The sequence below is a fragment of the Cryptomeria japonica genome, chromosome 3, assembly GCF_030272615.1.
Source record: "Cryptomeria japonica chromosome 3, Sugi_1.0, whole genome shotgun sequence".
NCBI classification, from domain to species: domain Eukaryota; kingdom Viridiplantae; phylum Streptophyta; class Pinopsida; order Cupressales; family Cupressaceae; genus Cryptomeria; species Cryptomeria japonica.
In genome coordinates, this window is record NC_081407.1 from 203,455,864 (window position 1) to 203,566,790 (window position 110,927).

At 36.2% G+C, this 110,927-nt stretch overlaps 1 protein-coding gene across 1 annotated transcript; it reads right to left on the minus strand.

The window, feature by feature from the left end:
• Window positions 1-27,863: 27,863 nt before the first annotated feature.
• On the minus strand, window positions 27,864-78,449 carry LOC131034253 (uncharacterized). Its single transcript, XM_057965682.2, has 3 exons — window positions 78,019-78,449; window positions 56,946-57,001; window positions 27,864-28,238 (listed from the first exon to the last, which is right to left on the minus strand). Exons 1-3 carry the CDS (start codon window positions 78,271-78,273, stop codon window positions 28,160-28,162), a joined length of 390 nt encoding a protein of 129 aa, XP_057821665.1. The 5' UTR covers window positions 78,274-78,449; the 3' UTR covers window positions 27,864-28,159.
• Between the last annotated feature and the right edge of the window lie 32,478 nt (window positions 78,450-110,927).

Consider the following 110,927-nt stretch of genomic DNA (forward strand, 5'->3'; position numbering starts at 1 on the left):
TGGAACTTGGAGAGGAGAGGAACAAGGGAGGAGGAGCTACAAGCATGGTGGAAGACATTTGGAGATGTCTTATTGTATTTGCTTTCATTGAAAAAATGCTTTATTATGTTTTTAAAGTCTCTCTTGGTATGTCTGCTTAGACTAGTCTTTGGTTGATTAACACTAACAGTTCTTTGTTTCTTGTTGTTTCTCATGTGTTATACCACCATAGGTTTTGTCCAGCATCTCCTGTTTTGTAGAGCATCACTTTCCTTCATTAATCCATTGACCCAAAACTACAAGATAGATATCCAAAGATAATCTAAAATTAGTTGCTTATTTGATTCTCGCAACTCCTAACAAAGTAGTATCATCCACAAAGTTTAAGTGGGACTGGGGGGGGATATTACCCCAACTCCATCATACAATCAACCCTTGTCTCATAGGGGATTGTAAAGGACAATCAAATTTCTCAACCAATAAGATGAATAAATAAGGTGAAATAGGGTCATCTTCCTAAAGGCCCCACTTGGTACCAAAAAAAAAAATCATCTCACCATTAATCACCATAAAAAATATTTTTGGGCCATTTTATGGCATACCCAGGTCGGAATGACAAAAAATTGATGAAAAACTTTTTTTGGCATTCAAAAAACTTTTTTTTATAAAAAACATTGTGAGGGGGGGGGTGTGTACCCCTGCTGCAATCTGTACGGACTGTAGCCATTAGGCCCACAGTCGTATGGCTTGCAACAGGTCGTTCGTACTCCACGGCGCTGCCCTCCCCTTCCGGCCACTGCCGCTAGCGCTCCATCCAACCGCCTTGGGTCCCCTTTCGGCCACTATCACCAGCGCACCCTCCGCCCTTCGACCTCCCATCCGCTTCGTTGACACCTCCGATGACCCTTTCTCGGCACTGGCAGCAATTCTAGAACTGGCGGGTTTTTCCGACACCAGTGACTTTTTTGATCGACGTTTTCTCCGACAGCTGCCGAATTTTTCCGATGACTTTTTTTTCAGGCGTGTTTTTCAAGCAATAGATTTTTTTTCCAACAGGCAAGGAATATTCTACTGAAGTCAACAGTACAAACAACCTATTAGCCCCCTTTGAACCCTCTTTGTGCCCTAACAAAGGGTTTTTTTTTCTTTTGGCCATAACTTGGGCATACGATATCATTTTTTGGCAAACGATATATCATCGAAAAGCTACTTTTTCTGTTGGTACATTCTATAGCCTTTTGAAGTCAGATGTATTGTACCCCTGTTGCAGTCCATACGGACTGTAGCCGTATGGCCTGCAGCAAGTCATTCGTACCTGACGACCGGCAACACGTCATCACCCTCCCCTTCCGCCCACTGCCACTAGCGTTTCATCCAAACGCCTTGGGTCCCCTTCCGGCCACCGCCACTAGTGTTTCATCCAACCACCTTGGGTCCCCTTCCAGCCACCGCCGCCAACACGCCCTCCGACCTCCCATCTGCTCCATCAACACCTCCAACGGCCCTTTCCCGACACCGATGGTAATTTCAAAATTGGCAAGTTTTTTTGACACCAGTGACTTTTACAGTTGACGTTTTTTTGGCAGCCATCGAATTTTTTCGGCGACTTTTTTTTAGGCGTGTTTTTCAGGCAACAGATTTTTTTTTCTAGCAGGTAAGGAATATTCTAGGAATATTCTACTGACATCAACAGTACGAACAACATATTGGCCTCCTTTGAACCCTCTTTGTGCCCTAACAAAGGGTTTTTTTTTCTTTTGGCCATAACTTGGGCATATGATATCATTTTTTGGCAAACGATATATCGTCAGAAAGCTAGTTTTTTTGTTGGTATATTCTATAGCCTTTTGAAGTCAGAGGTGTTGTTTTTAGTCCCAAGCTCATATCTTTTCGCCAGTTTCTCCATTTTTTGCAATTACAGTGGCGTTGGGACGGTGTTTCAGATCTCTTCACAATCATCCATGCACTTTTTCCAAATTTTACTCCAGGTAAATTTTGTTCGATTTTTTGTGTTTTCACACTCTGGTGAATTACTTGGACATTTGAGATCCTGGAAGCTTCTCGTTTGCATGGGATGACTTGTTTTTGGCTGTTCTAAATGTATTTCCAACCTGTTGTCTTCTTTGATCATTGTATACATCATTTTGTAAGCATTTTCATTTTTGCAAATGCACTGAGATAAAGTGCCACTATGCCTTGCATGCTTAGGATCTTGCACATCTTGTGCCTTATTGTACTCGCACTCCATTATAAAGTGTCATGGGGGGGTTTGATGTTTGTCTTTGTTTTCTATCTACCTTTGTCACATGAGTGTTCCTTCCACGACATTAGCCTCATGATGTGTATCAAGTGAGTGTTCCTTCCACGACACTAGCCTTTATATGTGTTTGTACTTTATGTTGCACTCTCACTGTTCTTGGTTCTTCGTCATGCAATTTTTCTTGGCATTCAGTTTCAGTGTACCTGTCACCTCTCCCTTGTCAGCATTATGGGGGGGGTTTCTAATGTTGGTTGTTGGTTCTAATGCTTCCTTGGTTCATTGGAGTGAGCTATGTATTCATTATTTGTTCCTATGTACTAGGCGGACACAGTGGCTGGTTACCTATGCATTTCGGTGAGATGGATCATTTACCATATGGACACTCTTTCATTCCTATTTTTGGAGGCAAACTTCCATATTCGATTGATCAGCTCTTCAAACTTTGGTGTTTTTGCCATCTGTATCTTCGAGTTCAGTTGTTTGCCTTTGTTTTCTATTTGATTTGAGTAGTGTTATTTGAGGGCACTCATGCAGATTACAATCTTCTCTACCTGATCATCTTCTATTTTAGTGGAGGTTCTTCAGATCGACAATTATACTTCGACAATGTTTGCAGCACATTCTTTTGTTTGGAGGCTTCTTCAGTCCTTCACTTGTATTTCACTCTTTAGGAGAGGATTTTTTCCCATGAGGTTTTCTCCTTTTCTCCAGTTGTGAGAGATCTTTTGTACTTGGGTACCTCATCAGGCCTAGTTGTCGGGACCCATTGTTATTTTCATGCATTTTTCATCCTTAGTTGTTTTTAGCTACTCCCTAAGTTCATCTTAAGGGGGGTGTTAGAGTTATCATGCATTAGCTAACAATTATTTATTTAATTATTAGTCTATTATCCTCTACACTTAAGCTAAACTTAGACATTTAATAATATTGTAGGTATTTAATAATTATTCTAATTATTAAATACACCTTATCCCTTTAGAGTTTCTTTAGGGTTTCACAACTTTAGGGTTGCATGTTCTCCTTTTATAAGGATTGTATTGTAATTTATATTTTATTCCCTCTCTGAATGATAATCTTTTTCTTCAGAGCCATTATTATTTTTTTGCCTCCATTCTTCTCTTGTGATAGGAGTTTTGCTTGCAGGTGTTCTTGGGATCTTTGAAGTTGTATTTCTCAACTTTTTCAATAACAGTCATCAAATTTTGGGGATTGAGTCAATGTTGTGCAAGATGAAACCACTATGCCATAGAATCTCTCTAAGTCATAGGGTTGAACTTGAATTCTATATACTTTCATGACCCAGTTCACCCATATCTTTTTTTTTTGTCGTAAGGTAACTATTGGCTTTATAGTCATGTGAGAATATGGAAGACAACAATCAAGCATACAAGACTCCCAAATGATTTTGATGCAAATTAGTTTTCATTTAGTGTTGTAAGAGGAAGAGTTTCTAGAATGTTCTCGTTTGTAATGTATAGGATTTTGGGATTCCAACTTTCTTTTGAATTATAGCACATTGAATGCCTTTAAATACCAGAAAATGATTAATTACACAAACATATACCAATTTAGCTCATAATGGCTAGCAAAATATGCAAGAGTCAACAAAATTTGAAATTGAATACTTAAATTCCAAAGATCAACTCCATGAGGTGTGGAATCAAACACACATGTCCTAAGATTGACAAAAGACAAGGAGGTGTGGATTTGCAGATGAGCTATAAATGTATCCAAGCACGTACAAGGGTAGGTCTACAAAATGGTGAAAGTATAAGTGCATACATGGATAGTATAATCTCATATATGCATGGAAGTTTGTGTGAGTGGAAATAGGTAAAGGATCAAGGAATGAGCCCAATATTTCACATCATAATATTAGTATATTATAGTAAATTAATATAGTATAATAATAATAATTTTTTTTGCAACTCCAAGGTGCACTTGTGCTTCTTCTAGCATTACTTTTAATGGATAAGAACATGCTTCATCACTTAAAGTTGTGAAAGCTTCAAATCTTGCTATATTTTTTAATTATATTATGAAGTTGAAAAAGTCTATTTTTGGGTAGGAATCCTTCTTATGTGGAGCTCACTCGTTTTTACAATGATCTACTTATTTGTATTTAAAATTCCCTTAATTTTATTGATCATCTTTCTATAAGAGGCAATCTTAGTGGAAAGTTTACTACTACTTCATTGACTATAAAAAATTATTCTCTTGAAAAGAGATGGGTTCACTAGAGTTCACAAAGTGATCAAGAGGTCATAACTAATTCATGATGATTAAAGGGTGTGTGCTAAACAACATTGAGCACATTAATACCATAGAAATATATGAGCGCATAGGATGAGAGAAAGAGAGATTTGTCCATACTAATAAGACAAATGACCAATGCTAACTCAATTTGATAGAATAAAAGGTCACCCTTTGAAAATGTGAGAGCCCTTGGATTTTACAAAGGAACGATAAATCTAGTACACAATTCTTAGGATAGCATGATCATACATGGAGCTTATAGGTCACAACATAATTGTTTTGCACCAATGAGATTGTCAATGCATGTCACTTCACACACATGAGCTCATAAAATAAGAGAGGATGCAACCTGAACATCCAATGACAAATTATCAAGATAATAGAAATGGTTCAAATAAGTTAATGAGAGTGCACAATCCATTAGATGTTCTAGTATCACTTTGATCACATTCAAGAGCTTAGAAGATCTTATTTAATGCTCAAGGATTGCAGGAGTTTAACATGTCATTTATCAATGACATTGTCTAAATCCTAGATAACGTAAGGAAGAGGGCCCACCACGACTTAGTTGGAACTCTTAGAAATAGCAACATTGTTTGAAAATTCTCAAGGGAATCTCATGTGACTATGTAGGCCATAAAATCATGTTATCATCAAATAGATAGCACATCACAAGGATCGCCAAGCTAACTATATAACGTCAACACAAGAAAAAAAGACAATGGGACCACCTCAAGTCTAAGTTGGATCCAAGAAACCAATGTTGCATGAGAACTCTAAAAAATGTCAAAGACCACGTAGGAGTTGTGAAAAATATGAAGATTAGATGGTAACCAAACTCCCCAACTAACAGTGTATCACCCTGCCAATAGTTGTGACTGTGAGGACCATTGGGTCAAAAAAAGATCAACAATTAAAGCCCCCAAATATGAGAATACTAATAAAGAACTTGTAAGAGAATTACATATCATCTTAAGGTCATTGATCTTGGCATGAGGTTGAGATTTAGACATGAATGACAATTAATTTAAAGAAGGGTTAGAAGATTGGTTGGGCGCATTTAATGGGTGAGATTTATTTGAATTATTTGAAGTCAAGAATATGTTTGAAAGATAGATCTTCGACATCATGATTAAACAAATAGATGATAAGCCTTTATGGGAAACCAATTATGGGTCACAACTAAAAGAGTTATTCTCTTATAATGGGATTTTGAAGACATGTCATGGGGAAACAATATAATGATTCCTTTCACATAAATTTCTTAAATAATTTTTTATCTTGTAGGAACAAACAACAAAACTAAGTTGAATTAGGATCAACCTTTGGTCAAGATTTCAAAATATTCATTGGGGATTCTTAATCAAATTGTAATAAATGCATTTTTGTCATTTTAATCAACAATGCACAAGAATTACTATCAAGTTAAAGAGTCCAAGGTAACATAATTTGACCATTTTGAATGCTTCCTACATGAGGTTACATTTTTTTAGATAATGGGTAAACTCGTTTCATCAATATGCCTTGCTCAATATAGATTACAAAGATACTAAGTTCTAAAGCTATCCTCTATCATAATTTATTACAATTAGCCCTACTAATTTACACAAGAAGAAACATGATTGTTGGTCACTGTTCCTATTTTCATCTAAATTATACACCAATTATCATTTTATTGTTGATATGAAAACAATAGAATAAAATTTAGAAACATTTAATCACCCAAATCTATTATGACACACATTTAATCAAGGATTAGGTTACATTAGTATATCAAGATTTGATGAAGAAGCAAATTGCACAACATGACCATATAGATTTTTGACAAGAAAATAAGTTCCCCTAAGAAGATAAGAATGTTAAATTGAACACATGTTACATAATAGAAATGAGAACACAAAACAAAGGATGAAATCCTCATAAACTGCAACACATTACAAATTGTTTCCCCTAGTTTGTGGAACCTACAACCTTTTGTTTCTTCCATTCCTATTGTCCATCCTTCATCAAAACTTACCACCTTCCTTCGACCACCCCACTACTTTGAAAATTTCATATAAATATGTCATAAATCACTTTGTTTCCCCTAAAGTCAATTTTGAAATATGTATCTCCCACCCTAAAAATAGATCAACTTTCAAGAGCCATAACTTTTGATTTGGGCACCCAATTGAGCCCTTTTTTTTTTAATTGTAGTGCTTAGAGTTCTCTACATGCATGAAATTCAATTTATACATTTTTCCAATTTTTAGGGCCTTAAAACCCAGTTTTATGGAATTTTTTGAGAACTTAAAAAACTAAAACCTTTACTGTCTTCTCACACATGCCTTATCTTGGCAATGTGCAAAATTCAATTTTAGGGCTTTGGGAAAATTTTCAAGTCCATATGTACTCATATTCAAACTTACTAAAAATAAAGGTCTGACCAAATTTAGCCCATTTTGAAAATTTGAATTCATAAACAACTCTTCAAAAATTTTAAAGGAAATAAGCTTCATAAGTATTTGCCAAACCAAACCAAAATCAAAATAAAGTGTTTTTTGGGTGATACGAGATTGCTTTTATACCCTAGATGCTCCTACATCAAGATTTCACTAGGTGGCACATGGAATTCTCACCCTACATAAATCTATTATCATCCTCCCACTTAGTCCTTTGGATGGCTTCTTGAGTTAGTCTTTTTAATATTACAAGAATATAAAGATTGACCTTCTCCAATGAACTGACCTTGTTGACTCTTTGGAGCTTAATAAAGCGATAAACATAATCATAATTAAGTCATGAAATTATAATCAATATTTTCTCATCGTTATAATTATTGATAAATTCAAATTTTAGGCCTATTTTTTCTACTCAACCAACCTCACAATAGGGTACTTTTTTCATGGGGGTGACAAAGATGTGCAAGTTTTGTAGTATTCACGACTAGTCCATCAATGCTCAATCCTTATTAATATAGTTTGTATTAGAGGCATCCTTCATTCTTTTGAATTCATAGTGAGACTTGTTGGCCACAGTTAATGTATACACATTTTTTTACATAGTCTTGTATGCGTACACATACATAAACACATTCCCATACAAGGCAAACAATTGACCCTTATTAAAAATACACATATCATAAGCATACACTTTCATAACATTCCTCTTTGAACATTCATAACATGTTAAGGTGTTGAAAATTCTAAACAAGGGTGGGGTGATTCCATACTTATAGTGTCTCCATGACTTGGATCTAAAAGTGATGCAATACAGAGAGGGAGAATTGTTGAAACGAGGTTGAAACCCTAGAATTGTCCAATCAAATCGAATTCACACGACAATATTTATTTACAGGAAATAAAGGGATTGCGAAAAAATGAACCTTCAATACGTTACCAATGATTGCAAAGTTTTCAAACTATGTTACAGAATTAGATTTCATAAATTCAAATCCTCATATGAATAACTACATGACAGTTCTACTACCAGATTTGAAAAATCAAATTTTAACACAAACATCGGAATAACAATTCTGAACTGACTAAACACTAATGGATACCGACGTCAGGATAGCAATCCCGAACTGAAGTCTTTTCCACCCATCAAGATAACTAATATAGGTGGAATAACCTTTTTGTGCAATTCTGATAAGGTAAACTTACCCCGATGTCCTCCTTTCGGCATAGCTATACCGAACAAGGCAAATAAAATAATTATCGGCATAACCTTCCACAGTTGATTAAACAATATTTTCCAATCCTGATAGAAGAAACTATCTCGATGACCCTTTTATTGGGATAACTATCTCGATGACCCCTTTGACAACTTTTTACAACAACGACATTTTATTAGGATAACTATCCCGATGACTACAATGACAAATTTTTACAGCAATGAAACGTTATCGGTATAACTTATCTCAATGACAACATTTGACAAATTTTACAAACTTGCAAAATGTGACTCCAAATTTGACATACAAACATGAAAACATGAAAACATGAAATGACATTACAAATGGTCTCCATACACCTTATTGAATCACAATTATATGACCCCTAACTTTTACGACGCAAACCTCTAACTGACATAACAACTAAACTCTAGGTGCTCTTGCACCAAAAAGACACAAAAAATTCTTCCATGGCTAGAAGGACGATACTCTTTCAATTAGGGTTTGATATTGGGGATGAAATGGATAGGAAACAGAGGATGAAGAATTAGAGGAAGGAGGGTGGAGTACATAGACGAGTGTTTCTTCTTCCTAGGAGAAGAATACCTCCCCACCTTGGGTTGTGAAGGGTAGCAACAAGAAAACAAAGAGGGCTAATGTGGTTGAGTCGAGTTCTATAGGTCCAATTTTGGGGGATGAGGTTTCAGCAAGGAAGAAAATGTCAAGGTATGATGAGGAAATTTACAACCCTGGCATGGAGGGTCGTGACAATATAGTAAAGGTAGTATGGGGACCCACTCTTCTTATCCCTCTCCCCCTAGCATTCATGACAATAGAGTTGCCCATCCACTTTTTCCAAGACAATTTCAAAAGGACCCCCCATTATTGAATTTTGAAGGAGAGGACTCGAAAAAACATGCTTGGTGTTGCTAGGGATGTGATTGTTGACCAATTTAGAATATGCAAGTGGTTATTTTTTGAAATTAATCATATCAATATTAACATTTGTTCCATGAAGAGAAAAATTGAAGCCTTTGAAAAACGAGATTGAAATTCTAGGTCTGAGGAGGATGAGAAGAAAATTCTGGCAATTTTGGAAAATATTTCCAAGGATGTCAACATCTTAAAAATTAATAATGAGGGGCATATTGGAGTGCTTAAGGCTAAGATGAAGAATATCAATGGCAATTTGATCAATTTAGTCAATATGAGTTATAAGACCATCCATAGTACTACTAGCATCATAAAGGTTCAAGTTGATAAGTGGTGGAAGTTTCACGTTTCTACGTCTTTTGATAATGCTTATACAAATCTAGATATATGTTGATAAGGGTAAATAGGATATTGATAAGACAGACCTGTGCATTAGAAGTTGGGGCAACTTAAAGAAGTCTACAGAGCAAGCGATAATTGATCAATATGATATGAATACTCTATCTCAAGGTCTCAAGATTACCTAGAGGTTGAGGTTCCAAAAGCCCTCATAAACCATCATTTTTGTCTTGTGGGTCTACTTCTTGGTTTTTGCTATCCTGAGTTGCTAACTTTTTCACTAGTGTGTTTTAAATTTTTTACTTATTATTGTTTGTTGGTTGGTTGTGAGTATCCTTACAGTAGTGTTGTGTATATAGGGTTCCAGGTCCCTTCAAAAACTATTTAATCCTTAAATCAAAAACATTCATCTGTGACTACCTTCTCATTTTCTCACCTCTTTCACCCTATCAAATTAAATGATGAGCTTGTCCCTATTTCTCAATCAACACATGCTCAAATATTGTCCTCAACACTTATTTACTCAAAAATTCATACAAACTTTCATCATCCTAAAGATCCATTTAAATATTCAATCACACATAGGCCTTTTGATTATCATAGCTAGACTCATCTAGCACCAACATAGTACATTCACACACATCACAAAAGTAAACATGATCACAAGTTTATCATTATTAGGATAGATGCAAGCATATATTTTATCATAGATTCTTCAACTCCCCCTCCTTGACAATCTCGTTCTTCCCAAATTTGTTTTTTCTTTATTTAGGCTTAGTAGTCACTACCCATTGCCCCCTCTTATTACTTATTGTAATTTTTGAGATCCCGCAGTATTATTAGTCTATTCAATTGGTATCAAAAAAATCAAAATAGTCATTTGTAATCTTGTATCAATGAAATTATGACATTCCTTATATTTTTCTAGGCCATGCAAACTCTCAAGTTCGTTCAATTAGGCCTCCTTTTAAAGGTGTGCCTTAGTAATTTTGCCTCTTCCTCAAAATTTCTTAGTTTACCAATTGGCTTGTCTCCTTTCTTCTCCAATCACCATCATGTTTCTTTCTACACATGGATTATCTAAGGTACCTTGGTTTTAATGAAATTCCTCAACAATCTTGTCCTTTTCCTTAGACGAGTTGTCTTGAATTTTCATCAAGCCATTTATACCAACAATCTAGGCTTTCTTATTTTCCTTTCTATTATTTTTTTATTCGATTATGTGTATCTTTTTTTGCATCAAAATTTTGGATCACACTTTGTGATCCATCATTAGGATGTTAGAGCACTCGGGAGTACAAAACTTCAACAACTGGACTCAATTCTCTTACCTTGATGGTATTTACATGCATGTTACCAATCGCTTATTAAATCCCATAAAGTAAAGCACCACCCTTAAACTTCAATTAGTCCATCTTTATCAACAACACTTGCATAGTTAGGCAATTTTATTGAACTCAAATAATAACTTGAGACATCATGATCTAGACATTACTCCATATTGATCTATAATCATGATCTAATACAAGATCCATCTAGAGCCCTTGATACTTGATGGGGGGCCTTGTCCTATTTAAATAGGAATATAAATGTGCAAACATTTTAATTGTTTTCTACAAAAACATACAAAAACTATATCCAATTTTCTTATCACACCTTCCTAATGAGGGTGCTTTTAGTCTCTAAAAGCTAGGAACATAATGAAAGATGGATGAAACTTTCCTCAATTGATAACATCTATGTCATCTAATGTTACACAACGAAAAACTATGAACCAAACCTTACCACACCTTTGTCTCCAACTATTGACATAATTGACAAATATATTGCTTGATCATGAAGAAGAAAAATATTTAACAGTGGCACAACAAAATTAGAATCTAAACTTGAAGTGCAATCTACCTCTTTAACCTTTTTTCCTTAAAATAGGCATGAAAGATTTCTTACTCTTCTTATTGTGAAGGTTTTTCTGTGAATGAAAAATTTCAACAAAAGAATTTTTTGTTACCATCTTTCCTAAAATGGCCAGAATATGTAGCAAGCTTTGATTATATCTCCTTCATCTTTGAGGATTATGAAGGAATATGGGCACTCACTCCCTCTACCTTTGTATATCTCTCCCCTCTATTCCCTCTACCTCCATATATTTATCCCCTATATGGCATATAAAGTTAATTTTTTGCCTAAACAATTTTTGAAGATTACCCTAATTTTTATATGAGCACATTTTCCAACAACCAACGAAATCAAGAGATTTTCAAACTAATTCAAAACATTACTTGCTAGTTATAACTTCTTATGGAAAAAAATTCTTCCAAATTAAGAGAACGAAAGCTAATATATACCTCCATTTTCTCTATCCATTATTCCAATAGATCTTCATCTCCTTAAAAATTTGGGATCTCAATTTCTTGTCTTGCCTTCACATTAAGACTTGCTTAGAAAATTTACCCTTTTTTAATTTAAAGAGTGTTATCCCCTTGCTCTCCAATGAACATATTTTTTCTATTAGTCTCCATTCAACACATTGTAGTTTCCACTCATTAAGATAACTTGGCAATGATAGCCTCTAGTTTGAGGATCCCTATTTCCTGATCAAGGCTTTGATGCACACCTATATATGCTCTTGGTTCTCTTGAAAAAAAAAATCTCTTAGTTGGCCAATGAACTTCTCCATTTTCTTTATATTGTGTACCTAGAAATTCACCACAACAAAATTCAGAATTATAATACCACTTGACCCATATACTATCAAGGATATACTTCAAATTAGTCTCAAGCTTATGGAATATAGAGGGAATAAAATTATGAAAGTAATTAAATTGGCTAATTCTTCAATAAAACATGAAAAAAATTCCTAGGTAAAAACTTGAGTCACACACTGAAGTGGACCGAATTAATACAACCCACAAGAACAATGCTAACAAAAAGCTCCCAAGACACTACAAACTCCATCCATGCTTAAACCAATATTTAAGCATGGATGGAGTTTGTAGAGTCTTGGTAGCTATTTTGAGCATTTTGGTTGTACAAAAGTCATTTCGAGATGTATGTATGCATGTACATGTGTATGTATGTATGTATGTACTTATGTATACATGCATGTGTGTGTGTATGTGTGTTTGTATGTGTGCCTATATGTGTATATATGTGTATGTATGTATGTGTGTATGTGTGTATGTATGTATGTGTGTGTGTGCGCGCGCGCATGTGTGTGTGTGCATAAATGAGTGTGTGAGTGTATGTGTGTATGTACGTATTTATATATGAAAGTATGTATGTGTGTAAATAAGAACAATGTTGACAATAGCTCCCAAGATTCTACAAACTCCGTCCAGTTTAGTTGCTAATTTTTTTATGTATGTATTCATACATACATATATACATGTGTGTGTGTATAAGAACAATTCTTACAAATAACTCCCAAGATCTACAAACTCCACATATGTATATGTATATGTATACACACACACACACACACACACACATATATGTATACACACACACACATATATGTATACACACACACACATATATGTATACACACACACACATATATGTATACATACATACATACATACATATATATGTATACATATATGCACGTGTGTGTCTGTGTTATATGTATTTGTGTATGTGTATATACATACATGCATACATACATAACACACACACACAGACAAAGTCTTAGGAAATAAAAATGCATGACATTTTGTCTCCCTTTCCAAACTTGAAGTGTAAACTTTTATATCTCTTTTGTTACTTTTTGCCTCTTGTTGATAGCAAATACAAAGATGAATGTTCTTCTCTTAAAAAGTGTCAAAAATTCATCTTCTCTTAAAAAGTGTCAAAAATATAATACAAGAAAAAGACAAAGTGGGGAATCCACTTCTTTCAAATGCTTATCTTATCCTTTTTTTTAAGCCATATCTTTTGCATATGTGCTTGAAATGACATTTTTTGAACTTGCATATAGGGGAATACAAATATGCAAACGTATTGAGGCTCTTTTGTCATAAACTACAAAAACCAAATATTTTTTGAACAAAAAATCCATGTTTATTAATTCTCGAGGTCATATGCGTGCTTCAAATGACATATTATTTGAACTTGCATAAAGTGGAATATAAATATGCAAAAAATATTAAGGTTTTTTGTCATAAAGTACAAAACTAAATTTATTTTTTTAATAAAAAAACCATGTTGATTGATTTCCAAAGTCATAATTATAATAAAAGAGTGTATAGCCCTAGCTTACCATTTTCAAGATTAGTGATAAGAAATGTGGGACTTGATGTTGTAGCGTCATAAATTGTACGCACTTGCTAGGGTGGTACAATTTCACACCTAGTTTAGCACCCGCCTTAGTGCATTTTACATTTTGCATTGCATCTCTCCTTTAGCACTTAATTAATCAAATTAATTAGGTCTAAGGTCCTATTTCATCGTCCTCTACATCATAAAGTTGGGCCCTTTCGTTAAAGTGTTCCCTTTTCATCTTATTCCTCCAATACATCATTCAATCAAAAACCCTAATTAAGTCCTATTTCGAACTTGGGGGCTTGGTTTCGGGGGTCAAAACATCTCGAAATCACCTGTAACTTCGGGATTCTCTCTAAAATCATCATATCCGACGGCCCTGAAAATTTGGTGAAAAGTTGTCAGGACCGTGGCGCCCGGAGTGCACGTGGTTCTGGACATTTTTCCCGAAATTTTAGGAGCACAATCCAATCACAAAATAAAGCTTAACCCCAAGAAATTGGCGGGAAATTCAATCTCTAGGTCGACCAAAAGATGAAATTACGATCTAGGGTTTCCTACATAAGAGCTCTCTTTCTTCATTTGAAAGGATCCGATTTTTGTTTTCAGGAACCTCATATGCAGCGAAAGAGCAGATCTTTGAAGACTTCAACAACATTCAAAATCCTTCTATCAAGCATTTATCAACTTCATTCATCCACTTAGGGCTTGGAAGACATTGAAGAACAATAGGAAATTACCGACTGAAGATTGGCTTGTACTCCTCCCTTGAGGGTTGGGTATGATTTCATGTTGTTTTCATGTCTTTGCATAAGCTTCAATATATCCTTTATTCATGCTTTAGATCACTTTGCATCTTGATTTAGAGCATTTATATCGTCATTTACAAGCAATTAGGGTTTACTTTCTAGGTTGCTCTAGTTTGCTTTCTTGCATTTTAGGACCTTGCACACACACTAGCTCTGCACACACAATACATTTTACAATACAACTTGGCTATTCGTGGAGGTGGAAATCACCGAAGCGGGGGTTTGACTAAGGCAAAAACCTATATAGCCGCCCATACCCTTTTCAGATATAAGTGCAGGTTTTGGGACTCGGACGACGCCGCAGGTGACAGATCCGGAAAGAGCAGGTCGAGACAGCACTCCACATCAAACTGCAGAGCAAAAGACCTGGACAGGGGCGCTGGGCGCCCTGGTCCTGCCAAGACAGGGGCGCTGGGCGCCCTGGTCCCTGGGACAGAGGCACTGGGCGCCCTGGTCCTCCTGACAGACAGTGTTTTTCGACATTTCCAGCAGTTTTCCAGAGTGCAAAACAGCAGTTTCAGGTGCAGTTTTCAGGACAGAATCAGGACAGTGGCGCTCGCGCCCCCGTCCCGAACATTTTCAATCAGATTTTGACTCTGGGTACGCATCTGCATTCTTGTTTTGTCCTTGTGTTTACAGTTGTTCATTGTTTAATCTCAATTCTGCAATCTTGTTATTAGTTCATACTTGCATTTTGGGATTAGGGTTTGAACTTGCATCATTTGATCTTCCAATTTCAACAAAGGAATAGAAATCCTAATAGGTAGCCCATGGCTCTCTCTTTCACAAGAAGAAGTAGCCAATTGTGTGATACCTCTAGGCTCTTTCGTATTCCATAATGTGTGTCAAAAGGTAGGATTAGGGCATGTTAACCTAGTCTCGCTTTTTCCCCTACACAGATGTGATGTCCAATGCTTGTATGCATATGAGGCCAAAAGAAATATTGTTGAAGAATTGTCAACGTCTTCATAACACTTAAAGTGTTTAGGTGTTTTGGCATAATGATCCTCTTGCATGACCTACCTTTTGGAACCTAATGATCCCAAATGATCCTCACTTTATGTTTTTATCAACAAGAGGTAAAAAGTAACAAAAGGGAGAAGTTTACGGTTCCATTTTTGAAAGGGAGACAAAATGTCATGTGTTTTTATTTCCTAGACTCTGTGTGTGTATGGAAGAGTGTAAGCTTTTATCTCCCTTTTGTTACTTTTCACCACTTATTGACAAGAAATACAAAGTAGAATGTTCTCCTCTTGAATATTAGAATATATTTCATCAGCTATTTTTAGTCGTTCTATTAATGGTCATTTAGCTCATTTAGTTTATTTATTTATTCTTTTTTGTAATGCTTCTTTTATTAGAAGATGTACTTAGCTTTTTAGCTTCAGTTAAACAGTTTGTTCTTTTTAAGAACATTGTCTTGTAATCCTCTATATACACATTGTATATTCATGAATAAATCATCCAATTATTTTTTCATGGTATTAGAGCTTGGGATCTTCGAATTTTTTGAGTCTAAGATTTACCAGGGTTTTTGGGTGAGTTAATTTTCTACTCAAGGAGAAGATTGCGAGCTAGGGTTTTCTACAATCCTGGTTGTGCTTTGTTTTTGCCTTTTCTTTGCTTTTCAATGCAACTTTTCTGCTTGGGTAGCACGTTTTTTTAATTGCACTCGCATTTTTTTTTTCTGAGCCCACGTTCTTTGTGTTTCATGGATTTTTGTCAACAAATTTTTTTGTTTTGCATTTTCTGAGTGGCATGATCTTTTTTCGGATGTGTTTGCTTGAGCCACTGACTATTTTCCTTCTTGCAACGTGAATTTGATCACGTGTGTCTTCTAACGACGTTTTTTTTAACCCACGATTTTTGCAACTTGTGTCTATCTCTTTTATGACCATGCATCTATTTTTTGTGGGTTTGTCTTTGCAACAACCCGCAATATTTTCAATTTGTGACATTGCCAACTAGGGTTTCACAATTTGTGTTTTTTTAATGGGTTTATATTAATTCAAAACTTGCAGATTTTGTTCTTTGCCTACAGCTAGGGTTTGTGGTGACACCTACAGAATTTATGCAGATTTTTTTTCTTTTGATTGTTTTTCAGAAAAATCAAAGGTTATTTTTCTGCAATTATTTTTTGGGATCTATAACTAAAAAATTTTTTTGTGACCTAGGGTTTGCAAAAACAATTGGATCTTCAACAAACTTAAAATTTTGTGTATTGGGATTCATGTCTTAAATTATGTGTCGAGGTATTATGTGTCTCGATATTTGTGTCAATTGTTTATGTTCTAATTTTTTAATCAAATTCTTTTGCCTCATTTTTAGTGCATTCACAAGGTTGACCTTTGTTTCTATGATGGCCTCTTTGACCAACATCGTGTTGGAGCACATTCATTATTTCAATGATCGCAACTACAACACCTAGAAACAACAAATGATGACCAATTTTTAGTACCATTGCCTTGATCAGGTTGTTTTGGGCAAAACTACTAATTATTTGTCATAGATGATCAACTCCCTTAGTTGTCATTCAAAAAAATAGTTAAAGAGATCTAGGATCTTCATGAAATGTTTGACAAGAGTCGAGATTTCTTTCTGAAGAATATGTTGTTTTCTATCATGCTAGATGAGAAGACATCTCTCCATGCACATCTCACAAACATCAAGGACATTCGTGGCCAACCGGAGGCTATTGGCTGCAACATGGAGGAAGAGGATATGGTAGTGATCACGTTGAAAAGCTCGCTCAATTTCACGTCTACTAGTGTTGATTTGAAGTTTCCTGATCTCCGCGACAAGCTTCTGCAATAGGATAGATGGAAGAAACATTTTGGAAACAGTGCTAGTTCGTCCTCCACTGAACAAGCCTTCATAGCTAAAGCCTTGGATAAAAATAAGAGTAAACCTTAGTCCTCCCAACAAAAAACACAAGGTAAATCTCATGGGTCTGCCACGAAGAAAAGTGTCCAATGCAACTACTATCACAAGTTTGGCCACATGAAGAAAGATTGTTAGAAGTAGATGGTGTCCAAGCAATCTCGACAGGGAGGGTCTAAGCAAAAGGCCCAAGCTGCTACAGATTCTTATCAGAAGGAGTATGCCTTCTATGCGTTAGTGGCCACACACCCATCCGATCAAGAGAATTCATCTGCCTGATACATTGACTTTGGTGCCTCTTAGCATTTCACACAACATCAGGATTGGTTTACAAAGCATATGCCTTTCACTGATAAAGTGATCTTTAGAGGAGGCAAATCTACTATCAGTCAGTTAGATTATGCATCATTCTCCTCAGTTGGATGTCATCTTTAGTGCACACAAGTGCATCATTGTTGATAGAGAGACTCGTACTACAATTGTTGTTGGCATTGAGGATCATAGTCTTTCTATTCGATTCTGGTGGTTCTTAGGTGCATGCCTTAGTAGCCAAAAGTAATTCCACCAGTATTCTTCGACATCATCGACATGGGCACCAAAATATTTAATCTCTCTCAGTTAGTTTCGGAGGGTCTATTTGTTGGATTACCTGATATTCAAACTCGGAATAATGGAGTTTGTGAAGCTTATCAAGCTAGAAAGCAACATCTAACTCCATTTTCAAATGGTGACGCTTGGAGAGCATCCAAGGTCTTGCAATTGGTTCATGCAAATACCTGTGGCTCGATGAACACTCCATCAGAAATTGGATGCAGGTATTTTTATTGTTTGTTGATGATATTAGTAGGAAAATGTGGTTATATTTTCTCAAGCACAAATCAAATTTGTTCAGCATGTTTCAGAAGTTTTAAGCCTTAGTGGAAAAAGAGTCTGACTATCAGATAGTCACTCTTCAATCCAACAATGGCTGGGAATTTTGTTCTACTGATTTCTCCAACTTATGTGCATCACATGGCATTAAGCGTCAGCTTACCATGCCTTACATTCCTTAGAAGAACGATGTTGTTGAGCACAAGAATCGTATAGTCACTGAGATAGCTTGGTTTATGTTGGAGCAAAGAAATGTTCAAAAGAAATTCTGGATGGAAGCAATCTACACTGTAGTTTATCTTTTGAACCAGTCTCCTACATAGGTCGTTAAGGAGATGACCCGAAAATTAGTCATCTGAAGTTTTTTAGCTCTACTGCATATGTTTGGATTCCAAATGCCAAGCACAAGAAGTCGGATTCCAAGGGCCAAAAATTGATCTTCACAAGCTATAGTGACACTCACAAGGCTTATCAGTTGATTCATGTTGACATTGATCATCTCATATTTAGTCGAGATGTGGTATTTGATGAAGAATAAGGGCCTTTTCAGCCTTCTTGTTTTCTTTTGAGCCCTGAGGATCAACCTCCAAAGGCTACAAATATGGGTATTCGCCTTGCATTAGCTTCACCTGATGGGAGGGATTCAGATGACTCTGTAGTTGTGAAGTCTCCCAGGCATGACATTACCTCAGGATCCCCATCCAGATGAGTTTCCTCTAGATATCCTAAGTGATGTTGTTCCTCCTACAACAAATGTTGGTACTTCTACTCTTCGGCCTAAGTGGTGGGCCAAAACCGTTGGTGATCTTCATGACGATGAATTGCATGAGGGTAGATCAGTTAGAGGTAAGAGAAAGCATAACACAATTAATTATGCTCTTATGGCCAACATTCACCGTATTTATGAGCCTCAAACATATTTAGAGGCTAAAGGTGTACCTGAGTGCGAACAGGCTATGGTAGCTGAATATAATTGTCTTTTGAAGAACAACACCTGGGTCCTGTTTGATCTTCCACCACAGAAGAAGCCCATTGGTTGCAAATGGGTGTATAAAGTTGACTATAAGGTAGATGGCACCCTTGATAAGTACAAGGCTTGGTTAGTAGCAAAAGGGTTTTCACAAAAGGACGACATTGACTATGAGGAAATATTTGTTCCCACAGCCAAGATGAGCACCATTTGGCTTGTCCTCGGCTATTTCAGCCCAGTTTGGATGGAAAGTTCGTCAAATGGATGTCAAGAATGTTTTCCTCAATGATGATTTGTAGGAAGAAGTCTATATGATGCAACCTCCAGGTTTCAAGGTTATCGATAAGGAACACCAGGTATGCAAACTAGTGAAAGCACTCTATGGCCTCAAGCAAGGCCCTCATGCATGGTATCTAAAAATTGATAAGTACTTACTTAGTCAAGGCTTTCAGAGGAGTCCTTTCAATCCCAATTGGTATGTCAAGCATACTGGTGGTGATATTCTTCCTCTTTCCATCTATGATGATGATCTGATCATTACTGGTAGTGCAACACATTTGATGGACTAGGTCAAATAGAATTTGTACCAAAATTTTGATATGACAAATTTTTGACATCTCCATTATTGTCTCAATGTAGAGGTTTGGCAGACATATAGCCACATTCTCATTTCTCAATCAAAGTATGCCAAGAGTCTGTTGGATAAATTTTGGATGCACAATTGCAAACCTACATCTACACCTATGGAGAAAGGGCTGAAACTATCAACCAAATTGGATTCACCTTTGGTGGATGAAACTTCATTCAGGCAACTAGTGGGCAACCTAATATATCTCACTACTAGTAGACCCCACCTAATTTATGTTGTAAGCTAGATTTCTTACTTCATGACAACCCCAACAACTAAACACTGGGTTGCAAGAAAATGTGTGCTGAGATGTGTGAAAGGTACTTTTGATTTTGGCATTCTATACAATACAAGTAATGATCCCAAGTTGGTTGGTTTTACAATTCAGATTGGGTAGGTTGTGTTGATGACTAAGAGTCTACTTCTGGGTATGTTTTCAGTTTGGGCAAAGGTGTGGTCACATGGACTAGTAAGAAGTAGCAGGTAGTAGTTCTTTCCTTAACCGAAGTTGAGTATCAGGGAGCTGTTAAAGTAGCTTGTGAGGCAATTTGGCTTCGAAGGATGCTTGCAGACATGCAAATGCCTCAAACAAGACCTACTCCCTTGTTCTCTGATAATCAAGGGATTTTGAAATTAGTCAAAAACCCAGTCTTTCATGAGTTAACCGAGCATGTAGAGATTCATTGTCATTTCATCTGCAAGCATGTCGACGATGGATCAATGATCTTGCAATATATTCCATATGAGGACCAGACTACATATATTCTCACCAAGTCTCTCAATCCACAGAAGTTTATCAAATTTAGGGGCAACTTGTGTAGTTGATAGAATGACCATTAAGGGAGGGTATTAGAATATATTTAGTCAGTTATTTTTAGTCATTTTATTAATAGTCATTTAGTTTATTTATTTATTGTTTTTTGTAATGCTTCTTTTATTAGAAGACATAGTTAGTTTTCTAGCTTCAGTTAAATGGTTTGTTTTTCTTAAGAACATCGTCATGTAATCCTCTATATATACGTTGTATATTTGTGAATAAATTGTCCAATTCTTTTTTCATTGAAAAGTGAAAAGATATACCAAGAAAAAGACAAAGTGGGACATCCACTTCTTTCAAATGCTTGTCTTATCCTTTTTTTAAGTCATATCTTTTGCATATGTGCTTGAAATGACATTTTTTTAACTTACATGAAGGAGAATACAAATATGCAAATGTACCAAGGCTTTTTTGCCATAAATTACAAAAACCAAATTTATTTTGTGAACAAAAACTTCATGTTTATTAACTCCCAATGTCATATGTGTTCCTGAAATGACATATTCTTTGAACTTGCAAAAAGGGGTATATAAACATGCAAAACATATAAAGGTTTTTTTGCCATTAAGTACAATAATAAAAAAAAAATTTAATAAAAAACCATGTTGATTGATTTCCAAGGTCTTAATAATAGTAAAAGAGTGTGTAGCCCTATTTAACATTTTCAAGATTACTGATGTTGCTTGCAACAAATGTGGGACTTGATGTGATGTTCAATGCTTGTGTGTGTATAAGGCCAAACAAAAATATTGTTGAAGAATTGTCAACGTCTTCATAACACTTTAATTCTTTAGGTGTTTTGGCATGATGGAACTCCCAAATGATCCTCTTGCATGCCCTGGCATTTGGAACCTACAGATGTCCAAGCTTGTAAAGAAGATTATCAAACAAATACAATTCACCAACCTATTCACTGTGTGCTAATGTAGTGTAGGTTTGTGTGAAGTCTTGTGTCTATTGGGTAGAGGTCTCCAAATTATAGTTGTGGTCATGTTACATCAATGAGTCATGGAAGTATTTCCCTTTCTTATGCTTGCAGACCTATTTCATCCACATCATGTGGTGTCACTCTCCAACTCACTCTATGTATGCAAAAATGGAAGAAACTTGTGATCAAAGTGAGTGATAATCTCATCACCTAGGATGTAGTGGTGTCTTTACTTGGTAGCTTCTATAATGCCATACAACTTATTTTCATGGTGGTGTAGCATTGGACAATGTCACTAGAAGTCTCAAAATGATAAGCCAACAAGTATCATGTGAGTATAGCATTAAATGCATAGTCAAATGAATCAATTTGAACTTCAAAGGGGTCACAATTGAAACATGCATTGTGCATAGGCATTTCTTGAGCTCTATGAAGGTGTATCGTAGCATAAGTGTCCATGAGAATGGTGTCTTAGCACACATGGTCTACTTGAGTGTCCACAAAATGTGAAAGATGTTGTAAAATATATGAAATTCTACAAATTAGGAAAACTATGCAATGTTGACCAATCCTAAATATTAATTTGTTTTAGTCTACATTATTACTAGAGTGGTCAATGATGTAGCTTGTGATGCCAAAAATGTATTTGTCAAGGTTGGAATGTAGCTTGGGTTAGTTTAGTGTATCCAATACATCTCACACATACTCCAAGTCCTTCTCTAGGGTCCTATTAAGGATGAGGATGTCATCAAAGTAGATGATGAAAAAGGAGTTGGCAAAGGGTTGCAAGATGTTGGTCATCAAGTGAATAAATGTTGTTGACACATTGGTTAAGCCAAAACATTTAACCATCCATTCATACAATTTCTCTCAAGTTTTTGAAGTTGGCTTCCAAACATCTTTCGTTAGAACTAGTATTGAATGATATCTCAAATTAAGGTTGATATGTGGCAAAAGGACATGTTTTTCATCATGATATATTGAGTGCTTGGTAGTCAATGTAGAGGCATCGTTTTACCATCCCCTTTAGACAAAAGAACTATCAACATGACATATGCAAATGAGTTATCAACTTGCCACATGCAAAAGAGCTAAGTTGTACCTTGCCTTGATCAAATAGCTCTTCGATTTGGTGCTAAACTTCATCCTCCCAAATAGATTTATGGTATAGAGAACTATTGCAATAGGGCATTTAAGGGAAGACCTTTGTGTTCCTCAAACATTTTGATATAATGGAAGTACCTTTTTAAGCAACTATTGTTGGTACATTAAGTGTGTTGCTAGTAATTATGTGCTTGTTTTCAAAAGTGCCTATGTAGGAACCATGAGGACATTTTTTTGTAATGGGTAATGATCCTACAACATTATTTAGCAAAGACCAAAGCTAATTTGGCTAATAATGTTAACTCATATGGAGGTTGAAATACTAGTTGCCAACACGTATTATCCATTGTTATTTATTGAAATGGCATATGTCATTCCAATCATACACATAATCTTCCAAATAGATTGTCATAGTCTACTAACGACACGATGACACAAGTGAAGTAACAATGTCCTACATAGATTTGATTGAATACTTGAAGGTTTGTTGTCTATTTGCCTAAATAATTATCAATAATAGGGGTTTGGTGTGATAGTGGAAAGACCCTAGCGCTTGACTGCACTATGTGTGATGTTTTCTTGATCGTCATCAATGATGATGTGGATAAGTCCATTGAACCAACCTTCATGTGGAAGAGGCACTTGCATTTCTTTGAAGTATTAGAGATCTCAACACTAATTTTAAGACACTAAATTCTAACGATGTCCTCAACTTCATTAAAATCCAATTTGGCTTGTGCAAACAAAAACTATTGGGTACAACATTTAGTGTCAATATGGGAGTCAGTGCAATGATGATGGCACAATATCACCTTGTTGCAATTTCTTACCCTTACTCCTATCTAGTGTGAATGATGAATATGTCATAAGGCTTGGTGTGGCTAGTTTAGAGTGTTGCAACTCCTTTTGCAAAGGAGAAGTCACCTTTTGCCCAAAAAGCTTGTAGCTAGTTTCTTGTGCAAGCTTGATCTTGCACCAAGGAAATTGGCCTCATTCTTGGATGCATTGCAAAATGTTTGTCTCAAGGAATCTAGAGATAAGAATTACATCTTATTGTATATAAAAGTTGGTTCTCAAGAAGGTTCTTGAGAAAACAAGAGTAATCATGACATTCATAGGTGTATCATATCACTAAGTGCTCCTTATGCTAGCACAACTACTAGAACTTAATAAATATGTCCTCATTATTAATGTCTAATGGGGTAAACTTCCTCCTATAAAGCATAAACAAAAATCCTATGCCAAAAGTTGGTAGTAATTCCTATTGCACTAGACATTGAGTGCTTGTCACAAAAGGGACATTAAAATGAGAATTATTAGCACTACAAAGGCAATCCTCTTAGAATTATGAAATTGTGGATAAAAATTATGCTTCAAGTTGTTGATTCCAAATATCCAACTAGTAAAGCATCAATTTTGCCCTCGAATGTAGGGATGTCTATATTCACTTGAACTCTAAAAGATTGTGATGTCACAAGAGAACAAATTGTATGGAATTTTGTCATATTTTGATGTCCCTGATATTTACCCAAAACTAATAATCTTAGATTGTAAACATTACCTTGCATTCATTGACACCCAAACATTACGGGTCTATATTGATTTCAGATTTTGGATTTTAATAAGATTCAAAAAGACCTAGAATCATTCTTCACATACACACATATATCAAATACCCAAATAGCAAATTAGATTCCCAAGGATGTAAAATCAAATACAAAGTCTTTCATATATTAAAAAAGTTGAGATTCATTATAGTATGTTGTTACAACAACAATAACAAATTTGAATACAATAGCTAAAATGAAAATAATAATGGTTGGCCAATGGCAATAATAAATTGTAACTACGCTACTTAGTCCACAACAACACTACAATATTAACATAAAGTTGTAACAGTATATCAAGATTTAATATCTTACTGAAAATCACATAGACACAATGAAGCTAAGATGCAGCACCAAGTAAGCTCCAATATGACCATTTGGTGAGATCGTTCCTTTGGCCAAGAGGATTTTCATCCTTTGACGAATAAGATCTTCAAGGTTTTTTCCTTTGAGTACCAACAAATTTGTAGGCTCTTGTCATCAAACATTGGCATGTACACACATTACTTATCAATTAGGTTTTTGAATATTTTTATAATAATTCTTCTATTTAGACTCCTCCCACAAAAAGAATGTCAAAGACTACATTGAACACCAAGATCTCATGATCGATACGCAACAAAGAACACCCATACCTATCAAGCATCATTTTCCCCCAAATCGTGCTTGAAATTGCACGTGCACCCAACAAGCATGGTGAAGTGTTTTATGTGATCAACAAATGTACTCTTAGTGAGAGGCCCCATGGGATTTGAAATCTAACCACCACAATAATGGCAACATAGGTCACCTTCTTAGACGAGAATATTAGAGTTCATGATTCAGACATACTTCATGACTCTTGCCACTCGTCAAAGATTGGAGTTTAGGCACGAGTGAATGATGATAAGGACAAGTTCAAAACTCTAACAAGGCAAGGTAAAAGAGCAAGTTTTGAAGGAAAGGGGTGATGAGATGTACAACTTCTGACTCATTGAGAAGTATAAAGTTAAGCTAGAAGGAAATGCATGATGAGATGGGAATGTTTGAAAGTCCAATGGGGATTAAAGATAAGTTGAACTTAGACAAGAAAGTGTGCATGAATGAAGAAATCTGAAACTACGGCAACTAATAAACACTTGAAGATTGGGCATGCCTTCAAACTCAAAGAATTTGGGAACCTCATAAAAACATAGGGGAAGGAGGAACACACAAAATTGAACCAAGGGAGATGCATGAAAATAGGAAATAAGCAATTTAGAACATAACATAGATGAATGCTCTAATACAACTTGTGGTACACATCCATCAAGCTATTATACTCTATTTTCAATGTTCATCTGAATTCTCATAAACAAATCCAAATATACCACACTTTGTTAGCTATTATGTGTGTTTAAATAGGCATGAAGATAGTGCTTCGCCCCGATATAAATAATTTAGCTAGTAACAGACAAGATCATAGACTAAGCACAAGCATGTGCAACCATGTGTAATGATGCATTATGAACACATTGTGGATAGGCAATGTTGCATGGAGGGTGCACGAGCAATGTGCTATACGCATGGTTGCAATGTTGAGTGCACTAATGTAATTGCCATAGCAAGGTGATGCTTACATCATTCAACTAATTAGAATACAAGTTAGTCTTCTTGGTGCAATATCAGCACATTGTCGTGGATGCTACAATTATGACCTTTTTTGGTTGTCTCCTTGCAGTTGAAGCGCTCAAATAAGGACTCTTCACAAACTAATTTGCTTGTGGTTGCAAGTCTTCGTATGGAATCCTTCAAGGATGACAATTTAGCAGGTTCGATCACAATTACCAAAAAATAAATGTTCCACAAAAATAGCTCCGGGCCACATGACTCTCTAAAGTCAATCAAGAAAGGGAGACCAATGATGTTGCAACTGATGGTTCGTACTTCTTTTGGGTGTAGGCATGGTATCTTACCTTTACTTTGTACACTTCTTTAGCTAGTTTTCAAGTCTGGCACAGCATAACTTTTTGTAAGCTTGCTTTACTTATCCATCTCAAATTATTTATACAACTATCAAGTCCTTGTTGAATGTAATATGACTTTTATATCGATATAACTATGATTTTGGATGAATGTAAACTTTTTTTCAAAATCGTGAAATGCACTCATGCCTCAATTTCATTTATTACATCATTCATTCATTTAAAACTGAATTGACACATTTTACTAGTTTGCATGCATAACAAATTTGCTTTTATTTTCTGTTTACAGCTTTACGCAATTGCACGTATTTTGAGCTGACACGTCCTTCCATCGTCATTCATGCTTCAAAAATACTAAATTTATTTTTTACATATAATACATCTATACTTAGAAAACATTAATTAATTAATTAGTTTAAAAACTAGTCAACTAATTGGAAAACTCAATAATATTTTTTTGAAAGAAGATAAAGCTAATTCAAAATCGAGGCATTGGCTAGTCAATTTATGGTACATGATACACATTATGCAAAAATTTACAAAATCTAAAATCAATTCTCCAATACGAGTTCACGCCAGAATATTTAAGATCGATGCTATGTTAAGCTGATTCTAGCTCGTCTGAATGTCTGGACAAGCTCTCTCTGGAAGTGGACACAATTCAAACGTGTCCTCCATCCATTTGTTGAAGACCCCACTGAGAAAACTGCAAGAGAGATCCCTAGAATTTTCTCGCTCACAAAAAGTTATAACACTTCTGCATTCAAGGCACACCTAAATTATAAATACTACTGACATAATTGGAGATTAATGTCTTTCATAAATACATGCAAATCAATTGCTCTCGTGATAATTCTACCATCTGATAGAACTAATTATTTCCGGATTTTGGATGGTAAGAGCAATTTGTGCATTATAAACGGGTATTAACTAATAGGATATTTAAAAGCTTTGAATGAGTCAAATGTTACATGCTGAATGGGTCATATCTTTAATAGAGAGGAAAGTTACCCTTACCTTTTGAATAACTAATCAAAGGCCCCAAATATGAATCCACGAGCAGCACAGAAAATGAGATCTTTGAATTTATTTGAATTCTAAGGGCACTTATGACGGTAATCTATAAGATTAACGTGCAATAAATGACAAGACAATATTTGGGGATGGAGCTGGTTAAGAAACCTTCCATGCCCATTTTGATTCCCATGAAAGTTCAAACTAATTCCCAGAATACGAAGAATAGCATGTAATGAAGCCAAAAAAATTATTTCAAGTACATAAGTGATGGAGCTAGCCATTTAGGAAATATAGTCAGTCCATCCCATGAGCATTAAGCTATGTAAATATTCTACACCTGTGCCATGAAATGAATTTGCTATTTTTTTATGACTTGTTCTGATGATTATTTTATGTTTAAACAGAACTTTGAGTCAAATCAATAAGCTCATTTTGCACTATAGATGACCCTCAATGTCTCAAATTTTGTCACAACAAATGAACCCCAATCAACAGTAGCAAACGTTACATCAACTACCATACAACTTCAGGAAATTAAGAGCATAGAGCTGTCACCAATGAATTATGTATTTTGTCAAAATAAACCTTATGGATCAAATAAAAAAATATGACATCATTCAAAATAAATGATTATTGAAAAGTTTAGTTCTCCATAGTATGGGAGTGGCCTTGCAATATAACATTCTTTGCACTATAACTGAGAATCATACCAAAGTAACCATATAATTCATAACTTCATAAGCCCAAGGGATCACAATATGCACAATATGGTGTTAATACAGAGCAAGCTTACCACATCGTAGAGAGAAACTTGAAAATGATTTTTCATATCTTCACAAGATAAATGGTGAATTTCTCAATAACATAACCACTTCCGAAGAGCCAACAGAAGATATCTGGACAACTAGTCATCTTTTCTTCTTTTAATTTCATCTTCAAGCTTCCGAATTTCATTATAATATATGCATACACGATAAAGAATCCTGCATTGACAAATTTTACATGATTTTAGTTTTCAAGTCAGTTGTTAAAAAGGAAAAGTGAATAATTAATAATTAATAATTCCAGTTGAAAATCAAATAACCTAAACCTTTGTCCAAGTGATTGCTTCAACTATCCTCCATTTCTAGTACATCAACTAGGCCATGGTTTTATGCATGAATGCTGCGAGTGCTCCTTTTTACAACCCCACCAAAGATCCAAAGGAGTCTTGTCCATTGCTATGGAATATTTTTCTAGGATTGTTTAGATGAAGATCTCTAAAATAAAGTATTTAATGATATAAAAAAGAATAAGACAGGTCTTTGGAGGAGGTATGGCCTCTGTAAATAGGATTAACTTCCAGAGAATACTCTTGATGCAAAATTGAAAGTATTTGGGGAAGCTATACTAAAACTGAAATGATTTGATCGAGCACTCTTGGTTAGCTGCAAAGCTCACTCATCTCAGGATGCCTTGCAATCCTGTTCATCGTACCATTAATCGGGATGACAAGAATGCCCCTGTAATGTCTCCTTCCTAACCAGTTGGTATGGTGGACTGTTGGCCTATTCAGTTTGGTTCCTGCAGGCTAATGAGTTAGGGTTAACAAACTTTGAAGGCAGTTTGGCAGTATTTGATGTGTAGTTGAGCTCCGACTGATCTTTTGAGCATAATGCCTTTTTCTTATACTTTTGAGCATAAGTGATTTTGGGTTAGATTTCCAATACTTATTATTTTTAGTATGTCGTTTCCATGCACCGATTGAACTAGCTGGCAGGGTTAATATTTTTAGCATTGTCAGTGGATTCAATTTTGATGACTATCTCAGCATATTAATTAATAAAGTTGAATTATAGATTTAATTTTATGGTTATTTTAATTTATTAAATAAAGGGACTATAGGGCACCAGTTATAAATTAAAAATGTTTTATATTAAATAAATGGGCCTTTTTATATTCAGACGCCACAATGGGAGATTAGAACTGACTTTTATTAAATTAAAAGGGAAAAGTGAAGAGGTTCAAACTCCTTGGGAGAGCTATAAAGGCATCTTTATGGAGCTCATTTCTCATGTTGAGTTTGATATTTTGATAATGCCATTTCTTTTGGAGGAGATTGCTCTTCATCGGTTTGTGAGGACAAAACCCCTTGCAAGCAACATTTTCCATGTTATTGAGAAACATAATCTAGAGAATTTCTTGGTGTTTTCATAAAAGAAGAAATTAGAAACACAGTTGGGTTCATTGGTATTTCAGTTTTCAGACTTTGTTGGGATTTGGCATTGTTTATTTAATCAGGAAGGGCCGATTGAAGAAGATTGCAAAGAGAGTTTGCTATTCTGTGTGTGCAGTGGTTGGGTTGTACCATTTATGCCAGTTGTACCACTTCTTCAGGTTGGTGTGAGGTTGCTAGGGCAAGTAATTGGGCTTTGGAGGATTAAATCTGAATTTTTGAAGCTCTTTGATTGCTGTTTGATTCTGCCACATCTAGCCGTATCATTTGAAGGTCATTTCGCGAGACGCCTATGGGCTTTGGGCATTGTATTTGTTGGTAAATACTACTGCACTGTATTGTTACTCATTACCAGTAAATGGGTATGTTCATTTAATGTTTGTAATCAGTTTGAACATATTGGTATCTCCAGTTTCATATTTGCTTTGTACTTTCAGATTGTAATTGATTTGAGCTTTGAAAGTTGCAAGTTATTTTCATTAGTATCTGCTGTTAAAAATCTACATATTGCAATATATATTTCTGCACTCTCTCTTCTCTATCTCATTCTATCAGCAAGTCAAAAAAAACAAAAAAAAAAACAAAGAATAAACACAAGAAAGCTGCATATTACAGTGGTATCAAAGCAGTGTATCCTGAAGTGTAGAATATGACAAAACAGTGATGTGTGAGGTTGGGAACAATCACCATTTCCATTACATTATTGCAGGATCAAGTCCTCTCTGAATTTAATTGCAGAAGAACAGAGGGCTTTAGAGAGACACGATATAGAAAATATGGGTGACAAGAATGCAAGAGATCCACGAGAAAATAGATTTTTGAATTTGTTGGACACCTTGGTTGGAGGGCAATAGGTTGTAAAACAAAGGGCACAACAACAAAATCATCGTATGGATCTATTAACAGAAATGATGGCTTGACAAATGGGGATAAATATTGGTGCAAAAAATGTCAATAATGGAGTCAATAACAGCCAAGGAGAGAACTCGATTCATGGTGGTAATCCAAATCAACAAACTAGAACCATCAACTCAATGCCTCTTATACCTTTCCACCTAGGGTACTAGCACTAATTGATAATGAGCCTCAAATAACTAATTTGCAGGTTTAGTTTAGACATGATTAGAAGAGTGGAGATCTTGAGTTTCAGGTGTTAATGTTTGTAGCTACAGGAGACTTTATTATACCTGCGATGGTTGTAAAATCTTCTTGCTGATGTTTTCCTTTATCTGGTCTCAACGGTTCTCAGTTCGTCCATATTTTTCGGCCATATTGAGCTCTATGGTTGATTCTATGGGTTCTTTAAATGCTTCAGAGAAAGCTCTAAATGTAACAATTTCCTATGATAGCTGTCACCAACCATCTTGTTTTGCTAGCGCCTTCATGGGAGTCTCGTGCTTACTGGCGCATCTTCTTTCCTTATTGTATTTCATCCGATAAGAGGTTTATCTATGAGGCTCTTCTTGATGTCCATTTATGTAACGGCATGTATTGTAACTGCTGATGAGCTTATGGCGTTTTGGCTTTCCGTCTACCTCCGACAAGAGATATTTTGAGCCTTGTTTTTTCTATATAGGAGTGTTGGCAGTTTGTTTTGTGGACATGTGAAGTCCATAAGGGAGACTATATATATTTATGCATAAGTGATCATCCGTGTGACAAGTTTTTTTGTTGGATAGTATCTTCTTCAGTGACTTTGCATTTTCATCAGCATTTCTATATCTTCTTTGCCTCCTCATATATGATTGATGTATGATTATTTCATGTTGCGGAGAGCTTATGTGCTAGTCGTCTTGTAGAAGCTATCAGTTTTCTGAGATGTTACCAGCTTCTTTTGTTGATTTTTAAGTGCTAACAATCATGTTTAGATCATTGCTTGATTAAGCTTGAGAGCTTTGTATTCAAATTTGTGCCTTCAATAAAAGTTCGATTTTTGGTGTGGCTGGGTTTTTCACCCTCGGGTAAAGGCTTTTCCCAAGATAAAATTTTGTGTATCTTGTTCTTGTGAGATTTTAAGTTTCAGATTTCTAAGTCTTACCTTTTTGGTTCTAATTTTAACATGGTATCAGAGCGGGTCTAAAGAAAAGATCCATAACCAAATTGCTTAGCTTTGAAATATTTTTTGCTTAGCTTGTCTATTTTCAGTTTTCAACAATGGTGAATGGACTCAAATTTGAAGACAGATTGGATGGTACATAAAATTTTACCTCATGGAAATTAAGAATCCTTATTGTACTTGAAGAGAATGATCTTCTCAACTTTGTGAAGTTTGATGTAGATGAACCTTTTGATGACACTGAGAAAGCACAATGGAGAAAAAACAATTTCATGGCAAAAAAGATACTGATTGATTATGTTAAGGATCACTTGGTACCTATTATATCCAAGATGAATTCAGCCAAAGAGATGTCCGAGTGCCTTCAAAGGTTGTATAAATTCAACAGCACTAGTAGAGCTCTAGCCTTGAGACATCAACTCCTTCATATTAAAATGGCTAGAGGTGAATCTGTTGTTTCTTTCTTTATGAAGATTACAGAATTGAAGGATCATCTCAATGCTATTAGAGATTCTATTGAGGATAAAGACTTATGTTGGCCATGAATGGCCTTCCTCACTCTTAAGAATCTTTCATTCAAGGTATTAGTGGAAGAAATGAACTACCCAAGTTTGATCGGTTGAGAGCTGATTGTATTCAAGACGAATGCAGATTCGAGGCGAGAGGAATTGGGCGAAAATCACACCATGAAGAAGATCATGTTCTTGCTACCCATACTTCTAAAAGGAAAGGAAGGAAAGGAAATTTCAAGAGGAACGGATATAGGAATTTTGATTCAGCTCCTGAACCTAAGAAGAAAAAAGATCTCTCTAGGATTCAGTGTTTCATATGTGACAAGTTTGGTCATTTTGCTAAAGACTGTCCCTCGAGACCCAAGCATCAAGTTGCTACTACAAATGTTGAAAATGCTTCTCTTCATAGAGAATAAACTGAAAATTCAGAGGGTTTCTTATTTATATCTGCTCCTTCAAATAATGTTCCCTCTGATAGTAATAATTGGCTAATTGATAGTGGAGCTTCTCGCCATATTACAGGATATTGTGATCACCTCTCTAATCTGATTGAAAAGGATTCTCATTTGCATGTTATTATTAGTGATGATGCTTGTTATTCTGTGAAAGGAGCTAGAACTACATCTTTTCACCTAGATTCAGGAATCCCTCTTCATCTAAGTAATGTGCTGTTCGTTCCTGGAATCAAAAGAAATCTGATTTCTATTTCAGCGTTGGAAGATAAAGGATACCAAGTTGCATTTGCTGAAGGCAAAGTTCTTGCATGGAAAAAGAACACTAGTATTAAGACAACTCATGAAATTGGTGTTCGTCATGAGAGTCTATATAGACTTTCAGCTCGTCCTACTCAAGCTCTTGCACATGATTCAATGCCTTCCAGTGAGTTGTGGCATAAAAGATTCGCCCATCTAAATTTCAGAACTCTTTCATCTATGGAGAAGATGGTCATTGGTCTTCCTAAGCTCAATCAAGAACATGATGGTGTCTGCAAAGGTTGTGCTCTAGGTAAGAACATTAAAAGTCCTTTTCACTCTAGTGAAAGTAGAGCAAAAGAAATTCTAGAGCTGATTCATTCCGACTTGTGTGGTCATATGTCTGTTGCTTCTTTAAGTGGTTTTTGGTACTATGTTACTTTCATTGATGACTTCTCTTGTAAGACAAGGATTTATTTTTTGAAATCTAAAGAGTCTAATGAAGTGTTGTCTAGATTTAAAGAGTTCAAAGCTCAAATGGAGAATTTGTCTGAAAAGAGGATCAAAGTTTTAAGATCAAACAATGGGGGTGAATATACTTCGGGTGTATTTCAAAAAAATTGTATTGAAGTTTGGATTAAGAAGGAGTTTTATATCCCCTATAATCCACAACAAAATGGAGTTGTTGAAAGAAAGAACGGGTCTATAGCTGAGGCAATGAAAGCCATTATCCATGATCAAGGTCTTCAAACCTTTCTTTGGGCAGAAGCTTGCAAGACAACTGTTTATATTCAGAATCATAGTTTACATCAAATTTTAGACAATATGACTCCTGAAGAAGCAATCTCAGGTATCAAACCAGAAGTTGGTCATTTCAAAATTTTTGGGTGTCCAGTTTACATTCATGTACCTAAAGATAAAAGGTCTAAGTTAGAACCTTCAGGCAAGAAGGGAATTTTTGTTGGCTACAGTGAATCTTCAAAACCTTATAGGGTCTACATTAAGGATCAAAAGTAGATTGAAATCAGCAGAGAGGTTTCATTTGAAAATGATGTAGCTTGCAAAAGATCCAGAAAGACTGCTATGGAAATTGATAGAGAAGATCATGAGGCTTCTCAAGACTCGGATGTTGCTGTCCCCGATTCTCCTCTTGAGATTCAGAGGGAGACTCCTAAATTAGAAGATCCTATTGATCCTGTTGATCCTGTTGATTCCACTGCTGACCAAGTAATGTTTCATTCGACAAAAAGAGACCTTTGTGGGCCAGACATACTATGCAAGAGGCTGAAAAATATTCAGCCCCTCGTGGTACTTTCAGAGAAAGTAAGAGACCTCATAAGTTTGCAGGATATGTTGCTTTAATAAGTCATATTGTTGAATCTGAGCCTTCAAGTTTTGAGGTGGCTTCAAAACAGCAAGTATGGAGAGATGCCATGTTGGAAGAATATCAATCCATTATCAAGAATGACGTTTGGGATATTGTTCCTAGGCCTCAAGGTAAATCTATTGTTTCTTCTAAGTGGTTGTTCAAAATTAAACATGTAGCTGATGGAAGTGTTGAAAAATATATAGCTAGAATTGTAGCTAGAGGTTTTTCTCAAAAGGAAGGTATAGATTATGAGGAGACATCTGCTCTTGTAGCTCGGTACACTTCAATCAGAACTATCATTGCTATTGCAGCAGTTAAAGGATGGAAACTACATCAAATGGATGTAAAGACGGCATTCCTGAATGGGGTAACTGAAGAAGAGGTATTATTGAGCAGTCAGATGGATTTGTAACTCATGAGAAAGAATCACATGTATGCAGATTGAAAAAGGCTTTGATGGCCTTAAGCAAGCTCCGCATGCATGGTATGAAAGAATTGATCATTATTTATTGGGCTTGGGTTTTCTCAAAAATGATGCAGATCCAAATATCTACTTCAAGGTAATTGATGATAAAGCATTAATTTTAGTTCTTTATGTTGATGATTTATTCCTTACTGGAGAGGATGGTCTTATTACTAAATGTAAGAAAGAGTTAGCTTCTGAATTTGAGATGAAAGATCTCGGTCTTATGTATTACTTCCTTGGTTTAGAAGTATGGCAAAAATCAAATGAGGTCATCATAAGTCAAGGGAAATATGTCATTGACATTTTGAAAAGATTTGGTATGTTAGATAGCAAGTCTATGTCAACTCCTATGGAAGCAAATCTGAAAAAGTTACATGAGGTTGCAGCTAGTTCCGATTTAGTTGATCCCACTATGTATAGGCAATTGATTGGATCATTGATGTATTTAGTCAATACAAGGCTTGATATATGTTATGCTATTAACACTCTCAGTCAGTTCATGTGTGAGCCTAGACAAATTCATCTTGTTGCAGCTAAGCATATATTGAAATATGTGCGTGATACAGTGGGATATGGTCTGAAATATACCTCTTGTGAAGGTCTAAACTTGCAAGGTTTTTCTAATTCAGATTGGGCAAGGTGTGTACCTAACAGGAAAAGCACTTCCGGTTGTTGTTTCAGCTTAGGTTCAGCTATGATTTCTTGGTGCAGCAGGAAGCAATCATGTGCGGCTCAGAGTACAGTAGACGATGAATATGTTGTAGCTTGTTTAGCAGCACGAGAAGCAATGTGGCTTCGAAAGCTTCTTGCAGGACTATTCGAGTAGCCTTTGAAACCAACTGTGATTCTTTGTGACAACCAAAGTTGTGTGAAGCTTTCAGTTAATCCTGTTTTCTATGATAGAACCAAGCATGTGGAGATCAAGTATCATTATTTAACAGGTATGGTTCAAAGAAAGCAATTGAGCTCAAGTATATTTGCACAAATGAGCAAACAATTAACATTCTCACCAAGTCACTTCCTAGAGTGAAGTTTTCTTATTTTCGAGATAAGTTTGGTATTGTGGAGAATGATGCTCTTGCTAAGAGAGAGTCTCAGCTTCAGTGATTCTCATTTCATGTTATAATGCATTTTTTCTCTGTGATGGAGAAATTTGAGGTGAAAGCCCTCGTAATGCATTTTTCTCTGTGATAGAGAAATTTGAGATGGAGGCCCTTGTTGCTCTTTCCACTCATGGGAGTAGCCATAGTGGATGTCATATTCAGAGACTACATGACAACATCACGTTGAGTGACTCCGTGATGAGAGCTTGTGTTTATTTCACACATGGGAGTAGCCATGGTGAACATCATGTTGAGTGAATCCATGATGCTATCACGTTGAGAGAATCCGTGATAAACTTTTGCTTTTTACACATATTGGTGTAGCCATTGTGTTTGTCATGTTGAGAGACTCCATGACTTGGAAATCTGTAAATGATATCTCCTTTGCTAAGAGGGAGTGCTGATGTTTGTACCTGCAAGAGACTATATTATACCTGTGATGGTTGTGAAATCAGCTTGCTGATGTTTTCCTTTATCTTGTCTCAACAGTTCTTAGTTCGTCTATATTGTTCGACCATATTAAGCTCTGTGGTTGATTCTATGGGTTCTTTAAATGCTTCAAAGAAAGCTGCAAATGTAACGATTTCCTATGATAGCTGACACTGACCATCATGTTTTGCTAGCGCCTTCATGGGAGTCTCATGCTTGTTGGCGCATCTTCTTTCCTTATTGTATTTCATCTGATAAGAGGTTTATCTATGAGGCTCTTCTTGATGTCCATTTATGTAACGACATGTATTGTAATTGCCGATAAGCTTATGGCGTTTTGGCTTTCCGTCTACCTCCGACAAGAGATATTTCGAGCCTTGTTTTTTCTACATAGGAATGTTAGCAGTTTGTTTTGTGGGCACGTGAAGTCCATAAGGGAGACTATATATATTTATGCATAAGTGATCATCCGTGTGACAAATTTTTTCGTTGGATAGTATCTTCTCCAGTGACTTTGCATTTTCATCAGCATTTCTATATCTTCTTTGCCTCCTCGTATATGATTGATGTATGATTATTTCATGTTGCGAAGAGCCTATGTGCTAGTCGTCTTGTAGAAGTTATCAATTTTCTGAGATGTTATCGACTTCTTCTGTTGATTGTTAAGTGCTAACAATCATGTTTAGATCATTGCTTGATTAAGCTTGAGAGCTTTGTATTCAAATTTGTGCCTTCAATAAAAGTTTGATTTTTGGTGTGGCTGGGTTTTTCACCCTCAGGTGGAGGGTTTTCCCAAGATAAAACTTTGTGTATCTTGTTCTTGTGAGATTTTAAGTTTCAGATTTTTGAGTCTTACCTTTCTGGTTCTAATTTTAACATCAAGTTGGCTATATCATTGGGGGACTATATTGATGTCAGGATGAAGTATAGACCCGACTTGGTGATAGAGCACAAAACTATGATTTGTGGAAGGAGGTGGCAAAATTGACTCTTCCTTATTACAATGGTGTAAGGAAGACTTCATTAAGAGATTGGGTTCAGAAGGTACACACTTATTTCCAACTCAACCCTATGCCAGAAGAAGAGGCCATTAAGTATGCAGCAATACATCGTGATGGCATTACACGAGTGGTGGCATCATGGAATGATCATCATGGGGCATCATTGGATTACTTCTTATGCAGACTTTTCAGAGAGGTTGATTGAGAGATTTGATTAGAAAGATCCAGAGCTGCATTTCAAGGAGTTGACACAACTGAAGCAATGGGGATCAATAGATATAAATATTGCAGATTTTTAAAGACTTGCAATGTTAATCACTGATATTTCAAAGAGAAGACTCATAGCTCTTTTTATGAAAGGGTTGAAAGATCCATTAAGAGGCCGGATTAAGGCTCTCAATCCACCTACTTTACAAGAGGCCATCAAATAATACAGATGCAAAAGCATATGGATTTCAAAGAATCGATGTTGTTTAATCAATCAAGGAGACAAAGCTCCTTTAAATAGAGTTACAAAGACGATGTTTCTAAAAGAAACAATCGTTAACTAGAGGCGAAATTAGAAACAACTTAAATGACCGTTAATAACACAAAGAGAAAGATATTATTCTAATACCCTCCCTTAATGGTCATCATTCTAATTACCAAGAGAAATAACAGAGAAGGTTGCCCCCTTCTTCTCAGAACATGCTACAACAGAAGACAAGAGCCTGCCACTAACTCTACCACTTGAGATGAGTCTGCCACCAACCCTCCCAGAAATTGCAGAACTTCTAGAGATACCCAAAACAACACCAACCGTCCAACCTGATGTTGGAGAACTGTTCCTCCCTGTAACTAGAGACACACCAAGAACAGTTGTCACGATTTTGAGAAAAAAATCGACAAACCCTCCAAAATATTGCAGATGAGCAAGATGCCCGAAAATAGACTGCAAATAAGAGACTAGTGCAGATGTTCGCACAACAACTCCAGGTGCGACTAAAAACAGACTGCAGCAAAGTACAATTTTTGAGGAAAAAATAATAAACCCTCATGATTTTTTTTTTACAGGGACAAAAAATATTTAAAAACCCACAAATAATTTTTAGGACAAAATTATTAAAACCCATAGATTTTTTCAAGGGAAAAAAATATTAAAACCCATCAGAATTTTTTTTAGGTAAAAAACTATTAAAAACCGAAACAAACATCGATGCCCATAAGCCATCTTCACATTTTTTGAGGCACAAAAAACGAGGTACTGAGAAGATGCTAAGTGCACAAAACCTGACTGCCTTCCAACATCAAGTTGGTCAATGACACCATCTTGCACGCTTCCCAATGCACGAAAAACAAAAAAACTGAGAAGAGGCATTGGCATAGAATTCAAAAAATTCGAATCCCAATGTAGAAACAGAGGCATATGCAGGTACAGACTTCAAAAAAATGAAGTACGATGGGCACGAATTTCAAGAAAAAAATTATGGCTGACCCAGAAAAATCCGAAGACAACCCAGAAATCCTTGCGAAAAACCCAGAAAGAATCTATTGTCGGAATCTGGATCCGCTGGCTCGAAAATCGAGGCACCCAGAAAATTCTGACAACGACCCAGTTGAGATCTCGAAAAACCCACCACGAATCTGTACTCAGAAAAAAATTTCGACTGAATCTGGAGGGTCAAAACCCTAGCTGAAAGTCAAAAAATGCGGGTTTGACCAAGTTGCAGGGTGCAGAAAAAATGGCGGGTCTGTACCGCGCCGAAAAATGCCGAAAACCCTCGCTAGACAGACTCGAACAGGAAGAATCCCATTACACGGCATAAACACAGTCCAAAACGGACTTTTGAACACAATTTTTTCGAAAATCTACAACAAAACTAAGAGGCCCGAAAAATCTCGGAAAAGAATTCACAAATTTTTTATTCAGGTTCTGATACCATAATACAGATGCAAAAGCATATGGATTTCAAAGAATCGATGTTGTTCAATCAATCAAGGAGACAAAGCTCCTTTAAATAGAGTTACAAAGACGATGTTTCTAAAAGAAACAATCGTTAACTAGAGGCGAAATTAGAAACAACTTAAATGACCATTAATAACACAAAGAGAAAGATATTATTCTAATATCAAAAAGGCTAGAAACTCTTCTAGAAGCAAATTTTAGTTCAAGGGTTTCACACATAAGGACAAAGACTGTTAGAATAATATTTCTTTATACTGTTAATGGTCAAGTTAGTAGGTATTCCTATATATTGTAATATTTTCTCAGTTAATAGATACTTCAGATTTTTACCAGTGAATCTCTGATTTTCACATGGTATCAGAGCAGGAATATAAAAAAATTTGAAAAATTAATTTTTTCAAGAAGTTTTTTTTCAAGTCCTGCAATCTGCTTCTACCGTGGGTCTGTCTGAGGAAAAATTTTCTTCCTTCATGTAATGTTCCCACTTTGAAAAAAGAATTTAATGATAAATATTAATACAATTAAAATATAAAATATATATAATCAAATAAATTTTACAATATTATTATTGACAAAATAACAATTTAAATATTATAAGAATACATTATTGCAAATATAATATTATAAATACTGCAACCAATAATCAGATCTAATACAAAGTATTAATAATCAGTCCACTGTACATCCTGGACCCACCAGCTTGAAAACAATGCTTTAGATTGTTAATTGTTCACCACAGAAATATATTATGGAACATTAAAGGCAATTTTTCCCTAAGTCCCTGCCTTCAGCAGACAACAAATCAGGGGATGTCAGAATGTCAGAATAGTGTCAGTTTTGGTCCCTTAAAACTACATCAAACAATAAGATATTTAGAACCGATGAAACTTAACTCGGCAGTCAAACTATAATTTTTGATTTATTTGATTGTTTATCTTAATAATTATGATTGATACTATATTCAAGTAAAATTATAGGTGCTGATTAAGAGGATAAAGTCAAAAGAGCAAGGTTGGCACTAACTTAAATAGTTGCCACCTCAGCAATGTAGTTCCACATGGAGTTCGATAACCAACTGATATAATTGTTTTACACCGCTAATGATAGCGAAGACTATTGATTAAGAGAGAGCGGCTACATTAGTCATTAAAAGAGCGATTTTATAATTGTGGATTACGAAAGGAACTAGTGGTTACAGAGAATGACTAACCTGGTTAAATTCGATATCACCCAGTAATCAACAACCTATGTCGATGATAGAAGAGCATTACTAATATCAATTAAGGGAATCGATTTAGTAAAGAAGACTAAGTGAATTGCATACTAATGAAAGGGCATGATTGGTATACAACGGTTTGTTATAAATATAATTAGTACCAAAGGGGACAATTCTTTCAGTTTGGAGCTATATAAAGATATTTCCCATTCTATTGGGGGGAATATTATCGAACATTTTTCTTTTATACATATCCAATATGGATCTGCTCTTTGAGTACATTGCCTCTCAGCAAATCAGTGGCAGACAATTATTGTAAATCAGACACAGTCAGCATATTGCATATACATCAAGATCAGATCAGACACAGCAATTTTATTGAATTTCAGTCTTATTAACGGACAATCCTCTTTGACAGAGAATTCAGATCAGTATTAATCTCGCTATGTCTATTAAAATATACACATATGTTCAAATGTCAAACCCTTACTAAAAGAATTATTTCTTTAAGCAAACTGAAAGTGAGTTTCCCGTATTTGCAAGCTTTAGTATTGCCTAATCTAGGAATATCAATAAGGGGACATTACACTTCACCCACGTCCGTTTCTCTGTCAGCAAATATGGGTGCTTAGACGCGATTTTTTTCGTGTTCTCAGCTCTACACCTGTAAATAGCGACGTCTTTCTTTTGGCCTGTGGTGTCTACACGCATTGTTTGCCAAATCCGCACACGAAATATTTTCACAGCGGCCATTTGTATTTTCTGCTTTACCTGAGACTCGCACGATTTTCCGTCCGAGATTTTCCGTTTTTTTTGCTGTCTTTTTCTTTGCTGTCTGATTTTTTTGCCGTCGAATTTTTTTCATCGGGTTCTCTGTCTACCACAGCAAATCATGGGCTCTTGTTTGGCATCAAGGGTTTTTCTACTAGCGCACTAAGCCTATTTTCTTCTCTGCAATGCGATTTCTCTGTGTTTTATTCTCGTGATTTTTTCGGCAGTTTATTTGTGGCTCAGTCTTATTTCCACCACCTACGGTTTCAAATACCCCCATATTATGTTTGGCGGCCATTAATATTTTCTAGGTCTGCAGATTTTTTCTTCATGGGTTTCTGCAACTTCGGCTAGAGTTTTGACCCTTCGTTTCCACTCAAAAAATTATTTTGATTGCAGATTCTTGGTGGGTTTTTCGAAATATCTTCTAGATTGTTTTCAGAATTTTTTGGGTGTTCTGAAAAATTTATGCCTCGAAAACCATGCTAGGGTTTCAGTTTCTGCCTTATCTGACTTGCACATTTTTTTTTAGAAACCCTTTGTTTTCATCTACTGGTTTTTGTGGTGGAATTCGTGCCTTCACCAGTTCGACCTTGGGGTTGTGATGGCATTTCTTACAAACATTATGCTCAAAAGTAGCCAGAAATTCAACGGCCGCAACTACAACACCTAGGAGCAGCGTATGTTGACAATTTTTGAGTACCGATGTCTTGATGCAATTGTTCTAAGCACGTCTTCACGTCCAACTACTACCGAAAATGATCAAGACAAATGGGATGAGCGCAACCAAGAAACAATCATACTTATTAAACTCTCTGTCATCGATGAGCAGATACCTCAGGTACCATCCGGAAAAATTGCTCCCTAGGAAGCGTGTATTCTAAAGCAGCATATATTGCGATCTACCTCTTGAATCGGTCACCTACACATGTCATTAAGGAGATGACTCCTGAAGAACCCTGGTCAGGATGCAAGCCTAAAGTGGGCCATTTGAAAGTCTTCGATTCTACTACTCATGTATGGATTCCAGACGCCAAGCGTGCTAAGTTGGATTCAAAGAGCCAAACACTTATGTTTACTGGTTACAACGACAACCACAAGGCCTACAGGTTGATTGATGTGGACACAGATCGTCTCATTTTCAATCATGATGTTGTAGTTGATGAGACTAGTGGTCCATTTATGCCTTCTACTACTCATAGTTCTGCAACTCGGTCTATGAAGACTTCTGATGTTGGTGCTCGTCTTCCTCTTGGTTCCCATGATGGGAGGGCTTCAAAGCATTCTGACTCTAGAGATGAGGAATCTGTCGATCCACAACCACCTGATTTTTCACAGGATTCGCATCCAGATGACTTTGTTCCGGAAACTCTAGGGGATGTTGTTCCTCCAATGCCAGATGTTGGTACTTCTACCCTCAAGCCAAAATGGTGGGCCAAGACAATAGAAGATCTTTGTGATGATGAGCTTCTTGAGGATAGATCAGTTCGCCGAAAGAGAAAGCAGCAGAAAACAGTCAACTTTGCACTTATGGCCAACATCCACAGCATCAATGAGCCCTAGACATATTCCAAGGCTAAAGACATTCCTGAGTGGGAAAAGGCTATGGAGACAGAATAACATAGTCTTCTAAAGAATAACACTTGGGTTCTTTCTGATCTGCCTCCTGGGAAGAAACCTATCAGTTGTAAATGGGTTTATAAAATCAAGTATCATGCATATGGTACTTTGGATAAGTACAAGGCTAGATTGGTTGCTTGGGGATTTACACAACGGGAGGGCATTGACTACGAGGAGACTTTTGCTCCTACTGCCAAGATGAGCACAATTCCTCTTCTTCTTGCCATTGCAGCTCAGTTTGGATGGAAACTTCACCAGATGGATGTGAAGAGTGCATTCCTCAACAGTGAGTTGCAGGAACAAGTTTATATGACTCAACCTCCTGGCTTCAAGGTTCCTGGTAAGGAACATCAGGTTTGCAGATTGGTAAAAGCCCTCTATGGCCTAAAGCAAGCCCCTCGGGCTTGGTACTTCAGGATTGATTAGTATTTGGTTGAACATGGTTTTCAATGCAATCCCTCTGACACTAATCTATATCTCAAATTGTCTGGTGCGATATCCTTTTTCTTGTTGTCTACGTGGATGACTTGATCATTACTGGCAATTTAGCACATTTGATTACAGCCATCAAATAGGACTTGTGCCAAGCTTTTGACATGACAAATTTGGGGCTTCTTCGTTATTGCTTAGGTGTTGAAGTGTGGCAGACTAATGACAACATCTTTATTTCATATCCCAAGTATGCCCGCAGTTTACTTGACAAGTTTCGAATGCAGGATTGTAAACCCATTTCCACACCTATGAAGAAAGGGCTGAAGTTATCAGCCAAGTCTGATTCACCTACAATAGATGAAACCGAATTCAGGCAACTAGTAGGGAGCCTCATCTACCTCACTACCACTAGACATGACATCAATTTTGCTATCAGCTACATCTCTCGCTTCATGACAGCCCCAAAAGCTGATCATTGGATTGCAGCAAAGAGAGTGCTGCAATACGTGAAAGGCACTTCAGATTATGGCATTCTGTATAGTAGGTGCAACAATCCAAAGCTGATTGGTTATACTAACTCGGAGTGGGCAGGATCAGTGGATGATAGAAAATCGACTTCTGGGTACGTATTCAGTTTGGGTACAAGTGTCATCACTTGGAGCAGCAAGAAGTAATAGGTCGTGGCTCTTTCCTTGACCGAAGCCGAATACCAGGGAACAGTCAAGGCCGCATGTGAGACAATTTGGCTCCGAAGGATGCTCTCTGACATGCAGATGCTGCAAGCAAGTCCTTCTCCCTTGTATACTGATAATCAAGGGGTGCTCAAACTGGCCAAAAATCCAATCTTCCATGAACGTACCAAGCATGTCGAGCTTCATTGTCACTACATCTGCAAGCTGGTAGAAGACAAATCAATTCAGTTGCAGTATGTTCCGACAACAAATCAGACTACAGATATTCTCACCAAGTCTCTGAGCTCGAATAAGTTTGTAAAATTTAGGGGGCACCTTGGTGTTTTTGATCGATTGACCATTAAGGGAGGTGTTGTGACCTTTTCACACATCGCCCCATTGCTAATGGGGACCCCCTCTTTTCCAGCTTCCTGCGTTGTTAGGTTAGGGTTTTGGCTGCTTAATGGGCAATTTTGCGTTTCCCGTGCCCGAGTCTCAGAGTTTTGATCATGCCTAGTGTCGTCTAGGGTTTTTTTTGAAGTGTTAGGATCAAGTTGCAAAAGATGATATTTTTAATGATCCTAAGTTTTGCTAAGTGTAAACCTATTAAACGTTAACGTGTTTTTAAACACGCGCATCAAGTGATTTTAAAGTGCCAAGGTATTCACAGACCTTTTGGAGTTGTTTTCTCACTCCTAAGGTAATATTTAAGTTGGTTTCGCACTTTATTCCAATATTTTCCTAGCGTTTCGCTCATTTTTTTTGGAAAATTAGTATAAGTCCAATCAAATTTAAAGTCGCTGAGTGATTTTGAGTGGTTAAAATGATAAAATCTTAAGGGAAATTCATATTCCAAGGGTTAAAGGGTCAAAATCCATGCTAGAGGTGTTTTTCCCCTCACATTCCAGACTACCCAACCCATTCCCCCACTCAAAATCCATACTACACATGGGTTTCCCCTGGAATCCATACTGGCCACTAATTTCCCCCACTGTTTATCCATACTGCCATCGATTTTCCCCTGGAAATGCTAAAATTTGGCTAAGTGTCAAGATTTATCCAGACTGCCATCGAATTTCCCCTAGGAGTGCGGACTGGAGTGCGGACTAGAGTGCAAGGATAATTCCATGCCTTGGTCAATTTTCCACAAAGATTTTTGTGACAACTAAGTAAGGATTTTGTCCTGATTTTTATCCAAACAAGGATCGAATTTCCCCTAAGCATTAGTATAAGGATTTTTGTCCGGATTTTTATCCAGACAGGGATCGATTTTCCACTGGGAACATTATGATGAAGAGTTTTGAGTCCGGATTTTTGTCCAGACTGAGGTCGATTTTCCACCAAGGAGGTTTTTTTTTCAAGTTAAGTGAGTTTTGAGTGTGGATTTTTGTCCAGACACCCATCGAATTTTCCCTGGGGGGTGATTTTTGCAAAATAAGTGCATTTTTGTCTGGATTTTTGTCCAAACTCATATCAATTTTCCCTTGGGATGGTTTTTATGTGCATTTTGATGAAATTGGGCATGGATTTTTGTCCAAGCATGGGTCGAATTTCCCCTATGGGGTGAATTTTGACACTTAAGTGATTTTGAAGGGATTTTTCAATCCCAACCTATAGCAATTTTCCCCTGGAGGCTTTATTTTGGATTTAAATTGCAATATTTTAATAAAAAGCCCCATTTTGATTACTTTTAAATAATTATTAAATGATTATTTAAAATTTAAAAGCAAATTTAATAACTTGCAATAATTATTAAATGTTTGAACCTTCTAGAAGCAAGTTAGGGTTTCACCAAGCAAGTATTTATACAAGTGTTTTTTATCCCACATTGTTTGTGTGGTGAAAGTAAAAGATGAAAGCAAGTATATGAGAGGAACTTCCGCATTATTTTATTATTATTTCTGCCAGGTGTCTCCATGAAAGCGATTTTTTCTCCAAGTTGGGCGAATTTTTTTAGCAAGGCATTTTTGTGAAGTGTGGGATTGAGGATTTATTTTCCTCCATTTTTTCCAGCTTGCTGATCTATCCTCCTTGGCTGCCATTAAAGACCAGTTTCAGATTTTCGATTTTGCTAAGTTTGGCGATTTTTTCCAAATTTAGCATTTTTTGGTGAAAGTTGGCAAATTCATGATTGAGGACTTAGGCGATTTTTCCTCCACCATTTGTGCTTGTTGTTCAGACCTTCATTGCTGCAGATTGCTGCCATTAACAACAATTTTTAGAATTTTGAAAATTTCGATTTTTGCTAAGGCAGGCAAATTTTTGTGTTTGGGGTATCCAACCCCAACTTGGGTGATTTTTCCAGATTGCTGTCATCCTTCATTGTTGCAGATCAAGGCTGCCATTGACATCAAGTTTTCAAAATTCCATTTTGGCGCTAGACTTGGGGAAAATTCGATTTTGCTTGGGAGGTGTTTTGGTGCCATATTTTGATGATTTTCATGCATGTTTGTTGGCTGCCATCACTTCCAGCCTGCTGATTCGCTTCAGATCTGAGGTTTGCTTCAAATTTTGACCTCCATTAATGGCTGCCATTAATTTTCAGACTTAAGTTTTTATTGCCCAGCCAATTCCAACTTAAATATTTAGCATTCGGAGGTGTTTTATGGAATTTTCTGTGCACTTTTTAGACCATTTTATCGCTGTTGCAGGTCTGAAACTCCATTGTTAGGCGGTTGTCCTCAGAAATTTTCATTTCCAGCCACCTAACCAATTTTGGCGAATTTGCTTGGGGCTGTTTCCTTAGCAATTTTTCATCATTTTCAGGGATTTAAACCACTTTGCAAGGTGCTGGTAAGTCTAAAGTGTTCGATTTTCAGACTTATCCTCAAAAAACTAAATTTTTACCAGCCACACTTACAATCCAGAAAATGATTGTTTTCATCAATAAAACTGATTTTTATTGATTTCATGCACATTTTGAAGACTACAACATGTTTTTGAAAGTCTGATTTTTCAGGTTGTCTTCAGAATTTTGACCTCCATTGTTGACTGCAGAAGGTGTCTTCAGACATTCATTGTGTGAAAACACAACCTTTCACACTTTTCCTTAGTCACCACTTATCCGGTATACTCCTTTGCATTCTTTGCTTGCATATTTTCTAAGCATAAAGAGGTATAAATGAATTTTATGGAAGGCTTCCATGCCTTAATGTTGTCACACTTTGAAAGTAATTGCTAAAATTTACCAAGTGTATGGATTATTTTCCTAACTCCATGCTCTAAATTGACTAAATCTTTAGAAAGTCAAGAATTTTATTACAAGTATTTATTTTTATCCAAGGACTAACTTCCAGCTTCATACAGGTGCAATGTCAAAATCAGGATACAAGGAAAGGAAAGAGTTGCTGAAGACGTTGGAGATTGGATTTTATCCAGAGTTTAAGATTTCATCCAGATGGAAGGAGATCACTGATACCAACATGTATTTCTTGGACTTCAACCAGATGCAGCGTCGGATGTTCGGATCCAGAGATCAGGTTCCTTCTCCAACATATGCAAATATTATGAAGAGTGGCATTTTCCATGCCGCTGGGTTTCCACAATCCATATAGTGCAGTGAGTTGATCCTGGAGTGTGCACGATGTTACGATCCGCTCACAAGAATGATCAAGAGTCCTAAGGGCGTTGTCATCGCCTACCTTGCTAAGGATGCCATTGCTGAGGTGTTCGGAACTCCACGCGGAACAGACATGAAGGATGTGACCAAGGAGGATTATGCAAACAAAAACACAAAGAAGATGGGTGTAGCAAGAATTTAATTAATAAAGAGTGGATGATTGAACCTAGGAATCATCATTCCAAGGCTCCCAAGACACTTATGTGCGTAGATTTTAAGGAGGAATATAGTGATTTGATATTCCTACTCAACAGAGTGATGGGAATGCCGCAGGGAGCAATATTTCATGGATGGATGTTCCACTTCATCCAGGATTGTCTCAGAGGAACACTAGTGAATTGGTCCAAGATCATAAGTGACAATCTGGATTTCCAGCTGAGGAACATAGAGCGGTCCCAGTCATTCGCCATGACTTCTTACCTGGTGTACCTGCTTGCACGATTTGTTTCATACAGAGGATTAATATGCAAAGGTGAAGTCGGGAATGGGCAAGGACAGTACAAGAGTTATGAATGCTACCCCCAGCTGAGCATGCACAAAATTGAAAACTATAAGAGAGTGAATGATGCATTCACTATGTACATCACACGGATGCTGCAAGGCGGAATCCACAGAAGATTGTCCAAGGAAGCAACAGAGTTAATAGAAAAATATGGATCGTGGTATATACAGTTTCCCACTTTCACATACCTCAGGATTCATGGGTTTCAATCCGAACCCTACAGACTTCCTAGGTATCCTACCGACAAAATGATATTGTTGGAAGTGGTAAGACAGCTTCTAGAGTTCGATGTTATCCAGAGAGAGAAGCACAGGACAGGAATGACATTCCCTATTTCAGTTGGGAAGACGTCAGAGGTTTGCCAATCCGCCATGGCTGCTAGCATTGCAGGTGAGGGGATTGCATTCTACAGATTTGCTACCTACAAGAAAAGAGAAAGATTTGATCTAGACAAGAAGGTCGGAAGGATCAGAGGAGAGAAGTTCACTCATAAGGTTGACAGAGAAGATTATTGGGCTAACTTAATGGACAAACAAGCAGTGAAGAGAAGAATGTGGTCCAGAATGTCAGTGGATTTCATGAGGAAGTGTGGACTTTTCCTCATCCCTGATCAGGTATTAGATGATAGAGATCATACACACCCACATTATGAGAATGAAATGAAGAAGGCAATCCTATTGCCAAATTGGTCAGAGTCAGAAGAAATTGACCTGAATGTATTGATGAGAGAAGTCTTGAATTTCTCCCGCACATGGATAGATATGCAGATGAACAGATTAGTTGACATGGGTGTTCCCTTCACTTATGAAAGGATGAAGCCGGAAGAGTCTACTTCCGAGGATGATCAGAGGACTGTCAGTGATGTCAGGATTCATGCAGACGAAGAGAGTCAAGCTCCCAAGAGAAGGAAGAACATGCCTAGAGAAGTCAAGGCTAGAGGGAAGAAGATTGAGGATGTGAAGAAGAAACAGAAGACTATCATTCCTCCACTCATCATTCCTTCACCCCCTCCCAGTGTCTCATCAATTGAAGTGATTGAAGTAACAGAACAGAATAAGGAGACTCAGCAGTGTTCCAACACAGTGATACTACCAGAGAATATTCAGGAGTTCCATGCCACAGTGACATCTACACCTCCTGATGAGAATAATGATCAGCTTGAATCCCCTACTGTCCTTTTGGAAGTCAACTTGGGAAATGAAGTATATGATTGGACTAAGGATAATCCTGATGATAATGAGGATGTTATCTCGGCATTGAAAGGACTGGATCGAGAAGTATGTCTTGATGATGGTATGGAGATGGCCGCTATTCCTGAATGGCTGAGGAGAAACATGGAGAAAAGTAAACAAATGATAGAGGTACAGCCTATTGATGATATTGATGACTACCTAGCTAGGAGTGCTAAGAAGAAGGAGCCCAAGAGAGTGGAGATTTTGTCGCACATAGAGAGATGAGACAGGAATGTGGATTGCGCAGATTGTTGTTCCTAGAGCCGGCGTGACGGCAGACACTGCTACTCCCATGGATTTCCAGATCACTTCAGTTGCCCTTGGTCGTCCATCCGCAGGGCAGGAATTACAGGAGATTGGTGACAACCTCCAAGCAATCAATGCAAAGTTAGACACAGCAATTGCGGAGAATGAAAGGTACAGAGAAGAAAATATTAGACTCAGAGAGTATATTGCAGGGACAAGGCGTGGAGATCCCACCCTTATTTCCCCTATTGCAGTTGACCATGGAATACATTCACACTGCGAGGTAGCAAGAGGTACACACTCAGAGGTGGAAAAGTGGATTGAAAGCACAAGAAAACAGGCAAATGATTTGCTTACTCAGTTTTTCCAAGCATATGATAAGACAACAACGCTTGTATTCAAAATCCAATATTTGGAGGGAGTTTGGGAAGAATTCCGGCCTATCCAAGAGAAGACTATTCCACGCCTCCTGGCATTGAAGAAGGTTCCTAATTCCACCTTGGCCAGCGAGAACATTGTGCACAGTGGAGACATATATAATTTCCATGGCTGGTATTGTGCACTAGCCTTGAAGAAATCAGCTTATGAGAACGCCCAATCAAGTTGTATGGAGATGGAAGGATTAATTCAGGACATTTAGATGAAAATCCTTGCCTCGATTGAGGAATTATTGGGTGTTGATGTTAGTGATGCTAGTGGTTTACACTTAGCCGAATTAAGAGACAAGATGAAATTTATGTATTTTTGTCAGTTGGACTCTTTGAAGAAGAGTCAGATAGATGACTTGGTCTCTTTGTTGATTCATGTTCATAATTCGCAGAAGTTTATGCCAGAATGGGATAACACTTTGAATGCTTGCTCGGATTCATTGGATGTGATTGATTTACAATAGGATACCTTGCCTAGCATTTCCATGGAGGAGTTAGATTCAGTATTGGCTAGATTCTTGGAGTATGCTAGGAGAGAGAGAGATGCAGGAAGGAATCTTCTATATGATGACTAGGTATCTTTCTATTGGGCCATATGTTGGTGGCACCATTTTTTATGTAACCCTAATTAGGGCAATTCTAGGGTTTTGTTGGCATGATCTCGGTCGTTGATCTTAGATCAATCTGGGCCATCCATTTTGTAAGAGACTCTATATATGCCCCTTTGTCTCTCATTTGTAAGAGAGAGTTTTTGTAGAATTGTTGGTATATGCTACAGCTATTTGAATCCTAATCATTGTTCAATTGTTGGTGATTTTGCTCTTCAAATGTTGTCTTTGCATTCATGGTTCTCAATTCCTCCAAGTTAGATTAGAATTTAGATTAGAATTTATTTTCATGTATGTTAGATTGAGTGGAAGATTTGTTGAATTCATTTGTGTGGAATCCTTAATCCATACCACTAGCCTCTTGCCGCTGGTAAGTGCGCCTTGTGTGGTCAACTGGAGTTTGAGTAAGCATAACTTCAACTATTACGCGTCCGTTGACAAGCATCAACTTGGATGGTGTCTACGTTTGATGGTAATAGTTTGAAAATCATTAAGTATACCTTAGATGATTGCACTAAGCTTGTGTCAATACCTAATTGTGAGACCTTGCCTGGTTTGATTCCACTAGATCCATTCATCATTTCCTACATTCCTAGTCTTAGAATAGATTTCCTGAACCCTATTCTTTTTCCCCCTTTTTTAGTAAGAAGTAAATCCAGAGCCTTATTGATAAATCTTAAGTTGTCAGCACACCTATTCCGCATCATTCATGATAATCCAAACATTTGCGTAAGTCCCTAAAGTGAAACACAGCAATTCACATCAACCACTGAACTTACCCACTCGTCAAGACCTGACATGTAGAAACCTTGGAATCATTTTAGTTGATCTCATTCTTAGCATCTGAGGTGATTTTGTTCAAGAGAGGGTAAATTACCTTGGTACTTTATTCTGAAATGTTTTGTGCATAAAAAACACATCAACAGGAGGGTGTTAGAATAATATTTCTTTATACTATTAATGGTCAAGTTAGTAGGTATAGGTTGTTAGACATCTTAAATGTCTACAGTTGTAAATAGTTAGAAGTAGGTGATTTCTTTAATATGTATAGTACTCTATTATTCCTCTATATCGTAATATTTTCTCAGTTAATAGATACTTCAGATTTTTACCAGTGAATCTTTGATTTTCACAAAGACAAGAAACAATTTTGAAGGGAATCATATCAGCCACGAAATGATTCAAACAAGTTGGATAGTGAGCAATTGAATGACCTCAAAAAGAGGAAATCATGCTATTATAGAGAACCTTGGGGCCAGCATGAAAGCAAGAGTTAAGCAACTAGAGTATTTTTCTGCTGATGAATCAGCATCAAAAAAATCAAAACAACAGTCTGATTCAAAGAGCAGTGAAGAAGAAAATTCATCCAAAAGAACAGTCAAAGTGAGGAATTTTCTTCTTCACAACTCACTAGTGCTCAAAAGGCAATCACATTCAAAGCGAGAGATGTGATACAGGGGCAGCGAGTAGTTGCCTTGATTGATACAGGAACTACACATAATTTTATTGATGAGAGATTTGTAGATAAGAGGGGATTGCAAACTGAAGAGCATGATGGATTTAAGGTGATGGTAGCTAACAGGTATAGGCTTCCTTGTACTCATAAGATCTCTAATCTGAATATACAATTGGGTGATTAGGAGCTAAAAGATGAATTCTATATTGTTGACACGAGAGATAATGATGTTATTCTTAGTATGACATGGATGTTATCACTTGTATAGTTGTCTTTCAACTTAAGAGGATGGAGTGGCTAATTAGACATGATCAGATAGAGTAGGCAGTAGAATGGCTCATCATGCCAAAGGTTCCTACAATTTCTGATGAGCAAAAGAACAATTATCATCCAGATACTCAGCATAGCAAGTTATTTGGGAGAATCCCTCATGAAGTTCCACCTGAGATGGGGATAAAGCACGTCATTGAGCTAGAGGAGGGAGCCAAACCAGTAATCACTTCTCCTTATCGGTATCCTAAGAAGCATAAGGATGAAATAGAAAAGGCAATTACGGAGTTATTGGAGATGGGGCACATAAGACCCAACAAGAGCCCATTTGCATCATTAGTGGTTTTGGTGAAGAAGGATGGAACAATGCAAATGTGTATTGATTACAAGGCCCTCACCAAAAAGACAATTAAAAATAGGTATTAAATTCCCAAGATTGATGAGTTGATTGATCAACTGCTTGGAGCTTGATACTTTTCTAAGACAGATTTGGGATCAAGGTACCATCAAATTCAAATGAGGAAGGAGGATATTAAGAAGAATGCTTTCAAGTACCATTTTGGACATTTCGAGTTTCTGATAATACCCTTTGGATTGACAAATGCTCCAGCCACTTTCCAAAGTTGTATGAATAAAGTGTCCAAGAACCAATTGACAAAATTTGTTTTGATGTTTTTTTATGACATCTTGATTTTTAGTGAGACTTGGGAGGAGTGTATGCAGCATCTTGAGCAAGTATTGAGAATCTTAGAGAGTGAGTCTCTATATGCTAAGGAGTCTAAATGTGACTTCAGTATGAAAGAGCTTTTTTATCTTGGTCATATCATTAGTGTAGAGGGAGTAAGAGTTGATCCTAAGAAGATCAAGGCTATTGTTGAATGGCCTACCATGAATCTCACACAGCTTAAGGGATTCTTTGGCCTCTGTGTGTTCTAAAGGAGGTTTGTTAGAGGCTTCTCACAGACTGCAGCTCTGCTTACATATTTGTCTAAGAAGGGAGCTTTTGAGTGGTCTGATTTAGCACAACACTTCAAGCAGGTAATGTCTTTGTGGAGAGGAAGACTTATAACTATCTATGCAAGCCAGATAATCTTTCTTCAGATACCAAGGCTAGCTTGATGGCATAATATAGTGAAATGAGATTTTAATGATTTAAATCACAACCAAAAGGATCCTGTCATACTTAGTGATCAGATGTTTTCCATCTTTATCAATCTCCAATTATAGTCGCAGAGAGTGAAACTCACTTAAAAGCAGATAAACAATGTGATTCTTCAACATCCAAACAAGCTTCCCAAGCAATGGTGATGTTTATAGGTGAAAACCCAGTAGCCTTAATGGGTACTAATGTCCATAAAGAGGTGACTGGAGTCCTTTGGGCTGTACAATATGATTTCAGCGATCTTCCCCCTTCCTACCAAACATAAAGGTCATGTTTTTTTTTTAAAATACCCCTTACAGGAGAACGTAGAACAATCTCAGTCAATTTTCAGACCACCTTTTTCCTATGATACAGAACGGGAACCAGATACGGTATTGCAAAGGATCACTTCAAAGCCCTCTGACAATAGATTATAGCAGCTCAGATAGTTTGGAAAACAGACAGGATGGCAAACATATGCCCAGATTACAAAATAAAGATAGGGTGATTTTGGGACACCCTTCAAAATTACTTTTACCACCCTTTTTACTTTGATGCTTGGTCACACAACACGATAAAATTACATAAGAAAAAGCTAAAAATATCCTTTAACCTTCAAGGGGGCAGACTTCCATCAAATTTCTAAGTCAATCAACTAAAATCAACTTTAGAGTATGCCTTTTGCCTTCTCTGATCATTATCTTTTTCATGTAATTACATTTAAAAAACCGTGGGATCTTTCATCCTGAGCTGTAGAATATTATAGCATTGGCAGACAAAGTTTTGGCAAAAAATTATATAAATTTGTGTGTACAAATATCAAATCTGCCCTCAGTATGTTAAAAGATGCTGTTTTCCTCCCCCGATAGAAAAAAAAATACCTCCTCACCCAACTGGATAACTCAGTGCTTGCTAAGTCAAAGACTTATTCCATGACAGACAGTTTCAAGTTGCAAAATGTGAGAAAATGATCTCCTCTTTCCATCATATTCAACCTTGAATGTCTCTTCCTATCTCTGGGTTTCTTTTGAGTACTAAATTAATTCTAAGACTTAATAATTAAAACAAATATTAGAAAACATTTCTAAGGCATGACAAAACTATTGTAATCTAACCAAATTTCAAAAAATGTGATGAAACTATTACAATGACACTGAAATCCACCCATTCGTCATATTGAGCCCTAATATGTTTCTAGCACAGGTCCAATATCATCTCAATCCCTGCTTGAAAGTGAGAAGCACGAGTGTTTCCTGCCTACAGGCCATGGTCAATTAAGACTTCAACACATGGAAGAATCAAAGAGTCCTAAACTATATGTAAGGGATGTCTATTTGAAAGTTAATTAGCATGTAGTGATTGTCATCCACTTCATTAGTTTGTTCGCCTGTCACCATATAATCGAACCAGACTAAAGCCAATTTTGTGAGAAAATGGGTCTGCATATATTCAGTCATCATGCCTGCTTTTGATGTACGATTTTTAGGCTTTGATCATCCATTGATTTCATTCTCAAATCACACATGAAATATCAAAAACAATGTTGATAGATGCCACAGTTTTGTATCACCAAAAGGTCATTCTATGGTTTTAATTTTCACGACTCTTTCTGCTCTCCACAATTAGGAACTTCTAATGGGAATTTTCTTACTTCCCCGCTGCTATTTTGGTCAAAAGTTTCACCCATTCCAAGTATAAAATAGGGCATTTCAATTTTGAGCAATTCATATCATTTTCTTCAGTTTACATGAGCACTTCCATTTTGCTTCTTTATTCTAAAAGGTTTTCACTTTTCACAGAAGATTTTAAAAGGTTTGTGTGAGCACTTTCATGCTGCTTTATTTTAAAAGGCTTTCTTCAGTTCATGTGAGCACTTCTATGCTGCTTCTTTAGTCTAAAAGGTTTTCGCAAAAGATTTTAAAAGGTAGTTGCATATCATGTTTAATTGTGATTTGCTATAACCTGAACAGAATAGCTGAATCTCTGTAAAAATATAAATGTCATCACTGGTAAGAATTTTACATCTAAACCATTGTGTATTTATACATGACTTTTATGGATATCATAAATATAAGCATGATAGCCCCACAAGGTAAAAATTTAAATAAGCATAACAAGGTTGAAAGGTTAGTAAAAATGATATGATAATTGTCAATTTGATATCATACCTAGCCCTTCTAAGTGAGCTTTTAGGCTACTGAAATGTCATTTTGATATATTCATAGTTTTCCCTTTCTGTACTAAATGAAAATTAGTATAAAGTAATTATGTAATGTTTCTATAATGGTCATTTGGTTAGTTAGTTTAGGATATTCCCTTTTCGTAGTTTATTCTTATTTAGAATGTTCATTTTCGGCCTTTCGTTTCTATTTCAGTAACTTTGCTTGTAATTGCTTATTTAAGGAGCCTTCATCTCCTTTGTTAATACATCATCGAATTATCATTTTATGATATCAAAGCTAAGGTTCTTTTTTGGCGAATTTTTTTAGTAAAAAAATTTGTGGGTTTTCTAATTTCTTTTTTCAGAAAGAATCATGGAAGGGTTTTGCTTGATTTTTTCCACAAAAATCAGAGAGTTTTCATTTCTGTTAACTACTCGTGATGGCCACGACTAAAGTTTTTGAACAGGGCTAAGGGGTTTGCACAATTTTCTCCTCAAAAATTGTGGATAGGTTTTCTGATTTTACTCCACAAAAACACATGGAGGGTTTTGCACAATTTTCTCTTCAAAAATGGTGGTTTCTCTGTTCGTTTTTTGCACGATTTTTTCACACAAAAATCGTGGGTTTTTTCTATATTGGAGGGTTTGCTGATTTTTTACACAAAAAATCATAACTGGTGTTGCTGTTTTGGGGGTTTTTCTATTTTTTCCAAAAACAATCATGATAGGTTTTTTGCGTGATTTTTTTATACAAAAATCGCAAGTTTTGAGAAGCTAATCTCGATGTCTCTAGATACAGGGAGGGATGGCTTTGTCACCCAACATCATGTTGGAAGGATTGTGGTTAAAGGATTATGGTAAACTTGGTCATATCCAAAAGTTTTGCAAAACCAGGGAGGGTCTCAACAGCAGGCTCATGTCATAGAGCAGTCTTAGGAGAAGGGAGCAGCCTTCTATGCATTTGTGGCCAAATGACTTGCAGATTACATCACATCCTCAGTAGGGTAGTTAGTAGAATGGCCATTAAGGGAGGTTATTAAAGTAATTATGTAATGTTTCTATAATGGTCATTTGGTTAGTTAGTTTAGAATATTTCCTTTTCATAGTTTGTTCCTATTTAGAATGTTTATTTTTGGTCTTTCATTTCTGTTTTAGTAACTTTGCTTGTAATTGCTTATTTAAGGAGCCTTTGTCTCCTTTGTTAATACAACATCGAATTATCATTTCAACTAAGAATAGTGTGTGGAAGGCAAAATATTAGATGTAAAATAGAATTATTCAATATTTTCTTTGAAATATATTTAAGTGAAAGCACATGAGCATTTGTCATTAACAAAAGCGACTATTCATATTGCATCTGTTGATCACCCAAAAAGAATCTATAAAAATTTAAATTGTATCTTAAATGAGGAAACAAATTTTCTTAAGTTAACTCCATCCAGAGTCTATATGTTTGAAACATAATAGAAGTTCAATGCAGATATAACAGCACATACTTTTATTCAAACAGCATTAATTATATTACTCACCAATAAAGAAAGCATGCTATTACTGAAAGTATAGCATTTCTCTGAGCCTTATAGATCTGCAGGATATAACAAAAAGAATTGTAAGCAAATTCGTTCTTCGAAAGCTTCTTCAAATGAAATTTGCTCATGAAATTTAAATCAGTCACATTTAGCATTCAAAAAGGTTCATGTGAAAATTATTTGTCCATTAGTGGTTCTGGACACTAACATGACAGAAAGATTACAATGTAGAAAAGAGGAAGTCATCTTGGATCAATGGGATTATGGAAACAATGGCCTTCATGAATGATACAAAATCCAACATAGTTTGTATTGAGATTTGAGCAACTGACTCAATATTTTCAAACCATAGGACATTAAAATTTACTAGTGATCTAGGAAGGCTTTAAAATTGATGATGAAACATTTCATAAGAGCTTACCAAATTTTGTATAAAGGTAAAGTTTGTGAAAAATTGAACACCAATACAAACAAAATTATCATACTTATAAGTTACCTATCAGACATGCAAGGAAGAAGGTTTAAGGTGCACTTGAATTGAGGGCAAGAGCAAGAGCAGTTGACCAAGAACGGAAGTTAACTGTGGAGGACTAGAATTTGTAAAGGGCAAAAGGCAGCAACGCATAAGTGGGGAAATGAAATTAGCACCTTGATCCATCACATCCCTTGTTTGCTGGGTCTTTTACCACCTGTTTTCCAGGAAGACATGTCAAGTGACCTGGAAATTGATGATATGGTGCACAAGAATGATGAACTCCGCCCTTACCTTGGTACGCAAGATTCTTGAAGTCCACTTATCCTTGGTTCCTAATGATCACAAGTCAGCCCAAGGACATGAAGATGGTTCCTAAGTCAAGGCAAGTCCGCCTAGCAGACAAGTAATGTGGCATGAAGCTGATGGAGTCCGCTCTCCATGGTTCCTAAGGTTCACCAAGTCCGCCCTTGATTGAGTGTAAGGTGCATGAAGTTAAGAAAGTTCGCTCAAGGTAATAAGTGAAGTGCCAAGAATCAGATCAAAAAGTAAAACACGTGGTGCCTAAGTGTGGAGAAGTCCGCCCTACATCAGCATACACTTGGTGCATAACATCAACAAAGTCCGCCCTACCTTGCAACCAGTGGTTCCTAAATTTGATAAAGTCCGCCCCATGACGGAGAAAGAAACTCACAAAGTCCGCCATGTGCAAGGAGAAGCAATTCAAGTCCGCCTTGAAGCGTGTGGAGACAGCAACATTTTGCAAAAGGAAACAAAATAGACAAAGTCCATCATCAAAGAAACATGCTAAATTTGGAGTAAAATAATATTCCCTCATACTGTCAGCAAAGATCTTGATCAAGTTTGAACTAAAGCAAATTTAGAAAGTTTTTGAAGTGGGAAAATTGAAGATTAAGTTCGAATCATGGACTGAAATCCAAAATAGAAACTTTCATTTTAGAAATCAGAACTTTCTTAAGTGATTCAAATCGAGCTCATTAACTGAATGTCCAAGTTCGATGTATGAAGGACAAATTAGAAACAAATTTTAGAAGATCTTTTGTGTTTCTAAATAAAGAATTCGAACTCCAATACAACTACAATTCATTCTTTCATTTTCTCACATGAAGTTCAAATTTTGGATAGCAAGTTGAGAGAATTTTAAGAGTTTTGCAGGTTGAAAGAAGATTTCAAGAGAATTTCAAGTATAAGTCTGAGTTTTCAGCCATTTTCCCTGAGTTTGCACACAGATTTTGGAAGAACCTTGATTGATTTTGGAAGTATTTCTGAGTTAAACTTCTGATTTTACCTCCTTGGCAGCTTCTTTTCCCTCCTTCCTCATTCTTCCAAAGGTGAAAATGGATTCCATGGGCAGAGTATTGGGTTCTCAACCTGGTTTTTCTTCAAAGTTTTCAAGGAGAAAGAATGGATTCAGCAGATTTTCCTTCTTTTCTTTCTCATTTTCTGCCTTGTGAACAAGTCAGTATGATCTCAATCAAGTTGTCTTGGACTTAGTTCTGATCTTGATTGAAATCAGACATGCAGCTCCCTGAGTTTGGTTATTTTCAAGAGTTTCTCTTGAGATTTCCAGGATACCCAAATGTCGAGAAACCCCATTTTAAGGCTAAGTATTGGAGAAAGAGTGAAAATCATGATATACTTAGCCACCAAATTCGAAATTCACGCTCAAAATGAGGATTCTAACTTAATTTCTTTTGGTTTTGCAGGTTTTGAATGAGAGCTAAGGCGGGATCATCGCAGAAAACACAAATGGAGTTTCAAGCCAAATTCAGAATTAAAGACGAGTCTACAAGCAAGGTTCGTCTGAGCATAAAGATGGCCCAAAATTTGGCTAAGTATGGGAAGAGCTATTATGACGAAGACCCAGAGGAATTCTTCTCCAAATTCAAGGCACTTGAAAGAATCTCAAGGCACCAAGAAAGAAATGTCCTCAGACTTGATGAGAATAATTTCAGACTTCTTGGGAAATTTCATCCATAATCCCAAACCATTGGAGCAATTAGAACAACTTCTTGAAGGATTTCATCTCCGGAAGAAATTAAAGACAAGCTCCCAATCTGAATCAGTTGGTGACAAGAAGAAACAAATTTCCATACTCAGACGATTTCTTCGCACAAATTGGAGAATTCAGGAGGATATCCAACACGCTGAGGTGGTGCCTCGTCATCTTCCAACCAATCAGATTGTTCCAAGTCAACATGTCCAAGTTCAATGAACCTGAACTATCCACAGAAGCTTCTAGAGGGCACACTTCACAATGCAACAACCTTCTATTTTTATTATTGGTTCATATTTAACAAGAAGGACAAGTGTCCCCAAATGTAATTTTCTCATTGGCCGAGGGGTAGTTAGTTTTAGGAAACCCTAATTAGGGCTTTATCTTTCAATCTAGGCCCTTGATCACTGTTCGATCTCGGCCATTCAAAATTTCTAGAATCCTATATAAGGTTGCCTCCACTCATTTAGAGAGTGTGGTGAGGTTTTTGAAACATTGTCGCAAGAAGGTCATTTTCAGATAATATATTACTTATGTGCTTTCTCTTAAGGCTTTGTAATCTCTATTATTTGAATGATTAGCGAGGTTTTCAATTTCTTCCACCAAATAGTTTAGAATTTATTTTATGTTGTTAGATGAATGAAAGATCTAATAGGTATTGGTTTATGGTGTATCTCCGCTCATACTTTTGGTGAATGGAAGATTTTCATTCACTGTACAAAGTTAGTCTAAGCTTTCCTTTGTGCATGTTTAACTCCCAAATCATAAGCACGTCCTTTGAAGATTGCACCCACTTTGTGTAGTTGTCGTGAATGAGGCGAAGCAAAGTGTGGTTTATTGAGGCCATCAAACCAATACCGTCTTTGGAATTCCTAGGAATAGATTACAACTTCTAAACCCTTGTCTCCTTTTCAGTTTTTCATGATCCAAGTCCCGAATGATAGAGCTTCATTGTCTAAACCTTCATTGTGAATTGAACAATCCAAGCGTAAGTCCCTTTTTGTATTACCAACAAATCATAATGCCCATTGACCTTATCCACACATCAAGACCTGACAAAAGAAACCTTGGAATCGCCATTTGATCTTCTCGCAATCTTAGCATACGCGGTGATTTTTTTAAGAGAGAATAAATTATCTTTGGGTATTTTATTCTAATGTTTGGTAGATGATAAAACAGACACCAACACGACTCAATACCCTGATTTTTCAAATGATGAAGAGGACATATCAGTGACTGAGCGACTCAAGAGAACTGTGATTGTTTATAATGGCAAGTGAAAAACAGTTTCAAGGATATAGAAAACCGGTCAAGTAGCAAAGCAAGATAGGGACTCAGTCCTTCACAAGAAGACAAATCAGGATGGAGGCTCAGTATCTTGGAAGGGAGCAAAGCAAGATGGAAGCTCAATCCTTCAGAAGAGAGCAAATGGGTTTCAATTCAAAGCAGTCATTACAGTAATATAAAACATGTCGACAAAAATCTTGACCAGCATTGCACATGTTAAAACAAATGAACAAGCACAGGTGTCCTATCTAATGTTTAGAGTCTTTAGACTGAACTCAAAAAAGAGCATCGTTTGTGATTAGCTAAAGACACCTAATCATAAGTGCCCTCCCATGCTTTATTAAACATCACACATTCTGAGGATTTTGCTGTTAAAAAATCCTTTGCAGTCCTCAAACAAGAACATGACAACACTTGTCTGTGAACATGAAAGTCTTGACTTGGAATCTAAGGGGACCTCACACAATGGCAGCTGGATATTGTTCTCCTCTTCAAGAGAATGAAGTCACTAGTTTTAAGCTGTGAATGTTAAAGCACAACTAGAATTATGGTCGTTTGGTTACTTCTAGTAAGGTAATGAGGGGTTTTGTCTTGTTCTTAGAAAAGAGAATGGCCTGTGGCCCATTGCTATTGATGTCAGTTTTATTAGCACATAAAATGTGGGGCTATCGTTTGATGTGCTACCCAAATAAGACCACTTGTAGAACCAATCTGTAATGATGGATGGCCAAAATCTTTTCAAATGGGAACAAGTCCTTGGAAAGGATATAAAACAATCAAGTGAAGCGACAACACTGGTGAAGGATGTGAAACCTTCCTTCAATTTCTTGAGAGGCAAGCTTCAAATGAGTGAGTGTAAAAGGATCCCTTGTATGCAGATGTTTTATGGGGCCAAGAGAATTCTCCGCTGACTAGGTGATACACATGGTAGAACAAATAAATGAGAAGTAGATAGTTTCATGCCAGGTTTGACAGATTCTATGCAAATTCACATGCTCACCTTTTCCTCCAATAGAAAAAGATTTGTCCATTGCAATTAAATCATTATTGAATCAAACCATTACCCTGTTCCAATTGCAAGAATATTTGATGTTGGTTGTTTAGCTTTATATGATTGCCACTCCACATTCAAATTAAATGTTCATCTACTCAAGATAGAAGAATGTTGAACACCATTTGCTAGAACATGGCATTTGGTTATGTTGGATATTAGAGTTGTTGGAATGTGTTGTTGCCATTGATGTCAACGTATTCCTGTGTTCTTGTGCTTCGGTGTTGTAGAGAGTTGGTTCGATTGGTTTGGTTGCAGATATGTTGATGCAGATTTAAAGATTCAAAGATTAGTATCTTCAATTGTTTCAGCATGAGTTTCAGTGTTCTGGAAGGTGATTTGATCGAGTTATGTGATCCAGTGCAATGATTGGTTTTTCTATTGAATCTGTATTGCGGGGTTGTGATTTCTCGTTTGTATTGCTCCGAAATTGATTCATTAAGTTGAGTGGTTTTTGGAGAGTGTTTGGGACGTTCATATGTGTCCACAGTTCGAGTGGTTCATGATTTGGAACTTCACAAGCATATCTTTTAGTTTGTCAGTAAGTTATGTTGGTGTTCTTGAGCTCTGGTGGTGGGATGATGATGATTCTTGTAATCCGAGTTGTTTTGTTGCAGAGAAATTCACACTGCTTGTTGATGTTTTCCGATCGTATTCTATGTGTATTGGTGGTCCGCATTGATCGATGTGCACGTTATTGAAGATTTTATCGGTCCGGTGGTATTCTTCGTGTTATCGGCCTTCTAGCCGACCCGATGATTCTTGTGTGTTGCGGATGATCTTGGCGAGATATTCGGTGGTGTTGCGTGTTCGAAGTTTTGATTTGGGTCCATGCTATGTCCTTGCCGACATTGTGTTGGTCCGCATATGGATTTATGTATTGTGTGATGTAATTTTGTAATTAGGTCTTATGAGTTGAGCCGACCTTGAAATTAAGGTTGATGATTTGTATAAGTGTAATAATCATGTAAAATGTGTGTCTACGATCTTTGAGAGTGTTGTATGTGTGAACAAGCGAATTGATCTTTCAAAAGTGTGGAGAAGAGTAGAGAAGTGTTGTAGAGCAGACAGTGTGCTTAATGGGAACGCTGATCAGGCATTTGAAGATGCTATTCTTTCAGTTCATGTAATTTGGATTGTTGTTCGATCTTTGTAAGGCAATGTGCCTTTCCAGAGTTGTAGCCCTTTGTTGTTTTTGAGCAGTGAGCTCTAGGCAGTGTGCCTGAATGCATGTGCATTCCCCATAGTAATATTTCACATACTACTGCAGAGTATCATCACATTGTGGGTAGGTTCCCACCATGGTTTTTCCCTTAACCAAGTTTTCCACGTCAAAAATCTGGTGTGTTATGTGTGTTGTTGATGTGGAGTTTTGTTGTTCTTGATCAAATCTGAAGTTGAGGTTAATTTGTTTAAGTTTGGTGAAAATCGATTCACCCCCCCCCCTCTCAATTTTCATGCATTGTTATTGCTAATAGGTTAATACACACGTAAGAGACACAAAGTGATTTCATGACAAAAAGACTTGACTATCAAGTTATTGCCCTTCCTGATCTTGTTGAAAGTCTCTTCATCCAATTCACTTACAAGTGAGGAACAGTGCTCTAGTTGATAGTTGGATCAGAAAGTGATTGCCTCAATCACTCATTATACTCTAAAGCCACCAAAACTAGTATTTATTCCCATACAAATACATTGAAGTAATTTTTCTAATGCAACCTTTGATTGGTACCAACTCAACTCCCCTTGTCAAGGATTCAATTCTCAGAATTTTTCCTGTGAAAATTTTATTGTCCCATGCAGTCGGCGGCTCATTTCTTGATCAGCTTTAACACAACGACTGAGCTTGATAGCATCACATCTATTATATTTGGTTGAAAATAAAGCATTTCCTCAAAGATCTTTTATTGGTACCATTTCAACCTCTCTTGTCAAGTATTCAATTCTCAAGATTATTAATCTTGCATGCATCTTTCCTATGCCAATTTTATCGTCCCAACAAATTTGTAGCTCACTTCTCAATCAACTTTGACACCACAAATAACCTTAATAGCATCCCATCTCTTATGTAGAATAAAAGAATTTTAAGGTAAACAAGGCCAAAGATGGCCTATGGGACAGCAGTGATGAGCACACACTTATATTGACAAGAGGGGGGAACGGGGTAAATCAGTACAAAACAAACTTTTACTTTTTCAAACTAACAACAACAATAATGTCAATTACACAACATCATTAACATAAAAAAAATAAGATTTATGTGTAAACTCAAAATCCTTTTAGGAGAATACCATGGCAAAATATTGCTTGTATAAAACTCTTTTACAAACTTCATAGGTACCAACCTATTAGAGACACCAATCCCCTCTTAAATGATTTGTAGGCACCCACTCAGTGGAGACACCAATCTCCACAACTGAGCACCATCTCAGCAAGAGACACCAATCTCTTTTGATAGGAAGCACCAATCTGAATCACAACAAAGTCTTTGTCTTACTCAAAAACTGCTCTAACCAATCTGCTCAAATCTTACTTGAAATCTGATATAAATCACCTTGAAAGTCTACTATAATTCTGCCTTAAATCACCTTCAAAAGTCTGCTCATGAGATCTTCATACATCTGCCCATAAAATCATCATAAATCTGCCCATAGAATCTTCATAAATCTGCTCTACTCTCCTCCTTAAATCTGCTCAAATATTCTCTCCATCATGCTTCATGACTGCTCCAAAATCTGCTCTTATCTTCTACATAAATTTGCTCTGAAATCTGAATGATATTCTTTTTAACTGCTTGCTTTTCTAACTCCCATCTCACCTTCAAAATCTTTCTCTCCAACTTCTTTATACATCTGTATCTTCCTTACGCCTCTTCATGAAGGCATCCTTAGAAAAGAGAAAGCATTTCAAATAGTCACAACCTTTCCTTAATCTCCATCGGTGGCCTTGAAGACTTTAATCACTACCTTTTTGAAGACTTTAATCACTGCTCTTCACAATATGCTCTTCATAATGAATTGTTTTGTTGTCCAGACACCAAATAATTATTGCTACTAATCATCTTCTGATCGCTGCTTCTTAAATACATGTCTTTTGTCATAATTCAAAGGGGGATAATTCAAAGGGGGTCAGACTATAATAATAAATGTATGTAACTTTATTTATATTGCCAAAGCAGAGAGGTCAGCCAGCACTTATAAAATTCCTTGCATAGATACAAAGGTTGGCCAGCAGTATAATATATCCATTTATTTCACTTCTTTGACAGCGATCCATTTATTTCGCTTCTATATGTTACCAAACTCATTCACACACCTGAATTGCACAATCTGCTATATATGATATATGTGTTGCTGCTAATTACAGGGTAGCAACCTCCATTATGGCATTATAAACAGAAACCTCTTAGCAATTCTTCAAGACATATACCAAATGACTTATGTGCCATACATATTTGGTGTAAAGGTTGTTGTTCGATTGTTGTGTCCACTAATATTGCCACCTTGATCAAAATCTACAAATGATACTGTTGTGACCATTTCACACATCGCCCCATTAGAATGGGGACCCACTCTTTTTGCTTTTGGTTTTGCTTTCTCTTTGCTTGTTTTTCTCTCTGCTTTTTATGTTTTTGAGTGAGTGAGTGGTTTGCCTGGGCTGGCTAGATTAGGGCTAATCTCTGGAGCTCATTTTAGGGTTTCTTTCAAGCTGAGTCTAGCCTTGTTTTTGGGAGTTATTAGTCGTCTGCCTAAAACCTCAAGTTTGCCATAATGAAGCATGCCTTTCAGGAGAGTCAAGTTGGTTAGATCAAGGAACAGGGTGAATAGGTCTCATGTCAGGTTAGGTCTAGTTTGAGGGTTTTTTTGTCAGAGTCATGTTTGTTTCCCGGTCTGAGTCAATTGAGCAGAGTCAATAATCAAAGGAAGGTCAAAATGGTGAATGATATACGAATGCACCTGATGATGACTGGAGGCGTTTTAGAAAGGTATGACCAAAATTGTTGACTTTTGAGACATGATGGAGAAAGTTGTCATCTTTTGCATTAAAAGAGAGTCTTAAGCTTTGATGTGATGAAAGCCAGTCAAGGACAAGATTTTCGCTCCTGACCCTTCCAAAGGGTCCATAGCGAAATCTCTCCTTCTTGCCTTCTCTTGGCCCTGTAAACCTAGTAAAACCCTGCCTGGACCCAATTGAGTGATAAATTTGTCCTGATTGTGAAGCAAGGGAGTTAGTTTGATCAAGTTTGATGGAAAATGAAGTGAACCAAGGTAAGACCTAGCCTGAGATGTCAATTTTGCTCCTGACCCTTCCAAAGGGTCCAAAGCAAAATTTTTGAAAGCTCTCATTTTGCCTAGTTAAAGGCAGGATCTCGATGGAAATGTGTGAAGGAAATCTATGTTTGCCTTTCAAGGAAAATTGGAGTTCAAAACGTCCAGAATCAAGCTGAAAGGGAAATTTCGCCCTTGACCCTTCCAAAGGGTCCAGGGCGAAAATCATTGTAAACCTCTTTTTCTCCTCATTTTTGACTAAGTGATACTTTCTAGGGCATGTTTGGAGGTGAATTGATATGTTCTTGCTTGGAGAGGGATTTGATTGATTTTTGAAGAGCAAGATGATGCCTGAAAGAGGATTTTCACTCCTGGCCCTTCCAAAGGGTCCAAAGCGAATTTCATCCTAAACACTATTTCTTCCTTGGATGGACTTGCAATCTTGTTCCTAGCTTAGAAAATGACCCAACTTTGCCTTATGAGGTGGTTTGAAACATGAAAACTGAGCAATTTGGCCTGGAATGGAGATTTCGCTCCTTACCCTTCCAGAGGGTCCAGAGCGAAAATCTTATTTGAGCTTATTTCTCACTAACTTTGGCTAAATTGTGATGTGCAGGGTATCTTGGGAGGAAGATTGGACATTATTGTTACCTTTGAAGATTTGGAAGCTTGTAGAAATGAAGAACTTTGGACAAAATGGTGAATTTCGCTCCTGACCCTTCCAAAGGGTCCAAAGCGAAATTCCCAAAAGCTCTTATTGTGCAGTGAAGAAGGTCAAGTTTTGGGCATGAATGAAACAGGAACAACTTGCTTTTGCCTCTTGAAGATGTTTTAACTTGGAAAAATGAAGGATTTTGCCCAAAAGGAGAATTTCGCTCTTGACCCTTCCAGAGGATCCAAGGCGAAAATTCCTCAATCACCTTTTTTTCTTGCAAAATCAAGTCAAGTTTTGGTTTTTATGGCTTGGATGAGAGAGGAGTAGTGTTTTCTTCCTTTGAGAGGTGAATTCAACTTGAAATGATGATGGAACAGGCCTAAAATGAGAAATTCGCTCCTGACCCTTCTAGAGGGTCCAGAGCGAAAATTTCTATAGGAGGCATTTCTTATCTTGTTTGGTCTAATCGAAGTGTCAAAGGCATGACGAAAGGAAGAATGAGCATGTTGAAACCCTTGGGCATGTTTAGAAGTGATGAAAATGAAGGATTCTAGCCAGGAAGGGCAATTTCGCTCCTGACCCTTCCAAAGGGTCCAGAGCGAAATTCCTTATAAACCTATTTTTTTAGCCTTTCTTGGATATGAAACCTTAATCCTAGCATGATGAAACATGAAATCCCACTTGGCAAAGAAGTTTCAAGGTGAAAAAATGAAGATTTTTGGTCAAGATTGTAATTTTCGCTCTTGACCCTTCCAAAGGGTCCAAATCGAATTTTCTCAAAATCACTTTTTGCTATCAAATTTTGCTAAGTACAGTACGGGATAAGGTGAAACATAGAAGGAATTGCCCCTTGGAGTGACTTGAGGTTGCAAGAAATCATTAAAAGGTGAAGGAATTGAGCCAAATAGTGAATTTTTCTCTTGACCCTTCCAAAGGGTCTAGAGCGAAATTCCTAAAAACACCTATTTTCCTTGCAAGGTCAAGACAACTTTTTGGTTTTTATGGCTTGAATGGGTGCGAGGAAGTGTGTTTTGCCTTTTGAAGATGATTGAGATTGTCAAGAGGAAGCAATTAAGCCTAGAACATGATTTTCGCTCCTAACCCTTCCAAAGGGTCCAGAGCGAAAATCCTCAAAACTATCCTTTCTTCCAAATTTTGGGCAAAACTAAACTTAGAAAAGGGTGTGAGAGGACTTTTGAAATGCCTTAGAGTTGAATTGGATTGCCAAGAATGCAAGTTTTGATGCCAAGAGGGAAATTTGCTCCTTACCCTTCCAAAGGGTCCAGGGCGAAATTTCCAAATCCTCTTATTTTCCTTGCAGTTCAAGATAAGATTTTGGTTTTCAAGACTCAAAGAGGAGTAAGGCATGATGTTCTATGCCTTGGAAATGATTTGAAGTTGAAAGGATGGAGGAATTGCCCTAAAACCTAAAAATCGCTCCTAACCCTTCCAAAGGGTCCAGAGCGAAAAATCTAAAACAATGAGTTCCTTTCAAGTTTGTGCTAAGACAAGACTAGACCAAGCTGGAAATTGCCCTTGAGACCACCTTTGAGTGGATGTTTGTTTCAAAAAATGATGAGTCTAGGTCAAAGGATGATTTTCGCTCCTGACCCTTCCAAAGGGTCCAGGGCGAAAATCTCAAAATCCCCTATTTTGCCTTGCAAGAACAAACCAAGCTTGGGTGGAGTGAATGAAGAAGACCATTGCCCAACCTTGAGCGGTGGATTGAAGACAAGATGATGGAGGAGTAAGCCCAAGCAAGAAAACTCGCTCCTGACCCTTCCAAAAGGTCCAGGGCGAAAAACCCTAAAGTCGCCTTTTTCTTCCAGATTTGAGTGAGACTAGGCCTGGACTACAATGAAAGAACCTATTTGGAATGCCTTGAAGAAATTTAGACCTTCAAAAAATGAGATTTTTGAGCTCAGGAGTGAATTTCGCTCCTAACCCTTCCAAAGGGTCCAGAGCGAAATTCCCAAAAATGCAGTATTGCCTTCAAAGTTTTGATGAGCCAACTCAGTGATGGAGATAAATATACCCTGGAGATTGCCTTGAAAGAGGTTAATGATCAAACTAAGGTGAATTTTGGCCTAAAATGTAAAAATCGCTCCTGACCCTTCCAGAGGGTCCAGGGCGAAATTCACATTTTCACCTAATTTCCTAATGTGAAATACTAAAAAATTGAAATGCAAGACTTTGATTAGGTCAAAACAAACATGAACTCGCCTTCCGAGAGATTTTGGAGTGAAGGGAATGAGGTATTCAAGACCTGATTGGAAAAATCGCTCCTGACCCTTCCAAAGGGTCCAGGGCGAAATCATCAAAAAACCTATCATTCAACCTCGTTTGATTAAGTCTAAGGCAAATTGCAAGATTGTGAAGACAAAGTCATGGAAATTTGCAAAAATAAGTTGTGAAGTTTTTAACTCATGAAGTAAGTCAGTCTAGATGAGAGGTTCAAACAAGTCTTGAAATAATCTAGACCTTCATCACTTTGGACATTTCAATGCCTAAGGGAGAAAGGAAACTTCATTAAGCCTCAATCAAAACTTAATATTCCTAAATTTTCTCTAAATTTGCCAAATTCAAGAAGTTAAATGAAATTCGCATGAATTAAGGCATTTGCAATTGAATCAATTAGTTTTAAGCCTTAAAACAAATGAGAAAGAACACCTTTCAAGCCTTAAAATTAATTTTAAAATTAAAAAAAAATAAAGGTGAGTGCTCAAATTCATTTATTTGCTTTTACAAGCAAGTCGGCCCCCTTTTAAAAGGGATTTTATCTTATTTTATTGTTAATTTGTTAGGTCAGCCTCATGGTTAATTAGGGTGAGCGCCATATATAAGAGAGGAGTGTGGTAGCATTTTCAAATCATTCATTCATTATTCTTCTCATGCAAATTTCAAGAGCAGATTGGAGGAGCAAATTATACCACATTGGAGGTGAATTTCTTGCTAAATTGGAGGCTAATTTCCAGAATTTGCTAAGTGGTTGGAGGCTAGTGGAAGGCGAAGTTCTTTTGAAGGTCAATTGAGGCATAATTCATCCAAAGGGAGACTATGTTTGCCCTCTCGGGTAAACGGTTAAATGCAGAAAGTAAATGCACAGAACATAATGGAAATATATTAAATAACCAGCCTCTGTATCAATTCCACAGTCCATGTACAATAAGTGCTTATAACATTACATCTGACATGACTAACATGATTCTACTTCGAAGAAAAGGTACACAATATATAATACCCGAAGGGGTACGACACAACCATCGCGACTCCAACTACCTACCCGTCAGCTAACTAACTGACCGCCGTAACTCATTGTTACCGACGACAACATAAACATAATATAACAACATAACATAATGATTATTCCCGGCAACAGACTAGAATTCAATCCTTATCCAGCAAAATTTGATCTTCTTTCTTCATTTTTCCAAGGTTCATAGTTAAGCTTTCAAAGAAGGAGGTATGAAGAATCAACTTTTTGAAGTTCTTATTCAAGACTTATTTTGATTTCATAGCAATCTTTTAAAGTCTAAGTCTTGAAAAATCTAATTTCCATTCATAATTAATTTGAAAATTTAGAATTCTTGGATTTATTTTGTCATTTTCAAATTAATGTCTAATATGTTCCCTTGAAAGGTCTTAGATCCTATGCTATAAGATATTATACTCAAAAACTAACTTTAATCTTTTGTGTAGGCATCAAATGACGACCCCCAAAGCCGAAGGATCAATTACTTGGCAAACTCTCATCAAAGAAGATCAAGCCAGATCAAGGACGATCTCCTCCGATCCAGCATCATCAAGGACGATCTCCTCCAGCCCAGCATCAAGGACGACCTTCTCCATCTATCTTCCAGTCCAGCATTTGAAGGAAGGCATCACCAAATTGAGCATCAACCAAGTGTTGGACAAGGTGGCATCCCAGTCATCACTCCTCCAGTCGGGTTGGTCCACCTCAGCATGTTCAGATTCAATGTAGCTGGCTCATTAAAGATGGCACAAACTTCGATGTACCTACCCCGGCTATCCATTGGTCGAATATTCCAAAGAAGACATGTGTCCAAATAATGCAATTATTTCATTGGTCAGAATTAAGTTTGTTGTAACAAACCCTAATTAGGGTTTCATTGTGAAATCTTGGCCATTGATCTTGAATTGATCCAAGTCGTTCATTGTATTTGAGGATGCTATATATGCCCTCACTCATTTCATTTTAAGGGGTTAGTTAGAGAAAAGGGAGAGAGCTTAGGGAGAAGAAAGTTAGAAAGTTATTATTGTAGCAAGATTGAGTAGTGAAGAAAGAATTTTGAACAATTATTGTCCATGTGGCTTTGAGATCAATAAAATATTGAAGTTATGGTGTTTTATTGCAATACTTGTGGCTATCTTCATGATTGTTTATCTTCTTGAATCACTCTCAGTTGGAATAGCATTTAAATTTTAAGTTTGAAGGACGAAGTGTTGTGCTTGATCTTTGGTAAGGTTCACATTCCAAACCACTAGCTTCTTACTGATTGTAAGAACACCTTGTGTGGTCAACTGGAAATATTGAGATTGATTAAGGATTCAGTCATTATCGGAAGTATTGATATGTATCTCTATGATAGTATCTATATCCTTGATGATTTGAAAGTTATTGAATCCCCTTAGAAGATCGCATCAATTCCAGTAGAGTTGTAATTTCTTGGCGATACTGAAATTGGTAGAATCTTATCAAGTCTAGCCTTCATTGAGTCATTCTTAGGATTAGTTCAAGTATTCCTTCCTTGAAACCCTTATCTTTTGACATTGTTTTGAAATCTGTTAGTATTAGGAAAATCTTGTTCCTGCATTTGGAAAGAAAGTAACACGGACAAGCTTTCTCTGAAAGTACGTAAAGCCCCTTGAAGAAACAGCATACACAACGACCACTGGTACTTATCCACATGTAGAGATCCTACAAAAAGAACCTTGAAGTCATCCCGATTGATCCTTTTCGCGACATCTTCAACATTCGGAGACTTTATTCAAGAGAGGATAAGATACCTCTAGGTATTTTATTCTGTGTTTGGTCGTGTACAAAATACACATCAACAAATACTAATCATGATCACCATACAATTGCCCTGCAATTGAGTCAACCTATCATACCATTCAAAAGACACTGCTGCTATTACCTTTATATGATCATCATTGATAAAGCTGTCAAGTTGATTCAATAGCTCTAGCAAAGAGCTTTGTCTCCTTTTGTGTTATGTCAACCAGTTTACATATCTTATTCTTCAAGTCACACTTTATCCATTGACATCAACAACAACAATGTGACATTCCTTATTGACATAAATGACAACAAGCAGACCCTATCATTTTAGCTCTCTGAATTGCTGATCTTCTGCTATGTAATTTGATAATGAGCTCTCATGATTTCTCAACTGTCTACTCTTTGAACTCCTGTAAGGAGGCTGCTGCTACAGTATTTGTGTAATTGGTCAGGATGTCATTGTAAGTTTTGCACTTTAAAATAAGGTGTTGTTCTGATTCAACTGTCTCAACTATGCAAAAGACACATACTATGTCCTCCCATTTTTCTTTTGGCCTCCTCTATCTACCCATTTCACACGGAACATGATGCGGGTTAGCCCTTAATTGAGCTGTTAGAAACTTGGCTCTCCAAGGGATATTTGATCCTACATAAGCCTTTCATTGATGATTGTAAACGGGATTAAATTCATCAAGGTAATATTTCTTCTTTCTCTCTAATGCATTTCCCTACATACAAATTTATCTATATAACAAAGGCATTTTATTTCTTTGTTATTAGTAGGACATGCATTCAAGTGAATGTTCCATTTGACCACTTATCTGATGTTCTGTTTAAGAATTCTTTCTCTCATTCAAGACTTCTTTGATCACAACATTGGGCCGACTATTTCCCTCCGTTTGTTCACTTTTTTTCAGATATCCTAGAAGATGCGTCATAGCAATGTCTTAATAGGAAATGTACTTATTTCAGCCAGAAAATCTCTTAAGAGACCAAAGCTTTTAATTTGAATTTTCTTGTAATCATGTATTTTTAGATCCTCGCTATTTACTTCCAATTTAAATCTGAAATGTTGCTAGTCCATAGTTCACATCCATAAAGCACTACCAATATTAATATTACTAATATCCCATAGAGCAGCATTTGGAGGAGGTATCTTTGTCTTCAAAGGAGATACTTGAGTCTTTAGAACTTGCTTTACATTCTTCTCTACTAGATTCTGAATTGTCATATTCATCAATGTGGCCTAGAATGCCAGATTTGAAAGTGGCAACTTTCAGCATCAACATGGGACACCTGAGAAAAGTTCAGAGAGTTCATGCATTTTAAATTTTCTTCCTACGTATTCCTTTCAGGGATAAGAGATATCTTACATACACCTTTGGTTTTATTTCTTCCTAAAAGGAGGAATGTTGTTTGACAATCATGGACCATCTTCTATATCTAGTTTTGATGTCATGTCCCCACATTTATAATAGAAATAATTAATATAGTTTTTGACATATAGAATTAGATGTTAAAAACATATCAAAATTATATTATATCACATTAACATTAAAATAATATTATTTATATTAACAATAAATAATATTATATTATCAATTTACATTTTTAATACACATTATAATGTAATGGTGCTTTGTATTAAAACTTATATTATTTCTGTTAACCAATTAACCCCTAGATTTACCAAGGCCCGATAACCATTCTTTAAAGGGTGGTTTGAATAGTTCCAAATCGGGTTTTATATGAAGCGATGCTCTTCTTGAAAAGAGCTGTCAGAAATAGAGGGACAGCAACTCTTCAAAAAGGGGGGTGTTGCCTATTGGGAGACCATCGTGGCTCTTCACCACATGGGGAGGTAGGATAAATACCCCCCTGTGCAAATGGGAATAAGGGGGAAGACACGAGAGAAACAAGAAAGTCAGTCTTTTAGCAGGGATAAAGACGGGTAAGTTCAGTGTCAGGTACGTATAAGCATGAATTTTCTCAGTTAGCATTAGAGTATATATCAACCAGTATGATACACATATTTAAATTCAGATCTGTGCATCAATGAATATAAATTAAGATGTTCTTAATCAAATCAATGACAGTTAATATCATATTAAGTTAAGAAGGTAAATTTTATCTATTTATTCAAACAGCATTAAAATAACAGTATTGCCAGGCATAACATATAAATATATATCTGCACCTAATCTCAGGAATACATAATACAATCAGATTCAGGTTACGTGAATTATGGTAATACTGTAAATTCTTATAATATAAGGAACAACAAACTGATTATAATGAAATAATGACAATAAGTGGTTTATGTTGATACAAAGTAACACTAACAGGAAACTTTGATGATAATCCAATAAACAGCACCATTGAAATGTAATATAAAATGATAATTATGTCAGATGTAATTGATTATCATAATGTGATGGATTGAATAAATATAATAAATGGTTCATTGTAAAGGTGGACTCTCTTTTAAGTACGCCACTCCATAGTGGATGCCTAACACCTGCCACTTGGAGCCAAGAGGGATGAAGCATCTGCTCTTGGACTTAAGAGAGAAGGTGGTTGTGATGAGGGGGAACGGCGATAGAATACCTCACTGGGTACACCACTCCATGATGGATGCCTAACACCTGCCATATGGAGCCAAGGGGGATATGGTATCTGCCCTTGGGCCTAGGAGGAATGGTTTCTTGGACACCCTATCCAACTAGCCTACTCTAATGGGCTAAGGACATTGATTTGGTAACTGACTTTCAATCTGACTTTATATAATAAACTGATTATACCCAACAAATTGTAATTCTAAACAGTAACTAATATAGCAGAATTGATATCATTTAATATAATTTCATTGGTATATGTTTCGGTTTTACAAGTATTATTTCATGTGTTCTCTAATCTTTGTTGCAAGAAACCAGTATAAAAAGGTACGTCCATAAAACTTAATTACCTATCTTTTAGATTTGGGCAAATTTAGGTTAAATTAAAGTGTAACTAATTAGGGGACATTACATTTGAGCATATACCATTGGCTGCAAAAAAAATTTCGGGGGGGAAAGAGGACACGGGGGACCGGGGGATGGGGGGAGGGGGGCATGGGCAGCAAGCTATTTAGTCCTTCCAGTTCTTCTCTGGTGGGGGGGTGTACATCCTTTTTGTGGGAGGGGGCTTCTTCTTTGGGGTAGATTTTCTATATACATGGATACCTCATTTGGCCTCATTTGCCAAGACCCATCATCATTTCACCCACCTAAGCTACACTTTGGTTGGGGAGGGTGTTTGTAATGTCCCCATCCTAGTCAAGGACTTGGGATTGAGGAGTTAGCCTATTTTTGGACCCTTGTAGGCTAACAGAGTATGGATAAAGGGGTCAGTAATGCAATATCTTGAGGAGTGGTCTGTCTATTTGTTCTAGTTCAGTGTTAAGTTCAGTTCTGGCCTTCGTTTCATCAATTTCTGACGCTTTATGAGGATTTCCTATTTTTTAGGGAAAAATTGTTAAAAATAGACATGGTCCTATTTTCATTGGCATGGCGAACTGTGGCCCTAGCTTCTGACAAATTCAGTTTCCGAGCAATAACGAGAGAGATGTGAATTTTTAAGTGGTTCCACAGGCAATTAATATTTTAATGAAATATTAATATAAAATCATAAAGTGCATCACTTAAATTTATTTAAGTGAAAATTTATTATCTCCTAAGCTAGGCGTTGCTTTTAGGGTTAAGTTGGGAACCCTAAAAGCAAGTTATTATTTTTAAATCCCTAATTGCCAAAAATCGCACCTTTTGGATATTCAAGCAGCCAAGATGGAAATTAAACCTCATTCTTGATATTGAACATTTGACATTTTCTTCTGAGCACTTGGCTATGGCGGCTAGGGTTTGGACCTGTTTTAGAGAGCGTGCATTCTTCAGAATTCAGTAGCTTTGAGATTGTGAAAGATCAATCAAATTGTTGCAGCTTGGTTGGCTTCATTCAGAAGTCAAATTGAATTGAATTGAATTGGGGCAGATTTGGCTTCTTACAAGGCAGATTTGTTGTAGGGTTTTCCTATTTACTATTTTTTTGTTGATCCTTTTGTGGTTTGGAGGTTTCTTTTCCCAAACACACAGCTTGCTCATTTATTGGCACCATCTTCCACTGTTTGGGTGTCTTAGTATTTAAATAAGAGCAGATCTGAATTGTTCCAGAATAAAAATCAGAACTTCGTAAGTTGCTGATTTATTCTTTCTTTTCAATAAATTGGCTAAGGACCTACGGGTATGCTTCTAAATTCTCCAATTCATTGTTTCAATTGATTAAATTCATGTATTATTCAATATGTGTTGCAAATTAAAGAAACCGTCTTCTGTACCTTTTGTCTGTTTCTGAAAGACCATCTTAATAATTAAAAATTACAAAGAAGATCTACAAATTACAGCAGGTTGAAGAGTTGAACCAGCAAGAGTTCATCACAGTGTTAGTGTAGATTTTTATTTTCCTAGTGGGATATTTATTTTTTCTTAATCATAGATTTTTCCTACACTTTTATTAAGCTTTCTTAGGTTAATAAAGTGAGTTTAATTAATTAATAACTAGGAGATAAGGTGTTGGGGTGTCACCATCCTAAAAGGGGGAGCATTTACTATCTTTAGACTACTTGTTGCCATTCTCTATTGGTTGGACTTTCCACCCCCATTCTCTCCCTAGTTCAACATAAACTCACTACCAAGTTTCTATCAGCATACTTTTGCAGACAATGTGATGCTCTTGCATAAGTTGGCATTCATGTATATTGATGCATGCAGTCATTCTTCTATAGCTTTTCTTTGAGCTCCTAACACAATCTTGTCATCTTGAGATTTACACATCTCTTGGAATCATGGGTTTATAATTGTGTTATTTTATTTTCAATTTTATAGCTTATTTCTCTTATAGAAAGATATTGATTATTCATCTGTTTCATATTTCTAACACTATCATGATCACAATTGTGACTAGGTCAATATCATGATTGTCTTAGCATCTAGGTAGACCTGAGTTTCCAAAAATCTTGAGAAATGATCAAGAATAGAAACTAAACATGATTGGCTCTATTTGGCATATTGAAAATGGATTTTTTTAGAATAAGGGAAAAGCTAAATGAGTCCCAAAACATGATAAAGATGTGAACACTCAAATGGGTGCGCAATATAGAGTCTAGAAATTGCAAAGTAGGCGATTTCCCACTCTACAAATTCATGGCTATTTTTGTTGACAGAAGATTGACAAGAATAAGATTGTTTAATTGGCAAAACTTGTGGAACGATGCATATCAATATATTTATAGAATGATTCAAAAGAACTGCCATTTTAAATGCAATTTCAATGGGCAAGACTTTTGTGGAGAGAACAGAAATGGGTTGACGAGAAGGCTTTATATAGTTATGTGCCATAGATTATCTATGGCTTGATGAGACATGTCTTAACATAGCCCCATGATTGAAAATACCAAGCACAGGATAATATGCGCACATGCATACAGATTTCGAAAATAACAATACAACATTTTCCCATTCTTTTTTATGTTATTCAACTACCCAGTTTTTATTTACATTTTTTTTCTAACTATATGAGGTCTTTCTCTAGTTTTTAATTCATAAACAGATTTGGCCATTTTTCCCAAGGTTTGGTCATTGTACTAAGAAGAAAGTCGGAATGACACGAGAACAGGACTGAGAACGTGTTAAATATGAATAGTCTCACTTTACTTGCAATTTCTGCTATTGTGATGAATATAATATGTGCAACAGACATTTATAGCAATAACCTATTGGCAAAAATCATAAATTCGAGTACCACTACGGTTGTGGCAATAACCTTACTGAGAATTAACCAAATCCAAAAAGAAATCAGTAATGTCAAATAAGCCCAAGGTTCCTTGAAGAGGGGAGTTAGTATTTACCAAATCAAAATAAATACCCCTGTATTGTAGCACCTAAGAAAAAGTTATTTGATAAACGCAATTTATCAAAATGTCTTAACAAAAAATAAATTAAAAATTAAAAATTATATTCAAAAGAAAACCAAACAAACAAACTCAGTCGTCACTCGGTTAAGGGAATTTATCAAATTTAAAAAATTAAAATAAAAAAATAGCTCTGATCAGAAAATATATAGCGAACATTTCTACAGGATGCCCAGAGGGAAGAGCTTTAATGCTGTGGTTGAGACAATTCATGAAACATAAACCCTAGATGCAATTTATGTCAAAGAAAAAAGTTTCTAGTAAATAAATATGAAAAAAGTGTAGTATAAAACACTCACGGATCTTTCATATCGATTCATCTCCTCGACAGTGCATTCATGAGAGGTACAGACCAGTCGATGTTCATTTTTCCAGTAGATGTCCAGGAGTTGGAAGGCGGCAAAGGGAATGATGCCGATGCAGGGTTGGAGCAACTGAGAAATGCTGGTGACAATAGGAGAAATCCACGCCCGCGGCCACGGCATCGTCAGCGCCAGAGCAAGCAGCGCCTCTGCTGCCACCACGTAACCCAACATCACCCACTGCAACGCCATTCCTGTCCAACTTTTAACACCGCCTCTGTTTCTTCCTAGAAGCCTGCCACAATTGTGAATGGAGAGAATCAACCTTCGAATGTAAGCAAGGGAGATTCGAACCCGGACTTCAGCCTCCTGTACATTTTTTCTTTTTCTAACTTAGCGTAAGCAGGTTCGTTGAATATAATTTTTTTTTTAAATCTTGGTCAAATGACTAATCAAATGTTTATATTTATTTTGTTTGAGGGTTTTTATATAATCATTCAGTGGTCTGCTGACATTTTTTTTAATTGTCAATTTTATTTCTTATTGTGTGGAGAGTTTACATATGAGAGACATAATTCTTGAAGGACTCTTTCTAAATCATTTAACTTCATGAGTAGATCAAAGGTCTATTGAGAAATGTCAATATTTTTCTTTCTACATATTAAATTTCATATTAACAGTTTTCCAAATTTAAATATTTATTAAGTTCTCATTTTTCTCAAAAGTCATATATCAAAACAAATACTTCAAAATATACAATATGTTCTCTAAAAAAGTAAGTAGTATGGAACCACATCTTAAAATTAAGTTGATAAAGTCAAGAATCACAAAACATAAGCATGGCAAAGTCACACATTAAGCAAATTAAGCTCCCAAAATAGACAACTATCAAATTATTAGATGAACATGATTATAAAAAGGAACATTGCCACTAGTGAGGAATGATTAAAATGATAGAAACAGACGATTGTTGGGAAGCCAAGAATGAGCGATGAAGACGCCTATGTTTTTGACCTATGTGTGATTTTTTGGGTCATCGACCCTTGCATGCAATTGCTTGGGGTTCAAAGTTCCTTCTTGCATTTCTTTTGCATGTGTTGTGCTTTCACCTTAGGGTTTTATTCTAGTCAATGATTACTTGTGCAAGATTTTCTTGGCTATTTCATGCATAGGATTTCTTCTCTAGGGTTTTTCCTTCACTCAGTCTAGTTGTTGGTGTTGGAAGTTTGGAGTTTGTTCTCTTTTGGTATTTAATTTTTTATCTAGTCTTCAATTCTCCTTGTTGCTCTTTCTTTTGGGCACTTGCACGATGTTACATGGGGTCCAAGTGATCCCCTATATCATTTAAAGATGTAGTTCACTCTAGTGTAGATATGCTAAAGGGGATGGAAACTTATTCGTTTAATCACGCTAATATGATGACTTTTTTTAATGCATGCAAATCAATAGTCTAAATCTATTCAATCTTCAAGGTTTTGCCTAAGACCCAATGGTTGTCTAAAGAAAAGTCTCGATCATCCCATTTTGGTTATGAATCTGGAAGTTGTTATTGAAGATGGCTTGTATTTGTCAAAGCATGTTATTATCTATAAGTTTATGGGCCTTGGGATTTATATTTCCTTTTTGGAAACATACGTCAAGAAAAAATAGAATCTCAAAAGAAATGTGGAGGTCATCTTGGCTACAAGTATCTACTCCTTGTATTTTTCCCTCGGATAGACAACCAAATTAAAATCTTTGAAGGAGGCCCATATTTACATAACCATGAAGGGTTATTCATCAAACCCTAGCATGTGGGCTTTGATCCAATGGAGGAATTACCTTTTAAAATCCCTTTTTGGATATGATTCTTGAGGATTTCAAATGAGTTCTCACATCCTAAATATCTTGCAAATAAATCACCACTAGGAAACCCTTGAGGCCTTATCATTAAACTGATGCAGGAGCATCTAAGTAGTTCATCCGGTTGGAGCAGTTAGCAGTGGAGTTGCTTGGAGATAGTTGTGTTTCTTCATGTTTGTGAATTTAGAGTTGCGGATTTGGATTTAGCATTTGGAGATCGTTGTCTTAAACATATTCGAGATTCATGGCATTTGGATTTGATTCTAGTGAGACATTGATTTCGGTATGGTTCTGAATTGGCTTGTTCTTGTTGTGTTGAGTTGTCAAAGTGTGAATTGGGTTGCGGATCATTTCTGTAACTTGCGGATCATTGGGAGATGTTGTTTTGGACCTGAATGATGTTCTTGGAGGTTTGTGCAAAGTTCTAAGCATTATTGGAGGTGTTCTTGGTGATTTGGCCGACATGTTAGTGTTCTCATGTTTCATTATGAACCGGTGGATCTTTGGCCGACGATTTAGTTGTTGAGGCTTGCGGATAGTATAAAGAGGAAGTTTGGAGATTGATTTGTGATGACAAAGGTTTGTAAAAGATAAGAATCAGGAAAGATGTAGATTCGGAAGGATTGCGGTGTTTTGGTCTGGTGGATTGAGGTCCAGATCAACAAAGCGTTACCGGAGACAGAGTTGTTAAGCATATGATTTGCGGATCATAGATTTGAGTTGTTTGAATGATTTTGTAATTTTGGGCTACGGTCCAGCATGTGTAAAGCCTGAGGTCATATGTAATTCATCAAAATAATATAAGGATTGAGCTTTGAGGCTAGTTTTTTCCCTTTGAGGGTTTTCCTAGGGTATATCTTGTGTTGAATGATCTTGTTTTGCTTTGTTATTTCATGGTTTTTGTGTTATGGGTTGCAAGGCGAGGTTGTCCCTCATTGGATCTCCCTACCTTGACTACATCATAACCCTTGACAAGAAGTTTGCTCCATTTACCTAGCTTTGTTGAATGATAACGTTTTGTGTTTCTCAGCTTAGTAGATGCGAGGCCAAGAAATAAAATTTTCACTTTGGAGATGTGGATATGAATCTATCTCTAAAGGGGTAGATGGATTCCTTGCTTTTTTTTGGAGGGGTTATAATTGGTCCACATATTCAAAAAAAAAAGGTTGGAAAGGGTTTTGTCATTAACCCATCTTGTGTCATTCCTTAATACTCTTGATTTGGAATAACCTTCCCTTTAGATTGTAGTTGATGTATCTTAGAGATTTTAATCTTCATAATCTCATGGAAACATGTTGGATGGCTTGTGTTTGGTACATCCATGCACACTTTCTTCAATCAAATTCAATTTGTTAAATATAAACCTTACGGGCTAGAATAGATTTATTTTTCAAGCTAAAAAAGTCTATCAAGAGAAATTGGAAAGAATCATTTTTTTTATTAAAACGAAGGCTTTATTGAAGAGTTATAGCGAGAATAGTCTATGTATGCTTTGGAACTTTTTCAATGGTATCCTTGTGAGGTAATATATTGGAAACAAAAATATTGAATTGATTGTCTCAAGGAAGGAGATGTAGATATTTATTTATATTACAAATCGACAAAAGAGCACAAAAGTTTTTCTAAAGACATAAATATAATGCTCTTGGAACCCATCTCAACAAAATTTTCGATGACTCTTGTCTTCCAAATGAAGAAATGTAAATCTCCTAGACACGATGGTTTCCCAATATAATATTTTCAATAATTTTATAAACTTTAAAATTTGATCTATTAGAAGTGGTTCGAGAGCCATGATAATAAATGAATGTTCAAGGCTATCAAACCCACTTTAATTGCTATTATTCCCAAAAGGAACGATTTTATTGCTTTATGTAATATTTCTTACAAGATAACCACTAAGATTATTGTAGAGCGGTTAAATAAATGTTTGATCTTCCTGATCTCCCCTAAGAAACAGGTTTTTTTGAAAGGATGTCATATATTGGATGGTGTTGTTGCATCAATAAAAGTTATTCACTCCAATTTTATTATGAATGAAAAGGCCATGTGTTAATTAAGCTTGACATGTAAAATGCATATGATAGAACTATTTTTTTCTTCAAAAAATGTTGTAGGCATTTGGATTTTGCTTAGAATGAATTGATTGGGTCATGATTTGTGTGAATTTAACCTCCTCTCCTATATTAATCAATGGTATCCTATAAAGCCTCTTTTTCAACCTTCAAATGTCTCGTGAAAGGGGACCCCCATTCACCCTACTTATTTATCTTATTGGTTGCAAGTTTGAGTCATCTTATAAAATAGTTTCAAGGAATAGGAATCGTCTAAGATCCATCTTGGAATGGTAGAATTATCTCTTCTACTCACCTTTGGTTCATGGATAACATAGCTTTACACTAATGGGGCTAGCCAAATTTAAGGAGGTAACAAATTTTGGGAAAGCCCTAGGCAATTACTCATAAAATTCAAGTCACCAACTCAATGAAGGATAATATAGCACCTATTTTTTAAAACTCCCAGTTTTGTTCAATGCAAAATTATTAACATTCTTTGATTTTCAATTGGATTATTGATGGTGGAGTATTTGAGCATCCCTCTTTCAATTGGATGTAAGAGAAGAGATCAACAAAAGGATATTATAAATATATTTTGCTTGGTTAGATATTGGGCCTTTCAATGACTATAGTTTGTTATGTGGTTGACTCTTTTAAATTTTGTTCTACAATCTCTATCTATTTACATTTTTTTTGTTTTAACTACTCCAAAGTATTTTCTAAAAGAATTTTATGTTCTCTCTAGAAAATGCTTATGGGTTATAAATTTGCAAGATAAAAAATGGAGCCTTATGAATTAGGATTTGGTTTGTAGTCCCAAGCAGGTCAATGAACTTGATCTAAAACAAATAGAGCTGAATTGCTACGCATCAATTGCCAAACATTACTAGAGACAATGCAACAATATTGAACAACCATTGGCGATAATTTCTAATTTCAAATATTTAGGAGGAGTGGTTAATGAATATATTCCATGAATGGAGTTGGGTAAGAACTACTCAGTGATACGAAATACTATTAAGAAGGGAGATTCACTTATAAAGTGGTATTTTTTTAGATAGCTTGCAAAGGAAATGATGCAATGTTTTGGGAGGACTCTTGGGATAGTCATATCTCTATTCTTTCAAAGTTTCCCTAGCTTCAAACCCTCTATGACATTTTCTAGAGGTTTGTTGGTCCAAGGTTGTTGATTTCAAGCACTCCTTTCCACTAGGGAGATCCTTAACCTGTCAATGAAAAGGACCATGGACTTGGCTAGATGGAGGTTTTGTGGGAGAGCATGATAAGATAGCTTCAATTTTGGCTAAGAGACCATGCAAATTTTTGGAGTAATTTTTTTCTCTTGCTTAGTGCCATGATTTAAAATGAAATTTATACAGTGTCTCTTGAGTATGAAACTTTAGAAGCAAGGAGAAGAAGGAATGTGGAGTTTTCTTGGTGGAATTTTTTTTGGAACAAGTATGATTGGCCCAAACACAATTTCTTCCATTGGCTTCTAACACATAACAAGCACTTAACTTGTGATAACATTAGGAATAGAGGCTTTTAGGGATGTTACTTTTGTTTTCTTTGCGGCAAGAATGAGGGCACTAGTCACCTTTTCTTCCAATGTTCCTTTTCTAAGTAAATTTGGAATTCATTGTGGAAGCTCTAGAATAGACCTTTTATTCACTCAAATTCTCGATCTTTTGGAGTAGTTTAGGTCATCATATTGCTTCATCTTCCTTCCTAAGTTGGTTTTTTAGGATATTGATGCATCATTTGTTCTTAGGTCAATTTGGTTCAAATAAAATTAACCTTTCTTTCAAGATGTAACTAGATCATCATGCAAGTTTGGTTCAAAATAAAGAGAATGATTAAGGATACTATTAAAGAAAAAGTCCATTTGAGCAAGTCTCTTACTTCCTCTAATTTGCACATATTCAATCTTTTGTATTTTTTCCTCTCTCCTCACTCTCTCTCTAAGATACCTAGATTCTACAATAAAGATTATCAAGAAAGTGTGTGGATTTGAAAAATGGACTCTGTCTACTTATGGCTTTCTTAAAATTAACATTAACGACTCATCTAGGGGAAACCCAAGTACTATAGGGATTGGTGGTTTTGATTTGACTAGGATGTGAGGGGTTGGCCTAATTTTTTTTCTCTATCTATTTGGTTGTCAACTTGAATTTTTTTTTGGAAGTTTGAACAATTCTCAAGGATTTAGAACTTTTGTATGAAAAGGATTGGAGAAGGGTTATCTATGAATCTGAATCCTTTATTATTGTCTTACTATTGAATAAAAGGAATTTGCAAGAGGTTTCTTGCATATTGAAATTGGTTGTAACCAAATTCTTTTCTTTCTATCAACTTTGAGTCGACATCTTTGTCAGCGTCCCCAAAGAATGGAATAGGGTGGCTCACTATTTGGCCAAATGAGCCTCTAAAGGGACAAGTAGCTAAAATCTCTTTGAATGGGGAGATTTAAATTAGAATAAATCTCAACAAATTGTGAAGCCTATTGATGATGATAAAAAGAAATAAAACTAGTTTGTTGGGCCTAGGGTGGAAATAGACTACCAAATGATGTGATTTTTTTGTGGACACTCTTTCATGGCTCTGTCAAATCCCATGGTTAACTCTTCTGCTTTTGTTTTTTTCATGGAAATGGCTATATTGAAATTCTTCTATTGTATCTGCACTTAATATTTCTTAAGTAATTTTTTTTTTTTCAAACAACATCAATGTACAATAACACTTCCAAAAATAGAAAGGGTTTCTAGTCCTCAAGATTTTTCCACACACCACTTGTTTATCACAACCACCATAAAATAAGTTCCCAACTATCATTAACCAAATTTAATTTCTCTTCATGCAAAGGGCTCTAATTATTTTTGAAGGGAGTATAATTGAATAGACCACCTTTATAAAAAAAAAAAATTATTGTGAACTAATTACTATATATATATGGATACTCAAAAAATTGACCTCGTAAAATCTATATCACTTCTAATTTTTCATTCTTCTTTTTATTAATCCAAAATTAAGGTTTCTAAATTTTGCAGTTAAATAGAGATGTACTATCATTTGGCACAAGCCTTTTGATATTTACAACAAACCTTAAACTTATTAGTTTGAGGCAACTAGGTTACATGTGCAAAACAAGAAGCCCCATGACAATTGTTGCAATGTGATCTCAATTGGGAAGGCAATGGAAATAGATTGAAAATACCAATAGATTTGGCAAAAATATTGTTAAAGGATAAACTAGCAAATTTTATACAATGATAGATCCTAATGATGAAGATCTTGTAAATCCATAGCTTGAAACTATACACCACATTTTATGATTCAAATGTACAATCCATGTGGTTTATTTTTTTAAAATTCATAATCATCCAACTCAAGCAATAGCTCATCGTGATTAGATACAAGACAACCAATTGAAGAGGGGCTAGCTTTTGCACTACAAATAGTCCCTACATTACAATATAATTTTTTACCAATATCATCATACATATCATTCATATCTATGATTTCAAGCCTATGGGAAATACCCAAATGAGGTATTCTTTTGGTCACTACATATATACAATCATTGATGATGATGGAGTGTTAATATTTTGAAGAATTCATATTTGGGTCAACCATTTCTCTCTCTCTAGCTATACAAATGAAATTCTTTTGTATCATCAAAATGTTTATTGCTAGTACTATCTCCAACATTTTTATGCCCGCGCATTAGGTTTGAATCTCAACTCACCCACAATGGGCTTTTATTTTTGTGACGCTACTAGACAAAAAAATTAAAATTTATCCAATCTAAGTCCTTTTAGCCCGAATTCTATCGGGCGTATTAAATGTAATGCTCTTAAGTTGTAATGGTGAGTGTGTTGAGATATAAATAAGTGAGTAACAATATAATTCAATCATTTTAGACAATGACTTGTTCAACTCATGCCCAAGATAAAGAAATTTAATTTTCAATGCATGAAAATTAGCCTAAAATAATTCCAACCATTCACTTATATACTAGCTACAATGGATGAAAATAGGGTTTCATAAGTTAAGTTGTGTATTTTGCAAACAAAACATTAGAAGGGAGATGGCTCCAAGAGATCCAACCTCAATTCTATTAGGAAGAGGGTTGAATGCTAATTTAATTTGGTTCCCTTTTGTTTGAGTTGAAGGTGCAATTGACAAGATGTAAATTGAAATACATGGTAAGAAGGTACATACATGAACTTAGAATGCTACAATTGATTGATAAACCAAAAGAGATTCTGCAATAGGTACAAAAATGGGTAGGAAATCTGATTGTGCACTTGTAACAGTGATTTAGAGCTGAATTTATGGGACTCGAATGCCTAGAACACCCTGCTCTTCTACTTTGTAGCCGGTTTTTGGAAATTTGATTTTTGAGATTGAGTTTGAGTTTCCTATAAGTTCTGCAGGAAAACCCTAAGGACAAGAGCTCCCCCAATGCCTTGATCTAGAAATAGGCATCCCAAGCACCCTGGCCCCAGAAAAATAGGTCCAAATTCTTAGAATGGGTTTGTACTAGTTTGCTAAAGGTCTCCCAAACTCCGTGTCTCGGTCGACAACCTGTATTTGCATACAAAAGGAGAGAAAGGATGTTATGGATAGGGGTTTGCCTAGGTCAAACCCTAGGTTTGTAATTAACCATAATTGAAATAGAAATTGAACTTGAATTGAACTGGAAAGCTTTCCTTTCAATGGCAAGGCTATATCTAAAATTGAAAAAACTGATTATACCTTAAATAGTTGATGCAATGCTCTTAGGATAAGTCCTCAATGTTGATGTTGATAACTCACATAAAATCCATCATAAAATCATTAAAAAAAAACATAAATGGAAGTTGCCTTGATGCATTTTGTTGCTCCTTGAATCATATTTGATCTTGAGGGAGAAGAATTGCTCTTGAATTGGACAATGATGTTAGCATAAGATGTCATGCTGAAAATGAATTGAGAGGGATGTCTTATATGGGGATTTCATAATTAAAATCACCTTTAGGCCAACATAGATTTGGTGTATTTTTGCAAGGATCTAAATTTGAATTGATTAGGACTACCAAATTAAAAGGGAACACCTATATTTAAGGGCCCAAATAATAGAGTGATGATGTAATAAAGTGGAATAAGACTTATAATATTAAATTTGTTTGTGTAAATTATGCCTCATAATTACACTTTACTTAAGTTGACTTAGGATAATGCGTTTTGTAGTAGTTTGCATATGAGACACTTGGGGAAGTGTGCACATAGGGATGATACTTGTAGGAGAAATTCCACCTTTCGTGGTCTTATCTTGTTGTTCCATTCCACCTTCGGTGGGTGATCAACCTCTTGTGGAATATTTTATTATTTCTCCTACTTACTCCTACCTACCATCACCTAACCTTGTTTCTCATTGAGCCACGTGTCGTGATTGTGTGCTCACATATCCATATGGCCTTGTCTTTATAAGAAGGCTCATCTTACATTGTATGTAATGATCCAATTGATGGTACTTTGTATCTTGATTAGAATACAATTTATTCTTATCAAATCTATTGTCTCTCTTTTGTGCTATTCATTGTGCTCTGGATATTGGCTATATTTGATAAATTCTTACAAAATTAAATATTAATTAATTACAATATAGGTCCTATAATGCATAGAGGAATGTGAAGTACTAAAATGAGTGCTAGGAGAGTGAAATTGAACACACTAATAAAGGTGTATAATTTTCGACACTACATTTAGCCCCACTTTAGGGGAGTATGATCTTACGGTCATACTCTTAGTAAAGTAAAAATAAAAGATAGAGCATCTCAGAGCAAGACAGTCTAGGGATAGGAAAACGTTAAATTTGAGGGGTGATCAATCCCCCAAGCATATAATCCTATCAATCCATGCAATTAACTTTCAAGTAAACACAAATAAAAGAACGTTAGTACTAAAACACGAAGCTTTGAGTCAAATAGTTGAAGAGACCTCGATAATCAAAATGTCTCAACCGCTAATACCGTTCTCTGCATGTTATCGCAAGAGCACAAGTGGACATAAAAAGAACAGGGACATACACCAATTGAAAGGAGAAAATACCATGATCCAACACTAGAAAAGTGTGTCATGCTATGGGTTCATGGGAGAGAAAGAAGGAACATGGATTTCATGGGCTAGCAATTTATATCATGCCAAGTGATCCATGAAAGCGAAATGAGGGTGGAGAGGCTTAACAACTTGTGTTGTGCTAGTCAAGTCATCCTAAAATATGGTGCAAATCGAACAAGGAGAGAGTTATGACACTCATCTCAATCCCAAAATTTGAAACAAGGAGAGTGTTGTGATAGTCAACTCAATCACAAAAATGAAATAATGAGAGTGTTATGATTGTAAGATCAATCCTATAATATAATATAAATTGAAGAAGGATATCCAAAGATTTTTTATTGAAATCATGCAACATTGAATTTGAAAATAAGTATAAAAAGGTAGTATATATGCCCCCCCTTAAGATTCCAACAAAGATCTATGTTGATATCTTAAGATAGAAAGAACAAGGAACAATGTTGCACCCTTATCACTTAGGAAATATCCTCTAAGCAACAATGTACATATCTCCAAGCTAAAGAGGCACAACTCTTATTAACGAGGAGAAGATGATTGTAAAAGAGATATATTGCAACCAATGTCAAGGGATCCTTTTGAGGGATGAAAAGAAATAAAGAAAAATGGGAAGGAAAATAAGAATACACACCTTCCCTATTGTTAAGAAAAAGTGGATTCTTAGTTAAGAATTGCACATTTTTACTAAGGAGAGATTATTCGTAAAATAAAATACCATTTCAAGCAAAGAATAGGTCCTAACCAAGGGACATACATGTACTCGCATGAAGGAAAATTCTATGCAAGAAATAAAATCAATAAATGAAAGATGAAACTCAACAAACGAAAAGTGAATCATAAGAAAGAAGGAATTGATTGAAAAACTATTCTTGTCCCCCAAGCATGGAGACAAGAATAAATATCCTATTATGTTGTTGCCCAATTATGATTGCACTTAAAATTGTGCCAACGTGAATGACAATGAGCCTAAGATTCCAATGTCACATAGTGAAGAGCAACATAATAGATCATAAATGTTATTTATAATGGTCATGAAAAACATGCCACACATTGTCATGTATTATTTTAATGATACCGTTATCAATGAATTGTTGAATTTGGCAATACAAATCCCAACAATCATTCGTGGAGTCGTCGTAGAGTTGATGGTAAGCACAAAAATAAAGATTTTCAAGATCTTGTATGTGTTTCCTTCTTCTTTTATGAGGGAGGGGAATAATCAATTTATCTTGAAGAAGAATAAAGAAAACATTATCTTTTTGTAATGAAAAATAAGACATGGATGCATTAGACAAAGGAAGATGTTGGGAATCTTTGGAAAACTGTGATCTCTCATTATCTTCAAAACTTTATTAGATACGTCGTCAAACATGTATATATGTAGAATCAGGTACAGGAGAGGCTCTAGTCTTAGGTTGAATTGGGTTGAAGTTTAAATAGTCGTAGTTATCATTAAGACTTGTGTTAGAAATTAGAATGGGTTTATAAGAAGTTTGAACAAGTGAGACTTGAGACATGAGATTGGGAACTTTGTATTCCCCAAGAAAGGAGGATGTGAAGTCTAATGACCCCCAATCATCCTCCAAGAGCCTCTTATCAGGTAAAGGATTGTGTTTAGGAGAAAATGATGTTTTTATTTGTATTGAAGAAGTTGAAGAAGATTGAGATCGTGTGAGTAAACATTTTTATAAGTTCGTATCAGCGATTAGAGTATACTCATTATTTTAATTGACAAACTTTACTTTTTGGTAAAGAGTAGAAGGGACCACTTGCATAACATGAAGCCAAGGTCTACCTAGAACAAGGTTATATGAAAGAGTATTGGGCATGACATGGATAGGTGTAGGTAAAATCATTGGACCTACCTTAATAGACAAGGTAATTGTACCTAATGACAGTTTACTAATATTGTCTAAGCCTCGAATAAAAAGAGAATCAGGTTAAATAAGAGAAGTGTCCACTTTGATTTTATGTAATAAGTCAATGCTACACACATTAAGAGTTGAACTAGTATCAAATATATTTCATCTTATGGAATTACCATTGATAAGGACAACAACCATGAGAGGATCACAATGATTTTGATTTCTACGGGAGGCAACTCATGTTGGTAAAACACAATGTCAATTCTGGTTGCATGCATACATTCCAATAAATAAGTCACATCATTACGTGTTTTCCATAAGGATTTTTATAGAATTTCATGATATTTGGTTGAGGTTGAATCAAGTCCCAAAAGGATATGTTAGTTGGGTTGGCACAAAGTTGCTCAACAAGATGATACTCCTTGCCAACATATTGTGAAAGATGAGGAGGTGGGGGAAGAATCGGTTGGGAAGGAGGAAGAACATTAGAATATTTTCCTATTATATTAAGTTTTATATGTGTGAGCCATCAAGTATGATAATCAATTTTTTGACTTATGCCACCTTTAACAACAATCACTAGGTTTTGTTGAGGTTGAGGGACATCTTGACGAAGGTGGACAAAAATCTTAGGCTTCTCATAACCAGTAACATGAATGGCATTGACTTGATCTTGGTTAGGTTCTTTATGCTCTAAAGATTCAACCTTAGGAGAGAGAGCACTAGAAACATTATCATGAAGGGAAGTCTTAATGATATTATCCTCTTGTTCCAAGCTACTATCGTGAGTAAGGCAAACTTTAGTAGAGGGGTAAACATAACTCATTAATATTTCATTTCTAGAGGGAAGGTCATTGAAATGAATAGAAGGTAAAGCTTCATTGAGGAGATTCCAAATGATACCACCCTTTTGTATCACAATAGAATCCTCTTGCACCAAAGAGCTCTTGTGGGGGAGATAAAAATTAGGAGAAGAATCAACATAATTCCCTGATGATTCAACCCAAAGAGAGATATCATTGAGAGAAGTGTTAAGAATATCTTCTTGCACCAAAATGTACTAATTGGGGAGATAAACTCTGGGAGAGGTGTAAGGTGATATGAGAGAGGACAAAGAAACTTCACATGCATCAATCTTATTCATTTTAGTACTATTAGGAAAGAAACATTGCAAAGACGAGTCAGTTGAAGGCTAACGTTTTATCTCAAAACTGACGACACGGATTGGGGTTCGAGGCAACGGGATGAAAATAAAATTTTGCAACATGAAAATATTTCAAATGTCCTTTTTTTTAATGTCTAATGAAATGAAGAAAACAATGTCATTAAACAACATTTGATATATGTTACCCTATTATTTTGTCAATAGTCAAAATCCTATATTTGGTAAAATAAAGTGTAATTAATGTTGCCTCCCCAAATTTAGAACGTTTCGTTCTTATTTATGAAGTGATCTTACTTGTCTTGTTTCAGTGAACCTATATGTTACTTGTGTCTCGGTTCAGAGTTCAAAGTTCACCTGGCGCCTTTATGTGTCCCGCGGTTTTGTTTCTTGTTAAGGGATGAGGTTAAGTATGTTAGGTCCATTTTGAACTTGAACCATTAAACCCTTCTTGTCTGATTCAAGGTTCGAAGTTCATATTTGTGTTCATCAAAAAAGTTTTCGCTTGTTCCTAGTTTAGTTTTGCGTTGAACAGCAAGGTGGTATTTTGCACTTAAAGGTTTCTTCGTTATTGTTCTCTCGTGTTGAACTTGAACCTTTGAACTTTGTTAAATGGTTCACAGTTCAAAGTTCACTGTAAGTTGGCTCTAGAAATATAACAAGGTGGGGAAAGTTAATGAAAGGTGGCGTAGAAAAAGGAATATTTCAAGCATGTCAAGTTTTAAAATCCCAATTATGCAAAGTAATCATGAAAGCTTGATGGGGTTCACCTAGCTTGCTTACACTTCACCTAGTTGGTGTTGCTCAATTCCACCAACCTCACCAAGTCTAGTTATGCTTCAAGACCTCCAAGTCCTTCCCAATCTCTGCTTGGACTTTCTCCTCACCAATCTTAAGGTGTTTGCAACAAGTGTTTTGACTAGGAACTCCACTGATTCAATGTGCTTCTCAAATACTCATCTTGCAACCTTGACAACAACTTGTCAACTCCTCACCACTCACCCCCATACTGTTATGAGACTTTGCAAAGGTGTGGAGGTGGTATTTATCATGGAATAAGATCAACCAGGTCCATTTGAGGTTTTGCAATCTTTATTTCCCTTACCGATTTCATAAAGTTGCTTAGAAACAAGGCTACAAGGATGAGCCCCAATTAGGCCTCCTAAATCCGGTTTTTGAGGGTTTTGAGGGAATCGGACCAAAACACCCTATAATAAGTTTTATTTTTCTTCAATCGCTCACCCATCCTTAAGAGATTTTGTTGGTTTTAGTCTCCCATCTTGCCATACAGTTCCCTAACCCAAAAATGAGGGTTTGTTAGGGTTTCTAGGCTTCAACCGGCTTTGACTGATCAACAAAGGGGTAAGGCTATGGAATGAGGTTTTCAAAGCTTCCCCTCTCAACTGGAACTCTAAATGGACCTATCCTTCAATTCAAAATGGTAAAGTTTAGGTTTTGAAGTCACTCCTGCAATATACATTCAATTTACACCCTATTTTCTCTAGCAGGGTTGCTCCTGGACTCGCCTAGAACAAGGTGGCAACTATGATGAATTTCATTTCCAGAACTCCTCCCTGCATATTTACACTGTACATAGGGTTGCCTTCCATTTACCAATAGGCCATGATGGTAGCGCGAAGGTATTTTATGGGGCAACCATTTTTACATAATTTGCTATTTACAAGTCAAAATTGGCTGCTTGAAAACAAAACAGTAAAAAAACTAATAGAAACTATCTACAAAGCATGAAATGGATCAAATGGCTCTAGAACACACCAAAGAACAACTATCCAAATTTGGATCAATGGATTCAATCCATTTGTGTTCACTTTTATGCAAAATAAGACAAAAACAATGATAACAATCCGAAAATGAGTGGTTTCAGATTGTCAATCACAAAAATTAATGCTCCCAACCTTGGTATCCGTGAAAGAGATGGTTTAAATAGTCTTCCCCATGTGTGGAGGCATCCTAGGTCAATGTTTTAACCCTAACTCCATCACTAAGTTCTTTTAAGACCAAAGTTGTCATGACAACTTTTACAATTTTCCATATTTTGCTTTGCCAACTTAGGCAACCTATTACAGGTTATAATTCATGTCCTTTTCAACATTCCTAAGACTATTATATACCTCTCTATTTCTCTCACCAATTTATGCCTCTTTTGACCATCAAGAAGGCAATTTTAACTACTCAAACTACCTCCTACTCACAAAGTGTAAACCTAGAAAGAAAGCTAACACAACTAGGCCTACACTTTACTCAAACCAATCTTTACACACACATCTTGGACCCTCCTGGAGTCCTTATTAAAAACCTGACTTGGCTAAGGTCAATACAAGCCAAAATTGTAGAAGGACTATGAGCTTAAGTTCTAGGTGCTCCTGCACCAAAGCTCGAGCCACTTGTGTGGAAGTGATTTGCAATAAAAGCGGTCATCAGAATCCAGTCAAATTAGGAGTTCCTTCACATGATTGTATGTGTTGTTAAGAAGTAAGAGTAAGTTTTGTATATATTTTCTTACCTTTAATATGAAAACCCTTAAGTTTTAATTTAGTAGCTACTTATTGTCAAAGAAGGGAAGGGCAGAGAAGGTAATTATGGCTCCATACTTTTGAGGGTTGCAGAGATTTCATGACAGTAACAGGTGAGTTTTGATTATCCCTTTCCCACTGTGTTACTTGCTTGGAAAGCCACTATAGTGAAATCTTTGTTTTGGGTAGAATTTTGTCCTTGTTCTGAAGTTGTTGATGAATGTAAGAGTGATAGTCATGAGGCCAACCTTGCCGAAACTTGGTCACACATCATGTTTAGTGAGTACACTTCCGAAGCTGGGAGATACTTCTTTGCTTCAAGCTAACCTAGGAGACTTTCTGGAGAGAGTGGGAAACCCATATGGTAATTCAATGATGGGAAAGATTGTTAAGAGTGGGTTGATTGAAGTTGTTGCTTTCCCTATTGTTGCCCCTTGCCCCTAATTGGTTATGGAATGCATAAGTAGACATGATGTAGACAACAAATGTATTAGAACCAATAATGGTGAGGTGTTGGTGAAATTTGACATGGAAATGATGATGGTCACCGTGGGAATTCCCCATAAGGAGTCGTATGAGGATTGGTCTATTGGTACTTCTTATGCATTTTTCTCTGAGAAAAAGGGCACCTACAACAGCGTCATTGCCAGGAATTGGCTCCTTAAGTTACAGAAAGGAGGTTCCAGATTACCCAGACCACTCACAAGAGAGCATTTCATAACAGAGGTGCGAGATATTGTAATTTTGTTGAATAGACTTAAATTAAATGCACATGGCTTCTACTGAGAGGATTGGATGTATTTTTGCATTCAAGTGTTGTTGGCTGGTGAATAATATTTAGACTGGGCACAAGTTATCGCCGATAGGCTTCATGAGGGTCTGCATAATTTTGTTGGTATGACCAATTTCTATGTCTTCTTATCTCTTTTATATTCTTTCTTGTACCAGAGAATGGAAAGGGTTGCATCATGAGCCCTGGGTCGATGGCATGAAATTTTATGAGTATTACCCACACTTGCAACAACAAAAGTATGTTGAGAATTTCATGTGATGGAATGATGTCTTTGCAGGCAAACTTGTCTTTGAGTTGTAGGGAAATGTGAATAAAAGGATGTCAACTGAAGCCAGGGAATTATTCAACATATATGGAAGCTACTACATCCAATTCTCTAGATTTACCTACATTAGAGTGGGGGGCTTTGAAGGTGAACCGTTTAAATTGCCCATGTATGCCCTAGACAATGATGTGCTTATTGAAGTCTGTAGACATCTTGCCCACATAGATAAGAAATTAAAGGAAAAGGGTAAATTTGGGGTAATTTATCTAGTTGAAATTGGCCATTACAATTGCAAGTCTGTTTCGATGCTCTGAACTTGGAACTAGAATTCAAGAAATTGAACTTGTAGCCCTACGTTGCCAGACATAAGTTTGACAGTAGAGGATATGCAAATTGAGCATTTGAATGTTGATGCAGATTTCCAACATGAACCCCAATTAGAGGACTATTGGGAGAATTGTTTTGATGAATTGGAGGTCCGAAGAAGACTATGGTCAAGGTTCACCTTGCAATAAATAGTTACAAAAGGATTGTCAATAAATATTTCAAGAGTACAATAGGAGGAGAGTGAAGATGTGTTGGATCCTGAGTTCAATGAGAGAGTTCAAGGGCAACCAATTCCTGAAATCAATTTGCATAGAAGAGAGGAAAAAAGTATTCAGACTAAGTCCTTTAATGTCATAAAGAGAACAAAGAAGTGTTTGAGGGGTCGTATATTCCTTCCTAACGTGGATACAACTGGTCAACTTCATGCTGCTACTCAGTTTCCACTTCATCCTCTAATGTGATTGCTAATATTGCAGGTGCCACAAGACAAAAGGCAAAGGAAGTGGGAAGTAAAAGGCCAACTAAATCTCCATTGAATCTCGTTGGTTCGAGTCACGCACTCAAAAAGCAAAAAGGAAAGAAGGAAACCTACGGGGAACCAGATTGTTGTTGACCTAGACTCAGGTAACCATGGACAAACATGTGTCGAGTGATTCTCTAGTTCAAGATATTGACAAGGAAAAAGAACCTGAAGAAGACCAGGATCCAGTAGACACCATGGCCATTGTTGTTCCTCCCAACTATTAGACGCCTTTACCCAAAGTTTCCTCTAGTGCTCCCAGATGGCTAGAGACCTCTATTAGCAAAAAATGTAGTGTGGTTCCCATCACCATTCCCATTGAAGACATGGTTATTAAATGCCATGGGAAAACATCTAAGTCCAAGAAGCTTAAAATGGATACCATGATAGATGTTGATGATAACACAAGACACTAGATAGTAGAAGTGGCTAGGCCCATTTCAGATAAAGATGCAGAAAATGCCATTGAAAAAGGTTATGTGGCTAAAAAGGTTGATTTAGGGGTTGCTTCAAGGTTTGCAGGATGCTAAGCATTTGGAGTACTCTGCCAAGAGGCTGATATCCAGAACTTGGAAGGACAAATAGGACAAACAAGAGTTGAAGCAGAATGGCTGAACATATTAATGCCATACATAGCCCGAATCCCCAACCTTTGTCACAAATGTCACTATTCTTTGATCCAAAATCACCAGTGAACTTGAAGCTGCTAGATCAAGTTCAAAGGAACTGCATGATAGCTGACATTTTTTATAAATGGCTTGAGTCTATAACATAGCAAGGCACAAATTACATTGATAATCTGATAAAAGTGTTTGGGGATGTCGTAGCTGCAAGTAAAGAGTTGGAATTGGAAGCCTTAGCATGGGAAAAAGAAAAGAATAAATAGGTAGCAGTATTGACACAAACAAATGATGTACAGAGGTTTGGAGTTATGAAATTTCTTGCTGAGAAGCCTGCAGATGGTTTAAATGATAACATGATGTATGTGGCGAAGAAAAATATTGAATGGAGGAACTCAATCATCAAACAAGGCCACGAAGAATCCATTAAATTTATTAAGGAGTTAAAAGAACTCGTTAACGTAATGCAAAAATACCTCAAGTGCATTGATATACAATTGTTGAAGGATGATGGCTAGACTATCGAAGATGCAGCAAAGATGATCAAGGCCTTCAGGGAAAGAGTGCAACTCATCAAAGAGATGAAATCCCCGACTACTAATCATTTCTCTCAAATAGCGAGGATTGAGTCCATGTTGACAGTTCGCTTTGACCATCTGGAAGCACATAAAATAAAATTCTTCTAGGTAAGTAAGGACAAAGAAGTATGGAAGCAACACATTATACATTTTGGGCTTCCTCATTATCAGCTTGTCCTCAACTTCTCAGCGGGACATCTGGTGTAGCGGAATATACGTGGCACCTTGACAAAGCAAGATAAGCAAGCATATTCTTCAGTTGCATCAGAATCTTGATCATGTGACTTTGTTCACGACTCTTGGCCAGTTATCTTTTTTTATTTATGTTAGTTATAGGCAGGACAATCTCTTTAACTCTTGGATAGAGAAAATTTAATTATAGTTACTTTTCAAAACTATGAGTCTGGAGGTTATTTATGTATCTAAGAAAGTCATTTCAAAGGTCCAAAAAACTTTAAATATTAGCAAACTTTGTTTCTTTTGGCATGTTGTGGATTTTCAGTGAAGACATTTTTATCTATGAATGAAATGATACATTTTCAACAGCTTTCAAATATGTGTGTTTGAATGTGAAAAGCAAGTCTTTGTTGGGATATACGTGCATGTGCAGAATATGTTACTTCTTTGATTATCCACTTTTTCATAAGTATATGAATGAATCTGATAAATAACTCTGATGTTAACTTTTGTTTGGATATTCTGATTCCCCTTGTCCTTTGAGGCATGACAGAGACTCGATGAGAGTCCATGATGTTTTGATTTCTTTAATAAGGATAGTTTTGTGAAGTAAAATTAATCTGATTGCAAGTTTGTGGGCTTTGCATATAAAGCATTTATCTTTGTAGCATTCATGTGGTGTTGAATAATGAATGCAAAATGTCTTTTCTCACTTTCTGGTTAAAAGTGAAGTTGATGTTTGTGTATGTTTGAAAATTCATTGAATGTCCTATGGGAAGTTGCACCCTTATGCAGAGGGTAAACCAATAATCGGTTCACCCAACTGTTGGTTTCATTTTCCTTTTCAAAAAGGGCATACATGAGTCTTTCACCGTAAAATTAAGAAAGGGCTAATCTGTTAACCAACAATATATAAACCATACATATGAAGTGTATGCGGGAAAAGTGGGCTGATAAAACTTAATATGTGAAAATATTGTTAGATACTAGTCCACACACGCACACAGGACTTCTTGGTGCAAGCTATGGAGCAACGACGTGTTACTCAGCTTCCCAAGGTGGGTCCCATGGTTCTCTATCTCACAATGTCCCTCAAACCAATGTTTTTGCTCTCAGATCACTGAGCAAAATGGTTTAGGGATGGCAAATGCAAGAACGAGGGATGTTTTGATAATTCTAGAATGAGATGTATTCTAAGTTATGTATGATTCTAGAAATGCGATAAACTAGATGATAAGATGACAAGGTTAGTATGAATACTATCCTAATATGATATACTTAGTCTATGATTGAGCTAAATGATAAAGAAAGTATTCTAAACTTGTATATTTAGACTAATTTCTATTCTAAAGAGAGGCAAAATGATGAGCATAAAATGATATATGAGCTTGAATGTATTTGAGCATAAGTGTGATAATACAGATTTGGAGGATTGATTAAAATGGAGGAATGAGAGCTCTATTTATAGCAAAAACAGGGCAATGGATGGCCAGGATTTAAAGGTTTAATCAAGGGCCAAGCTTGAAAGTTGGGGATCCATGTGCACAATTTGTACCAATGAAATGGTGACAAGTGTCAACATAGGGTTGGGTTGAGAGAAGGGGTTGGAGGCATTAAATGCCCGAGGAGACCTTAGGGTTATCTAGGAGATAAGGGTTAAGCTTAAGTTAGGCTTACCCAATGGATTAAGATTTAATCCAAGGATAAACCTTTGTGCAAATGATTAAGAGATAATCATGGTCAAAGCATTAAAGGCCTGATGAGACCCTTGGGTTGGGTGAAGGTTGAGTTAAAACAATTTTTTTAACCATGTAAGAGGGTTTGAGTTAACCATTAATGGTTATTGGAGACTTTGGGGATTAAGTGGTTGAAGGTTGAAAGCCTTTAATGGTTATTGGAGACTTTGAGGATTTAAGTGGTTGAAGGTTGAAAGCCTTTAATGGTTATTGGAAACTTTGAGGTTTGAGAAGTGACTCCCTTTGCTTAGGGATGTGACAAAGTTTAGAGGAGGGGTTAGGTTAATTAGAAGCGATTAGAAGATTCTAGAAGGGATTAGAAAGGCGTTTGGGATTTTGCAAGTGGATGGAGGGATAATAGGATTTAATTGAAATAAAGTAATTTAATTCAATTTGGTTGCAATTTGGAGAAATTAAATAAATTGGATTTATTCAATTTAGGATAACCATTTAATTAAATTTGAATTTAATTAAAAGTGGCTAGGGGGGATTTAATTGAATAAAAATGATTTATTCATTAAATGGTATAGTGAATTTTATTTAAATAAATTGAGTAATTTACTCAATAAAATAGAGGAATGCGGGTAATTTAATTAAATTGGATTTAATTAAATAGAGAAATGAACATAAAATATTCATTTAGGAATATGGTCATTTTTATACGTCTACATGAAGCAATGATGTGATTATATAAGAAATGCAAGTGCATAAACTGAGTAATGAATTAAATAATGCGAGCAATACAAGTACATTAATGAATGCATCTAATTACATGTAAAAATGAGATATAAAACCCCAAATCATAAGTTATGCAAATGTGGGAAGAGTCAGGTTTGCCAAAAATTTAATGGATGAAAATAGGGTTTCACAAGTTAAGCTATGTAAACTACGAAATGACCGATTTTGTAAAAAAAATATTAAAAGGGAGGATGAATCGAAGAGATACAACCTCAATTATATTAGGAAGAGGGTTGAATGTTGATTAAATTTGGTTCCCTTTTGTTTTAGTTGAAGGTACAATTGACAAGATGTAAATTGAAGGCCAAATTTAGGATAAGAAGGTACATGCATGAACTTGGAATTCTACAATTGACTTATAAACCAACAAATTTTTTGCAACAATACAAAATGGGTAGGAAATCTAACCGTGCATTTGAAATAGTGATTCAGAGCTGAATATATGGGACCAAGACACCCAGAATGCCCGATCTTATGCGTTGTAGTTGGTTTCTAAAAATTTGCTTTCTAAGATTGAGACTGAGTTGTCTATAAAATCTAGAGCAAATCCTTGAGGTCAAGGGCACCCCAATGCCCTAGTCCAGGCAAGTGCACCCCAAGAACCCTTGTCCTATAAAAATAGGACCAAATTATGAGAATGGATCTATACTAGTCTGTTGAAGGTCTCCTACACTTTGTGTCTCCATCAACAACTTGTATCATCTCACAAAAGGAGAGAAAGGACGTTGTTGATAAGGGTTTGCCTAGGCCAGTTTGAAATTAATCCTAATTGAAATATAAATTAAACTTAAATTGAATTGGAAAGCTTGCCTTTTGAGAGTAAAGCTAGATCTAAAATTGAAATAAGTGATTATACATTTAATAGGTGATGCAATGCCCTTAGTGTATATAGTGAAATTGGGAATTCAAAATATTCTAAAACCAAATAAGAAACCACATAAAACCCTAGTTCTAATATAAAATCCACCATACACCAATTAAGAACCTAAAAACATGCAAAGCAACAAATATGAAAGATCATACAATTCACATGCTCATTAGGTTTGACCTCCATTGTTTCCTATCTCCATTGATCTTGCTTTGATATGTTGGTTGCTCTTAGATTTTGTATTATGTATAGGAGATCAATAAAGAATGGATTGTGGTTGTGTGGATGCTTGATCGCTATGAGGATTCACACGAACATTAGGATTATGATTCTCGCTAGGGTATTAGGGTTGATAAGGATGAAAGGGCCCTCTTTTATAGACAGTTCCCTAGGAATGAAGGGATGGGATTAAGAGGTGAAGGGATAAATGGTCGACTAGGATTAGAGGGTAGGTATGGAAAATAGGAAAATATTGGGGAATTGATGATGGATATGAAATCGGTCAAAAATCTCGCTAACATGTTGATTTTCGAAGGGACACCCATTGTCTATGATAATAGAAATGGGAAAACCATAACAACAAATGATGTAATAGAGGATAACGGTTGCAATATTCTTACTGGTGAGTCGGATGAGAGGGACAACCTCAATCCACTTTATTAAATACTAAGTGGTTGTGATAATGAATTTATGACTATTGGATGATGGAGGCTAAATCTTGTCCACGAGATCAACTCCCCACTAACAAAAGGCCCATGGAGTAGCAATCGATTGAAGTTCCTGTGTTGGTGGATGTATTAGGTCTCCATGAATCTGACATTGATTGCATTTCTTGATAAACTGGTGTGAGTCTTTTTCCATCGTAGGCCAGTAGTAACCAGTCCTCATAAATTTCTTAGATAAGGTTGGACTACTATAGTGAGCCCCACATATACCTTCATGGAATTCACACAATGCAATTTGAAATTTCTCACTCTATAAATATCTAAGAAGAGTACCATCAAGACACAATCAGTAAAGTGTGTTGTTTATGATGATGTAGTAGGAGGTTTAGCGAATGAACGTACAATGTTGGTTATTGGAAAGGTCAGGCGGAAGGGTGTTATCGTGAAGCTAGGTGAAAATGTCATTGTACCAAGGGGAATCGGGACCAATAACACAAATTAATTTAGATGGAATAATCTCATAGGCATGGACTAAAATATTATCCATCAAGAACTCACAAGGAGCCATGTTCTACGGAATGTCGATCAAGGAAGCAATAGTAGACATAGCATCTACAACACAATTGTCTTCTCTTAGTATTTTCTCAAAAACTATCTCTATGAAATACTTCTTGAAGACATCCACCATTTTCTCGCAAGGCATTAGCTTTTCATCCTTGGTGTGATAATCATTATTTATTTAACGAATCACAAGTTGGGAGTCCCCAAAAATATGAAGTTCTTGGATCTTCCACTAAATTGCAATCCATAGACTTGTTGTTAATGCCTCATATACTGCGATATTGTTTGTGTAAGAGAAATATAATTGATATGACTTACAAATAGAATTCCCACGAGGTGTGATAAATAGTATGCATGATCTTGCTCCATTTTGTGTAAAAGATCCATCAAAATATAGTTGCCATAATCCTAACTTGGTCACTGTGAAGATGGATTTGTCTATAAATTCTAATACAAGAGGAGAATAGTTGACCATCGATACATCTGTGAGTTGATCTGCAATGACCTATCCTTTGATAGCTTTTCTATTGACATATTCAATATCAAATTTACTTAACATCATTACCCACTTAGACAACCTACCTGTGAGAGTTGCTTTGTTGAGTAGGTACTTTAGTGGATGATTTCATACTAAGAGCTTTGTTTTATGAGTTAACATGTAATGACACAATTTCTACAAAGCAAAAACTGTGGCAAGACATGCATGCTCAATTAGAATTTAATTAAGCGCATATCCTATCAATGTGTGTTTGGTGTAGTAGATGGCTCGTTCTTTTACCTCATGGTCATGTCGTGCCAAAAGTGCCCCCAATATTGTCATTGTTTCTAATATGTAGAGTAACAATGGTTCTCCTTGAATTAGCGGTACAAGCACTAGTGGATTCAAGAGATAGTCCTTAATCAATTGAAAAGTTTTTTGGCATTTGTCAACCCACTTGAACTTGATGTTCTTGTTAAGAAAATGTTGAAATGGATGACACTTATTTGTGAGCTATGCAACGAATCTGTGAATTGATTGAAGCTTTAATTGCAATGATCTTAGTTGAATGATATTCTTAGGAGGAGGCATCTCTGAGATTTCTCTTACTTTTGTTGAATTGACCTCAATACCTCATTGTGAAACTATTAATCCTTGGAGTTTCCCGGATCTCACTCCAAAGACACACTTCTTGGGATTCAATCTAACTTTACATTTCTCCAAGCAATAAAAAACTACTACTAAGACATTCAAATGTTCTTCCCTTGTAACTGATTTTCCTAAAAGATCATCAACATAGTCGTCCATGGTAATATGCACGATGTCATGAAAAAATATTGTCACAACTCTTTAATATGTGGCACTTGCATTCTTTAATTCAAAGGGCATGATGTTCCAACAAAAATTACCTCATAGGCATGAGAATATTGTCTCGTGTTGATATTCAGGTGCTATCTTAATCTGATTGTATTTGGAGAATCCATCCATGAGTGATAACATTGCATAGTCTATTGTAAGATCAACGATCAAATTAATATTTGGTAATGGGAAGTCATGTTTTGGACAAGCCTTGTTTATGTCCCTAAAATTGGTACATATCTTTATGTTGCCATCTAGATTGCTGACAGGTACAAGATTGGAAATCCATTTGGGATAATCGATTGGCCTGATGAAGCCAACATCTAACAACTTTTCAATCGAAATTTTCACTAATAATGCCACCTATGGATGCATCTTTCACAATTTCTATTTAACTGGTTTGACACCTAGAGTAACTATAAGTGATGCATAACTAAGTTAGGATCAAGTCCAAGGATATTTGTGTACGACCATGGAAAATTTATCTGACTCTGTGTAAAGAACTTGGTGAACTTTGGTTGCTCAATTTTTGTCAATGATTATGCTAGGAAGATGTAATGTAGTACTTCCTCTATCCGAATGTTTGTTTTGATGGTCTCTTCAATCCTGATATGATGTCATGGGGAGGGTGTCAAACCTTCCATCCTCTGGTGCCTAAGAAAGGTTTTCACCATCAGATGCATCTTTTATTTTTACTTTTATGGGGTCACAAAGCGTCGCAATGCAGTTTTCAGTAAAAGACCCATTATTTGTTTTTATTTTAATATTTTTTATGACTGGAAGGTTTGGCACTTCTCCAAAGAACACCACACAGTTGAGTTAAATGGTGTATCCTGCTATATGGTCCCGAAAGGAAGATCATTGCTTATGCCAAGGTAATGAAGGCCTCATTATTTTGGAACGTGTCACATTGCGAAGGTCCTTGCTGGTCCCAGTCAATGAGGGAAAGGCCATTGATATGTTCAAAGTTGGTAAGGGTAAAGGCACAAGAATATCTAGATATGTCAATAAAGTCACTCGGGGCCATCACCAGTACTCTCCCCATTAGTCTCGATTGTAAAAGAATCTAAATTGACATCACTAGAAGGACACTCAGTAACAAGAGTTCTCTCTTTTTTTGATTTTCACCTGGAGCCTCAAGGCATAGAGGGTTTGAAATCCCAAGGGTCTTTATCAACGCCTCACCACTATCTTTCTTATCTTAAGATGTAGAATTAAATGATGTTGCTTGACCAACTTTGAATAGTTCTTTATATTTTTCTTCTTCAGTCAGTTTGCCAAGTTCTTAGAAATTTTCTACAAGCTCATAATCATTGGATGATTTGTCAAAACCCCATTCCTAGTCATTTGAATCTTTCAAATAACGTCTTTCTTTTTGTTGGTCATTGGTGGAAGCGAGATAAGTAATTTGCAATGTTGCCTGAGAATAAATACCACACAATTTCACTAGTATGAAACCAAGTCCTTTTGTTCGCTATTTTTTTTGTACTAACTCAGGTTGCAATGGTTCCACAATACCTTTATTTTGTAGGGCAAGAGGGCCTTTTCCATCATATCCCATCTTTTGTATAAACTTGAACCCTTTGTTATTGTTTTCAACTTGCATTGTGATGTGGTCTTGATTAGGTTGTTCTTCGGGTTCTTTGTGGAGCATCTTGTAGATATCTTCTTCTTCCATTTCACTCAATCTTTTGAAGTTGCTAAGATCCCATTTTATGATGATTGTTGATATCTGCTTTGAAGGATGTGGTCTGCAATAAGTCTTGGGAGAATCCATCAATTGCCTTAGATACATCGTTTGATTAAGATTGCTTTCTCCCATGCCTTTGTCTTTGAATTGCCCTTTGAGCTTTGCTTGCTTTGACGTGGAAGCCTTTAATGACTCTAGATCAATATATGTTGAAGATGGACTAGATTCTCAATTTATTGGAACTATTGTTTCAGGTCTTGGTTGAAGATTGTTGCAATAAATATATGGATTTGGATCCCCTTTAACTATAAATTCAATTCCATTGTGTGGAAACTTAATACATATGTGGTAAGTTGAAGGCACTACTCTCATTGCATGTATCCAAGGTTGTCCCTAAAGTATATTGTATGTAACGGCAAGATACAGGACTTGGCAAACTGCATCCTTTGTTATTGGCCCAACTCTTAGAGGTAAATTCATTGTTCCCTTTGAGGAGAATTCTTCATCATCATAGGCCTTTATAGTGATCTTTTCCCTAGAGTCCACAACATTTTTAGAGAATCCCAATGCTAAGACAACTTTCAAGGTACAAATATTCATACCTGCTCCTCTATCTATCAAGACTCATTTTATGCAACATTTATGGAGGAATCTTCAATGTGAAGTGGTGCATTGTGTGGTTGTTGTGGAGATGCATCATATACTTTGGTGAATGTGAGGCAATGAGGGGTAGAAAGATGCCCCACCATGGCTTGAAACTGGTCCACGTTTAGATCAGTGGGAACAAATTTAACTTGCAGGTTTTCATCCAAAATATCTTTGTGTGAGGTTGCAATGAAAGGATTGAAATACGAGCAAGTGTCTTTCCCAATAGATCTACAGGGTCATATTGGTTATTGGACGATGAATTCATTTTGGATGGATCACCTTGTAAAGTAACTTTACCCCTTCAAGTAGCGACGTTGCATTCAAGGGCTTTGCCTTTTATGGTTATGGTAGACACATGATTGTTCAATTCGTTAATATGGTTGATAGTGTAATCATAGGCCACATCAGTATAATTGGCATTATTGTCCATCTTAGGGGCCTTTCCCTTGTCATGTTTTGGGAATGCTTCCTTGAACATCACATGCTTTTCATTGGAAGTATGACCATCAACTTCTATTGTGCCATTGTCAATAAGATCTTGAATGAGATTCTTCAATTTGTGACAATTACTAGTCTTATGGCCCTTGCTCTTATGATATTCACAAAATTCATTGTCATTACACCACGAAGGTTTCACCCTTGGCTCAAATAGTTGGTTATTAGGTGTTTATGGCGAAAATGGATAAAAAAATATTGAAAGGCTGAATGAATTCAACTACAAAACCCTAGCCTAACAACAACAAAGATCCACCATAACATATGAATATTACCCAAGACAATGCAAATCAAATCAAATCACAAAGATCCACCATAACATATGAAGATTACCTAAGACAATGCAAATCAAATGAAATCACAAAGATTATACCATCACGTGTCCAATAGGGTTTGAATCTCCATTCTTCCTATCTCCATTGATCTTGCTTTATATATTTTTTCTCAGATTTTATGTGTGCACGAGAGCTCAACAAAGAACGGAAATGTGGTTACAAGTAGGCTTGATCGTATATGAATGTTCGAAAGCGTAGTCAAGTAGTCAGTGGGGGTTTGATTAGAATAATTAGCTGATTTTGAATGATTCGTTGAATTGAATAGAATGATTAGAATGTGTAGGGTTGATAATGAAGGAAGCATCTCCTTGTATAGATGACATTATAAGAAATGGAGGGATAAGATTGAAAGGTGTAAGAGATAAATGGCCGGCTATGATTAGAGGGTAGGTAAAAGAAATAATAAAATAATGATAGGGTAGGTAGTGTATGGATTAAGACATGAGTGACATGTGTCATAGGTAGAAAAGGTTAATAAATTAATTAAATAAATAAATATTCATTTAATTAATAGAAGAAGTGGGATCAATTAAATAAATAAGATATTTATTTAATCTAGGAAAAGGGATAATTTAAATAAATAAAGGTATTTATTTAAATTAGAAATAAGGCTAGAAGAGGATAAATGAATTAATTAAATAAATAAAGATTTATTTAATTAATAGAAGAATTAAGCTAAAATAATTAAATAAATAAAGATAGGATAGTGTGATATTCACAAAATTCATTGTCATTACACCATGAAGGTTTCACCCTTGGCTCAAATAGTTGGTTATCAGGTAATGTAATGAGCCTCTTGTCAACCAACTTCTTCAATGCACTTTCAATTGGTTCTCCCAAAGGTGTGTAATTCCTCGAAGGTCTTGGTGCTCTTTGTGTATTCACTTGATTATTAGATGAACTAGCATCGAGAAAAGTTATATTTGGTTTTACCATATTAGCATCAACAAACCCATCATTGACAATATTCTTGTTCTTATTCCAAAACTGGGGTTTTTCTTTTTCATTAGAATCATCTTTGTTTTCTTTAAATAACTTTATGGTGCCTTGCTAAATGATGACCTTCTCAACTGATAGACCTTTTTCAATAACATCCTTGAAGGTAGAAAAACATGCTTTCTAAAGTTCATATCTAATCTCTTTGTTCACATCTTGGGTGAACATCTCAAACATTTTCTTTTGTTAAATTTTACAAGGGCATCAACTAGCCAAGCTTCTCCATCAATGTAAAAATGATGCAAAAGATTCTCCATTTTTATGCTTTGTATTGCATAAAGCGGTCATTGATACTTCACATTCAATGTTGTATGAGAATTATTGTATAGACGCCTCTACCAATTCATCCCATGATTTGATCTCAAGTGGAAGTTGTGAAAACCATTCCATGGCTTGTCTGCATAGACTTTGTGGAAATAATCTCATCAATTAAAAGTCTTCTCTCTTGAACTCTATACAAGCTATGAAAAATTCTCTAATGCGTACCTTGGGATATCCTTTTACTCTATAATTTTCAAACTTAGGTACCACAAAATGCGGATGAAAAGGAATCATTAGTAATGATTGTGTCAAATGGATAAGGACATATGTCATGAATCATGTAATCCTTTGTTGGTGTTTGCATACTTGCTATTTGTTGTTGCAATTCCTTACTCTGGTGTTGCAAGTCACTTATGTGGTGCTTTATCTCTTTGAGGTATCCCCATTCCCGAGCCATTGGATTGAGGAGGAGGGATATATTGTATGTAAGGATGATATTGATCGTATATATGCTCGAGTGGTTGAGGAATGTAGTTATTGTATGAGCCGCTTAGTATGTTGTTATGATGAGGTGCATTAGGCCTAGGACGAGTGTATGTGTCACAAACATGTGTAGAATTGGTACTGTAAGCATGGTCTTGAGTATTTCCATCAAATCCAGAGACACGTGGTCTTCTAGTATAGGCATTATCATGATCTTGAGTATTCTCTTATTGTTGAGTACAAGCATTGGTATTCCTTTGACCTTGCAAAGTACATACACGGGGTTGTTCACAAGTGTGTCTAGCATCATTAGTATAAGCATGAGTATGGGTCACTTCACGTTTTTGAAATAGGGATGAAGGTGACTCATGCACGGTCTGCTCATGTCTATGTCCACCATCATTACCACTAGATTGATTGGTATCCTCTTCCAAAATTTATGTCGCATCAAAGTCATGGTGTAATCTTGCACCATCTTGAATTAAATCGTGTAAAAAGTATTTGCGGTCTCTTCTCATAATTATTTCAACCAATCTATTAAATCATTCATTGGACATATGATCTTGAATCTCTATAGTAGTAAAGGACTCATTGTCAAATTCTTGTGTGTTACTTCGATTTTCAAAGGTTCATGTTTTGTAAAATTCTTCCTCATCAAACTCATATGTTTCCATGTTTAGAGAACTTAGATATTCTTTGACTTGTCTTCTAGACCTTTGGGATTGGGTTTCAATCATGAAAAGACTTTGGCTAAAATGGAATATGGAAGAATATGAAGACTATGAAAGATAAGGAGGGTTATGAAGTGGAAAATAAATATAGGGTTGTCTTGCAATGTCCCAAAATGTCGTTCTGAGATAAATGTGATGATCTAAGCAAGGTGTGGCTTCCTAGGAGATGATAAAATCCTATGGGGTAAGTTGACCTTAACTCAAGATGTCTAAATGGTACCCAAGATGATAAATTTGATGTGGGAACCACCTAGAAATGTATGTGATGTGTTTGCAAGATAAGATAGGGACTACTAAACAACCTTTTGACTCTAGTTGAAGTATGTGAATAAGAGTTTTGAAAATGATGTTTGAAGTGAATGAAAAAGTCATGGAAAGATGATGGTTGACTATATGGAATCTTATGGAATAATCCATAGAAGCTCTTAGAATCTCAGAACCACAGACGCATCAGAATGCCTCAAATGTGTAGTTTTAGAGTCAAAAAATGCAATTTCACAGTTGCAGTGTAAATCTCAATTTTAAAAAATATGCAATATGATGTTCTAAAAATGGGCCAGAAAGTGACACATACATGGTAAGACAAATCAGAAACATGTTTTCTCAGTTGATAATGTTGTCTTAAATTTGTCCGTAAATGTGCTGGAAAGTGACATAGACACTACAATATGAGTTAAAAATGCACTAGAAATGAACACAGACGTGAACAAGGTGATCGTATATGCACTGGAAATAAACACAAACGTGTTTCTACCAAATTCTCAATTTTGTCCAAATTTTGAAAGTGTTGATAAGTGACCAGATCTTAATGTTGATTTTTTAGTGGCAAGAAAACACAATGTCTGAAGGTGTTGTCAAAATATGAGCGCAATGTATGTTCAACAGGTCAAAACAACCCAATTTTCATGAATCTTAATACAATCAAATACACTTAAAACACTTCTTAGCCTTAAGCTCAATGGCTCATGGCAATAACTCTAGCCCACATCTTGGAATCTCCATTGACTAAAATGTAGGGACACCTTTAATGGGTGTGTACACTATGTTGTCTTTGCATGAGAGGATAGCTAGGGGCCTCTAGGACTGAAAGGATGACCTGATTACCCTCTCCTCGGAAAGCTACAAATAGCTTATGCTAAGCCAAGGATTTTTGTCTCATCTCAAGGTATCCTTATGGTGAGTATCTTGGGGGTAAAACCAACTGTCCCCTTGCATAGAAGGTATCGTGATGTTTAGACAAAAATAGGGTGGGCCACAACTTAAGGTTTTCAGTCATAATCTGAGTTATATTGGTATCTATACATGTGACAATTCGCTCAATGAAGAGGCTTCCCAACCCTTTAAAACAAAGGGGTTATACATCTCCCAAGGATACCGAGGGAAATATCTGTCAGTATAAAACAACAACACCAGGTGAATGATGACTTTCGTCACACCCACATTATTTATATAGCAGACCAGAGGAAAGTACCGCTTGGGTCATTCCCTCTCACTTGCATAAATGCTCCAGGAGGTAGGCCCTCTACAAAAAAAGAGATTCTTAATGATTTCTCTTACACCCAAGATCTGTAAAGACGAGGGGAGATGATACTTTCATTAAACACCATGAGGGTTCTACAACAGATTGGGCAAGCACCCCAAACACTTCAAACAATTGTTCTTTTTAGTGCACCAATGGAAGTGTTTTCTAACCTAATAAAAACAAGCACTCTCCTTAATTACCCCTGCAAGCACAAATGTATTAATAGTTTCAACATTACCCCAACGTGCATCCATAAAGATTAAATAACAAAATGAAATCCAAAGGGGCCTTCTACAAATGATTTGTGAATCTTCAATCTTCAAGTAACCCGTACGACAAAAGCATGACATAACAGACCATAAGCACGCTAGGAATTAGTTAAAATATAATATTATCTAAATCTTAGACGCGGCAAGAAAGACCACATACACGACAAAAATCTGCAATAAGAGCCTGCAAAATAGAAAAAACAGTTAGATCTAGAAATGCAGTAGGACAAACTGCAAACACAATGACAATAACATAAGATGAATTAATAATGATCCACAGACACGCCAAAACCATATAGTGTGGAAAAAATAAAAAACTAGAGATGCAACAAGATAAACCCAAAACGTGATAATATGAACCGTAGACACGACAAGATGAGTTGTACATGCAACAAGATCAAGATATATTCAAAAACTTAGAATCAAAAAGCGCGACAAACAGAAATCCGCAGATGTGACAGGATGAACCGTAGACACAATAAGAATCAAAATCATTTCAAATGTCAAGCTTGTAAATCTGAAAACACTAAACAACACTAAAATGGTATAAAATTAGGGACTAGGTCCCACCGGGCATGCCAAAATATATATGGTAAAATTGGGAATTTAAAATATTATAAAACCAAACAAGATCCAACCACATAAAACCCTAGTTCTATAATGAAATCCATCACACACCAATGAAAAACATAAAAACATGTAAAGCAACAAATAT

What these genes read in the sequence shown, in the direction of transcription:
- LOC131034253 (XM_057965682.2), bottom strand. Translation starts at nt 78,273, where the DNA reads ATGGCGTTGCAGTGGGTGATGTTGGGTTACGTGGTGGCAGCAGAGGCG. An exon ending in TGAATCGATATGAAAGATCC is followed by an intron (nt 57,002 to 78,018) that starts GTGAGTGTTTTA and finishes TATATCCTGCAG; the next exon opens with ATCTATAAGGCTCAGAGAAA. An exon ending in ATAGCATGCTTTCTTTATTG is followed by an intron (nt 28,239 to 56,945) that starts GTGAGTAATATA and finishes TTGTCAATGCAG; the next exon opens with GATTCTTTATCGTGTATGCA.